The sequence below is a fragment of the Cryptomeria japonica genome, chromosome 6, assembly GCF_030272615.1.
Source record: "Cryptomeria japonica chromosome 6, Sugi_1.0, whole genome shotgun sequence".
Classification (NCBI taxonomy): domain Eukaryota; kingdom Viridiplantae; phylum Streptophyta; class Pinopsida; order Cupressales; family Cupressaceae; genus Cryptomeria; species Cryptomeria japonica.
This window is the reverse complement of record NC_081410.1, coordinates 82,929,686-83,073,864: the sequence shown is the minus strand read 5'-3', so window position 1 is coordinate 83,073,864 and position 144,179 is coordinate 82,929,686. Positions and strand designations below refer to the sequence as shown.

The 144,179-nt window shown below is 36.1% G+C and overlaps 1 protein-coding gene across 1 annotated transcript; it reads left to right on the top strand.

Annotated features, from left to right (window-relative positions):
- Positions 1-28,698: 28,698 nt before the first annotated feature.
- On the top strand, positions 28,699-136,208 carry LOC131876500 (histone chaperone ASF1-like). The gene is made up of 3 exons (XM_059221918.1): positions 28,699-28,809; positions 29,035-29,268; positions 135,879-136,208. The coding sequence occupies exons 1-3, from the start codon at positions 28,699-28,701 to the stop codon at positions 136,206-136,208; spliced, it is 675 nt and encodes a 224-aa protein (XP_059077901.1).
- Positions 136,209-144,179: the final 7,971 nt, after the last annotated feature.

Here is a 144,179-nt window from a genome sequence, read left to right as displayed (position 1 = left end):
GCTTTAACATTTTTTACTGCAGATACATCTACCTCCCTAGAGGAACACATCTAAGATGTGTCAAGCATCTGCACTATGTTTGATGTCATTGAAGACAATGTTGCAATGAGGCTTCTTGCCTCCTCATTCAAGGGAAAACCCCTTCAATGGTATAGAGGACAATGTTGGAGCTATTGGATATAGTTGTCCATTGCTACTGTTGGCATTCTACACTCATATGATAATGGTTGATGTTGTCATTGATGGTAACCAACTGGTATTAGGTCTCTACACACACAGTGGCAACAGGGTCAACATCGATACCATCTACCGACACCGGCAGGCATATTCACTAGCTTCCAAATTACACCAGCAATGAAGTATACCAGCACTCAAGCTGACATGAGACAAGTTTTGTTTAAGTGAATTGTATTGTAAATATAATTATCTTTTCTAGGCCAGCTTGGTATATTGTAAAGACTCATATATGTATGAGTTCTCATAGGTCATTTTGTATGTAAAAAATAATTTTATGTATGAGGTGATATAGTGGACAGCGAAGGGTTCTGGTTAAGGTATCTGACTGATCTTAAACTAGTACTGAACTAGGCATTAGAGATTCTATTTTGAGAAGTACATTGTATTGGATTTAATTATCCTTATTGTAGTCAGTGAGACTCTTCTTTTGACAAGTGAGCTCTAGGCTGTTGGCCTTCCTACATGTGCAGGCCCCTATTGTAAGTAATATTTATTCATATTGCCCAATGAGTAAATATTGTGGGCCTCAAATCCCACTGAGGTTTTCCCCACACCGGGTTGCCTCATTAAAAATCTTGTGTTATGGTGTGCATTTATGTTGTCTCTGTTATTTATGTTTACTACATTAATTCTTGCTAACTGGTACATTGATCTGGGTTACAAAGTTATAAATAAGTTTAAATATTTCACTAACCGGTTAGACACTAATTCACCCCACCCCCTCTCAGTGTCTTTGGAACTGTCATTGAATATAACAATTGGTATCAGAGCTTAGTCCTCTATTTGCAAAAGCTTAACAGCTTGAGGAATATTTTGAAAACGGTACAAATGGAGAGTTTGAGAAAATGGTTGGAAGGAGCTCTTGAAGATTTTGATATAGAAAAATTGAAGAACATCAAACTTGAAGATGATCTAAGGACTGGTAAGGAATTCATTAAAGGACTTTAGAAGAACCTGGTTATAGCACAAAACAAGAGAAAGGAACTTCATGAGCAAATGTAGAAACATGATGATGAAAAGGAAACTCTTAGTGATACTGCAGATAAGTTGAGGCAAGAGAACACTAACATGAGGAATGAAATGAAAGATTTAACCATGAGGCTATATAAGGATCTTGAAGATAGAAAGAAGAATGAAGAAGACTTGACTAGGAGACTTAATGATGGAGCAAATGAAAATTTGAGACGTTTTCATGAGAATGATATGCTAAAGATAGATCTGATTCACATGCAACATGATAAAGAGGAGCTTAGAAGACAAATTGGCAATCTGGAAAATGAGTTGATCACAGCAAATGAACACAAAGACAAATTCAAGAAAACTTCAGAAAGACTTGATGACATGCTGAAAAGACAAAAACCTGATGGAGATACAATTGGACTTGGATTTGAACATGGAGAAAGTTTTGGGACTGCACATAATCAAGATCATAGTAAATTGGTAAGACAACCTAATGCTTATAAATTTAATGGGAAATGTTTTAATTGCAACAAGATTTTTCATAGAGAAAATCAGTGAAGATTTAGAAATAATCAGAATACAAACTTGCCCACCGGTCAATGTTCCAAATGCAACAAAGTGGGTCATAATTCAAAAAATTGAAGAATGAATGAGAAATGCTATGTTTGTGGTAGATTTGGGCATTTATCTAATCAATGCAGAACACAAACTGGTCAAGGATATGGAAAGGCTATTCAAAGGAATAATGTAACTTGTTATGCATGTAACAAGATTGGACATATTGCAAAATTTTGTAGGAGCAAGACTATATCGGCGAACAATAAAGGATCTAGTGTGAAGGGAAAAGAAAAGGTAAATGAAATAAAGTAATAATTTTCAAAACAATGGATTAAGAAGGGAGATCAAAAAGTTGATGAAACTATCTCTGCACCGGTAGAACAAAGCAATCCTCCAATGGTAGGATATTCTTCATCTAACTAAGGAATAATCCTTAGAGAATATTGCAGCAAGTTGAAAATCATGCATTCTACCCTCGGTTGATGGTAAGAAGATACATTTCTTCTTTATCGGTAGATGTGTTAAGTTCACTTAATCGGCAAGCATTTAATGCGGTTTTTGAAGAAATTTTTGGTTATATAACACTGGAAAACCCTCGTTTTGACTCACCAAGAATTCAAACATTCAGAGAGCGTGAAATTGAGCGAAGGCAATCTAAAGGTGAAGCAGCGAAGTGATTTTTAGGCATTCAAGGATTTCAAGTTAAGAGGTATTTATCTTTCGAAATGGCATCTTCATCTTTTGCACCTAAGTTTATTGCAAACCTTAATGTGGTAGAGAACATGAAGTGCCCTAGACCTGTATTCAAGATTATCCCTAAAATTTCTAAACAAGATGATTCTATCGGAGCTTTTTTGAAAATTTCGAAGGGTGTCGCTTTTGCCGAAGACCCAAGAATCGATATCCACTGCAACATAGAAGGCCTAGGGACTAAGGACTTGAAGAAAATGTTTAATGATGTTATTACTGATGAGCAAGGTTTGATTAAAGCTGAACATCAGATTGTTGAAGACTTAGGTTTTGTTGAAATTCTAAGCATTCCTGAATTTCTGAAGGAAGTAGTTCGTCTTGTATTGAGCAGAGTCCATGGAGAATTTATATGGTTAGAGTCAGTTTGCAAAATAACCAAGGAAGCAATTAAGACAGTTACTCGTTTAACCTCAACTAGTAGTAGGCCTAACAAAACCAAGAAAATAACTAACAAGGGTGTGATGAGCTTCACCGGTGCTACATTCGACAGCGGATCCCTTAGATTCAATGATGTTAGAGATGTAAATGTGAGATATGTGAGTATGGTACTTGGCTATAGAATAACACATGCAAACAGATTGAATTTTGTTTCTAGCCTTTGTATTCACAGTGCATATGAGATGGTCAAGAACAACACTAAAATTGATGTTTCTGAATGGCTTAAGGATGGATTGATTGATAACTTGAAGAAGATTAAAGGTGACAAGAAAGGAACGTTTTACTTTGGCAACCTACTTGTCTGTCTAATGCTTTACTTCACCAAAGAGATACCCGGCATTGGTCATAAGGATTTTGGATATGACATCCCGGTAGGAAAACATATTCTGGAAGCTTTCACGGGTATGGGCACTAACTATGACAAGATCATCACAGATTATTTCAAAACTTTTTCAACCAAAATGAAGGCAAGAGAGAGGTTACCGCAAAGTATAGTTGACAAGTATGACAAACAAATATGCTTTGTTATTAAATGTGATGAGACATGGATAGAAGCAGTTAGCCCTAGAACTATTTGGGTTACTGAAATGGGTTATGAAGTTGACTTATCCATTCTTGAAATATATGCAAAAACACTACTTGATGCACCTAGAGAACCATCCAAAGAAATTTTTAGAAATGTTGAGACCATTGAGAGTGTTGTTTCAATGCAGAAGCAGAGAAAAAGGAGAGAAAAGTTTATCAAAGATGCATCCAAGATGGCCAAGGAGGTTAAAGAAAATGTAATGAACTTGAGTGGTATATCTGCTAGTGAACTAGAAGGAACAAAACCGGAAGCACATGTTTCACCTGTTGTGACTTCTTCTGATACCAAAAGTGGAAAGGTAGTTGAATTTAAGAGAGTAGAGAGGAAGAAGAGAAAACCCTCACCGGTACCTTCTCCTTCTCCCAAGAGAACCAGAACACTAAGGAAGAAGTAGCAAGCAGTTAGAGAACCTAAAAAGAAGCTTACACCGAAGAAGAAACAAACACCAGATAACCCTACTCTGGAAGAACTATTGAATGAGATAACACAGGAAGGAAATATAATTAATGTAAAAAAATTGTATCATTCTTTTAAGGATTCTGATAGGGAAACAATAGAAGAGAGCATTATTTTGCATTTAGATATCTATAAGAAGGTTTTGATTAAAGTAATTGATGATTTGCCAAATGATCTGTATATGATATTAGAAGCAAAAAGATTATTAGTAATGGAACTTGATAAGAAGTTGAAAGTTGAAGAATTATTGGCAATACATCTTGTGAATTCAAAAGAGGAAATTAATAAATTAATTTCTGAGGCAAACCAGTCAGTTTTTGTCAGTGGACACCAGCAAGTGAGCCTAATGGTTGGGAGAGTTAAGGAGATTGGTGATGAGACTGCAGACAAATGGGATATATTCTTTGTTGAAAAGGAAAAGCAAGAAGAAAGGAGTAGACCAAAAATGGACAAAAACTTTAAGGTATATCAGAAGGATAATGATAAGGGTAAAGGAAAAGTTGGTGGTGTTCCTGCAATAAAGATTACAGATAATCTTCCACCTCTAGTTTAGGATATCCCACCGGTACATACGATGAGTCCACCTGATATAGGAACTAAAGATATTACTCTTGATAATACTAACCCTGATTCTGAGTTTCTTTTTTCTATGAGCATTGATAAATAGGATATTAATATTGTTGTAGATAAGGAGATTGTAGAAGTTAAGGCAGTCGATGGTGAGAATATCAAGATCTCTGAGACACCAGAAAATACAGTTGACTCTTAGAATACTGACACACCAGCAAAAGATAAAGCAACTAATACTGAGAAAAAATCTGAGGCAGAGGTTCATGTTGAGAGAGAGAAACCGACAGAGAATGTGAATAGAGAGGAATCAAATGTTGGTAATAAGGAAGAAATAATTAAGGTTATTGGAGAAGTATCTGTTGAGAGAAAATCTATTTATGAACCAAGCATGTCTACAGGTGAATTTAGACCTACTAATGTGACAAATGTTCTTTTAGATTCTATCAAAAGGATAACAGATTGCAATGCCTTAGCATTTAAGGGTATTGATGACATACTACCTATCTTAAGGATGATTACACCAACATGTAAGATAGATCACATTCAAAATTCTTTAGGTAAATTGGACACCTTGTACAAATTCATTGTTGAAAATGTTCTAACTCTAGAGAAGGTGAATGAAGGAATAGTTAAGGAGAGATTTGATAAAGAGAAGAGTGAATTCTTTGAGAAAACCATCAAAAATTGTACAAAGCACTTAGATTCATTGTTACTGATACTCAATTCTACAATTTTGGAGCATAATGAGTTGTATAGAGAAGCTTGTAAGCCTCACTATTTGACAGAGGAAATTGATAAGAAGATTAAAAAGACACAAAAAGAAATTGATGACATAGAAGACAATATGATAGGTTCTTTGGAACTTACATCAGTTTTTTAACACAAAATTGCAGTGAAAGAAAATTAGAGAACTTGGAGAAAGAAAAGGCAAGAATAAGGCTGAAGGCTTGGGAGATGAAGAGAAAACTTGGTCCAAGATTCAATAGTCTTATTACTCAGAAAGTTGAATTAACTAAGGCAACAATCCCTGGAGAAAGATCACTAGAGCAGCAAATGCTCTATCTCACCGGTATGATCCAGCAGACTGAGAAAAAATTTTCTAACAGTAACAAGTTTATGCAGAGTTTGAACATAGTTTTGGCAAATATCTTTTAGATTGTAACCAACTGGTTACAGACTATGAGGTAGAAATTTTGTATTCTTTTTTTTACATCCTTTGTCATTGATGTCAAAGGGGGAATAGTGAAGAGAAAAATATATGCACAGAGGAGATCACTTGCTTAGGGGGAGCACACTTCTTTTTGGATTTCAGTTTTGGGATAACGGTTTTGGATTTTTCTCATGAGTGTTGCCATCAATGCCAAAGGGGGAGATTGTTGGTATTCTACACTCATATGAGAATGGTTGATGTTGTCATTGATGGCAACCAACCAGTATTAGGTCTCTACACACACACCGGCAACAGGTTCAACACTGATACCATTTACCAACACCGACTAGCATATTCACTGGCATCCAGATTACACCGACAATGAAGTATATCAGCACTTAGGCCGACATGAGACAAGTTTTGTTTATGTGAATTGTATTGTAAATATAATTATCTTTTGTAAGCCAACTTGGTATATTGTAAAGACTCATGTATGTATGAGATCTCATAGGTCATTTTATATGTAGAAAATTATTTTATGTATGAGGTGATATAGTGGATAGTGAAGGGTTTTGGTTAAGGTATCTGACTAAGCTTAAACCGGTATTGAACTAGGCATTAGAGATGTTATTTTGAGTAGTACATTGTATTGGATTTAATTATCCTTATTGTAGTCAGTGAGACTCTTCTTTTGAGCAATGAGCTCTAGGCTGTTGGCCTTCCTGCATGTGTAGGCCCCTATTGTAAGTAATATTTATTCATATTGGCTAATGAGTAAATATTGTGGATCTCAAATCCCACTGAGGTTTTTCCCACACCAGGTTTCCTTGTTAAAAATATTGTGTTATGGTGTGCATTTATGTTGTCTCTGTTATTTCTATTTACTACATTAATTCTTCCTTACCAATACATTGATTTGGGTTATAAAGTTATAAATAAGTTTAAATATTCCACTAACCGGTTAGACACTGATTCACCCCCCCCCCCTCTTAGTGTCTATGGGACTATCATTGAATCTAATAGATACTACTATGATATGTTGTTGTTATTGATGTCAACATATTCCTATGCTTTATTCCGGTGAGTTTAGGGAGATCTTCTAATCCAGTTTTGTAGTTTGGCTTTGCTAATCACTATATTTCAGAATATGGTATTTTGGTATATTCCAATGTGATCAGATCTTGTGCGAAGGCTTTGGTATATAATTTGGGATGGTCTTGTGTATCTTCATTATAGATGGTTCATTATTTGGTGCTCCTCAAGTTATCTTTCTTTCTAACAGTTGTTGATTGGTTGTGCTCTTGAGCTTCTAGACGTTGACCAATGAACATTTGAAATTAGGTATTGGTGCAAATGTTTTTGAAGTTTCTAATGTTCTTTCTAGTGTTTCCTACTTGTGTCCTATTTTTTTTGGCAATCTGCATTGATCGGTGTGCAGTTTTTTGGTGATCTCTATGAATCGGTGATGATTTTTGTGTTATGCGGTATTTCTGATAATGTAGCATGTTGCAGTTGATCTTGGCATGATTTTTGATGGATGTGATTGTTTGGGAATTTAAAATAGGTCCATGCTATTTAATGTAAATCATTACATTAGTCTGGTGGTTGATCTTTGTATCATGTAATGTAATTTTGTGATTTGAGAGTTGAGGGTTGACGGTTCAGCCAACCTTGTTATCAAGGTTGACGAATTGTATATATAGGTGAGTTATTCACTTAGTTTTCGTGTCGATATTGTGTCTGCATTATTAGAGAGAGGTGAATAAGAAAACAATAAATTTATCATTCAGTGAAGTGTTGAGGTGAGATTGTTGTTGCATGGCAAATAATTGTGCTTAACTAGAATTGTCGTCAGGCATTTATTGATGCTACCATTGCAGTTCATTTCTTTTGGATTGTAGTCTGAATCATATTGTAAGTCAATGAGACTTCCCTGAGGGTTGTAGCCTTCCGAGAAAAAATACTTTTAGCAATGAGCTCTAGGATGTGTGCCTGAATGCATGTGCATTCCCCATTGTAATATTTTTCACATACTACTGCAGAGTATCATCTTACTGAGGGTAGGTTCCCACCATGATTTTTCCCTTAACTGAGTTTTCCACATCAAAAATCTTGGTGTTGTGTGTTGTGTTTTTAATTTACTTATCTATTTATTGTTGCAGTTTATCAATTTATATTTTAGAGTTTAATTTGTTGTATCCGGTGAAGACTAATTCAGCCCCCCTGCCCTCTTGGTCTTCCTTCTTGATTGCTGCTACCAATTGCTATTAGAGCTAGATCCTTCGATAGAAGCTTAATCACTTGAGGAGATCTGGGATAGAAGCACAAGTTATTCTTTTCAAAAAGGACAATCTAAGGTTTGATGGAAGTAACTATACAATATGGAAGAGTCAGATGGAGGTGCACTTGAAATGTCTTGGAGAGGATTACTAGAAGATTACCAAGAATGTGTATGTTGTTCCTCAGAATGGACCATCTACTCATGATGACGTTAAGGAAGCTGAATATAATATCAGAGCGAAGGAAGCATATTTTTGGTGTATATCTTTGAGATTGTAACCAACCGGTTACAGACTGTGAGGTAGAAATTTTGTATTCTTTTTTTTAACATCCTTTGTCATTGATGTCAAAGGGGGGGTAGGGAAGAGAAAAATATATGCACAGAGGAGATCACTTGCTAGGGGGGAGCACACTTCTTTTTGGATTTCAATTTTGGGATAACGGTTTTGGATTTTTCTCATGAGTGTTGCCATCAATGCCAAAGGGGGAGATTGTTGGCATTCTACACTCATATGAGAATGGTTGAAGTTGTCATTGATGGCAACCAACCGGTATTAGGTCTCTAAAAACACACTGGCAATAGGTTCAACACCGATACCATCTATCGAGACCAACCGACATATTCACAAGCATCTAGATTACACCGACAATGAAGTATATCAGCACTTAGGCCGACATGAGACAAGTTTTGTTTATCTAAATTGTATTGTAAATATAATTATCTTTTGTAAGCCGACTTGGTATATTGTAAAGACTCATGTATGTATGAGATCTCATAGGTCATTTTGTATGTAGAAAATTATTTTATGTATGAGGTGATATAGTGGACAACGAAGGGTTTTGGTTAAGGTATCTGACTAAGATTAAACCAGTACTAAACCAGGCATTAGAGATGCTATTTTGAGCAATACATTGTATTGGATTTAATTATCCTTATTGTAGTTAGTGAGACTCTTCTTTTGAGAAGTGAGCTCTAGGTTGGTAGCCTTCCTACATGTGCAGGTCCCTATTGTAAGTAATATTTATTCATATTGGCCAATGAGTAAATATTGTGGGTCTTAAATCCCACCAAGGTTTTTCCCACACCAGGTTTCCTCATTAAAAATCTTGTGTTATGGTGTGCATTTATGTTGTCTCTGTTATTTCTATTTACTACATTAATTTTTTCTTACTGGTACATTGATTTGGGTTACAAAGTTATAAATAATTTTAAATATTCCACTAACCAATTAGACACTGATTCACCCCCCCCCCTCTTAGTGTCTTTGGGACTGTCATTGAATCTAACAGCTACTGTTAGGATATGTTGTTGTTATTGATGTCAACATATTTCTATGATTTATTCCGGTGATTTTGGGGAGATCTTCTGATCTGATTTTGTAGTTTGGTTTTGCTAATCACTATTTTTCAGAATATGGTATTTTGGTATATTTAGGTTTTGCTGATCTGATTTGGTGCTTTGCAAGTTATCTTTCTTTGTGACATTTGTTGATTGGTTGTGTTCTTGAACTTCTAGACGTTGACCAATGAAGATTTGAAATTAGGTGTTGGTGCAACTATTTTGGATGGTTCTAATGTGCTTTCTGGTGTTTCCTAGTTGAGTCCTATTTGTTTTGGTGATCTCTATGAATTGGTGATGATTTTTGTGTTATGCGATATTTCTGATGGTGTAGCGTGTTGCAGTTGATCTTGAAGTGATTTCCGATGGATGTGATTGTTTGGGAATTTGAATTAGGTCTGTGTTATGTAATGTAAATCATTACATTAGTCTAGTGCTTGATCTTTGTATCATGTAATGTAATTTTTTGATTTGAGGGTTGAGCGTTGAGGGTTCAGTTGACCTTGTTATCAAGGTTGATGAATTGTATATATAGGTGAGTTATTCACTTAGTTTTGATGTCAGTATTGTGTCTACATTATTAGAGAGAGGTGAATGTGCAAACAACAAACTTATGATTTAGTGAAGTGTTGAGGTGAGAATGGTGTTGCATGGTAGACAATCGTGCTTAACTGGAACTGTTGTCAGGCATTTATGGTTGCTACCATTGTAGTTCATTTCTTTCAGATTGTAGTCTGAATCATATTGTAAGTCAATGAGACTTCCCTAAGGGTTGTAGCCTTTCAGGCAAATATTTTTAGAAGTGAGCTCTAGGAATTGTGCCTGAATGCATGTGCATTCCCCATTGTAATATTTTTCACATACTACTGCAGAGTATCATTTTACTATGGGGTGGGTTCCCACCATGATTTTTCCCTTAACCAGGTTTTCTACATCAAAAATCTTGGTGTTGTGTGTTGTGTTGTTAATTTACTTATCTATTTATTGTTGCAATTTATCAGTCTATGTTTTAGAGTTTAATTTATTGTATTCGGTGAAGACTGATTCCCCCCCCCCCCCTCACCCACCCTCTTATTCTTCCTTCTTGATTGCTTCTACCAATTGCTATTAGAGCTAGATCCTTTGATAGAAGCTTAATCACTTGAGGAGATCTGGGATGGAAACTCAAGGTATTATTTTCAAGAAGGACAATCTAAGGTTTGATAGAAGTAACTATATAGTATAGAAGAGTCGGATGGAGGTGCAGTTGAAATGTCTTGGAGAGGATTATTGGAAGATTACCAATAATGTGTATGTTGTTCCTCAGAATGGGCCATCTACTCATGATAAGGTTAAGGAAGATAAATATAATATCAGAGTGAAGGAAGCATATTTTTGGCGGATATCTTTTAGATTGTAACCACAGACTGTGAGGTAGAAATTTTGTTTTCTTTTTTTTTACATCCTTTGTCATTGATGTCAAAGGGTGAGTAGTGAAGAGAAAAATATATGCACAGAGGAGATCACTTTCTCAGGGGGAGCACACTTCTTTTGGGATTTCAGTTTTGGGATAACGATTTTGGATTTTTCTCATGAGTGTTGCCATCAATGCCAAAGGGGGAGATTGTTGGCATTCTACACTCATATGAGAATGGTTAATGTTGTCATTGATGGCAACCAACCGGTATTAGGTCTCTACAGACACACCAGCAATAGGTTCAACACCGATACCATCTACCAACACCGACTGGCATATTCAACGGCATCCAAATTACACCGACAATGAAGTATATCGGCACTCAGGGCGACATGAGACAAGTTTTGTTTATGTGAATTGTATTGTAAATATAATTTTTTTGTAAGCCGACTTGGTATATTGTAAAGACTCTTGTATGAATAAGATCTCATAGGTCATTTTGTATGTAGAAAATTATTTTATGTATGAGGTGATATAGTGGGCAGCGAAGGGTTTTGCTTAAGGTATCTGACTAAGATTAAACCTGTACGGAACCAGGCATTAGAGATGCTATTTTGAGTAGTACATTGTATTGGATTTAATTATCCTTATTGTAGTTAGTGAGACTCTTCTTTTGAGCAATGAGCTCTAGGTTGTTGGCCTTGTTGCATGTGAAGGCCCTTATTGTAAGTAATATTTATTCATATTGGCCAATGAGTAAATATTGTGGGTCTCAAACCCCACCGAGGTTTTTCCCACACTGAGTTTCCTTGTTAAAAATCTTGTGTTATGGTGTGCATTTATGTTTTCTTTTTTATTTCTATTTACTACATTAATTATTTCTTACCGGTACATTAATTTGGGTTACAAAGTTATAAACAAGTTTAAATATTCCACTCACCGGTTAGACACTGATTCACCCCCCCCCCCACCTCTTAGTGTCTTTGGGACTATTATTGAATCTAATAGCTACTACTAGGATATGTTGTTGTTATTCATGTCAACATATTCTTGTGATTTAATTCGATGAGAATGGGGAGATCTTCTCATCTGGTTTTGTAGTTTGGTTTTGCTAATCACTGTTTTTCATAATATGGTATTTTGGTATATTCCAATGTGATCAGATCTTGTGCTGAGGATTTGGTATATTATTTGGGACGGTCTTGTGTATCTTCATTTTAGATGGTTCATGATTTGGTGCTCCGCAGGTTATCTTTCTTTGTGACATTTGTTGATTGGTTGTGTTCTTGAACTTCTAGACATTGACCAATGAAGATTTGAAATTAGGTGTTGGTGCAACTGTTTTGGATGATTCTAATGTGCTTTCTAGTGTTTCCTAGTCGTGTCCTATTTGTTTTGGTGATCTACATTGATCATTGTGCAATTTTTTGGTGATCTTTATGAGTCGGTGATGATTTTTGTGTTATGCGATATTTCTAATGGTGTAGCGATCTTTGTATCATGTAATGTAATTTTGTGATTTCAGGGTTAAGGATTGGGGGTTCAGCCGACCTTGTTATCAAGGTTGATGAATTCTATATATAGGTGAGTTATTCACTTAGTTTTGGTGTCGGTATTGTGTCTGCATTATTAGAGAGGTGAAATTGCAAACAAGAAATTTATCATTCAGTGAAGTGTTGAGGTGAGATTGGTGTTTCATGGCAGACAATTGTGCTTAACTGGAACTGTCATCAGGCATTTATGGATGCTACCATTGCAGTTCATTTCTTTTGGATTGTAGTCTGAATCATATTGTAACTCAATGAGACTTCCCTGAGGGTTGTAGCCTTTCGGGCAAGAAAATGTTTTTAGTAGTAAGCTCTAGGAAGTATGCTTGAATGTATGTGCATTCCCCATTGTAATATTTTTCACATACTAGTGTCGAGTATCATCTTACTGACGATAGGTTCCCACTGTTATTTTTTATAGTTTCGATACTTAATGTAAGTATAGATCCAATAGCCAACAAGATGAGAGGGGGGGGTGAATCATATAAACTTAATCTTCCATAAAAACATCAGATTCAACCTCAGTAACATATACTTCAATAATATAACCAAAACTACTAAACATGCAAACTCAAAAGCATATAAACATCATAAACCTCATAACACCAGATTTAACGTTGAAACCCAAATAGGAAAAAACCACTATGGGATTTCGGACCCACTAAGAAATATACTCTTCTAGAGTATGCTCGGTTAAAAGAAAATCTTGTTAAAGATTACAAACACATTGCTAGATGTGACTCGGTTAAGGGATTTCCCTCAGATTTGCTAGGATCTTCACCTTGTTAGAAGTGACCTTGTTAAAGGATTTAAAACACTCAATCAGAATGTCACCTTGCTAGAGGGTTTTACAAATAAGACCGTTAAGTCCACTCAGTTAAGAGATTTTCTGTCACTTTTACAAAATAACAGTAATAAAAATCTATCTGCAACTTCACATCTAAAATGCTAAAGTAGATTCTTATTTATTCAATACAATCTAGACATAGAACTAATCTTGTCCATCTGCTGGGCTTCTATACTCTATTATTCAAATAGGTCTTCAAGCGTCTATGCTCGGTAATCACTATGTAGCATCCATGTGCATACATTTGCCCGCATACATTGTTTATCAATAGTTCCCTATTTATAAACAATTAGCTAACCGCTTAATCTCCTTGATCACATTTCCCATGATCAATCATAGCCATCAGATCTTCAATCTTGTCCAGGTTCAATGTATCCTTCGATCAGAAAAATGTTTTACCCCACTGAGAAACTTGCATACATTTCTTGGAACTTGTGCTAGGGTATTGCGGTTCAATCTGAGTTGTAGATCTTCATGTCGATTTTTCTTTTCCATAGATTCATTAAAAAACTTCATGCACGGCATACCAATCATCTAATCAGTTCCAGCTCATTATCTTCCTTCATTAAATAATGCATGTAACCATTTAATGTATTCTGTTATAGCTCGGTTACAACTTGGTAACAACTCAATAAATACTAAACTTCACTCGGTAGACATTCCGCCTTCATTAACCGATAGCGATAACCTTAGGGTTTACTGACTAGGTTCCTTGTTCGGTAACATAGTATAGTATTAACCTTACAATTTACAACATATGTATGATGTAAAAACAATCTAAACATCATGATTTCATCATTGTCTGACTCGGTAATAGTTGCCCATTGAATACCTTATTCATCCCCTTATTCATCATATTCTTTCTATGTCTTTTACCGACATCTTTATACTCTTCAAATCATACTTCTCAAGATATGGCAACATCATACTGAATTAGAAAATCAATTTCTTGACATCAATGACAAAATAATAATATCAAGACAGTAAACATCCTTAATTAGTTATATCCATAATCATCAACAACCTTCTCAATATCCTTATTGAAATGCCACCAATCTTCCATTGTCTGTTATAATGCCAAATGCTAACAATTTTTCCCTTAACCAGGTTTTCCACATCAAAAATCTTGGTTTTGTGAGTTGTGTTGTTAATTTACTTAACTATTTATTGTTGCAATTTATCAGTTTATGTTTTAGAGTTTAATTTGTTATATCCAATGAAGACTAATTCACCCCCCTGGGCCCTCTTAGTCTTCATTCTTGATTGCTGCTACCAATTTCTATCAAAGCTAGATCCTTCGATAGAAGCTTAATCGCTTGAGGAGATCTGGGATGGAAGCTCAAGGTATTCTTTTCAAGAAGGACAATCTAAGGTTTGATGGAAGTAACTATACAGTATGGAAGAGTCAGATGGAGGTGCACTTGAAATTTCTTGGAGAGGATTACTAGAAGATTACCAAGAATGTGTATGTTGTTTCTCAGAATTGACCATCTACTCATGATGAGGTTAAGGAAGCTGAATATAATATCAGAGCAAAGGAAGCATATTTTTGGCGAATATCTTTTAGATTGTAACCAACAAGTTACAAACTGTGAGGTAGAAATTTTGTATTCTTTTTTATACATCGTTTATCATTGATGTCAAAGGGGGAGTAGTGAAGACAAAAATATATGCATAGAGAAGATCACTTGCTCAGGGGGAGCACATTTCTTTTTAGATTTTAGTTTTGGGATAACGGTTTTGGATTTTTCTCATGAGTGTTGCCATCAATGCCAAAGGGGGAGATTGTTGGCATTCTACACTCATATGAGAATGGTTGATGTTGTCATTGATGGCAACCAACATGTATTAGGTCTCTACACACACACCGGCAACAAGTTCAACACTAATACCATCTACCGACACCAACCGGCATATTCATCGACATCCATATTATACCGACAATGAAGTATATAGGCACTCAAGCCGACATGAGACAAGTTTTATTTATGTAAATTATATTATAAATATAATTATCTTTTGTAAGCCAACTTGGTATATTGTAAAGACTCGTGTATGTATGAGATCTCATAGGTCATTTTGTATGTAGAAAATTATTTTATGTATGAGGTGATATAGTGGACAACGAAGGGTTTTGGTTAAGGTATCTGACTAAGATTAAACTGGTACTGAACAAGGAATTAGAGATGCTATTTTGAGTAGTACATTGTATTGGATTTAATTATCCTTATTGTAGTCAGTGAGACTCTTCTTTTAAGCAGTGAGCTCTAGGTTGTTGGCCTTCCTGCATGTACAGGCCCCTATTGTAAGTAATATTTATTCATATTGGCCAATGAGTAAGTATTGTGGGTCTCAAATCCCACCGGGGTTTTTCCCACACTGGGTTTCCTCATTAAAAATCTTGTGTTATGGTGTGCATTTATGTTGTCTCTGTTATTTCTATTTACTATATTAATTCTTTCTTACGAGTACATTGATTTGGGTTACAAAGCTATAAATAAGTTTAAATATTCCACTAACTGGTTAGACACTGATTCACCCCCCACCCCTCTCAGTGTCTTTGGGACTATCATTGAATCTAACAGCTACTGCTAGGATATTTTGTTGTTATTGATGTCAACATATTCCTATGATTTATTTTGGTGAGTTTGAGGAGATCTTCTGATCCAGTTTTGTAGTTTGGTTTTGTTGATCACTGTTTTTCTAAATATGGTATTTTGGTATATTCCAGTGTGATCAGATCTTGTTCTAAGGCTTTGGTATACTATTTGGGATGGTCTTGTGTATCTTCATTTTAGATGGTTCATGATTTGGTGCTCCGCAAGTTATCTTTCTTTGTGACAGTTGTTGATTGGTTGTGTTCTTGAGCTTCTAGACGTTGAACAAAGAAGATTTGAAATTATGTGTTGGTTCAACTATTTTTAATGGTTCTAATGTGCTTTCTAGTGTTTCCTAGTCGTGTCCTATTTGTTTTGGCAATCTGCATTGATCGTTGTGCAATTTTTTGGTGATCTCTATGAATCGGTGATGATTTTTGTGTTATGCCATTTTTTTAATGGTGTAACGTGTTGCAATTGATCTTGGCGTGATTTCTAATGGATGTGATTGTTTGGGAATTTGAACTAGGTCCATGCTACGTAATGTAAATAATTACATTAGTCTTTGTCTCATATAATGTAACTTTGTGATTTGAGGGTTGAGGGTTCAGCTAACCTTGTTATCAAGGTTGATGAATTGTATATATAGGTGAGTTATTCACTTAGTTTTGGTGTCGGTATTGTGTCTGCATTATTAGAGAGAGGTGAATGTGCAAACAAGAAATTTATCATTCAGTGAAGTGTTGATGTGAGATTGGTGTTGCATGGCAGACAATTGTGCTTAACTAGAACTGTTGTCGGGCATTTATGGATGCTACCATTGCAGTTCATTTCTTTCAAATTGTAGTCTGAATCATATTGTAAGTCAATGAGACTTCCCTAAGGGTTGTAGCCTTCCGGGCAAAAATATTTTTAGCAGTGAGCTCATGTACATTCCCCATTGTAATATTTTTCACATACTACTGCAGAGTATCATCTTACTGTGGGTAGGTTCCCACCGTGATTTTTCCCTTAACCGAGTTTTCCACATCAAAAATCTTGGTGTAGTGTGTTGTGTTTTTAATTTACTTATCTATTTATTGTTGTAGTTTATCAATTTATGTTTTAGAGTTTAATTTGTTGTATCCGGTGAAGACTAATTCACCCCCCCTCCCCCCCCACCCTCTTAGTCTTCCTTCTTGATTACTGCTACCAATTTTTATTAGAGCTAGATCCTTCAATAGAAGATTAATCGCTTGAGGAGATCTGGGATGGAAGCTCAAGGTATTCTTTTCAAGAAGGATAGTCTAAGGTTTGATGGAAGTAACTATATAGTATGGAAGAGTCAGATGGAGGTGTAGTTGAAATGTCTTGGAGAGGATTACTGGAAGATTACCAAGAATGTGTATTTTGTTCCTCAGAATGGACCATCTACTCATGATGTGGTTAAGGAAGCTAAATATAATATCAGAGCGAAGGAAGCATTGCTTAGTGCCTTGACTAATTCTGAGATGACAAATGTTATGGGACTTTAGACCACACATGAGATCTAGGAGAAGCTTGAGATCATGTATGAAGGTGGTATTCAAGTGAAAGTTGCTAAGTTGCAGAGTTTGAAAGGAAAGTATGAGACATTGAAAATGGGAGATGATGAGAACATACATTCATACATGGCTACGATGAATGAACTTTTCCTTGGTATCAGGTGTATCGATGGAAAGATTGAGGAAGATGAGATTGTTGCTAAGGTGTTGAGATCTTTGCCTCTTTCTTATAAACATAAGGTTGCTACTATTGATGAGATCTGGAGTGTGACTATAGTGACGAGATGTATTAGTTGGAAAACTTACTGCATTTGAGCTGAGAGAATCTGGAGAAACACATGGAAATTTTGAGAAAGCATTTATAGCATCAGCATCGGTATTATGTAAGAAGAAATATGATAATGATGAGTGCAAGATATCTAGATATGAAAGAGAAAGAAGAGAGATAGCAGAGTAAGAAAGAGAGCTTGATGAGCTTGAAGCATTGATTGCCCTAAGATTGCCTAAAGGTGTCGGTAAGTATAATGGAAAGTTTGTTGGCCATTTGGAGGAACTAATTATGTGTTACATTGATATTTTGTCATTGATGTCAACACTAGATGTTTGGGATGCTTTACCGGCACCCTTCTGGTCCCGCTAGGATGTATGGTTTCTGGTTGGATTGGATCTGGCATAATCCAATGCTCCGTTATTGTTTGGCTATGAAATTTGCTTATTCATGATACTCATGTTCATATTCAGTAAGTTGGTTTTGGTCTGCTAATCGGATGCTATCTTTTTTGCTTGAAAGCTTGGTTTGTGGTTTTGGTGAGGGTTTCACTAGCAGAGCTTTGATGAAGATCTTTCATGATATGCATAAGTGGTGTTGGTGCAGCTTCTAGTATGGATTCAGGATGCTGATAGTGATCATGTTCGAGACTTGGAGGATGGAGATCATTTCTTTAGCGTGTAGACCTATATTGGGTCCCAGTGTTATCTAGGTTATGGACTGGCTTAATGTAACATCTGGATTGGACCTCTTGATGTGTTTCTGGGATGTCTTATGTGTTGGGTATTATTTGTTTGATCTAAGGCTGACATTTTTTGTAATTATGTAATTGGTTTATTTTCTGGTGCCCGGCCTAATTGTTTATGGTCGAGGGTTTGTATATATATGATGTAAGATCTCACTGTAGATCATATGGATATGGATATGCAATGTGAATAATACAATATCATTCAGGTAAAGGATTTGGTCGATCATTGGAGATCAAGTTGGGTTTATGTAAGAGGATTTAGTCCTCCGATATTGAGCTTAACCAGAACTATACTCAAGCATAGGAGATGTTATCTTTGCAATTCATTCATTCTTTTGTATTGTAGTCTGGATTTCTATGTACTCAGTGAGACTCCTTTTTTGATGAGCAGTGCGCTCTAGGTTGTTGGCCTTCCTGCAAGTGAAAGCCCCTCAATTTTAATTTACATACTTACTATAGAAGTATTATCTGACTGTGGGTAGGCTTCCCACCGTGGTTTTTCCCTTTAGTGGGTTTTCCGCGTATAAATATTAGTATCATGTGGATGGTATTTATTCTTTGATTATTGTTTATGCTTAATTTGTTTAATTGTTATTCTGGTATTTGGTTTAAGCATTCTAGTATTAATGTTTTGTGTTTCGGTATTAAATTTTTAATTGCTAAATGTTGTGGCAATCTATGACAACCGATTCACACCCCCCCCCCACTCTTAGTTGTCTTTCGGTTATTTAAATAATCTAACAAAGTTGCCTTTGAAAAATTTTTCTTGTAATAAGATAGGACATTTTGCTTCTAGATGCTCGAAGAGAATGGCTATGTATGGCAAACATGATATGTTTGATAAGCATGATAGAAATGAGAAGCATGAAAAATATAATATGTTGGCAATTTGGAGGAATTGATTGTGTTGCATTCATGTTTTATCATTGATGGCAACGCTGGTTGTTTTGGTTGTTTACTGGTTTTCAGTAGAGTGGTTGGATTATGATATTGATCCGGTATGCTCTGGTATGCTTTGGATTGTGGAATTGATTTGGATCTGTTCTTCATGCTATTCGGATGCATATCATGATCAATTGGTTTGGGATTTGATGACTCAGATGCTATCATTTATTCTAGTAAGCCTTTTGGTCATCGGTAAGGGTTTTACTAGAAAAGCTTCATTGAAGATCTTTTGATGCACATTATATTTGGTGTTGGTGTAGCTTCTAGATGGCTTTAAGGATGTTGTTGTTTATCTTGTTTGTATTCCAGTTCATCGGTGGTGTTGGTTTGGTTTATGGCAACCTATTTTGGGTCTAGTGTTATCTGGGTTATGGATCGGTTTATGTAACGTGTTGGAGGATGTTCTTGATGCATTACTAGTAGGATTTAATGATTGGTTTACATTATTTTCAGCCTAAGCCAACTTGGTTGATCATGGGATTGTGGGTTTATATTATGAATTTATTGTATTATCTTTTAGGTGGTCAGCCTAATTGTTTAGGTCCCAAGTTGGTATATATATGATGTAAGATCTCTTTGTAGATCATGGTAATGGTAGTGGGCATATAGGATTATGAAAATAGGATTATCTGTGTGCGAATAATGTTGTAATCTTATGCAGATATTTTAGTCGATCATAGGTGATCGAATTGGGAGGTTTAAGGCCTCCGGTATTGAGCTTAATTGGAACTATACTCAGGCATAGGAGATGTTATCTTTGCAATTAATTCTTCTTTTCGGATTGTAGTCTGGATTTATTTTGTAGTTAGTGAGACTCCTTTTTGTGATGAGCAGTGCACTCTAGGTTGTTGGCCTTCCTGCATGTGCAAGCCCCTCATATTGTAATCACATACTTACTGCAAAAGTATTATTTGACTGTGGGTAGGCTTCCCACCATCATTTTTCCCTTTACTGGGTTTTCCATGTACAAATCTTGGTGTCATGTGTTCTAGATGGATGGTAACTGTTATGTGATTTATGTTTATGTTTAATTGCTATATCTGTTATTCTATTATTTGGTTTATACATTACAGTATTGAGTTTATGTGTTCTGGTAATAAGGATTTGAATGCTTAAATTTCTATAATCCGGTGACAACTGATTCACCCCCCCCCCTCTCTTAATTGTCCTCTAGTTATTTGAGCTATCTAACAATTGGTATTAGATCTTGGTCCTCTCTATAGAAGCTTAACTGCTTGAGGAGGATCCTATTGGAATTTGCATGAAGATTTTATTAATGAAATGTTATGTTTTTATTGATGTCAATTAACCGGTAATAATGTTGTTATAATATTGTTTTCTAACTTGTAGGAAGAGCTAGTGAAGTGAATTGAAACCGGTAGGTGAATTTGTGGAGGAAACTTGTATTGCTATGAAATGGAAAGGTGAACCGATAAACCCTACCTGTTGATATGATAAACCCTAACCGATGAAGTTTGGTGAATCAGTCATATTGGTTTATGATCTAATGATGAGTGGTAATGATTGTGACACATATGCATGTTGTATGAGAAGAGTTTCAAATGGTTTTTGGCACGTAGAGATAATAGTTTTTATCTTGGGAATGAGCAAGTTCATTGCATGTAATGTAAACTGTGTGATGAGTTACAGTGTTTGATAAAGTGTTGATCAAGGAGCGGTCGAGGATATCTTGAATGATGTGCAATGATTATTATGTAATCCAATGGCCATACTTCAACTGATTTGTTTGTAATATCTATGAGAGAATTAGGTTTGTGATGAGTTACTGGCCTATTGTTTTTTTTATAAGGTTGATGACTTATTTTGTTGAAGTGTTGGCAATTTGTAGTTGATAGTGAGAGTGTGGTTGTCAAACCAGATGATGTATCTGCAGTTTGTGTAAAGGTAGATAGGATAATGAAAAGGATATGAATAAACAAGTGTAGTTCTATTCAAACAGATCAGCAAACCCATGTTGTTTTCTAACAATAAAAGCAGTTAAATCCCCTAACCGAGTAAGCTCTAACAAGCTTAGGGTTATTCAAATCCTCTAGCCAGGTGGTCCATTAGCTTAGATTTCAAATCCTCTACCAAGGTCACTCCTAACAAGCTATTACTTCTAATAGGATATTATAGTCAATCCCTTAACCAGGTGGTCCCTAACAAGATTTTTTCTTAACAGGACTTTTGTAAAGCTTTAACAGGCTTGGCTCCTAACAGGGCGAACTTATTGGTATTGTGGATGACTACATCATCTGTTCCATTGGTTTTGTCATTGATGTCAATACTTATCTTTCTGGACGTCTACATTGTTGATTTGGCACTTTGGTTATATTGGCTTGTTGTTGAACCGGCACATTGTGGTCCTGGTATGGATATTGGCTTATGCACAGTCACCGGTATATGTTTCACCAGAAGCTCAAGAAGTTAATGATGACTTGTTATCATCTGGAGATCATTTGGTTATGTCTAAGACATGGATTGGATGTTTTCATTTGGCATTTTGCATATTGGACTAATCCGGTTCACATATTTGTCTTAACCGGCAAATAGGTCTAGGTTATGGATCTGTAAAAGATATCATGTTTCAGATCAACACAGCACATTTTGGAAATGGTTTATTGATTGGATAATAAGTAAATGTATTGAGGCTAATATATTGTATTGCATCAAGACTTATTTTGTAAATGTAATATCTTTAGGGAGCTGACCTAATCATGAGGTCTTAGGTTTTGTACAAATAATTGTAAGATGTATGAGTGTATGTGTGAGTGTGAGTATGTGCAAGTATTGAAGATCATTATGAAGAGAAAAACTAAGTAGATCCTTGTGCGAATCATGCAGATATTATCTGAAGGTTGAAGGAAAGGTTATGAAGGTGTTTGGCACTCATGGTTAGAGCTTAAACCGATATTGAATCCAGCATTGTAGATGTTATACTGAAGCAGTACATTGTTATTGGATTTAACCATCCAATTGTAGTTAGTGTGACTCCTATTTTTTGATTGAGCAGTGAGCTCTAGGTGGTTGGCCTTTATGCGTGTGCAGACCCCATTATTGTATTCACTTACTATCTGCAGTTGTATCATCTGTGTGGGTAAGGTTTCCCACTATGTTTTTTCCCCTTACAGGGTTTCCACATCAAAATCTTTGTGTCATGTGTTGTGGATGTATTTTGCTTTCTGTTTCATGCATTAAGTTGTATCAGTATTGCTATAACTATTAATCTATTTTACTGACACTAAATTTCAAGCTGGAAAAATTTGCTTTGGGTTATAATTTATTGAAAACTGATTCACCCCCCCTCTTAGTTGTCCTTCCCGGTTCCTAACAATTGGTATCAAAGCCTAGTCCTCTTTTTACAGAAGCCTAATAGCTTGAGGAGACAATCCTAAACTTGATGGAACTAACTATGGTATATGGAAGATGAGAATGGAAACACATTTGAACTACATTGGAAGAGATATATGGGATGTTACAAAGAATGGATATGTTGCTCCTACTTTGAATAACCCTAATCCACTAACCTTGGCTAAAGACTTGGATAATTATTGCAAAGCAAGAGAATAACTTCTAAGTGCATTATCAGATCAGCAAATTATAGGATTATCAGATAGATCTACTGCAAAATCTATTTGGGATAAACTAGAAATATTGAATTAAGGAGATTCCACTGTCAAAATTGCAAAATTGGAATGTTACAGGGTCAGGTATGAAAATTTAAAAATGGAAGAGGATGAAAGAATTTCTGCATTTATGGAAAGAGTTAATGAAATTGTTTTAGGAATACAATGTTGTGGAGGATCTTTAAGTGAAGATGAAATTGTTTCTAAAAGTTTTAAGATCTTTGCCACCAGCTCTCAAAATGAAAGTGACAGCTATTAATGAGTTGGGAACAATTTCTAATACATCAGTATCTAGAGATACTTTGGTTGGAAAACTTTTAGCATTTGAGCTTGAAGAATTTGGTCCTGTTGCTACAGTCAAGATTGATATAACCTTCAAATAATCATCATCAGCATCATCATCTGACAAATCTGATTGGAAAGCACTTTATGCAAAAGAACTTGAAGATATTAGAAGAGAAAATGAAGAACTTGAAGCACTATTTTCAATTAAGATGCCTAAAGGTCCAGCATGAAGTAAGTATGAAGGTAAAGCACCCTTCAAATGTTTAAATTGTAATAAAGTTGGTCATATGGTGTCTAGGTGTCCTGATTGACATTCAATACTTAGAGAGAAGGCAAAAAGAACATATAAACCTAACCCTGAATATCAGAGATAGAGATTTAAGAAAAATAGAGATAAGTCATGTTACTATGCAAATGAAGGTTTTACAGATGACTCTGATGAAGATCCAGAAGATAGTGGATGGGCATTTGTTGCAAAAAAAGAAGATCAACCAAGACCTATTGTCAAACTGGTAGAGCAGGAGTTAGCAACAAAAATTGAAGAAAAGGATGAATGGATCATTGATAGTGGTTGCTCACATCATATGACTGGTGATAAAAGAAAATTCTTATAATTTCGGGAATGTCATGGAGGTCTAGTAAGATTTGGAGATGAAAAAGCTTATTTGATAAAAGGAAGAGGCACTATATCTTTGGATGGTAAGCACAATAATGACAATTTTTATTATTTTGAAGGTTTAAATCATAATCTTTTGAGTGTTGGTTAGTTAGTGGAAAAAGGATTTCAACTACAATTCAAGAATGGAAAATGCAAAATCATGAATAGAACTAGATTGGAGATTGCAACCGGTAATCAGACTAAAGGTAATATCTTTCATTTGAATACCAGTGATAAGACATGTTTGATTGCTCAAATTGATGAAAGTTGGTTATGGCATAAAAGACTATGTCATGTGGATTTTGATTGCATTGTAAAGATCAGTTCAACCAAGGTAGTAAGGGATTTACCTAAGATTGTGAAACCTCATAATCCAATATGTAAAGAATGTCAAATGGGAAAGCAAGTTAGAACAACATTTAAGAGCATTTCTAAGAAATCCAATAATATTCTTTATTTAATTCATATTGACTTATGTGGTCCAGCAAGAACAAGGAGTCTTCAAGGTGATAGATACTTTGTGCTAATAATTGATGATTATTCTAGAATGTGTTGGGTTACTTTTCTCAGGGAGAAATCAGAAGCTTTTGGGAGATTCAAGATACACAAGGCAATGGTAGAGAATGAAATTGGCAAGAAAATCAAATGTTTGAGATCTGATCAAGGAGGAGAATTTACATCTAGGGAATTTGATGCATACTGTGAAGAGGATGGAATCAAAAGACAACTATCAGCACCCCAAACACCCCAGCAGAATGGAGTTGTGGAAAGGAAGAACAGAACTATACTAGATGCAGCAAGTGTTGGCATTCTACACTCTAGTGAGAAATGATGGTATTGTCACTGATGGCAGCCTACTGGCAACCTTCAGGAAACCTTGTGGCATTCATCTAGTAAACCAACAGCAGGCACTAGCATAGGCAAACACTTCACCAACAGCGGCAACAATGCATACCGGCACCTCAGCTGACAGGAATAACCTTTTGTTTATTGTATTTAATTATAATTATCTTTTGTAAATCTGACATGGCATATTATAATAGACTCATATATGTATGAGATCTTGTAAATCATTTTAAGAGATGAGATGAAATAGGAATGAGTGAATAATAAGGAAGATATATGTGAATGCATAAGGCAGATTTTGTATAAGGTTTATGGTTATAGTATGAGCTTAAACCAGTACTGAACCTGGCATAATTGATGCTAATTTGAAGCAATACATTGTATTGGATTTTCATAATCCATTTTGTAAGTCAGTGAGACTTCTATTTTGTAGATTGAGCAGTGAGTTCTAGGTAGTTGGCCTTCCTGCATGTGCAGGCCCCTCATTGTAAGTAATATTTATTCATTGGCCAGTGAATGAGCATTGTGGGTCCCAAATCCCACCGAGGTTTTTCCCACACCGATTTTCCTCATTAAACATCTTGTGTTATGGTGTATTTTATATGTTGTCTTTATTGTTCCTATTTACTACATTAATTCTTATTTATCGGTACACTATTTTGGAATGCAAAATACTTAATAAGGTTAAATATTTTGTACACCGGTTAGATACTGATTCACCCCCCCCCCCCTCTTATTATCTTTAGGACTATCATTAATCCTAACAATTGGTATCAGAGCCTGGTCCTCTATTTTCAAAATCCTAACAGCTTGAGGAAGATTCTGCAATGGTATAGATAGAGAACTTAAGAAAGCAATTGAAAGGAGCTCTTGTAGACTATGATTCAGAGAAGTTGAAGAATATCAAACCTGAAGATGATCTGAGGACTACACAGGAATTCATTCAAGGACTTCAAGAGAATCTTACTATTGCTAGAAATAAAAGAAAAGAACTTCACGAGAAGATGCAGAATGACAATGATGAAAAGGAAACTCTTAATGAGCTTGTGAACAAATTGAGGCAAGAAAACATGACTATGAGGAATGAAATGCAAGATATGACTATGAGATTTTGTAAAGACATTGAAGACAGGAAGAAAAATGAAGATGACTTGACTAAGAGACTCAATGATGCTGGAAATGAAAAATTAAGACTCGGTCATGAAAATGATATGTTAAAGACAGATCTGATTCACATGCAACATGATAAAACTGGACTTATGAGACAAATGGGAATTCTGGAAAATGAGTTGGCTACTACAAATCAACATAAAGAGAAATTCAAGAAAATTTCAGAAGATCTTGATGATATGCTGAAAAGTCAGAAACCTAATGGAGATACTAATGGACTTGGATTTGAAGTTGGAGAAAGTTCTGATACTGCAAACAATCACGATCATAGTAAATCGGTAAGACAACCTAATGCTTAAAAATTTAATGGGAAATGCTTTAACTGTAACAAGTCTGATCATAGAGAAAATCACTGTAGATCTAGAAACAATCAGAACATTAATGCACCCACCGGTCAATGTTCCAAATGCAACAAAGTTGGTCATAATTCAGAAAACTGCAGAATGAATGTGAGTTGTTATGTTTGTGGAAGATTTGGGAACTTATCTAATCAATGCAAAACACAAACCGGCATAGGATATGGAAAGGCTATTCAGAAGAATACTATGACTTGTTATGCTTGTAACAAAATTGGACATATTGCAAAATTTTGTAGAAGCAAGACTTCACCAACAAACAATAAAGGACCCAGTTTGAAAGGCAAAGAAAAGGTTGACGAGGTAAAGAAAGAATTTTCAAAAAAATAGATTAGAAAGATGGATCAAAATGTTGATGAGACTATTTCTTCACCGGTAGAACAGAGTATTACTCCACCGGCAGGAAATTCCTCATCCAGCTTAGAAGTAACCCTTTGGGGGTATTACAGCAAGTTGAATATCATGTAGATTACTCTGGGTAGATGGTGAGAAGAAAGATTTCTTCTTTACCAGTAGATGTGTTAAGTTTTCACTTAACCGGCGAGCATTTATTGCGGTTTTTGAAAGAAATTTCATTAAAAATCATTGGTTTTCCCTCTTTTTTGATTCACCGAGCATTCAAACTAGTAGAGAGCATGAAATTTGAGTGAAAGCATTCAAGGTGAAGAAGTGAAGCGATTTCTTTCAAGTACTCAAACATTATTAGGCAGCTTAAGGTATTTTTCAAATGGCTTCCTCTTCTGCTCCTGAATTTATTGCAAACCCTACTATTGTGGAAATTGTAAAATGCCCTAGGCCCATTTTCAAAATTATTCCCGAGATAGCTAAGCAAGATGATTCCATAGGCGCATTTTCAAAAATTCCTAAAGGTGTAGCTTATGCTGAAGACCCTAGGATTTATATTCACTGCAATATTGAAGAATTGGGTTCTGAGGAAGTGTTAAAGATATTTAAAACCATAATTTGTGATGAAAATGGAAATGTCAAACCTGAACAAGATTATTGAGACTTTAGGTTTTGTGGAAATCTTGAACATCCCTGAATTTCCAAAGGAAGTAGTGAGAATTGTCCTAAGTAGGGCACATGGAGAATTTCTTTGGTTAGATAATGTCTGCAAATTCACCCTGCAAGCAATTAGGGCAGTGACAGGTTTACCCTCAACTGGCAGTAGACCATAAAAGACAAGGAAGGTACCTAACAACATGGTCATGATCTTAACCAGAGCAACATTTGATAGTAGATCTCTGAGAGTAAATGACATCAAGGATATCAATGTGAGATTCATAAGTATGATTTTAGGTTACAAGACTACACATGCAAATAGACTTAACTCAGTTTCTAGTCTTTGCATTAAAAGTGCTTATGATATGGTGAATAATAATGAAAAAATAGATGTGTGTGAATGACTGAAGGATGAACTAGTAGATAACTTGAAAAATATGAAAGGTGAAAAGAAAGCGACATTTCATTTTGGTAATCTTTTAGTATGCTTTATGTTGTATTTCTCAAAACAAATTCCCAGTATTGGACAAAAAGATTTTGGATATGACATACCGGTAGGCAAACAATTGCAAGAAGCTTTCACCGGCATGGGTACTTCCAGGAAAAACAATATAACTAAATATTTCAAATCCTTCCAAGCCAAAATGAAAACCAGAGAGAGACTACCACAAAGTATAGTAGATAAATATGATAAGGAAATGTGTTTTGTGATTAAGAAAGATGAAATATGGATGGAAGCAGTTCTTCCTAGAACTGTATGGGTAACTAAAATGGGGTATGAGGCTGATGTGAATATTATTGAGACTTATGCTAAAGCCTTGTTAGAAACACCTAGAAAACCAATAGAAAAAGTTTTTGGTAGTGCAGAAAGAATTGAGAGTGATGTACAAACAATGAAACAAAGAAAGAAAAGAGAAAAGTACATAAGGAGTGCATCAAAATAGGTAAAGGAAATAAAAGAAAATGTTATGAGCCTTACTGGAATAAAGGAAAGTGAACTAGAAGGATTGCAACTGGAGGCACATATTTCACCGGTTGGTACATCATCTGACAGTGAGATACTTGTTGAATTTAAGAGAGTTAATAGGAAGAGAAAACCCTCACCGATACCCTCTCCTCCACCCAAGAAAACAAGAACTCTTAGAAAGAAGCAACAAGTGATAAGACAACTAGCAAAGAATTTAACACCCAAGAAGAAACAGAAACAGGTTATACCACCTTCGGATAATTTGTGAATGAAATCACTGATGACGGTAACTTGGCAAATGTGAGCAAGTTGTATAACACAATCACTTATTCAAAAAAGGAAAGTGTTGAAATAGTATAATTCTACATCTGGACATATACAAGAAAGTGTTAATTGAAGTTGTAGATGACTTACCAAATGATCTATATAGAAGGTTAGATGCAAAGAGGATTGCAATAATGGAGTTAGACAAGAAACTTAAGGTTGAAAAACTTCTAGTTGTACATCCAGTTAACTCTAAAGAGGAGATTGATGAATTAATTTGTAAAGCTAACAGATCAGATTTTGCTAGTGGTCACTGGCAACTGAGCTTAATGGTTGGTAGAGTTAATGACATTGCAGAGGAAACAGCTGACAAATGGGATATCTTTTTTGTAGAAAAGAAAAAACAGGAAGAATTAAACCAACCCAAGAAAACATTTAAGGTTTATCAAAAGGATAAGGACAAAGGGAAAGGTAAAGTTGGTGGAATACCAAACATCAAAATAACTGACAACCTACCACCACCCTTGGATACTACATTGGTACATATTGATGATACACTGGCCATTGAAAATGTGGACATAACACATAATGATACTAACCCTAAATCAGAAATTCTATTCACCATGAATGTTGATACTCAGGAAGTGAACATTGTTGTGGACAAGGACAGCACAGAGGTACATAATGATATTGCTAGCAGTAGAAACATTGTTGAGCAACTAGTAGAAAATGTTGAGGTTGAAATACAAACAGAGCATACAGAGCAACCTTTGGACAGTGGAATGAATATTGGTAGTATAGATGCTGACACTGAGAAACTTACAAAGACAGAGAAACCAACAGAGATACCGACAACTGATAACACAGAGAAACCAACAGAGAAACCGACAGAGGCACAGGTACATACTGAGATAGTGAAACCAGTAATCACTGAGAAACCCAAACCATTACTAGCTGAAATGGAAACTCAGACTGATCCACCAGAGGTTGATACAAGCAAATTGGTTACTAATACTAGAAGCACTGAAATAATAAAGGAAGTTGGTCAGACATCCGGATTCAGACCTACTAATGTGACAGAAGTACTTCTGGACTCTATTAAAAAGATAACTGACTATAATTTATTGGCCTATAAGGAAATTGATGATACAATACCTATTCTTATGATGATTGCACCAAAATGTAATGTAGATCATGTAAAGGAATCTTTAGGTCAGTTAGACACATTGTCTAAATTTATTGTTGGAAATGTAATAACAGATGATAAAGTAAATGAGGATACATTCAAAGAGAAAATAGAAAAAGAAAAGGAAAAAATTTTTAAGGAGACGATAAAGAAGTGCACCGAACATATTAACACACTTTTACTAGCACTGAATACAACAATTTTGGAGTATAAGGAACTGTACAGAGAAACATGCAAGCCACATCTGTTGACCCAGGACATTGAAAAAGAAATAAGTAGAGTACAAAAGGAAATTGATGATATAGTTGATAACATTATTGGTTCATCCGAACCTATATCAGTTATTGAGCAAGAAATAGCAGGATTTGAGAAAAAGTTGGAGAAATTTGAGAAGGAAAAAGCAAGGATCAAGGCAAATGCCAGAGAACTTAAGTATAAACTTAGTCCTAAATTGGATAACTTTATCTCTCTGAGAAATGAGATCTCTAAGGCATTAATTCAATGAGAAAGATCACCCAAAGAGAATATGCATCATCTCACCGGCACGATCCAGTGAACTAAGGCAACCATGAATGATAGCAACAGATTCATGCAGAGTTTAAATTTGGTTTTGGCTGACATATTTCAGATTGTAACCAATCAGTTACAAACCTTAAGGTGAAATTTTACCTCGTTTGACTATTTTTGACAACCTTTGTCATTGATTTCAAAGGGGGAGTAGTGGACAGAGAAAAATGGATATTCAAAGGAGATCATCTGCTCAGGGGGAGCACATATTTTTGGTAAATTTTTGGACTTCACTTTTTGGAAATAGTTTTTGGATTTTTCTCATGAGTGTTGCCATCAATGTCAAAGGGGGAGATTGTTGGCATTATACACTCTAGTGAGAAATGATGGTGTTGTCATTGATGGAAACCTATTGGCAACCTACTGGCAACCTTCAGGAAACCTTGTGGCATTCATCTGGTAAACCACCGATAGGCACCGGCAGTGGCAACAATGCATATCGGCACCCCAGCCAACAGGAATAGACTTTTGTTTATTGTATTTAATTATAATTATCTTTTGTAAAGCTGACATGGCATATTGTAATAGACTCGTATATGTATGAGATCTTGTAAATCATTTTGAGAGATGAGATGAAATAGGAATGAGTGAATAATAAGGAAGATGTATGGGAATGCATAAGGCAGATTTTGTATAAGGTTTATGGTTATAGTATGAGCTTAAACCAATACTGAACATGGCATAGTTGATGCTGATTTGAAGCAATACATTGTATTGGATTTTTATAATCCATTTTGTAAGTCAGTGAGACTTCTATTTTGTAGATTGAGCAGTGAGCTCTAGGTAGTTGGCCTTCTTGCATGTGCAGGCCCCTCATTGTTGTTGGCATTATAACAGACAATAAGAGATTGTTGGCATTTCAATTAGGATATTGAGAAGGTTGTTGATGATTATGGATATAACTGATTAAGGATGTTTACTGTCTTAATACTATTATTTTGTCATTGATGTCAAGAAATTGATTTTCTAATTTAGTATGATGTTGCCATATCTTAAGAAGTATGATTTGATGAGTATAAAGATGTCAGTAAAAGACACAGAAAGAATGTGATGAATAAGGGGAGGATTAAGTTATTCAATGGGCAACTATTACCGAGATAGACAATGATGAGATCATGATGTTTAGATTGTTTTGATATCCTACATATGTTGTTTATTGTAAGGTTAATACTATACTATGTTACCGAGAAAAGGACCTAGTCGGTAAACCCTAAGGAACCTAGTCGGTAAACCCTAAGGTTATCGCTATCGGTTAATGAAGGCGGAATGTCTACCGAGTGAAGTTTAGCATTTATCGAGTTGCAACAAAATGCATTAAATGATTAAAAGTGTTATTTAATGAAGGAAGCTGATGAGTTGGAACTAATTAAATGATTGGTATGTCGTGCATGAAGTTTGTTAAAAAATCTATGGCAAAGGAAAATCGGTAGAAAGATCTACAGCGTAGATTGAACCGCAATACCTTAGCACAAGTTCCAAGAAATGTATGCAAGTTCCAAGGCGAGGTAAAACATTTTCAGATCGAAGGATACATTGAACGTGGTCAAGTTTAAAGATCTGATGGCTATGATTGAGCATGGGATATGTGATCAAGGAGATTAAGTGATTAGAAAATTGTTTATAAATAAGGAACTATTGATAAACAATGCATGCGAGCAAGTGTAAGCACAGGGATGCTACATAGTGATTACCGAGCATAGAAGCTTGAAGACCTGTTTGAATAGGTTTTTATTACTATTATTTTGTAAAGTGATAGAAAATCTCTTAACCGAGTGGACTTAACAGTCTTATTTGTAAAACCCTCTAGCAAGGTGACATTCTGATTGAGTGTTTGAAATCCTTTAACGAGGTCACTTCTAACAAGGTGAAGATCCTAACAGATCTGAGGGAAATCCCTTAACCGGGTCACATCTAGCAATGTGTTTGTAATCTTTAATAGGATTTGCTTTTAACCGAGCATACTCTAGAAGAATATATTTCTTAGTGGGTCCAAAATCCCACAGTGGTTTTCCCTATTTCAGTTTCCACGTTAAATCTGGTGTTATGAGTGTTATGATGTTTATATGCTTTTGAGTTTGCATGTTTAGCAGTTTTGGTTATATTACTGAAGTATATGTTACCGAGGTTGAATCTGTTATTTTTATGGAAGATTAAGTTTGTATGATTCAACCCCCCCCCCCCCACTCTCATCCTACTAGCTTGGCATTTGTACTTACATTAAGTGTCAGAGCTTTGGACTCTGGAAGAAAAAGTTTAAAGGTACTTGAGGCAAAGATCTAAAGATGTATGAGAGGGATGCACCGAAGCTGAACAAGTCAAGTTTCTCTACATGGAAGAAAAGGATGAAGCTACACCTATCAGGAGTTGGAGAATACGTTGTATATTATCTTGAGAATGATTTCATTACACCTAGCACCTATCCATTGACAATGGAAGAGATAAAGGCAAAGCAAGAACATGTTCAAGCAATGATTGAAATAACATTTGCATTGACCGACTCAAAGTTTAATGATCTAGAACACTGCAATGATGCCAAGGCAATGTGGGACAAGCTCATAACTATGTATGGCGGTGATGAACATGTTCAAAGAGAAAAAGTGGATAATCTAAATGAAGGTGAGAACATAACCCAGTACAGTAGAAGAGCAAAAGTGGATAGTCTGAATGAAGGACAACTTGAATCTATGAGGATGAATGAAGGTGAGAACATAACCCAGTATAGTACAAGACTAAAGGACATTGTCAATCAAATCAAAGGAGTAGGAGGAACCATTGAAGAAAAGGATGTCACAACTAAGTTATTGAGAACCCTTCTACCTGCTTATGTAATCAATGAATTGAGGTCTATACCCAATATGCCAGTTTCTTTGGATGCTACTATTGGTAAGCTACATGCATTTGAGTTAAGTAATTTTGATAATAGTGGGTCTTCGGTAAATAAAGTTGAATCTAAATTTAGTTCTTTTCATCTTGATGAATCTGATGATTACAATGATAGAAAGTATAAGTATTCTGAAGGGAATCATAGTGGAGCAAGTGAAAGATTTCATAAGAACATGGAAGAAGTACACAAACTGTATGAGGAAATCAAAAAGCAAGAAGAGTTTGAAGCACTATTAGCCAGAAGGTTACCAAGAGGCAAAGGTAAGTATAAAGGAAAGCTACCTTTGAAATGTTTCAATTGTGATAAGATAGGACATATGGCTTCTAACTATCCTGACAAAGATTCTACTGAAAAGAGAGATTACCAAGATGACAAACAGAAAAATAATCATTATAAAGGACACCAAGACTTTAGAAGAAGAGATAGAAAGTCATGCCTAATAGCTAATGAGGAATCCAATGATGATAAATCAGATGAAACTGATACAGAGGAAGTAGTTTATGTCGCTATCAAAGATGGATCAGATGAAGAAAGGTATGAAGAAAAAGCCCTAATATCTCACATATATACTAATGATTCATGGATCATAGATAGTGGATGCTCACATCACATGATAGGTGATAAACACAAGTTTGTTATGTTAGAAGATTATGATGGAGGTTATGTAATATTTGGTAATGATACACCATGTCTGGTAAAAGGTAAAGGACCCATAACACTTCTTGACAATGCTAAATGTAATGATGTTTATTGGGTTGAAGGATTGAAATACAATTTGTTGAGTGTAGCAAAGCTAAACAACACAGGTTACCGAATAGAATTTCAGAAAGGAATTGTCAAAGTTCATGACAAGCATGGAAAGTTAGCTGCTATCAGGACACAAACAAAAGGTAACACATTTCACCTTGACTCAACTCGGAACAAGTGTCTGTATGCAAAGATAGATGATACCTAGTTATGGCATAAAAGGTTTTGTCATGTAAATTTTGATAATCTGATCAAAATAAGTAATAAGCACTGAGTAAGAGGTCTACCGAGTTTGGAAAAACCTAAGAATGCTATGTGCCAAGGATGCCAGATGGGTAAAATGACAAGATAAAGATTTACAAGTAAGTCCTACACTTCTAAGGGAATTTTAGATCTTGTGCACACTGATCTTGGTCCTATGAAAATTCAAAGTTATTATGGAGATAAATATTTCATATTATTTGTGGATGATTATTCAAGGATGATGTCAGTTATGTTTTTAAAAGAAAAGTCAAAAGCTTTTCAAATGTTTAAATGGTACAAGGCAAGAGTTGAAAATGAAACAGGAAGACAACTGAAATGTCTTAGATCAGATAGAGGAGGAGAGTTTACCTCTGATGAATTTAACTTATTTGCAATGATCATGGTATAAAAAGACAAGTCTCTGCACCAATAACTCCACTGCAAAATGGGATAGCTGAGAGAAGAAACGGATCTATTGTTGATTGTGCCAGAACCTTGATGATTGAAAAGAAAGTGCCACAAACATTTTGGAGAGAAGCAATAAGCACAGCAGTTTACACCCTAAACCAAGTACGACTGAAGAAAGGAACTTTGAAGACACCATATGAAATCTGGTATGACAAGAAACCTAATGTAAGTTACTTCAAAATCTTTGGAAGTAGATGCTATGTACACAAAGATGATAGAAATGGAAAGTTTGATCAAAAAAGTGAAGAAGGAACATTTCTTGGTTATTCTTCTAGAAGTAAATAATTTAAATGTCTGATCAAATCATCTAACAAAATAGTAGAAAGTGCAAATGTGAAAATAGATGAATTTGCAGAAAGAAATGATGAAGGAAACTCTATGGAACCAGAAGATTATGAAGAATTTGTCTATGTTCAACCGACAAGTCCTACCGAGAGAGTTACTGAAGAAAATGAAGATAAAGTCCAGTTACCGAGTGATCATACAGAGCCTACTGAGATTGTATTAGCCAAGTATGTCAGAAGGAATCATGCATCAAGTCAAATTATAGGAGATAAAGATGATCCAGTGATGATAAGGAACAAACTGAGACAGAACACATGTCTGATATCTGAATTTGAACCAAGAATAGTGAAAGAGGCATTTAATAGTGAAGATTGGACAAATTCTATGACAGAAGAGATTGATCAAATCAATAAGAATGACACATGGACACTGGTCCCAAGATCGAAGGACAAAAATGTAATCGGTACAAAGTTTTTTTTCAGAAACAAGCTGAATGAAAAAGGTGAGGTCATTCTAAATAAAGCAAGACTAGTTTGCAAAGGATATGCTCAAGAATAGGGAATTGATTATGGTGAGAATTTTGCACCTGTGGAAAGACTTGAAGGAGTAAGAACATTGTTGGCATACGTTGCTTTCAAAAATTTCAAGGTATATCAAATGGATGTCAAATCTGCATTTCTGAATGATATATTAGAAGAAGAAGTTTTTCTTGAACAACTTGAAGGATTTGTTGAAGACAAGAATAAAGATCAGGTATGTAAATTGAACAAAGCTTTATATGGTCTGAAACAAGCACCTAGAGCATGGTATGAAAGATTGCACTCTTATTTAATCAAGATTGGTTTTATAAAGACAAGTGAAAACAGCAATATGTACATGAAGAATGATGAAACTAGAATACTAATCTCAGCCATATTTGTTGATGATATTATCTTTTGTGGAAATGACTCTTTATGCAAGAACTTTGGAAATGAAATGACCAAAGAATTTGAGATGTCATTAATCGGTGAGATAAAGTATTTTATAGGTTTACAGATACTACAAATGAAAGATGAGATTTTCATTACTCAATCCAAGTACAAAAAGGAAATCTTGAAGAAATTTGGAATGGAGGATTCAAAACCAGTAAGTACTCCTATGACTACCAACTATAAATTATCAAAGAATGATGAATCTACATCTGTTGATGAGACACTTTACCGATCTATGATTGGAAAGCTACAATATGTTGTTCACAGCAAATCAGACATAGCACATGCAGTAGGTATAGTTGCAAGATTTTCTGTAGATCCCAAGGAAACACACATGACAGCAATCAAGAGATTTTTCAGATACTTGAAAGGCACTGAAGATTATAGCTTAGTATATAACAAGAGAAATGACTTTGATTTAAAAGTTTATACTGATGCTAATTGGGCAGGCAACATTGATGACAGAAAAAGCACAAGTGGAGGAGCTTTCTTTTTAGGAGAAAGACTAGTGAGTTGGCTTAGCAAGAAACAAGGATGTGTTTCACAGTCAACAACAGAAGCTGAATATGTTTCTACAACATTGAATTGTACCAATATAGCATGGATCAAACAACTGTTGGAAGGTATAAATGAGAAAGTTACCAAGCCAGTAACTATATTCTGTGACAATACTAGTGCCATTAACATTTCAAAGAATCATGTTATGCACTCTAAGACAAAGCACATCTCTATCAAATATCATTATCTTAGAGAAGAAGCTCAAGAGAAGAAAGTGGTGTTGGAATATGTAAGCACAAAGGAACAAATAGCAGATATCTTCACCAAGCCACTGCCAAGGGACACTTTTGAGTATCTAAAAAGCAAGTTAGGGGTCCTACCCTTATCTTCTAATCACTGACAGAGTTTGGTGAAAGCATCAATTTGATGAATCTATAGAATATTATGTGTGGATTGATGCTTATTTAACCACTTTAGGATGTTTTCTAAAGGTGTGTAGGAAACAAATACAGGGAATAGGAATTGAAGACATAATGCTCTGACCGAGACTAAGTTGACACATAGCAGCAAGGAATTCACTTCTCAGCGGAAGAAATCATGTTTTAGTTCTTTACTTTTTGGCATTGTTGTCAAAGGCGGAGAAGACTATTGTATGGGGGAGAAGTTTGATGATAGGGGGAGAGCATTTTAGAATCTCACAGCAATCTGAATCAATTAGGTCAAATCAATTGGTTTTGCCATCAATGCCAAAGGGGGAGATTGTTGGCATTTCAATTAGGATATTGAGAAGGTTTTTGATGATTATAGATATAACTGATTAAGGATGTTTACTGTCTTAAAATTATTATTTTGTCATTGATGTCAAGAAATTGATTTTCTAATTCAGTATGATGTTACCATTTCTTAAGAAGTATGATTTGATGAGTATAAAGATGTCGGTAAAAGACACAGAAAGAATGTGATGAATAAGGGGAGGATTAACTTATTCAATGGGAAACTATTACCGAGTTAGACAATGATGATATCATGATGTTTAGATTGTTTTGATATCCTACATACGTTGTTGATTGTAAGGTTAATACTATACTATGTTACTAAGCAAAGAACCTAGTCGGTAAACCCCAAGGAACCTAGTCGGTAAACGCTAAGGTTATCACTATCGGTTAATGAAGGCGGTATGTCTACCGAGTGAAGTTTACTATTTACCGAGTTGCAACTGAGCTGTAACAAAATGCATTAAATAATTAAAAGCGTTATTTAACAAAGGAAGCTGATGAGCTGGAACTGATTAAATGATTGGTATGTCGTGCATGAAGTTTGTTAAAGAATCTATGGCAAAGGAAAATTGGCAGAAAGATCTACAGTGCAGATTGAACCGCAATACCTTAGCACAAGTTCCAAGAAATGTATGCAAGTTCCAAGGTGAGGTAAAACATTTTCAGATTGAAGGATACATTGAACCTAGTCAAGTTTAAAGATCTGATGGCTATGATTGAGCATGGGATATGTGATCAAGGAGATTAAGCGGTTAGCAAATTGTTTATAAATAAGGAACTATTGATAAACAATGTATGCTGGCAAGTGTAAGCATACGGATGCTACATAGTGATTACCGAGCATAGAAGCTTGAAGACCTATTTGAATAATGGAGTAGAAAGCCCAGCTGAGGGACAAGATAAGTCCTATGACTAGATTGTATTGAGCAAATAAAAATCTTCTTTAGCATTTTAGATGTGAAGTTGCAGATAGATTTTTATTACTGTCATTTTGTAAAGTGACAGAAAATCTCTTAACTGATTGGACTTAATAGTCTTATTTGTAAAACCCTCTAGCAAGGTGACATTCTGATTGAGTGTTTGAAATCCTTTAACAAGGTCACTTCTAACAAGGTGAAGATCTTAACAGATCTGAGGGAAATCCCTTAACTGGGTCACATCTAGCAATGTGTTTGTAATCTTTAACAGGATTTGCTTTTAACCGAGCATACTCTAGAAGAGTATATTTCTTAGTGGGTCCAAAATCCCATAGTGGTTTCTCCCTATTTGGGTTTCCATGTTAAATCTGGTGTTATGAGTGTTATGATGTTTATATGCTTATGAGTTTGCATGTTTAGCAGTTTTGGTTATATTACTGAAGTATATGTTACCGAGGTTGAATCTGTTGTTTTTATGGAAGATTAAGTTTGTATGATTCAAACCCCCCTCTCATCCTGTTAGCTTGGCATCTGTACTTACATTAAGTATCATAACTATTAATTGTAAGTAATATTTATTCATTGGCCAGTGAGTGAATATTGTGGGTCACAAATCCCACTGAGGTTTTTCCCACATCGGGTTTCCTCGTTAAACATCTTGTGTTATGGGGTTTTTCTATGTTGTCTTTATTGTTCTTGTTTACTGCATTAATTCTTATTTACCGGTACACTATTTTGGAATGCAAAATACTTAATAAGGTTAAATATTATGTACACCAGTTAGATATTGATTCACCCCCCCCCCCTCTCAGTATCTTTGGGATTATCATTAAGCCTAGCAGCAAGAACCATGATAATGGAAGAAAATCTACCTCATATGTACTGGACAGAAGCAATGAATACAGTAGTTTATACTTTCAATAGAGTTCACATCAAAGGTGAAACCTATAAGACCCCTTAGGAACTATGGTTCGGTCATATTCCTACTCTTAAATAGTTTAAAATATTTGGAAGCAAATGCTATATTAGGAGTGATGAGTCTATTGGTTGATCCTAGAAGTTATGAAGGAATATTTCTTGGTTATTCAACTACAAGAAAGGCATATAGATGTTATAATAAAAGACTCCAGAAAATCATTGAAAGTACTAATGTGAAGATAGATGAACATTTTAGAGGAGAATCAAGATCTATAGGTTTTGAACCGGTAGTAGAAATGATTATAAATGAACCGGAATAGATTCCACCGGAACATGATGAAGAACTAGTCACACCGGTATCATCAGAAAACTCAACTGTGACTGAAGAACAACAACCTGTAAGTGGAAATCAAAATAAACCCCCAAGTATGTAAGATTGAATCATTCTAGAAAATCAGATAATTAGAAATAAAAATCAAGGTGTTATGACAAGAGGAAGATTAGAAAATGAAGAGGTATGTTTAATTTCTCAAGTTGAACTAGCATCAGTTGTTTAAGCATGTCAAGATAAACATTGGATAAAAGCAATGGAAGATGAATTAGAACATATTGAAAATAATAATACTTGGACATTAGTTCCCCGACCCAAAGACAAAAATGTAATTGGAACTAAATGGGTATTTAGAAATAAACTTAATGAAGATGGTGAAAAAATCATAAACAAAGCAAGATTAGTTTGTAAAGTTTATTCTCAGAAAGAAGGAATTGATTATAATGAAACCTTTGCACTAGTAGCCAAAATTGAAGCAGTAAGACTGTTTCTTGCATTTGCAGCTCACAAAAACTATAAGGTTTATTAGATGGATGTAAAATGTGCATTTTTTGAATGGAGATCTTGAAGAAGAAGTTTACATTGAGATGTCTGATGGATTTTCATTAACAAATAAGGATATGGTTTTCAGGTTAAGGAAAGCTTTATATGGATTAAAGCAAGCTCCCAGGGCTTTGTATGCTAGACTGGATAAATATCTTATAAAACTTGGATACACAAAAGGTAATGCTGACAATAATTTGTATTATAAAATCACCAATGATGACATTTTGGTTATTGAATTATTTGTGGATGATATCATTTTTGGAGGAGAAGAAGGGTTATGTAAAGACTTTGCTAACAAGATGCAGGAAGAATTTGAAATGTCCATGATTGGAGAGATAAAAAAAAAAATTTAGGTTTGCAGATTTCTCAAACAGATAAAGGTATATCATATGTCAAACAAAATACTTGAAGGAACTCTTGAAGAAATTTGGAATGGAAAACTTCAAACCGGTAAGCACTCTTATGACTACAACTGATAAATTGACATTAAAGGATGATTCAGCTCCTCTAAATCTGACAAGGTACAAATCTATGATTGGAGGATTATTGTATTTAACACAAACCAGACCTGATATAATGAATGTAGTGTGTATTGTTTCAATATTTCAAAGCAATCCTAAAGAAAATCATGAAAACTACAATAAAAAGGATTTTCCGGTACCTACAAGGAACAACAAATCTTGGTTTATGGTATCCTAAGGATGACAATATTGAGTTATGTGCATATGATGCAAATTGGGTAGGAGATGTGGATGACAGAAAGAGTACCACTGGCGATGAATTCTTTCTTGGCAGAAGATTAATTTCATGGATCAGCAAGAAGTAGACTTTTACATTATTATCTATAGCAGAAGCAAAATATGTTGCAGCAACAACTAATTGCACTCAGGTATTATGGATCAAGCAAATGTTGAAGGATATCAAGGTAAAATACAAAGAACCGGTAATTATTTATTGGGATAATTCAACAGCAATAGATATATCAAAGAATCCAGTATTTCACTCTAAAACAAAGCATGTTTCTATTAAGTATAATTTTCTAAAAGAAAATGTTGAAGCAAATGAGGTGAGATTGGTTTATGTGAATACTAAAGAGCAAATTGCAGATATTTTTACAAAGCCTTTGTCTAAGGAAACATTTGAATATCTCAGAGAGAAGATTGGGGCAATCACCCCATTGGCAAAGACTTGAATGATGAAGATTGGCATCAAACCGATAGGGACTAATAGATGAAGGATAGCTACTTCTCAGGGGGAGTAGTTAGTTGTATGTTATGTTTTGACTTTGATTCTTGACTACTTTGGCATTTGATGTCAAAGGGGGGGAGATGTCTATGGAAAAACATTGTACTTAGAGAGATGTATTTTGGTTTTGGTTATATTGTTTTTGTTTATGGTACAGAACTTTGTATTGATCTATTCTGGGAGATTGTTGGTATTTGGGATTTTGTTTTTGGCACTTAGATGTTTTTCAGTCTAGTGTTTCCATCAATGTCAAAGGGGGAGATTGTTGGTATTATGGATGACTTTGTCATGTGTTGCATTGGTTTTATCATTGATGTCAACACTTATCTTTCTAGAGGTCTACATTGTTGATTTGGCACTCTGGTTATATTGGTTTGTTGTTGAACCGGCACATTGTGGTCCCAGTAAGGATATTGGCTTATGCACAGTCATCAGTATATGTTTCACCAGCAGCTTATATGTTTCATCAACAACTTATATGTTTCATTGGCAAATCAGGAAGTTGATGATGACTTGTTATCATCTGGAGATCATTTGGTTATGTCGAAGACATGGATTGGATGTTTGCATTTGGAATTTTGTATATTGGACTAATTGGGTTCACATATTTGCCTTAATCAGTAGATAGGTCTAGGTTATGGACTGGTACAAGATATCATGTTCTAGATCAGCACGACACGTTTTGGAAATGGTTTATTGATTGTATAATGTGTAAATGTGTTGAGGCTGACATATTGTATTGCATCAAGACTTATTTTGTAAATGTAATATCTTTAGGGAGCCGACCTAATCATGAGGTCTTAGGTTTTGTATAAATAATTGTAAGATGTATGAATGTATGTGTGAGTGTGTGTATGTACAAATATTGAAGATCATTGTGAAGAGCGAAAATAAGTAGATCCTTGTGCAAATCACGTAGATATTATCTGAAGGTTGAAGGAAAAGTTATGAAGGTGTTTGGCACTCATGGTCAGAGCTTAAACCGGTACTAAATCCAGCATTGTAGATTCTATACTGAAGCAGTACATTTTTATTTGATTTAACCATCCAATTGTAGTTAGTGGGACTCCTATTTTGTGATTGAGCGGTGAGCTCTAGGCGGTTGGCCTTTCTGCATGTGCAGACCCCATTATTGTATTCACTTACTATCTGTAGTAGTTTCATCTGATTGTGGGTAAGGTTTCCTAGCATGGTTTTTCGCCTTACAGGGTTTCGACGTCAAAATATTTATGTCATGTGTTGTGGATGTGTTTTGCTTTCTGTTTCATGCATTAAGTTGTACTAGAATTGCTATAACTGTTAATCTGTTTTACCGGCACTTAGTTGCTTAACTGCTAAATCCACTTTGATATGTTATGTTAACCGGCAGCAATCTAAAATATGTTTTACTTATGTCAGTAAAGAATTTGGATGTTTTGGTTAAAAGGTTTTAAGATTTTCGGAGCTGTTTTACTGTTATTTTGTTATAACAATCAACCGGTTTAACTTATCAGTATTATTGCATTTGAAGATCAGCATTTAAACTAGACAGTTTAAAGTTTGCACTGAGAGGTTGTTTTTGAGAATGGTGAAAGTTTATGTCAGTTTTCTATCTATTGATTTGCCCCTCCCTCTTAGTAATTTACTGGATCCTTATTATTTCATCATACCATTAGATCCTATGGCATCTAACAGTTCAAGTTCATCTATTGTTGTTTTCCAAAGAGAAATTCCTAGGCTTGATGGAAAAAATTATAGGGTATGGAAGATTCGGATGGAGACTCATCTGAGATAACTTGGCAAGGAGATTTTGGAGATCACTGAGAATGGATATAAACCTCATAATCTGGTATCTGGAAATCCTCCTCTGATGGGCTTGGATAAGGACATGGCAAATGATTGTAGAGCTAGAGAAGCCCTTTTGTGTGCACTTTCTGGCAAGAAAATTATGGGACTAACTGACAAATCTACTGCCAAGTCTATATGGGATAAATTGGAGACTCTGAATGAAAGTGACCCTAATGTTAAAATTGTTAAACTTGATGGTTACCGAGTAAGGTATGAGAACTTGAAGATGGAAGAAGAATAAAGGATTATTACTTTTATGGAGAGAGTTAATGAAATTTTTATGATAATTCAATGTTGTGGTGGATCTCTCAGTGAAGATGAAATAGTTTCTAAATTACTGAGAGCTTTTCCACTAGCTTATAAGATGAAGGCTATTGTAATTAATGAGCTGAGAACTATGGCAAACACCTATGTTAATAGGGATACCTTGGTTGGGAAGTTATCTACTTTTGAGCTTGAGGAATTCGGACCTTCTAGAGCTGTAAAATTTGAACCTGCTTTCCATGCATCTACATCATCTACCGGCAAGAGTGACTGGAAAGATTTATATGCAAAGGAACTAGAGGATATGAAGAAATAAGATGATGAGTTTGAGCAACTTGAAGCCTTGTTTGCTAGAAGAGTACCTAAAGGACCGGTAGGAAGTAAGTATGAAGGAAAAACACCTTTTAAATGTTTTGCATGTAATAAGATAGGTCATTTTCCATCTAGATGTCCTGAAAGGAATTCAAGATTTGAAGAAAGAGCTAGAAGATCTTTTAGGCCTAACCAAGATTATCAGAACAAGCATAAGTACAGGAAAAACAAAGACAAATCATGCTACTTTGTTAATGAGGAAGGTGTAACTAAATCTGATGATGAACTGACACAAGATTCAGCTAGTGGATCCGGCAATGGAAAGGAATGGGTATTTTTGGTTATCAAGGAAAATAATCTGGTACCTGGAGAGAAGGCCCTTGCTACTAAAATTGAAGACAAGGATGAATGGGTAATAGGCAGTGGATGTTCACATCATATGACTAGAGATAAAAGGAAATTCTTATCTTTGCAAGAATTTGATTGTGGCCTGGTTAGATTTGGAGATGACAAAGCATGCATAATTAAGGGAAGAGGAACAATATCATTGGATGGTAAGCATAACACTGATAATGTTTATTATGTTAAACGTTTAAGGCATAATCTTTTGAGTGTAGGATAGTTTGTGGATAAGGGATGTCATTTACAGTTCAAGGATGGAAAATACAAGATTATCAACAGACCTAGATTGGAGATTGCAACCGATACATAGACTAAAGGTAATATCTTTCATTTGAACTTTGGTTAGAAGACATGTTTGATTGCACAAATTTATGAGAGTTGGCTATGGTATAAGAGGTTGTGCCATGTGAATTTTGATTGCATTGTGAAGATCAGTTCTACTAAGGTAGTTAGAGATATACCTAAGATTGTAAAGCCCTATAATCTGGTATGTAAGGAATGTCAAATGGGAAAGCAAGTCAGAACATCTTTTAAGAGTATACAAGACAAATCTAATGATGTTCTTGATCTTAATCATACTAATTTGTGTCGTCCTTCTAGAATCAAAATTTTTTAGGGTGATAGATATTTCATGCTAATCATTGATGACTATTCAAGAATGATGTGGGTTACTTTTCTAAGGGAGAAGTCTGAAGCATTTCAGAAGTTTAAAATCTTCAAAGCTAAAGTTGAGATAGAGAAATGATTGAATATTAAATTCTTAAGGTCAGATCAGGGTGGATAATTCACATTCGATGAATTTAACAGCTATTGTGAGAAGAATGGGATAAGGATACAATTGTCTGCACCCGAGACACCTCAGTAGAATGGAGTTGTGGAAAGGAAGAACAGGGCTATCTTGGATGCAGCTAGAACTATTATGATGGAAGCTAATCTTCCTTATGTATACTAGAGAGAAGTTGTAAGCTCGGCGGTATACACATTCAACAGCGTTCATATCAAAGGAGATACCAGTAAGACACTTTATGAGTTATGGTTTGGCCATATACCAACAATTAAGTATTTCACAATCTTTGGTAGTAAATGCTATATCAAAAGAGATGATTTCATTGGAAAGTTTGATCCTAGATGTGATGGAGGATTATTTCTTGCTTATTCTAATGAAAGCAAAGCATATAGATGTTACAACAAAAAATTACAAAGAATTGTGGAGAGCACTAATGTCAAGGTGGATGAGCAGAACAAAAGTCAAATCAGAACTTATGAGAGAGAACTAGTAGTGGAAATGATCATAATTAAACTGGTAGCACTTACACCAGAACAAAATGTTCAACCAGTTACTCCAGTAGTATCAGAAAATTTGACAGTAACTAAAGATCAAGATAGAGGAATAGAAAATCAGAAGACTCCTAGGTATGTAAAGTTGAATCATTCAGAAGATCATACCATTGGAGACAAAAACAAAGGAGTGATGACAAGAAGAAGGTTGGAAGCTAATGAGGTATGTTTAATTTCTCAAGTTGAACTGGCATCAATAATTGAAGCTTGTAAAGATGAATGTTGGATGAAAGCTATGGAAGAAGAATTAGATCAGATAGAAAAGAATAATATATGGACTTTAGTTCCCCAGCCTAAAAATAAGAATGTTATTGGAACTAAATGGGTATTTAGGAATAAATTGAATGAAGATGGTCAAGTTGTGAGGAATAAAGTTAGATTGGTTTGTAAAGGATATTCTCATAAGGAAGGAATGGATTATGACGAAACCTTTGAATCAGTAGCTAGGATTGAAGTTGTGAGATTATTTCTTGCTTCTGCAGCACATAATAACTACAAGGTTTATCAGATGAATGTCAAGTGTGTATTTTTGAATGGAGATCTTGAAGAGGAAGTTTATATTGAGAAACTTGATGGATTTTCACTTTCAGGTGACAAAAACATGGTTTGCAGGTTAAAGAAAGCTTTATATGGATTGAAACAAGCCCCTAGAGCATGGTATGCAAGACTGGATAAATATCTTTTGAAGCTTGATTTCACTAAAGGTAATGCTAACAGTAATTTATATTATAAGATCACTGATGATGACATATTGATTATTGAAGTCATTGTTGATGATATCATTTTTGGAGGTGAAGGTAAGTTGTGTATGGAATTCTCTAACAATATGAAGAATGAATTTCAGATGTCTATGATTGGGAAGATGAAATTTTTCTTAGCTTTTCTAGATTACTCAGACTGACAATGGTATTTTCATCTATAAAACTAAGTATGCTAGGGAGTTGTTAAAGAAATTTGGTATGGAAAATTCTAAACCGGTTAGAACACCTATGGTTACTAGTGATTAATTGACAAAGAAAGATACATATACACCAGTAAATCCTACAAGGTACAAGTCTATGATTGGAGGTTTGTTATATTTGACTCAAACTAGAATGGATATAATGAATGTAGTTTGTATTGTATCAAGATATCAGAGTGATCCTAGAGAAAATCATGAGAGTGCGGTGAAAATAATTTTTAGGTATTTGCAGGGAACAAGTGAATATGGTTTGTGGTATCCTAAAAATAATGACTTTACATTATGTGTGTATACAGATGCAGATTGGGTTGGAGATGCTGATGACCGGAAGAGCACATCTAGTGGAGTTTTCTTTCTTGGAAAGAAACTTGTTTCATGGATCAGAAAGAAATAGTCATGTACTTCTTTATCTACTACTAAAGTTGAGTATGTTGTTGTTGCTACTAACTGTAGACAAGTTCTATGGATGAAGCAAATGTTGAAGGATATGAAGGTGGATTGTAATGAACCGGTAGTTATTCACTGTGATAACTCTTATGCTATTGACATATCAAAGAATCCGATATTTCAAACTAAGATAAAGCACATATCTATCAAGTATAAATTTTTGAAGGAGAAGGTGGAAGCAAATGAAGTCAGACTAGTTTATGTGAACACTAAAAAGTAAATTACAGACATCTTCACTAAACCTTTGCCTAAAGAATTATTTGAGTACTTCAGAGACATATTGGGGGTTTTTTCCCCTCTGGTAGAGACCTAAGTGATGTTGATTGGCATCAATCTGGTATGCATTATCAGAGCAATTACTCATTCTGGATTGATATGGTGGTGCTACTACTCAAGGGAAGTAGTCAGCTGTAAGAATCAAAGGATTTATGATTTTTTTTTATGTTTATGTCAGATTTATGGCATTGATGTCAAAGGGGGAGAGATATATGTAAAAAATAGAGCTTAATAGAATATCATTCAAAGGGGGAGAGATCAGAGCTTAAAAAATATATATTCATTACGGGAGTTTGGTTTAGAGCTTCATTTCTATATCATCTTGTGGGAGATTGTTGGTTGTCTTCCGTAGGGGGAGACTTATTTGGCATTTCTTGGCACTTGGATGTTTTTCACATCTAGTGTTGCCATCAATGCCAAAGGGGGAGATTTTTGGCCATTTCAAGGAATTTATTATGTGTTCCATTGATGTTTTGTCATTGATGGCAACACTGGTTGTTTTGGTTGTATACTAGTTTCCGATTAGTTCCGGTAGAGTGGTTAGATTATGATATTGATCTAGTATGCCCTGGTATGCATTGGTTTGTGAATTGATTTGGATCTATCATTCATACTATTCAAATGTGTATCATAATCAGTTGGTTCGGGATATGATGGCTCGGATGCTATCATTTGTTCTAGTAAGCCTTTTGGTCACTAGTAAGGGTTTTATCGGTAGAGCTTTGTTGAAGATCTTTTGATGCACATGATAAGTGGTGTTGGTGCAGCTTCTAGATGGCTTTTGGGATATTGTTGGTTATCTTGTTTGTGTTCTAGTTCAATGGTGGTGTTGGATTTGGTTTATGGCAACCTATTTTGAGTCTGGTATTGTAGTGTCAAAAAATTGTGCCTCCTATAATTTTAACCACATTTGAGGTCCTCACCTTGGTGACGACATCCTCCTTCCCAGCCGAGACCCCTTTTCTGAACCTTCACCCTTGGGTTCTTCCTTGCTCAAGACCTATTCCTGCCTCTAGACCCTGTCCGGACCCCAAAGTAGGGCAAGACAAGGGTGTGGCGCTCATGTCCCCACCTCTAGGGTGGTCCTATGATGGGTTTACCCAATCTTCTATGCGTAATCCAACTTCGGGGTTTGCATTTCCTCTTTGTCAGTCTTCAGTGATTGAAAATTAATCCTTGAGGCATGTATAAAAGGAGATTCAATTCCCTCATTTGAAAAAATTAAAGTTGATCATAAGCAAGCATAGGCGAAGATATACATCATCAAGCATTCAAGCATTCAAGTCTTCTTTATTCATCCATTGAAGCAATATTACAACATTCATTTGCAAGTATGTGTGTGTTAGGGTTTTGTCATGTTACATGTCATTTCATGCAACACTTGTGATTACATTCAAGAAGCAAAGCAATCATCATCAACAAATTGCAAATCTATAAGATATACATTTTCATTGTTTAAATTCAAGCATTTGCAATTAATTTCTTTCAAGGTTGATTCCTCAACCAGGGTTTGACTAAGGCAAACCCCTATCCACAACTCTTCTTCCCCTCTTTTTTGTGTGTAGGTTGCAGGTGTGCAGTTGTAATTGTAGGTTTGGGCTTCATTTGTAGAGACAGAAGAAACCTTTTTGTTTCACGGATTTTGTGGAGGACCATGTACACTGTCGCCACAGTCCTGACGAATTTTCACCAAATTTGTAGGATAGATCTATATTAGTCTAATCATCTTAGATCCAAAGTTACAGTGTGATCCCGAACCGATAGCTCCTCATTTCACTCAATTTCTCTTTTTGTTCTACATAGTCAACAAGTCAACTTTCCTATTTACAAAAGAGGGCAAATCACACTTCAACCCTTGCAATCCACTTGGAATTCACATCCTTATTTCCCTTGGATTTTGATCTAGTTAATCCAAGCCCCTCTCTTGAATGTAAAGTTCCTCAAAGCGAAAATCATCCTAGTGACTTACTTTCTCTCTCCTAGGTGGGGAGTCACTAGGGTTCAATTTTGCACTTTACATTTTGGTGAACTCGACATCTTACACATTCATTCTGATTTCTCATTATTAGATCTGATTAATTGCTATTTCAATTTCAAATTTTCATTTCCAAGTTTGATCTATTTGCAAATTTTAAAGGTTAATGGCATAAAAACCCTAATTTTTCATTTTGAGAAAATTAAGCTTGTGAAGTGTAAAATTTTAATTACTTGTTTCAGATCTGATTTCTATTTCAAAATTGAAATTCAAATTTGTCTCTTTATTTTGAAAATTCAATCATTAAATCATAAAACCCTAATTTTTAAGATTCTTCTATTTTCGACCTTTAACTGCAAGTTTGACTGCTCTAGACATCTCTGAATTGGTTGTTTTTTTGGATTTCACATTAAAATCATAATCTCTATCATCCCTGAAAAATTTCAAAAAAACTTGGTCAGACCATGTACACTTTCGCCAAGATCCTCGAGTTTTTTCCCAAAATTTTGGGAGATAGAATTGACTGTATTTTTCTGCTCAAATCCAGAAAATTGAGGTACTTTATCAATTTTAAAACCCTTTAAGGTCAAACACAAATTCCAAATTCATCAAATTCACAATTTCAAATAATTTTCATAAATAGGTCCTAATTTTAGATCTGCTTTTCCAGCTATAGACACATAAATATGTCCACTAGATTAAATAAATATTTAATAAATTTATTTGATACACTAATATTCCTCTATTAATTAAATTCACATTTAATTCATTCATTCAACCCCCATTCTACTATTTTAATTTAATAAATTACATAAATTGATTTAAATTAAAATCCCTACCTATAACCCAGTTATTAAATAAATCTAATTTATTTAATTTCCCTCATTCCTCTCATTTAAATAAATCAACATTTATTTAAAAACACAAATCAAATTCTCCTTTTAAATAAATCAATATTTATTTAAAATCCCACCCCACTTGCATTTTCCTACAAATACAAGTTGCACAAATGAATAGATTTTATTTCTAAATAAAATCTTATTTTCTCTCACCTGCCAAACCCACTTACCCATAACATCTTTCTAGATTCTTCTAACCCCCCTCTAATTAGCCTAATCCCCCTCTCTAATCATTTGCACATTCCCAAACAAAGGTCACTTCTCAAAAAGGCCTCAAAGTCTTTGAAATGCATTAAAGGATTTTATTCTCTAAACAAGTTAACCCCCAAAGTCTTTTAAAGCCGTTATGGCTCTTACATAACCATTAATGGTTAACTCAACTTACCCACATGGTTAGAGACTTTCCCTCTAACTCAGCCCTCATTTAACTCATGGGTCTCTTCAAGAATTCATTGCTTTGATCATGGTTATCCCCATTAACTCTTGCACAAGAGTTTATCCATTGGATAAAAGCATTACCCTTAGATAAAAGCTTTATCCACTAACTCGAGCCTAACCAAACCCTCCTAAGGTAACTCTCATGTCATATCAAGCATTTAATGCTTCTTCCCTCTCCTCTCAAGCTATCTCATGTTGATACTTGTCATCATGGGATTGGGTTGTCATCACATGGATCCCAAACCCATCAATCCTAGCCCTTCACAAGTTCACTCAATCTTGGCCATTCAATCAACATTTTTCCCTATAAAAGGACCTCATTTCTCAAGAAAAAGAGAAACAATTTTGCATTTTTATTATACTTGAATGTTCATAGAGCTTTCTCATAGCAATCTTATTCTAGACATTTGCATAATAATAGATTTTAGATCATCTTTCAACCATTTTCAAATCTTCATGTCATCCATGGTTTTGTGTTAAAGGCTGAGAGCTACTTACAATCACCCATTTGGATCTTGGAGAGGAGAAGAGCAAGGGAAGAACATTTATGAGCATCTTTGGGGGCATCTTGGGGAGTTTTCTTTCTCTCTTTCATTTATGTATGCTTTTCATTGTTTGCTTTATATCTCTCTTGGTATGCATCTTAAGGTTTTTGAGTTCATTTGTGTTTAGTTTTGGTTGGAACTAATCTATTAATGTTTGAACTTGTGTTTGTGCTTGGTGCACCTTTTGCATTGCATCACCAGCAAATTCTGATTTTAATTAAGAGACTTTCAATGGTAATTAATAAATTGGATTTACTTGCTCTTCCGCATATGATTACATTGATTTTTGCATATATTTACTACAATCATGTGTCGGATAGGAGTTTCTTTCATTTCCTATTGCTTCTCTTTATTCATAGCACTTGGTCATATTGTGTTGTTAGGATTTCTAAATTATTTTCTTTTCAATTAGATCTCAAAGATTGCATGGATCATTTATGTTGCATTATGGTGATATTGTTAACAAAATGCATTTCCTATGTTACTCACCTTAAAGCTTTTGTAGATACTAAACCTAGATATCCTAACCTTTGTACTTCTCCTAGGGTATCTTGTGTGGATGATATGAGACCTAATGCTTTAACCAATGATCTCTCTAAAAAAGAGAAAGCATTGGAAAGTAACATGAATCCATCTTCTTCTCATACACATAGCCTTGAGCAAGGGGGGCAAAATCAAAACATCATTATTCTCCTAAGACCTATCTTCAACATCAAAGTATATTTAGGGAGGATGATGTCATGCATTTTATTCATGACCTTTCCCCTTGCATAGAAATCACTAAAAATGAGCTTTTAGATGATGAAGATGTTCTTCCCCAATCTTCCAAAAAGGATAGGCTTGATAAAGGAAAGGATATTGTCATTTCACATGATACTCCTTCTTCATCTACAAATCATTTTCTTCCTCCTTACACATCATATTTTAAAGAAATTCATGATCTCGATCCTCCATCTAGTCAATTGCAACATTATTATAGTCATGGCTTTCATATAATTACAAAAAAAGGTTTTAAAGGACAAGGAATTGGGAAATTTGAGCATGGAATTTGTGTCCCTATAAGTCATCCTACACAAACTACTACAAGAGGCCTAGAAACTGGTACCCCTCTTTCTATGGATGAATTATTTAGGCTCCAAAACTTTAAAGATTATCTTCAAAGACAACAAATCAAAAGAGCCCGTAAGAATGCTTCTTCTTCAAAACGTCCTTTTTGTTCATTTCATCAAACTCATGACCATAATGCTTATGATTTCCCTGATTTTCAAAAATCTATTCAAGGCGGCATAGATAGTGGCAAAATTAGAATTATGGATAATGAAATTTCTTCTCCTAACATACCCTCTCCTTTATGACAAGACGATATTTACCATCCTGATAGTTTAGTTGCAAGAATCTATTGGAGATTGAAATATGACAACATTTCCTTTCCTCCTCAAAATAAAAACAAAAATCTTAAGCAAGTGAAAGGTATTGAATACTACATTTTTCATTATTTATATTCACATTCTCTTGGAAAATGTTATGCATTTAAGAAATTTGTTCAACTACAATATGATCTTGCACAAATTTGTGTCACAATAGATCTAGTTGTATTTCTTGGTAAAAACATAGTGCCTTAGCAATTCTTTTCCCTTCATGTTTCTCTTCACCCTATGGCATAACTAGCCCATTTAACAGGAGCTCTTTATCATTTCTGGTGGTATTGTTTCAATTTTACATACTTTGGGGCAGCAACATGAAGTCCATTTTTCTTCTTCTTTTTATACACTTATCTTTTTCTTTGTGCATTATTCATTATTAGATCTCTTTTCTAGCATAAGAATCATTCCTATGTGAGCATATAATTGTTCTTGGGTTTCTTTGTTGAAGAGACGCTTCTTTAATGGATAGTGCACCTCTTTTATTTCTTTCATTCTCTTGGAAAACATATATTTTCTATGGTTTCAATTATTCTCAAGCACAATATGCCTTCTTGCATGGAATGATCTCTCGAGAAGTACATAGTCCTTCCTTTAGAGAAATTGTTCCATTAGGAAGGCATATCACTTGAAAATTAGCACCATTGGAAACTATGTACCCCTTTTCCCCTTGTCCTTCTTACTTGGGAGGCAAGGATTTTTGCTTCTATCCCTTTCTCTCTATCTCATGTATCACTATTTCCTTTAGGCCCTGAATTTTTCATTAATCCTCCTTGGGGAATATCTAATACATTTTTTCTTCCTTTCGAAGATTACCAATTCTTGATATGTCTATTTTACATACACTAATGTCTTTTCTTGCATGCAAGTACATTGTGCATTTGATTATGTTAATATATCTCTAGAAGATTGTGTAAGCTCTTCTCATTGTCCCTACACTTGGGGGGAAATTATCTCTCTCTCTCTCTTTCTCTAAGGATCTACTCTTTCCTATCTTGTGGATGGTGTGAGTTCTATTACTTGTTTTCATTCCTTGTATGGAATTGTTGTTGTTCACTCAAGGGTTCTCTCTTACATACAAGAGGTGTAAGTCCTTGACTACAACCTCTTTCACACCTTGTAATGTACATCTATGATAAATCCACCTATCCCTTATGGGGATTAAAGTGAGTTGTCCTTCATCAAGAATCCCTTTCACCTAGGAATAGGAGGAAGGATTGCATTCTTGTTCTTTCCTTTGCTTCATTCTAGAAGATGTTATATAAGTCTAAGACAATTCCTCTTGCGGGTAGATGTCTTTTGAATAAAGATCTCTTCTCCTCCAAGGATCACCTTTACACTTACAACAAGATATCTCATTTCAACTATCTTATCCTTTCTTGAAGAGTATTCCCTCTCTTGCTTGGATTTATGACATTGTTGCATAATGGATATCTTCTTTGTTATGAAGGTAGGTATCCTTGTTCTACTTTCCTTAAGATATCAACATCAACCTATGTTGACATCTTAAGGGGGGGGCATCCACACTACTCCTTTGTACTGTACTTCTCTCATGCATTGTACAGTGGGACATTCTTGGAACTAGAGGGCGGCCTCTTAGAGAAGGATGTCATCACTTTTCTTGTACAGTGGAACATTCTTGAAACTAGAGGGCAGCTTCTTAGAGCAAGGTGTCATCATTTTTCTTGTACAGTGGATCATTCTTGGAACCCGAGCACAGACTCTTAGAGTGAGATTTCTTCACTTCTTTTCTTGTACAGTGGGTCATTCTCAGAACTAGAGCACAAACTCTTAGAGCGATATGATGCCACTTTTTTCTTATGCAAGGTGATTATTCTCAAAACCAGAGCACAAACTCTTAGAGCGATATATCACGCCTTTCTTGACACTTGTACTATAATTTTTATACAAGTTGTAGCGTACTTGGGCATAGAATCCTATGAGGCACTTCGAACCTCACTTGCACACACATGTGCTTGAGGTTGAGTGGAACTAACTGTGTTCACATTCTCCTCCCTTACATGGATCACCTAGATAGACTCTCGGGGCTAGATTTCCATGTCCTTCTCTCCATGGATCACCTAGTTTTAGGGGCAAGATTTCCATGGTTTCTCTCTTGTTTTCCTTTCTTCTCATGGATCACCAAAGTGTGTATTCATGTCCTCTCTCTCCTTCCTCTCATGAACCCATAGTTTCGCTATTGATGGTTCATGGATGATGTCAGCTTTGCTCTTTTATGTGATTGCTTTTGTCTATATGATGGCATTGGTCTTTGTGTTATGATTAATTGTTGAGACATCTGAGTATCAAGGTCTCTATGGCTAGTTTGTTTGTCATCTGGTGTCTTGTTTTTTTGTGTGTCTTTTGCACTTTGTTTTTGTTTTGTGCACCTTGTTCCTTTTTGTTTTTGTGTTCTCTTGCATATGTTTGAGTTAGTTAAGATCCTAGGATTGGGGGCTTCTATTCCTCAAGATTAGTGATGTCTTATACTCCTTGTGGTATTGCTCTGCATCTCTCATCTCCATCTCTCTATTTCTTCTACTTTATTAGCAATGGTGGTGTAAGCCATGCTCCCGCTAAAGTGGGGGCCAAATGTAGTGTCATAAAATTGCACCTCTAATAATTTTAACCATATTCAAGGTCATCCCATTGGTGATGATATTCTCCATCCTAGCCGAGACCCCTTTCTGTACCTTCACCCTTGGGTTCTTCCTTGCTCAGGACTTGTTCCTGCCTCTAGACCCTCTCTGGACCCCAAAATAGGGTAGGACAAGGGCGTGGTGCCCCTATCCTCCCTAGGATAGGGGTGTGGCACCCCTATCGCCACCTCTTAGGGTGGTCCTATGATGCATCTCCCCAGTCCCCTATGCATAATCCGACTTTGGGGTTTACATTTCCTCTTTTTTAGTCTTCAGTGATTGAAAATTAATCCTTCAGGCATGTATAAACGGAGATTCAATTCCTTCATTTGAAAAGATCAAAGTTGATCATAAGCAAGCATAGGCAAAGATATACATCATCAAGCATTCAAGCATTCAAGTCTTCTTCATTCATCCATTGAAGCAATATTACAATATTCATTTGTAATTATGTGTGTATGTTAGGGTTTTGTCATGTTACATTCCATTTCATGCAACATGTGATTACATTCAAGAAGCAAAGCAATCATCATCAACAAATTGCAGATCTAGAAGGTATACATTTTCATTGTTTACATTCAAGCATTTGCAATTACTTTCTTTCAAGGTTGATTCCTCAACCAGGGTTCGACTAAGGCAAACCCCTATCCACAACCCTTCTTCCCCTCTTTTCTGTGTGTAGGTTGCAGGTGCGCAGTTGTAATTGCAAATTTGGGCTTCATTTGCAGAGACAAAATAACCCTTTATGTTTCATGAATTTTGTGGAGGACCATGTCCACTGTCGCCACAGTCCCAACAACTTTTCTCCAAATTTGTAGGACATATCTATATCAGTCTAATTAGCTCAGATCCAAAGTTAAAGTGTGTTCCCGAACCAGTAGCTCCTCATTTCACTCAATTTCTCTCTTTGTTCCACATAGTCAACAAGTCAACTTTACTATTTACAAAAGAGGGCAAATAACACTTCAACCCTTGCAATTCACTTGGAATTCACATCCTTGTTTCCCTTGGATTTGGATCTAGTGGATCCAAACCCCTCTTTTGAATGTAAAGTTCCTCCAAGTGAAAATCATCCTAGTGAATTCCTTTCTCTCTCCTAGGTGGGGAGTCACTAGGGTTCAATTTTCCACTTTACAGGTGTTATCTAGGTTATGGACCAGTTTGTGTAATGTGTTGGAGGATGTTCCTAATGTGTTACCAGTTAGATTTAATGATTAGTTTATATTGTTTTCGACCTAAGATGACTTGGTTGATCATTTGATTGTGGGTTTATGTTATGAATTTATTTTATTATATTTTAGGTGGCCAACCTAATTGTTTAGGTCCCAGATTGATATTATATATGATGTAAGATCTCTTTATAGATCATGTTAATGGTAATGGGAATATGAGATTATGCAAATAGGATTATCTGTGTGTGAATAATGTTGTAATCATATACAGAGGTTTTGTTCGATCATAGGTGATCGAATTGGGAGGTTTAAGGCCTCTAGTATTGAGCTTAATCAGAACTGTACTCAAGCATAGGAGATGATATATTTGCAGTTCATTCTTCTTTTTGGATTGTAGTCTACATTTACTTTGTAGTTAGTGAGGATCCTTTTTGTGATGAGCAGTGCGCTCTAGGCTATTGGCCTTTATGCATGTGTATGCCCCTCATATTGTAATCACATACTTACTGCAGAAGTATTATCTGACTGTGGGTAGGCTTCCCACTGTGGTTGTTCCATTTATTGGGTTTTCCATGTACAAATATTGGTGTCATGTGTTTTGGATGGATAGTAACTATTATGTGACTTATGTTTATGTTTAATTGTTATATATGTTATTTTGGTATTTGGTTTATGCATTCTGGTATTGAGTTTATGTGTTCCAGTAATAAGGATTTGAATGCTTAAAGTTCTATAATCTGATGACAACTAATTCACCCCCCCCCCCAACTCAGTTGTCCTCTGGTTATTTGAGTTGTCTAACATGATACATCTTATAAGTCTAACTGAAAGTTTAGGAACTACAAAAAAAAATATTATCCTACAGATGAAGGTGTTACGGATGATGAATCAAAAGGAGATGGAGTTAAATTTATATCCATTAAAGAAGATAGACCTATACCTATTGATTCCACTAGTTGTTATGTTGAGGAGAAACCTTTGGCTGCTAAAGTAGAAGAAAAGTGTGAATGGGTGATTGATAGTAGTTGTTCACATCATATGATTGGTGATAAAAGAAAATTTGTAAGCATGGAAATGTGTGATGTTGGAATAGTTATCTTTGGAGATGACAAAGCCTATGTGATCCATGGGAGAGGTTATATTTTTTTTGATGGTAAGCATAACATCAATGATGTCCTATATGTTGAAGGTTTGAAGCATAATCTTTTGAGTGTTGGATAGATGGTTGATAAGGGTTATGTTCTACGATTCAAGGATGGTAAATGCAAAATCTTAAATGCCTCTAGTATAGATATTGCATCTAGAACTAAGACTGAAGGTAACATTTTTCAATTGAATGCTGGTGAGAAAATTTGTTTGATTGCTAAGATAGATGAGAGTTGGTTGTGTCATAGAAGAATGTGTCATGTAAACTTTGATTCATTGATTAAGATGAGTTCTACATAGGTTGTTAGATATCTCCCTAAGATTGCTAAACCTGTTAATCTGGTATGTAAGGAATGTCAGTTGGGTAAGAAAACAAGGATTTATTTCAAGACTAAATAGTATACATCTGATGGACTACTAGATATTGTGCATACTGACCTATGTGGACATACAAATATTAGATGTGTGCAGGGTGATAGATACTTTATGCTGCTAATTGATGATTATTTTAGGATGATGTGGGTTGTCTTTTTGAAGGAAAAATCAGAAGCATTTGACAAATTTAAGATATTCAAAGCTAAAGTTGAAACTAAGTCTTGATTGAAGCTGAAGTGTTTGAGATCTGATAGAGGTGGAGAATTTTGTTCTAGTGAATTCAGTTCATTCTGTGAGATGCATGGAATGAGAAGACAACTTTTTGCTCCTAGAACCCCACAACAGAATGGAGTTATTGAGAGAAAGAACCATATTGTTTGGATGTTGAAAGAACCATGTTGATTAAAGGAAATGTTATGAAGGTCTACTAGAGAGAAGTTATTAGCACTGCAGTCTATACATTTAACAGTGTTCATATCAAAGGTGATATTGGGAAGACCCCTTATGAGCTTTGGTTTGGTCATGTTCCTACTATGAAATATTTTAAAGTTTTTGGTAGCAAATATTATATCAAGAGAGACGAGGATATCGGAAAGTTTGAAGCTAGAAGTGATCAAGGTATCTTTTTGGGATATTCTACAAAGAGTAAAGCCTACCGATTCTATAACAAGAGACTAAGAAATATAGTTGAGAGTGCAAATGTGAAGGTGGATGAGATCCTTGGGAAAGAGATCAAATCTTATGATGATGGTAAACCTATTGTCTTAGATCCTATTCAGCCTAAAGAACCAAAGAAGAATGATCTGGTAGAGACTGTTAATCTGGATGTTGTTGCCACTGGTGATGATGTGCAGGAACCTGAGGATCAGAACAAACAAAAGACTCTACGCACATCTAAATCTTCATGCAATGGGATATCAATAAAATGCTAGTTCTTTGTCCAATCAATTTGATCTACTATCCTATCTGCTCACTAGAGATTTCGATCAAGGGTGAACTCACAAAGCTGGTTCCCACTTTTTGGTACATCCTGATTTTTGCTGAAATCATACATTTTTTGGAAAATATAATTATTTAAGCTTTAAGAGGTCCCATTTGAAGTAATTAATTGAAGAGAGTTAGATCAAAGGCTCTTAGATCAAAATTTCTTGGATAGAACCTCTCTACTTCTAAATCATACTTGCAATGGAGTCTCCTTTGCATCTATCAAATGCTGATAAAAAACCAATTTTACATTAGCTTTTGAGGGGTCAAACGAATTCATTTAAAGGTTTTGTTTTCTTAAGGATTTAATCCTTATTATAAGATTTCCAAATAGTATAATTTTTAATATATTTAATTTTATTAATATATTTTTATTTTTATTTTTATGAATGTAGGTTTTTTACCGAACATGAACTTCTTTGTTCAATGCATTGGGAAAAATAGCAAACTAATTCAAAAAAATTCTGAAAAATATCTATGCCCTAGGTATTTATGTCTTCTTTCTAACAAAAGAAATAAAACTTAATTTTGATATATATAGAGCAAGTTATGTGTTCAAACGTACACCTATATCTAAATTATAATTAGCCGGACTTCAAAACTTAATAAAATAAAAAATATTCAACATATCACTATCAAACCAACTGCATGCCCTGGGTATTGATGTTACAAACTAAAATTTAAAAGAGATAAGTTTTTATCATTTATAGAAAAAAATTTATACATTTCAGGATGCACATCACTCTTAAAAAATGTTGTTTCCAGTAAAAAACTACTTTTGAGGGAGATGGAAAAATCAATAAAATTTTATTCAAAAAAATTTGAAAAAATATATTTAGAATCTACAAAAAGGATGTTACAAATCACTAGTTTACATCATCTTCAAATTCTTAACGATTTAAAAGATATAGGTGTCGGAAAGTGAAGGTTTTTTGCAAAATGTTCATCTAAGTGTCAAAGTTGGTCAAAAAGTGGGAACCAGTATTGTGAGTTCACCCTCAATATCTTTGAGCCCTCATCTATGATGCTCATTCATCATGAAGTCACACATCTAGTCTATCCAATCTTGAGTTTACATAATTGACACTCATCAATCATGAATTCAACCAAAATCATCCTATCAGATCATCCAATCTTGAGTTACATCATTGACTCTCATCAATCATGAAGTCAATCATACTCATCCTATCATATCATCAAATCTTGAGTTTATATCATTGACCCTCATTGATCATTAGGTCAATCAAACTCTATCAATCATCAAATCAACCAAAGCATCAAAGTAATCAGAGAATGAACATTTTTATCAACCAAAGTTACAAGGATCAAATAAATTTTATCGAGAAATCAATTTCACAAAATCCAAACAATCCAATCATCAATTCTCTCAATTGATCTCTTGACGGGGCATCCTCGTATCGTCATCTATCAATTAGCGTCTGGGGCATCATATCAAATTATGTTCGTATCAAATTAAAATTTATCATATCAAGATCAAATTTGCATCCTATTGAGATCAATATCACATCAACATCATTGAATCAATTTTTCTTTAAACCAAAGCATTGTAACACATCGCTTCAGAGAGGGGCAAAATGTATACACCTAAAAATGGTCTGAATATAATTAATTAAATATGCAGTTATTTAATTAATACCCCTTCCCAATTAATCGAATTTGCAAATAATTTTACTAATTTACCCATTCATCTACTTGTAAATAAATCTAAATAATTTATTTATATAGTTCATTCAACAATCCCCCTTTGATTAAATAATTCTAAATTAATTAATTCCCCCCATCAATTTCATTCTTCTAATTCCTAATTAACATTAACAAATTTTTAATTTGTTGAGATTAATTATTTTTTCCTCATATTTGAATTTCTAAATTCAAATAAGCACATGGCTCCTAACTTCTAACCACCTAACCTAACCACCCCCAACCTAACCCATTCTATCTAATCATTGGTTTAACTAACCCTATCCTATCTTGCACATCCTAACCTCTTTTATCCTAACCTCTTATGGGTTGCATATTCTCCCCTTGAGACACATGGCACTTTTTCCACATGTCTCCTCCCTTGGACACTTGCCCTCTCATGAGCAAGGTTCCTTGACACTTGTCACCAATGAGATGACATGTGTCCCTTCCTCCAACCTCTTCTCCAACTTTCTCAATACTGGCCCTTGATATCTTCAAATCGAATCTGGACCGTTGATTCCTGCCACCTCATCTTTGGCCTTGGAATTCCTATAAATATCCCTCATTTTGGATCAATAAAGATCCCTTGCATCCTAGATTTTAGCATCATTACTATAGGCATTTTTATCATCTAGTATAATTAGCATTTTAGATTAATCATGCCTCTCATATCATTTTATATTAATCTAGCTTAATTTACTTAATAATGCATTCATTTAGTTTGTATTCATATAGATTAAATCCTTCGTCTTGGTGTAGTCTAGTCACTAGTATTGCTTAGATAAATATGAGAGCAAATCTATACTCGCATCTTTTAGGAGGCAATAGGTCGATTTGTTATGGTTTTTACATTTATTGATTTTGATCAACTAACCATGCATGCAATGATTTATTGAGTGTTTGTGTTTTAGATACAGAATCCAAATTTCACACACACAGAATCAAAGGATCAATTGGATGGCTAACAATCATTCACTCCTGGGATCGCCTGGATGTCTTTTCAAAAACCCATCATGCCCTTTTATATATAAACATTTTCTTTAATGGGGTTAACCATAAAATTAATGAAAATAATCCCATTACCCTCTTAAAAATTCATTTACCAACCCCTTTTGGCCCCTTATGTACTGGCCTTATTCAAATTAGGGGTTGGTTTTAACCATGAGAGGTTTATTCATTTAGAATCGGGCTAAACAAACTTTAAAAACATCATCTACCATAATTATATTCAAAGTGCTTAATAGCGCAATGGTGATATAGAATTTTGGTAAGTGGGTGGTTGGCAGTTCAACCCTCGCCAACCACATTTCCAAACAACCCACTTGGTTTAGATAATAAAACAAACTAGCAACTAAAAATAGAAAAGCGATCCTTGTGTGGTGCATTGGTGGAGTGGGTAAATAGGACTTGGGAGTTGAGGGGTTTGAATCCCCAAAAAAAAAATTGTGGAATGCAACCTCCGAAGGATGCCACATCATGTGCACCCTTAGTGACCAGGATTGCCACATGTCACTTCTGTACTTGTTGCTATTGTTAGGTCCTAGAGACAACTGAGAGGGGGGTGAATCAGTTGTCCAATAAATTCAAACCAAAATTAACTTAACCAAAACTTAATGCTTAATGCCGGTAAACCAAAATTTATGTCGGTAGACGGCTTTATTAGTTAATTGTAGTATAGGTAAAGATTAATGCATGAAACAGAAAGACAATAACATCCACAACACATAACACATATATGTATACATGGAAACCCTGTAAGGGGAAAAACCACGGTGGGAAGCCTTACCCACAATCAAATGATACTACTGCAGATAGTGTGTGTGTAAAATATGGAATCTACACATGCAGAAAGGCCAGCTGCCTAGAGCTCACTACTCAATCACAAAATGGGAGTCACACTGACTACAATTGGATGGTTAAATCCAATGATAATGTACTGCTTAAACTAGCATCTTCATATGCTGGATTCAGTACCGGTTTAGCTTTGATATGCCTTCTTCAAATACCTTCCTTCAATCTTCAAATGATGTTTGCATGTATAGCTCTGCTTATTTTTGCATATACCTTATTATAATCTTTTTTTTCCAATTGCATATCAATCTCACATATGAGATCTTACATTTATACCATAACCTAAGACCAATTGAATAGGTTCGCTCACTAAAGATATTACAATCAAATCAATTACAAATAAATCATTATATGATGCATCATGTTGTCTCAATGCATTTACAATAATAATAAATCATCTCCATAACGTGTCGTGTTGATCTGGAATAGATATGCTTGCCGGTGCATAACCTGGACCTATTTACTGATAACAGCAAATATGCAAACCCGAATAGACCAATAACCAAATCACCAAAACTAAGTGATCAAATCCTGTCTTCGACATAACCAAGTAGTCTCCAAGTCATTCCAAGTTCTGGTGAATAATATAACCTATCGGTGAACCAGATACCGGTGACTGTGCATAAATCACTGAACATGTCGATGAACATAATCAAGAATCTCCAAGTGCTGATAAGTGTTAACAAGTGTTAACAAGTGTTGACATCAATGACAAAACCAATGCAACACATCCAAAATACTAACAATCTCCCCCTTTGGCATTGATGACAACACAAGATGGAAAAACCATCAAAGTGCCAAAACAGAAATGCCAAAAATCAAAAACCAACAATCTCCCAAAGAGATCATTAACCATAAATAAAAAATACATAATATCTCTCCCCTAGGAATAATCTCTCCCCAAAAGATAATGTGTTTTTCCATAGATATCTCCCCCCCTTTGACTTCAAATACCAAAGCAATACAAAACCAAATACCAATAGTTCATAGAACTTATTACAAAATACCAATTAACCAATTTATCCAACTACTCCCCCTAAGAAGTAGCTCTCCTCATCAAAGCTGGAATAAAAATTTCTCTGATAATTCTATCGGTTGATGACAAACATCAACTGTCTAAGTCTCTACCGATGTGGGGTAGAACTCCAAGCTTCTCTCTAAGATATTCAAAAGTCTCCTTAGGTAAAGGCTTAGTAAAAATATCTGCAATCTTCTCTTTAGTATTCACATAAACCAATTTTACTTCTTTTGCTTCAACATTCTCTTTTAGAAAATTGAATTTGATAGAAACATGTTTAGTTTTTGAGTGAAATACCAGATTCTTAGATATATCAATTGCTGCCATATCATCACAGTAAATAGTTATAGGTTCCTTGCATTTTACCTTTATGTCCTTCAACATTTGCTTGATCCATAATACCTGTGTACAGTTAGTTGATGTTGCAACATATTATGATTTTATTGTTGATAGTGATGTACAACTCTGTTTCTTGCTCAACCATGAAACTAATCTGCTACCAAGAAAAAATGCTCCATCAGTGGTGCCTTTTCTGTCATCTACATCCCTTGCCCAATTAGCATATGTGTATGCACAAAAATCAAATTTTTCATCTCTAGGATACCATAAGCCAAGATTTGTAGTGCCTTGTAGGTACTGGAAAATCCTTTTCATTACTAATTCATGATTTTCTTTAGGATTACTCTAAAATCTTGATTCAATACATACTGCATTCATAATATCAGGTCTTTTTTGTGTCAAATATAGTAATCCTCCTATCATAGACTTGTATCTAGTCGGATTAACAAGTGTTGATTCATCTTTCAATGATAATTTATCAGTTGTAGTCATAGGTGTGCTTACTGGTTTAGAGTTTTCCATGCCAAATTTCTTTAGTAATTCCTTCAAGTACTTAGATTGACATAAGAATATACCTTTATCAGTCTGTGAAATCTACAATCTTAAAAAGAATTATATCTCTCCAATCATAGACATTTCAAATTCTTGCTACATTTTATTAGAAAAGTCTTTACACAATCCATCTTCTCCTCCAAAGATTATATCATCAATAAAAACTTCAATAACCAAGATGTCATCATTAGTCACTTTGTAATATAGATTGTTGTCAGCATTACCTTTAGTGTAACCAAGCTTCAAAATATATTTGTCCAATCTAGCATACCAAGCTCTAGGAGCTTGCTTTAGTCCATATAAAGCTTTCCTTAGCCTGCAAACCATATCTTTGTCATCTGTCAAAGAAAATCCATTAGGTTGTTCAATGTAAACTTCTTCTTCAAGATCTCCATTCAGAAATACACATTTAACATCCATTTGATATACTTTATAGTTCTTGTGAGTTGCAAAAGCCAATAATAGTCTGAATGCCTCAATTCTAGCTACCGGTGCAAAGGTTTCATTGTAATCAATTCCTTCTATCTGTGAATATCCCTTACACACTAATATTGCTTTGTTTCTGATTACCTTGCCATCTTCATTAAGTTTATTTCTGAAAACCCATTTAGTTCCAATTACATTTATTTCTTTAGGCCAGGGAACTAATGACCAAGTGTTATTCCTTTCAATTTGTTCCAACTCATCTTCCATAGCTTTTATCCAATATTTATCTTCACATGCCTCATTGATAGATGTAAGTTCAATTTGAGAAATAAGACATACCTCTTCATTTTCCAATCTTCCTCTAGTCATAACTCCTTGATATTTATTTCCAATTATCTAACTTTCAAAGTGATTCAATCTTGCATACCTGGGTGTTTTTACTTGTTGCTATTCTTCAGTGATTGTTGAATCCTCAGATGATTCGGGTTTGACAGGATCAACATTTTGTACCGGTGTACTCATAGTAGGTTCATTTGTGATTATCTCTATTGTCGGTTCAGAGTGCATTGACCTTGAATTTCCTCTAAACTGTTCATCAATCTTCACATTTGCACTCTCAACAATTTTCTACAATCTTTTGTTAAAACATCTATATGCCTTTCTCTTAGATGAATAACCAAGAAATATTCCTTCATTACTTCTAGGATCAAATTTGCCAATATACTCATCTCTTCTAAAATAGCATTTACTTCCAAATATTCTGAAATATTTAAGAGTAGGAGTATTACCAAACCATAGTTCATGAGGGGTCTTACCAATTTCACCTTTGATGTGAACTCTATTGAATGTGTAAACTGTTGTATTTACTGATTCTCTCCAATATACATGAGGAAGATTTACTTCTGATATCATGCTTCTAGCTGCATCCAAAATAGTTCTATTTTTCCTTTCCACAACTCCATTCTGCTGGGGTGTCTAGGGTGTTTATAATTGTCTTCTTATCCCATTCACTTCACAGAATGTATTAAATTACTTAGATGTGAATTCGTCTCCTTGATCTGATCTCAAACATTTGATTTTCTTACAAGTTTCATTCTCTACCATTACCTCGAATAGTTTGAATTTCCCAAATGCTTCAGATTTCTCCCTGAGAAAATTAACCAACCACATTCTGAATGATTAGCATAAAATATCTATCTCCTTGTATACTTCTAGTTCTTGCTGGACCACACAAATTAGTATGAATTAAATCAAGAGCATTATTGTATTTATCTGGTATACTCTAAAAATATGCTCTAACTTGTTTTCCAAATTGATATTCCTTACATACTGGATTGTGAGGTTTAACAATCTTAGGTAAATCTCTTACCGTCTTAGTTGTACTAATTTTCACAATGCAATCAAAGTTTACATGACAAAATCTCTTATTTCATAGCCAACTATCATCAATATGAGCAATCAAACATGCTTTCTCATTGTTATTCAAATGAAAGATATTACCTCTAGTCTAATTACCGGTTGCAATTTCCAAACTAGTTCTTTTTGAGATTTTGCATTTACCATTCTTGAATTGTAACTGAAATCCTTTTTCAACTAATTGACCAACACTCAAAAGATTACTCTTCAAACCTTCAACATAGTAAACATTATCAGTATTGTGCTTGCCATCAAAAGATATAGTTCCTTTTTCTTTGATCATACAAGCTTTATCATCTCCAAATCTCACTAGACCTCCATTGTATTCCTAAAAGGTTAAGAATTTGCTCTTATCACCAGTCATGTGATGTGAACATCCTGAATCAATGATCCATTCATCCTTATCTTCAATTTTAGCTGACAGGGCCTTCTCTATCAGTTCATCTTCTGTTATAGCAACAAAAGCCCATCCATTGTCTACCGGTTCCTCATCAGAATCATCAGTAACTCCTTCATCAGCATAATAACAAGATTTGTGTCTATTCTTTTTGAATTTGTATCTCTGATAATCAGGGTTAGGCTTATATGTTTTGTTAGCTTCTTCTTTCAATCTTACATGTCTATCAGGACACCTAGAAGCCATATGACCAATTTTATTGCAGTTAAAACATTTAAATGGTGATTTACCTTCATACTTACTTCCAACTAGACCTTTAGGCATTTTCCTTGCAAATAGTGCTTCAAGCTCTTCCAGTTCTTCATTCTCCTTTCTAATTTCTTCAAGTTCTCTTGCATAAAAGGCTTTCAATCAAATTTATTAGATGATGATGATGCTTTGAAGGCTAAATTTGTTTTAATAGTAGCAACAGACCAAATTCCTCAAGTTCAAAAGCTGAAAGTTTTCCAACCAAAGTGTCTCTAGATACTGATGCATTAGGCATTGGTCTCAATTCATTTATAGCAGTAAATTTCATTTTATATGTCGGTGGCAATGCTCTTAAAAATTTAGAAACAATCTCATCTTCACTTAAGGTTCCTCCACAATATTGTATACCCAAAACAATTTCATTTACTCTTTCCATAAAAGCAAAAATTCTTTCATCTTCTTCCATTTTCAGATTTTCATACCTAACTTGGAAGCATTCAAGTTTTGCAATTTTGACTGTGGAATCTCCTTCATTCAATGTTTCCAATTTGTCCCAAATAGCTTTAGCAGTAGATCTATCTAATAATCCCATGATTTGTTGATCTAACAATGCGCTCAAAAGTGCTTCTCTTGCTTTGCAATCATTTTCCTCATCTTTAGCCAAGTTTGGTGGATTAGGTTGACCTTGAGTAGGAGCAGTATAACCATTCTTTGTAACATCCCATATGTTCTTTCCAATGCAATTCAAACGTGTCTCCATCCTGATCTTCCATATGCCATAGTTGGTTCCATCAAGTTTTGGACTATCCTTCCTGAAATAGTTAGAAGACATTGGATCTCCTCAAGCTATTAAACTTCTACAAAAAGAGGACTAGGCTCTGATACCAATTGTTAGGTCCTGGAGATAACTGAGAGGGGGAGTGAATTAGTTGTCCAATAAATTCAAACCAAAATTAACTTAACCAAAACTTAATGCTTAATGTCAGTAAACCAAACTTTATGTCGGTAAATAGTTTTATTAGTTAATTGTAATACTGGTAAAGATTAATGCATGAAATAGAAAGACAATAACATCCACAACACATAACATAGATATTTGTACATGAAAACCCTATAAGGGGAAAAACCACGGTGGGAAGCCTTACCCACAATCAAATGATACTACTGCAAATAGTATGTGTGTACAATATGGAGTCTGCACATGCAGAAAGGCCAGCTGCCTAGAGCTGACTACTCAATCACAAAATGGGAGTCACACTGACTACAATTGGATAGTTAAATCCAATGATAATGTACTACTCAAAATAGCATCTTCATATGCTGGATTCAGTACCAGTTTATCTCTAATATGCCTTCTTCAAATACCTTCCTTCAATCTTCAAATGATGTCTGCATGTATAGCTTTGCTTATTTTCACGTATACCTTATTACAATCTTTTTTCCAATCGCATATCAATCTCACAAATGAGATCTTACATTTATACCATAACCTAAGACCAATTGAATAGGTCTGTTCACTAAAGATATTGTAAAATAAATTGCAAATAAATCATTATGTGATGCATCATGTCGACTCAATGCATTTACAATAATAATAAATCATCTCCATAACGTGTCATGTTGATCTGGAATAGATATGCTTGTCGGTGCATAACCTGGACCTATTTGCCGATAACAGCAAATATGCAAACCCGAATAGACCAATAACCAAATCACCAAAACCAAGTGATCAAATCATGTCTTTGACATAACCAAGTAGTCTCCAAGTCATTCCAAGTGCCGATGAATAATATAACCTATTGGTGAACCAGATGCCGGTGACTATGCATAAATCACTGAACATGCCGATGAACATAATCAAGAATCTCCAAGTGCTGATAAGTGTTGACAAGTGTTAACAAGTGTTGACATCAATGACAAAACCAATGCAACACATCCAAAATACCAACAGCTATTGACAACTGAATGACACATTTCAATATGTGATTCATCCACATCAACTTTCTACCACATCATCCTACAACACCATTATGCCATGTGTCAACATGTGATTGGTCCACATCACTGCACAGATGCTGACTATACTTCATGACATCATCAAGCCAACCCTCTTAGTGTGCCATCTTTGACCACCCATATCTTTTGCACATGAGCTCTATTTTTTATGAAATGAACACCATTTGAATGGTCTCGAATAGCTCTTCAATTTGACACCGATTTCGAGGTGATCATTTTTTTCACCTTGTCAAGACCTAGTGCCCTAGTTTGACCCGAACTTTGACTAGCCATAATCTACTGCCGAAGCTGAGTATGTAGTAGCTTATATGAATTGCACACAAGCTATGTGGATGAGGCACATTTTGGAAGGTTTAAAGATGAAAATCTCAGAACCAATAAAGATTTTGTGTGATAATACAAGTGCAATAAACATTTCAAAAGATCATGTTTTGCATGCAATAACTAAGCACATTGAATTGAAATATCACTTCTTGAGGGAAAAAGTTCAAAGTAAAGATGTTATCTTGGAGTATGTTTCTACCAAGGAGCAGCTATCAAATATCTTTACCAAACCTCTGCCTAAGACCACTTTCAAGTATCTTAGAATTCAATTGGGGGTTGTCCCTCTTCATGAAGTTAGTTGAGCATGATGTTGATTACATCAATCCCTGAACCACTTGTAGAATTTTACATGGATTGATGAAGAAGTGGATGTATTCCACAGGGGGAGCATCAAGTTGCAGAATGATGTTGATGCACAATGAGAGCAAAATTACATGTTTTACTTTCACTTTGGCATTGTTGTCAAAGGGGGAGAAGAATTATGTGTCTGATTCGATGATCCAGTGGCAGGCTGAAGACAAATAGAGCAAGGTGAATACTTGGTAATGTAAACCAGGATTCCTATTCACAAATCTTGGCAGCAATCAGAGGCGTTGAGATTTGTATTGCCATCAATGCCAAAGGGGGAGATTGTTCGAATTTTGAGTTTGTTGGCATTTTTGCATAGAGATTGTATTAATGATATGTTGTCATTGATGTCAATTGAACCGGTAATGGTATTCATGTCATTGTTGATATTGTTGTTTTTGATATTGGCTAGTAATTGGTAAGAAGAGATTTGTGGAAGAGGTTGTAAATCGGTATGTAAAGTTTGTGAGTTGAACCAGTAAACCAGTGTAAAGGGTTAAACCTTTCTATGCAATGTAACCGGTAAACCCTATCAACTGTTAAATCCTAATCGATCAAGTTTGTTGGTTTATTATCTAATGAGCGGTAATGATGGAGACATGTGTGATCATTGTATGAGGATAAGTTCAAATTGTTTTGGTACGTTTGTTTCATGTCTAGGGAAGGAGTAAAGTGGATTGCATCTAATGCACAGTATGTGATGAGTTACAAAGTCTGATGAAGTGGTGATTATGTAGTGGTTGGAATTTTCTTGAAGAATGTGAAGACATTGTCATGATTTCTAATGGTCAAGATTGTATCAACTTGTTTGTAATCTTGATGATGAGAATTAGGTTTTTGTTGTGTTACCAACCTAATTGATTTGTATTTAAGGTCGATGAAGTTGTTTGTAAACGTTGTTGGCAAGATTGGCAGAAACCTGTTGAGTGCGTAGTTGCCTAACCAGTGAATGGATCTGCACTTTGAGTGAAGGCAGATTGAAGCTTAAAAGGATCTCATCAAGAAAATGTAGTGCTACTTAGACAGATCAAGAAAACCCTTTTTTTTTTAGCAATTATAGCAGAATTGAAATCCCTTAACCGGGTAAGCTCTAACAAGCTTGGTTACTCATTACATCCTCTAACAAGGTGATCCATTAGCTTGGATTCTTAAATCCTCCAACGAGGTTACTCCTAATAGGGTATTATGTTTTTCATCAAGGCATATTTGTAAATCCCTTAACCGGGTGATTCCTAACTGGAATTAGTTCTTAACAAGACTTATTGTAAAGCTTTAATAGGCTTGGCTCCTAACAAGAAAAACTTTAGAAGAGTTCAAATAGCTATCCTTGTGAGTCTCATCTCACCATGGTTTTTACCTATTTGGGTTTTCCACATATAAACATTTGTGTCAAGTGGTGAATGTTTTTATGGTTATGATCTTATTTGTTGATTTGATTAACTTCTGATAAGGCATGATAACTAGAAGCATTGAGAGATGAATATGTTGAGTTATGATTAAGCATTGTTGATGTTTACAAGATTAAATTTGTTTATTGTTAAGTTGTCATAATAGTCAAACCGGTTGATGTCAAGTATTCTTATGAATATTGATCTTGACTGAGATATGTTTACTTTGTGTGATTTAATTTGAATTTGGGAACTTTTTATCAATTTTTTCAGAATACTGATTCACCCCCCCCCCCCTCTTAGTATTCTACTAGATACTTATTCTTTCATCATACCATCATAAATCCACCTGGATCAAGCCTCCCCACTAAAAAAGGCTTTGGGATCTCCAAAAGTTGATTTGTAAAACTTTTGACCACCCTATCTCAGATCAACTTAGCTGTCACCTTTGAAGCTTTACTGCAGCACATCTATTGACTTCACTTTCAACAATCAATCCTATTCTGAGGGCCTGATTCCACCTTGCTTCTGACTTGCATAACCTCATTGGCCCCCCAAGGGTCTTACTTTTTAGCTATACTAGGAAGTATACATTGCCACGTTTACCTACTAGGGTCTTACACTGCAACAATGCATTGTCAACATGAGCCTTTTGCCATATCTACCCTCTAGGGGTCTTACACTTCAGCCACAACTAGGATTTCAAAAGGATGCAGTTCAAAATAGAACTTGAAATACCAAAAAGAAAAAAGGAAAATTGAGCATGATAAACCTATCTCTTGGTGCTTCTCACAATGGTGGTTCTCATTCTGCATTCCATCCTAGCCAACTTATTAGGCATCATTCTGATGCTCCTTGCTTGCAAACTGCATGAGCAATGGCAACTGTGCCTCATCTTGAAACATTCCTTCTCAAATTTTTACTTCAGAATGGCTGATTATGGGCTTCACCATATAGCTTTGTATATGGTCGCCTAAGTAATAAGGCCATGAGAAAAGACCTTCAAGAATAGTGATCATCAACTAACTGATTCTTCAAGATGATAACATTCAGGCATCTCATAGTCATTTTACAACTCTAAATCCCAATGTGGAGTGATCATCTAGAACTATCCAATAAACTTCATCAAGTGCATCTTTCCCTGACATGAAAATAATGGACATTTTCTCGCTTTGAGAATTCTTGTCAGCTAAGAACTTCAAATTTCATAAATTTGCAATCCTACAAAAAGAATTCTTCAAGCATTTTCCTTTCCATAACAACAAACTAGGCTCCAACCTTTCAAAATTTCAATTCCAAGAAAATACAACTTTATGTAGATAGCCTAGTCTCATAACAGAAAAGATGTCTACTCTCTAATGTGCAATTAGTTAAAAGGGACAAGCTACCTCTCCTAGGTCTTGTAGATGCTTTCCTATTATTGCACTTTCTCATCTCTTGTCTTGGGTTAATTTTCAATCAACAAATCCCAATTCTAAGAAAGGGATGGTTAGAATAGGAAGCTATCCAAGAGATTGACCAACTCCTCTAGAGGTTCTTTTGATGACAACATGTCCTTAGGCACATTCCTGGTTTGATGGTCTTCTCCACTGACTATTTCTATGACTATTGGTTTTCTTATACCTTCATTTTGATCCTCCTAATTTGATGGAGTACGAAAAACTTTCTGGTACACTTGCCTCATGGGATGGGGGTGAAGTTTATAACACTGATTCAGACTATGCCCACTCACTTGAAAATGAGTGCAATAGTTCCTCTTTACCTTTTTCTGTGATGAGGAAAATTGTTTCCCTTTTCTTGCCTTGATATGATGAGATTGGTCTTGTGAAATCTTTTGCAACCAATATTTCCTCTTCCAACATTTGGCCATACAATGGTTATGTAATCCACAAAACAAACATGGATATTTCTGCCACTAATTTTCCAAGAAATGACCATAATTCCTATTATAGTACTTGTAATCATGAGAGGAATGAAATTTACCTTCTCTCCTAGGCCTATTATCTATGTACTTGGATGACATGTACTCCTTCTTCGTGCACTGCCCAGCTTTGGAAGGGTGTTCTCTCTCAATATTTTTCTTGCCATTATTCTCTCATGTAAAGAAATAAGTTTTCCAATTGTTAGGAGATTCACATTGTCCTTTCATGACCCTTGTAGGTTTCCCTGCAACACCTCTAGCTTCAGTAGTCTTAGACCACTCACCTACTTTGCACTAGCCACCTTTGTATCCCAATCCTACATGATAACGAACTTTTTCTATCTCAATCAGATTCGTAATAGCTTGTCTATTTTAACGAAGGCCTCTTCCATTATATTACATTTTATGCAACAACTTGGACCCAATACCTTTGGTGTGTTTCTCAAATTCACCAAAGTGACTATCCACCATTGAATGGAAAGGAGAATGTTGTGACATACTCACACTGCACTCTTTTGTCTGTGTCTATGCATCTACCGTGGAGACTTGTCTCACTGACTTAGTTGTCTCCTTCTTGTCACCTGATTTCCAAGAGCTCATCCTTGGCTTTCAATTCTACTTGTAGCTCACAAAAAAATTCCATCAGCTTAATGCTCTTTGTGAGAAGCTTATTACACATCTTCTCACACATCTCCTTTTTCTCTTTCACTGAGGATTGTGGTTCAACTTTCAATTTTTCAATTTTTGCTTCTAGGGAATTAAACTAGTCTCTCAGGAATGTATTATCTTTTTCAATTAACTGATTTGTCTCTTCCAATCATGCGATTCTATCTTTCTTTAACTTGCCTATGGTTCACCTGCACTTCACTTCTAGCAAAAACTTGACAAATTGGCTATGATACCACTTGAACTAAATTTAGAATCTATGACAATAATTTGCTAATTGAATTGTTTTAAACATGAACTAAATCCAAGGTCTATCAAATTTAAGTCAAAGAAAAGAATTGGAACAATAGAAATAATAAGTCAGGGGAGAGAATTAAAAAAACCACTGATCTGATATCTAAGCCAAGCCTTTTAATGAATGGTTCAAACCCAATGTGCAAGCTTAAATCATCAAACTACTAAGCTCTCTGAAAAGTGCCTTTCACTTAACCAATTCAACTTAGTTCAATGTGAAATAAAGAACCATAATCAATAGTTAAGTAAAATTCAACACATATAAAGCACAAGACAAGGAAAAGTTTGATAACAGAGTTCACTAGACTCTAGCAACGTCTTTGGATCTGCTTGAACACAAATCATTATATTCCTTCTTCTGCAAAATGCTAGGACCTTCTCACAAGTGTTATACAAAGAATTACCTTCTCCTTAAGCAAGGATTCAAGAAGGCATCATGCACCTATGACCTTACTCCAGACATCAGAAGGACAAACTCCTTACAAGGCAATCTTTACACAACTTTCCAAGAACTCCTCACTTGGATGAATTAGATCAAAGGATCAATTGGATGACTTCCAATCATTCTCTCCTGGGATCAACTGAATGTCTTTCCAAAAACCCATCACCCCCTTTTATACATAAACATTTTCTATAATGGGTTTAACCATAAAATTAATGAAAATAACCCCCTTACCGTCTTAAAAAATTTGTTTACCAACCCCTTTTGGCCATTTGTGTAATCGCCTTATTCAATTTAGGGGTTGTTTTTAACCATGGGAGGTTTATTTGTTTAGAAAGCGGGCTAAAGAAACTTTAAAAACATCATCTACCATAATGATAAAAAAGCACTTAATAGCATAATGGTGATATTGAATGTTTGTGAGTGGGTGATTGGTGGATTAACCCTTGCTAACCACATTTCCAAACAACCTGCCCGGTTTAAATAACAAAACAAACTGGTGGCTAAAAATAGAAAAGTGCTCATTATGTGGTCCATTGGTGGAGTGGGTAAATAGGACTTGGGAGTTGAGGGATTCAAATCCCACAATGAAATTTTGTTGTGGAGTGCAACCATCGAAGGATGCCACGTCATGTGCACCGTCAGTGACTAGGCTTGCCACATGTCACTTCCCTACTCGTTGCTATTGACAATTGAGTGACACATGTCAGCCTGTGATTCATCCTGCAACATCATTCTGCCACATGTCGACATGTGATTGGTCCACATCATTGTGTAGATGTAGACTGTACTTGATGACATCATCAGGTCAACCCTCTTAGTGCGCCATTTTTTACTATCCATATATTTTGCGCATGAGCTTTGTTTTTTACGAAAGGAACATCGTTTGAATGGTCTCGATGCGCTCTTCAATTTAACACTAATTTTGATCGATTCTAAGATGATCATTTTCTTGCTTTATCAGGATCTGGTGCCCTAGTTTGACCTAAAATTTGACTAGCCATCATTTTCACATACAAGCTTATTTTTGCTCGTTCAAGTTGTGTTTGGTTCATTTTGGTGACTTCTTTGATCTGGTGCTATTTTTGGAGGAATTTGGGACACTTGATTTTTTGGTGAAAATTCCACCTAGATCACTAGTTGACCATTTATCCTTTCACCTCTTAATCTTATCCCTCCATTTTCTAAAGTGTCTTCTCTATAAGAGGATCCTTTCATCCTTATCAACCCTAATAACTTTATATGGGATCAATCAATATTTCATGCAATCAAGCAATCAAGCATCTACATAACCACAATTTGTTCTTATGTAGGGGAAAAAGAGAGACTAAGCAAACAAGCCCTAATCCCACTCTCATGTCCACACTGTGGAATATGAAAGAGCCTAGGGAGGTAACACACTTTGGCTACTTCTTGCGAGAAAAAGAGAGCCAAGGGTTACCTCTTAGGTTTTCTATTCCTTTGTTGCAAATGAGGGGAAGAAGTGATGCAAAGTGCATATTTGAATGACTTAACCTAGAATGCAAGTGTACACAAGTAACCCTAATCTGAGAATATAAAACTGAGAACAACTAAAATGCTGCTATAAAGTATAGATTAGGAGACAAATTCAAAGATATACCTATGACAAAAATATGAGCCAAAACGTTTGGGACTGGAGTGTTGCGCCCCTGTCCTAATTCTACTAACTGAAAGTTGTACCTAACAGACTGGGAGTTGAGGACTCTAAACTGTTGATCTGCCAAATTTTGTTGAAAACAAAGAAGAATAGGGTGCCATGCCCCTACTCTGGATAGGACCAGGGTGTTATGCCCCTACCCCAGGGGTTTTTGTCCAAATCTGACCCTCAGAACAGTTCTTGTGTGCTCTGTCGGTCCTGAAACTTGCAGCGACGCTCAAATCCCAAATCTGCACCTGTTGCTGAAAATAGGGTTTTGGGTGGCTATAAGGGTTTTGCCTTAGTCAAAACCATATTTTGGTGAGTAAATAATCTAGAGCAACCCTAAAGAGTAAACCCTAATTGCTTGTAATTGACAAAGTAAATGTTCTAAATCAATTATGTAAAGTGATCTAAAGCATGAATGTAAATCAAATTGATGTAGTGAAGCTCATACAAAGACATAGAAACAACATGAACCCTGTAGACACATAAATCTGTCCACTTAATTAAATGAATATTTAGTATTTATTTGATATTTAAACCATCAATCAACAATTAATTAAATTAATTTAATTAATTCATCTTTAACCTCTTCTTCTATTAATTAAATAAATTATTCAATTTATTTAAATTAATTCATTAAACCATTCTCTAACAATTAGTTAAATGAATAAAGCATATTTGTTTAAATTAAACCCCTTTCCTCATTTAAATAAATAAATAAATATTTAATCTCTAAAACCCTCCCACTTGCATTCTCCTACAAATGCAAGTTTGCACAATTTTAGTTGAAATAAATGAATTTTATTTTAATTATAATCTTATTTTCTCTCACCCACCAAACCCACTTACTCACTAACCCCCTTCTAAACTCTTCTAATCCCCTTCTAGACTCTTCTAACCTCTTCTAACTAGCCTAATCCCCCTCTCTAATCATTTTCACATTCTCAAACAAAGGTCACTTCTCAAAAATGCCTCAAAGTCTTTGAAATGCATTAAAGGCTTTTATTCTTCAACAAGTTGTTAGGAGTCCCATAGATACTGAGAGGGGGGGGTGAATCAGTATCTAACCGGTATATAGAATTTCTTAACTTAAAACATGTAGAACAAAATATAACAGTGTACCAGTATGCAAGAAATAATGCAATAAACAGAATCAAGAACATCCACATGAAAAGCACACCATAACACAAAGATTTAACGAGGAAACCCGGTGTGGGAAAAACCTCGATGGGATTTGTGACCCACAATATTCACTCACTGGCCAATAAGAGAATATTACTTACAATAGGGGCCTGCACATGCAGGAAGGCCAACTGCCTAGAGCTCACTACTCAATGGGAAGTCTCACTGACTTACAATGAGGATTATACAAATCCAATATCTTGTACTGCTTTACAATAGCATCTTCAATGCCTGATCTAGTACCTGTTGTTGCTCTGCTACTTACATAAACCTCTTAACCTATATTTCGCATAATAGGTCTACCTAATATTTTTCCTTAATGCTTATATCTCCTATCTCAAATGTCTACAATGATCTCTTTTAAATATAAGAGTCATTTTACAATTTTCCAAGTCGGCTTACAAAGTTTTACAATAATAAACAAAATATAATATAACAAAATCATGTCGGCCTCTATGTCAGTATACTTCATTTCTTTTGTGTCGGTGTCGGTGTCGGTGTCCTGAGTGCTGGTGTAGAGTGTGATCTGCTGATGCCGGTATAATGCTTTTGTCAGTGCCATAGGATTGCAAGGTTGCCATCAATGACAAAACCTTCAATCACATACAGTGTCTCATTGGAGTGTGCATATGCCAACAATCTCCCCCTTTGGCATTGATGGCAACACTCATGAGAAATTTCAAAAAATGATCCAAAAATGTGAAGTCGAAAAATGTTACCAAAAAATGTGTGTGCTCCCTCTGAGCATATGATTCCTCTGATATTGAATTTTCTCATCCCACTACTCCCCGTTTGGCATCAATGACAAAGGTTTTCAAGATGTCAGTAGAGTTTGTAGTTTCAACCTTGTAACTGGGTGGTTACAATTTGAAAAAGATCTCCCAAAATCAAGTTTATACTATCCATAAACTTCTTGTTATCCTTTATTGTTGTCTCTGTTCTCTTCACTGTACCAGTAAGATGTTGCAAATACTTTGCCAGTGTTTTCTTTCCCTGTATTAGTGCCTCAGATACTTCCTTTTGTAGTGATGCTAGATAGTCCAATCTTCGACTTAGTTTTGATCTCAAATGCTTTGCCTTATTCACTATTCTTTCTTTCTCTCTTTCCAATTTAAGTAATTCTTCTTCAAAATTTGTTATCTTTTCCTCAAAAACTGATAGTGTATCAGGTGAGTTGACAAAATTATCTGAAAGTTTATTGATCTCATCTTGTACCTTGCTCATCTTCTTGTCTATATCTACAGTCAAAAAATTTGTTTTATAGGTATCTTTGTACAGATTTTTGTACTCTTTCAATAAATTACATAATTTCGGTAGAAGTGTGTCAAAATCTCTATTACACTTCTTTATTTGCTCATCAAATAATTTATGTTTTTCAACTTCTACTTTATCCTTTAATGACTCTTCCTTTATTTTCTCAATGTTTTCTGTGATATATTTACACAGTGTATCAAGTTGTCCTAAAGAATTTTTATTGTCTATATTACAGTTAGGAGCAATTACCTTCACAATTGGTATGGTATCATCAATTGCCTTGTAAGCTTGTGAGCTACAGTCGGTTATCTTCTTGATTGAATCTAATAGTACCTCAGTCACATTAGTTGATTTGTAGCCTAATGATGAATCAACAATCTGAGTACCGGTGAAAGTAACCAAGCTTGTATTGACCTCTGGTAGGTTTGTTTGTGTCTGCATTTCTTTAAGCAATGGTTTTTCTACTTCACTAGTTGTCGGTGGTAATGTCTCCTTATGTACCTATTCCTGTTGCTATTGTTCCTGTTCTGGAGCCTTTTGCTCTGTTTGTTTCTCTGTTTGTTGTATTGCCTTAGTTTGAGTCTGAGCCTCTACCTTTTTCTCTTTGTCTTCTACCAGTTTCTCCTGTGTGTTATCAGTTTCCTCAACTACCGGAGGCTCACTAGCCATATCAGTCTTATCAGTTGTATCTTTGTCTACCACTATGTTGATCTTTTGAGTATCAACATCCACAGTATATAAGACTTCAGGATTAGGATTATCATCCTCTACATCCATACTCTCAGCTGTCGGTTGATCTTCTGTAGTTGTTGTTTTTACTGGTGGAGTAATTTGAGGAGGTGGGGGTAAGTTGTCTCTAACCTTGATACTAGGTGGTCCACCAACTTTACCTTTACCCTTGTCTCTATCTTTCTGATAAACTTTTGTGGGTTTGGGGTTCATGTACTCTTCTATTTTTCTTTCTCAACTAGGAATATATCCCATCCATTTTCTGTCTCCTCAGTCACCTCATTAATTCTTCCAACCATTAAAGCAACGTGCGAGTGTGTAGTAGAAAATTCTGTCTGGTTGGCTTGAGCAATTAGGTCATCAATTTTTTTGGGTGAGTTTACCGGATAAACAGCAAGTAGCTTTACAATCTTTATTTTCTTATCTAGTTCTATTACTGCTTGTCTTCTTGCTTCTAGTCTTTTAAATAGCTCATCTGGAATTTCATTGACTACTTCCATCAAAAACTTCTTATACATATCCATATGCAATATAACACTATTTTCAACTTGCTCTTTTTCATCAGTTGTTAAAGTGTCATATATTTTCTCTATATTTTTCAAGTTACCTTCCTCTGTGATTTCATTTAGCAGTATATCAAGAGGGGCCAAGTCTTTGTTTGTCCTCTTCTTCTTTTTGGGTGTCAGTTTCTTCTTCTTTGGTGTGGCCTTTCTTACCGGAGATCTCACTACTTGTTGCTTTTGTCTTGTCCTCCTGGGTGAGGGTGTGGTTGTCGATGAGGGATCTCTTTTTCTTACAACTCTTTTGAAAGTTTCAGGCATGTCACCCTCCGAAGAAGTACCTACCAATGATAGGTGAGTTTCAGGTTGTGGAGCTGCTAACTCATCCTCTATTATACTAGTTTTCTTCAACACATCTTCTTTGATGGCTTTTTCTTGTCTGGAACCTTTCCTTACAACTACCTCAACCTTTTTCACTCTTTTCTTTGATTGTATTTGGCTTTCAATGGTTTTTGCACTACCAAATACTTCTTCCTTAGGTTCTCTGGGGGCTTCCAGAAGTGCTTTAGCATATGTTTCAATTATATGATCATCTGTTTCATAGCCCATCTCGGTTACCCAAACTATCCTAGGGATGACTGCTTCCATCTAGATTTCATCTTTCTTGATTACAAAGCATATTTCATCTTTGTATTTATCAACAATCTTTTGTGATAACCTGATTCTTTTCTTCATTTTGGCCTTTAATGCTTGAAAAAAGTCATGAATATTGTTTTCCTTGTCTTCTCCCATGTTATTGAATAGTTTTGTTAACTGTTTACCTACTAGTATATCATATCCAAGTTCTTTGTAGCCTATACCAGGAACTTGTTTTGTTATATGTAGCATTAGACATACTAATAGATTTCCAAACTTGAAAGTTCCTTTCTTGTCCTTCTTAATCTTTCCAAGGTTGTCAATTAATTCATCCTTTAACCACTCACATATATTAAACTTTTCATTATCTGTGACCATATCATAAGCACTCTTAATGCACAAACTTGAAACTGAATTGAGTCTATTTGCATGAGTAGCTTTATACCCTAATATCATGCTGATAAATCTTACATTAATGTTTGTTACATAATTAACTCTTAGGGACCTCTTGTCGAATGTTGCACCAGTTAGGTTTGTAACTAGGTCATTGGATACCTTTTGGTTTTATCTGGCCTTTAACCGGTGGTCAGTAACCCTGTGACAGCTTTCACAACTTCCTTGGTGATTTTGTGGATTGCATCTAACTAGAAAAATTCACCATGTACCCTGCTTAAGACTATCCTAATCACGTCCTTGGGGAATTCAGGAATGCTAAGGATCTCTGTAAATCCTAGGGTTTCAATGATCTTGTGTTCATCTTTTACATTGTCGGTTTTATCACATATCACAGTTTTAAACATGGTTTTAATCTCTTCATTTCCTAGTTCCTCAATGTTGCAGTGGATGTAAATTTCGGGGTCCTCAACATAGACAACTCCCTTAGGAATTTGAGAAAAAGCACCTAAGGTATCATCTTTCTTTTCTACCTCGGGAACTAACTGAAATACAGGCCTAGGTCTTTTTATCACTTCAACAATAGTAGGGTTTGCTATATATTCAATTGTAGAGGTGGATGCCATGATTGAATACCTTTTACTGCCTTTAGGATGGATGATTTCTTGGAGTGTTCTTGCTTCTTGCTCGAAATGCCTTAGCTCAAATTTTTGCACTCTTTGTAGGTTTGAATTCTCGGTGAGATGAAATGGAGCCAAAACCTTGATTTTATAGTGTCTTTTTGCCATTTACCACATTAATTGCATGTCGTTTAAGTATTCACTTAACATTGTTTGCTGGTAATAAGTAATTTCCAACTTCTTATCTCTAACCGAGGGAATAATAGCACATGTGTCAATAGATTGCCAAACCCTCAAAGAAACTTTCTTCAATTAGATGAAGAACTTCCTGCCAATGGAGCACTACTCTTTCCTTCTAGTGAAGCATCACTCTGTCCTGTCGGTGAAGCATTGGTTTGTTCTACCGGTGGAGGAGTATTCCCAATATTTAGATCAGCTTTTCTAATCCATTGTTTTGAGAATTCTTGCTTAACCTCTTCAACTTTTTCTTTACCTTTCAAGCTAGAACTTTTGTTGTCTACCAGTGTTCATTTACTTCTATAGAATTTAGCAATATGCCCAATCTTGTTACATGCATAACAAGTTACATTATTCTTCTGAATAGCTTTCCCATAACCTATGCCGGTTTGTGTTCTGCATTGATTAGATAAATGTCCAAATCTTCCACAAACATAACATCTCACATTCATTTTGCAGTTTTCAGAGTTGTGACCAACTTTGTTGCATTTAGAACATTGACCGGTGGGTGTGTTGATATTCTGATAATTTCTAGATCTACATTCATTTTCTCTATGACCATACTTATTATAGTTAAAGCATTTTCCATTGAATTTATAAGCATTAGGTTGTCTTACCGGTTTGCTGTGATCCTGAGTATTTGCAATACTGGAGCTTTCACCAACTTCAAAGCCAATTCCAGAAGTGTCACCTTTAGGTTTTTTATTCTTCAGCAAGGTGCCAAGTTCCTCTAAGCTTTTCTTGAATTTTTCTTTACGTTGATTTGCAGTTTCTAGTTCTCTTTCTAAGACTTCTTTTTGTCTCATCAGTTCATTTGAGTCATTCTGAGTATGCATCAAATCTATCTTCAACATGTCATTTTTATAGCTAAGTCTTGTGTTCTCATTTGCTGCATCACTTAGTCTTCTGGTCAATTCTTTTTCATTCTTCTTCCTATCCTCAATCTCTTTGCAAAATCTCATAGTCATATCCTACATCTCATTCTTTGTTGTCATGTTCTCTTGTTTCAACTTTCTTATCATATCATTAAGTGATTCATTTTCATCATTCTCATTTTGCAATTTTTCACAAAGTTCTCTTCTCTTATTTCTTGCAACAGTAAAATTTTCTTGAAGTGTCTGAATGATATCCTAAGCTGCCCTTAAATCATCTTCTAGTTTGATATTTTTCAATTTCTCTACATCATAGTCTGAAAGATCTCCTTCCAATTGCTTCATCAGATTTTCCATCTTTACTGGTGTCAAGATCTCCCTCAAGCTATTAGGCTTCTGAAAATAGAGGACCAAGCTCTCATACCAATTGTTAGGAGTCCCACAGATATTGAGAGGGGGGTGTGAATCAGTATCTAACCGGTATATAGAATTTCTTAACTTAAAACATGCAGAACAAAATATAACAGTATACCGGTATGCAAGAAATAATACAATAAATAGAATCAAGAACATCCACATGAAAAGCACACCATAACACAAAGATTTAACGAGGAAACCCGGTGTGGGAAAAACCTCGGTGGGATTTGTGACCCACAATATTTACTCACTGGCCAATAAGATAATATTACTTACAATAGGGGTCTGCACATGCAGGAAGGCCAACTGCCTAGAGCTCACTGCTCAATGGGAAGTCTCACTGACTTACAATGAGGATTATACAAATCCAATATCTTGTACTACTTTACAATAGCATCTTCAATGCCTAATCTAGTACCGGTTGTTGCTCTGCTACTTACATAAACCCCTTAACCTATATTTCGCATAATAGGTCTGCCTAATATTTTTCCTTAATGCTTACATCTCCTATCTCAAATGTCTACAATGATCTCTTTTATATATAAGAGTCATTTTACAATTTACCAAGTCGGCTTACAAAGTTTTACAATAATAAACAAAATATAATATAACAAAATCCTGTCGGCCTCTGTGTTGGTATATTTCATTTCTTCTGTGCAAGTGTCGGTGTCCTGAGTGCCAGTGTAGAGTGTGATCTGCTGATGCCGGTATAATGCTTTTGTCGGTGCCATAGGATTGCAAGGTTGCCATCAATGACAAAACCTTCAATCACATATAGTGTCTCATTGGAGTGTGCATATGCCAACACAAGTTAACCCCCAAAGTCTTCCAAAGCCTTTATGGCTCTTACATAACCATTAATGATTAACTCAACTTAACCACATGGTTAGAGACTTTCCCTCTAACTCAACCCTCATTTAACTCATGGGTCTCTTCAAGCATTCATTTATTTGACCATGGTTATCCCTTTAACTCTTGCATAAGAGTTTGTCCATTGGATAAAAGAAATTACCCTTGGATAAAAGCTTTGTCCACTAACTCAAGCCTAAGAAAACCCTCCTAGGGTAACCTTCATGTCATCTCAAGTATTTAATGCTTCTTCCCTCTCCTCTCAAGCCATCTCATGTTGATACTTGTCATCATGGGATTGGGTTGAAAGCCATCACATGGATCGCAAACCCATCAATCCTAGCCCTTCACAAGCCCACTCAATCTTGGCCATTCAATCAACATTTTCCCTATAAAAGGACCTCATTTCTCAAGAGCATGAGGAAGCATTTTGCATTGTTATTATACTAAGATTCACGTATACATTAATTAGGATCTTTCTCATAGCAAATCATTTACACTTGCATAAGCATTTATTTTCATTTTTACAACTATCTTGAATCTTCATATGACATCCATGAATAGTGCTAAAATTTGAGAGCTACACTCATGTGGGACTTGGAGAGGAGAGGAACAAGGAAGAGCCAACATCATCAAGCATAGGGAGGAAGGATTAGAGTTGTCTAGTTTCTTTGTTGCCTTTCCTCTTTGCTTTGTTATTTATCTTTCTAGATATGGTTTGAAATGGATTCATTTTCATGTTATGCTTGTGGTTGAAAGTTTACTAACATGATTTCTTTGTTGTCCACTAATCCCTTTTTCAGAGCATCATTTGGTGAACCCGACATGAATCGAACATGCAACCTTATGATTGAGTTTTTTTTGTGATTTTCCAGAATTTTCACGCACAAGTTTCTCTTTAGCACTTTTGTTTCGCGGTTTGGTGCCTTTGTCTGACAGTTTTAGCGCTTTCGTAGGGTTTTAGCGCTTTTACACATTAATTACCGCTTTTGCACTGATATAGAACTTTTGTTCTCTTTGTCTGTCAGTTTTAATTATGTCTAAAGTTTTTATTATAGAGCTTTTGTTAATATTATAGAGCTTTTGTTAATAGTATAGCGCTTTTGTTAATATATCGGTGTTGTTGTCCTAATTAGCACTTAAGTTTTCTCACAGAGTAGCGCTTTTGTTCCGGAGAGCTCAAAATTGTAACCGAAAAATTGAATTTAGGCTTGTGGAAACCCACATAAGATTTTGGATTTTACTAACTTTTTTATTTGCAGGTTTTTAACAATTTCTTGCAGGTTGGAGGAGTTAAACTTAGGATTTCGATTTCTTTTTATCTTTTTTTCAAAAATTGGTTAAAAAGAATTTATATTTTCTCTTTTTCTTTGGGTAAAAAGAACTTCACAATTTAGTTTTGGTGCTTTAACACAAATTAAAACTTGTCTTTTGGGCTTAAAAAGAACATCTCTTGCAAAACTAAAATTTACAACAACTTTAACATTTCTTTTTGCAAGTTAGATTCACACTTCAAAATTTGGGCTATAAAAAGAACAAACAACTTGTCCATTTACTTAAAAAGCAATTTTCTTTTAAGCAACGTGCTTTCATTTCGTTGACCAGGATTTCCATTCCTAGTTAAACAAACAAATTATTTTGTGGGATAAAAAGAACACCATAGCTGTTGGAGCAACAACTCCAAATAACAAATAGATCACATTGCAATAAAAAGGTTAAAAATAACAAGTGTCTTTTGTGTTTGCCACACTTTTGCAAATCTATAGAGTGGTCCAAATTCTAACACACACTATCATCTCCCTTGACTCTCGTGGTCCTAGGTGCAAGAGAAAAGTGTTAGTAACACTCTAAATTTTCTATTTTTAAGAGAGACCTGCCAAGAGACACATCACTCTTGGGACGACCTTGTGTGGTAAATCCTTCGAGCCGCTATAGAAATCAGGTGATAGCAAAAGCTCTAGCCTTGGGTGTAGTTGTTCCTACAGTATCACTTGCTGAAAGGACATATGGGCCCCACTGTGAGTTACAAGGCTCTTAAGTGAGTCACTGCAAAATGATCTTATATCCAAAGACATCGCACATTACTAGACACCTCTTATTTTAGAAGCCCACATGTTCTATTGATTGAGGATATTTGTGAAAAGTTCAGTGCAAGATCATAGATGGTTTTGCTCCCAAGATACTCACCATACATATTTCCTTGAGTAGAAATAGGGCTTTTTGAAATGCTACTTGTAGCTTGATGAAAGTAGTGTCTCCCCCGTCATAGGGATCACCTATCTGTTATGCTCACGCAAGACTTATTATATCACATCCTTACCTACCATGATGGGATACATAAGGTATGTAGTACCAAAGTCGAAGAAATATCAAGTTGTCAGCTGAAAATATCGCAATTGGCCATTACCTTAGTGATAAAAAGTGTTTGAATTATCTTCATCTTGTTTCAGACCAATAAAAATTTGGGATGGCTTTAGGCCTGAGAACATACATACATTTATAAGGGTCAAAAAGTTCGTGATTGGGTTGATTTAGACCCACACCTATTGTGCCTTTATTGAAAAGAGGCAAGACTATGTGCTTGTGTGATTGTCATATTTTCTTGTCAAAGGGATTCAAAATAATTGAAACAAAGTATCCATCCAAGAAAACTACATCAACATTGATCATTTTTGTATGACCATCACTCATATCTTGAGAAAAAGAACCTTCATCAAAAGACTAAGTTAAATAAGAGACAACTTGGTTCAAGGGCCCTTATCAAGAATTTGAAATTTCTCTATATCAATAGACAACTCTTTCTCTCACATAGAGTATTCTTGCATCATATGCACTTGTACCTTCCGAGAAAATCCAACGAATTTGACAGAGAGCCTTTGAGAAATAGAGCTTTCACTCAGTATGGAGCTTTTGATTATCGAAAGAACAAAGGGGACAAGATCAATCCTACTTTCTTTCCTAAAATTTGTATCACATACAACAAAGCTCGAGAGGAACCACCAACCCTTGTAACAAAGGAAGAAGTAGGAACCCCCTTTATAACGGAAGAATTTTATTGAGACACATATCCTATCCACTTTCACATCCAAACATCACAAATTCACTCAACTCTCAACATAAAGAGGTCTTGTCCTTGGTCCTTTCAGATATTGCTTAAACAAACCAACAAATCACTTTTACGGTGTCTCTGCGTCTAGGATCAATCATCCTAAGAGGCATTTCTACACATCTAGATAGGTTAAAACTAGTGTATTCACCTAAAAATGGTCTGAAGATAATTAATTAAATAAGAAAATATTTAATTAATCCCCCTTCCTAATTTAATTAAATTCACTAAGCAATTTGATTAAAATCCCCCTTTCATCTACTTATTAATAAATCTAAGGATTTATTTAATAGGTTCATTTCATAATCCCTTTAATTAATTAATTCCCCCCATCAAATTCATTTCTTCTAAATCTCCTAATTAATTAAAACAAATCAATTTATGAGTTGTTGAGATTAATTAGCCTTTTCCTATTATTTGAATTTTTAAATTCAAATTCTCCTAACTTCTAACCACCTAACCTAACCCCTTCTAAACCTAACTCATTCCATCTAACCCTGGGTTTAACTAACCCCATCCTAGCTTGCACACCCTAACCACCATGTCCCCTTTCCTTGAACACTTTACCCTCTCATGAGAAAAGCTTTGTGACACTTGTCACCATAGAGATGACAAATGTTCCCTTTCATCCAACATCTTCTAGAAGCCTCTTGACACTTGTCACCATAGAGATGACAAATTTTCCCTTTCATCCAACCTCTTCTAGAAGCCTCTTGACACTTGTCACCATAGAGATGAAATTGTCCCCTTTTATCTAACCCCTTCTCCTACCAACCTCTAATTGTTCCCTTTAATCCAACCTCTTTGCCAACCTCCTCCAATTTCACCATTGATATCTTCAGACTTAATCTTGACCATTGATTCCTTCCATCTCACCCCTGGCCTTGGAAATCCGATAAATAGACCCCATTTTGGAGTTTAAAGGACCCCGATCCCATCTCATTTGCATTCAAGCATTGTTACTATAGTCATATAGCTCTTAACAATATCATTTTAGCATTGTCATCATGTTCAATTTTAGTTTAAATCTAGTTTATTTTCTAGCTCAATTTGCTTATCATCTAGCTTAATCTCATCATTTCTAGCTTAAATGCATCATTTCTCATTTAAATCCTCCATTTAAGTGTAGTCAAGTCATTAGAATTTGCATGACCAGATCTAAGAGAAAAATTCATACTCGCATTTACTAGGAGGCGATAGATCGCTTAGTGATGGTTTTTTCTTTCTTTGCTTTAAATTCATTAACCATGTTTGTAATGATCTATTGAGTGTTTTGTGTTGCAGGAATAGGTATACACTTCATAGGCATGACATTTTGGTGCCCACCATGGGGCCGGAGTTATCATTTTTGGCCTCTCAAGCTTCATCAACATTCATCTCTATCGAGTCTAAATCAGAATGTCATACAAACTCATTTAAGGCCTAGTACGACATGCTTTGTGAGCCTGAACGACAAGAGATCTTGTATCGTATGAGCCTTTAGGAAAATTTTAATGTCGTACTATCTCTCATCCTGACTCGTATGAGCTCTCATCCTAACTTGTATGGTCCTAGAAAGATACTTGCATGAGTGTGTAAACTGTGTCATACGACACTCTGCTTCTGTGGTTTTTTTTTAAATTAACTGCATGTTAAGGGTTTTGATGCTCTAATTGATTACCACTAACACTAACTCTACTTTGTTTATGATATTTTTGGTAGTCTAACTCTTTTCTACAGGACGATTGTCAAAGATACACTAGTCAAAGATCAAATTCAAAACACATCAATGATTACTAATGGATCTATTTTGCAAGTTGCCTAAGAAGAATTCAACAAAACTTTGTGTATTCCTTAAAGTTTTTTAAGGCACACTTATCTTTTGCTAAAGGAATGAACAATCATGTATTTTGTGTCTTTGATTATAGGCGAGTATGCTCTCACCTTTCTTAGGTGATCAAAAAGTTAGACTCATCTTTTATTTTCATTAGTGCATTTCTTTAGCAGGCCTGCCCTCCCGAGGAGTTAATAACTCTTAAAGCCATTACGGCCGATGAGAGGGGAACGACCTAAGTGGGAATGGCTAACACCAAGTAATCAAACCCACTATAAAATAAAGGTGATTTGATGAAAATCAAGTCAACGAAAGTGCTCGGGAATAGCTCTCCTTCGTACCTTCGGGTATAGAAAACCTTGGTTTTCAAGGCTGGGAGACCTCGTAATTGAGTATTATACCCCGACATGTCGAATGGATCCCTTACTAGTGTCGGTTAAATTAGAAGCTACCCGATTCACCTTTGAAAGGGTGATAATCTTTGTGCAAGAGAGATAGTAACTCTCCCAAGATACTTGCCATATCGTGCCCCCATTAGCGTTTGGAGTCGGATAATACGACATTGAGAATCCATTGCATGAGACTCAGCAGTCGTATTTTGATGAGCTATTGGGTGTGTACCTAAGCTTGCAAGAAAAGGTTTTCTCTCCTCAGCTAACTTCCTTAGGGTTTAGCATGCTTGGAGTCACTTATCACATCATGTGTTTTTTGTGTATTCATCCCTAAATGAAAAGAATTAGACATCTAAAACTAAAAAACATAAGCAAAACATCAAAATTCACTAATCCAAATTCGGCAAAACAAACATTTTTTATCTCTACTTTGTTATTTGTCATACGAGTCAGGTTCTCTATCATACTATTAGGTGATTTTTTGTTTGAGGTTAATCTTTTGTGTTATGGTTCAGAAAGAAATGTCATACGAAACTAAGCTTTGTACATGAAATTTCTAATTTGTCATTTGGTCTTATATCTCTTGTCATTTGGGGCTATAATCTATTGTATGAGTCTTTGTTTTTATCAGTCTAGAGCTGCTACTTTCCATGAATTTTTCAGGTCTATCATTTTGCTAGATCAGTTTGCAGTAATCATAAACACCCGTTATCTGTTATTCTGTGCTTAAATTGTCTTCTTGGTTTGCTTGGTCAAGTTATCATCTGTCAAAATCAGAATATAGAATATAAAAACCTCAAGATTTTCAAGTGCTCACCCTCAACAAGTTCAAGATCTAAACATCTCAAAGTACATTATCACCCTATTTGATAAATTGATCACTCAAACACAGTTTCTCATCAGGATCTATCATCCTCTATCACGAAACTAAAATGTTTGGTCAAGATAATCTTGTCTCACATCGTAGGATATATCGTTCCTACTAGACTTGGTTCTTATCAAATCACCATCATTGCACTCCAAAACTGAAGATCGAAAAACTTGCAAACTTTTAAACACTTGAACCATCTTTTTGTGTCATATCGCCCTATCACATTTACCCTGACAATTGATCACTTATCAAAACAAACTTTTGGATAATCGAATCCTACCAAAATAACACACGTGTATGCCCATTCTAACTAGAACACAAAGACGAAGGATCGTAGAGACAGAAATCGAAACATTGGAAACAACTGAAGAGCATATAACCATGGAACATGAAGAGGAAATACAAGTTGAAGGAGGAATAACAAAACAAAATATTAGAGACATCAAGAAATGTCCTCAATTCGACAAATTTATGTAGAAATTATTGGAGGGAGAAAAAGAAAAATATTTTCTAATGTTAGCCAAATCTGGGGCTACACTCCCCCAAGATTTTGTTGTGAACAAATTGACACAAAAGAAAAGTGACCCTCCCCCTAATAACGAACAATACAAAGATATTTTTGGTCTCCACATCAATGACACATCAATCCCCAATAATACCAGAAACAATGAAGAAACCTACATACCCAAAAGAGATGAAGTAGAAATTCTAAATAACATTCGATCCAATGAAGATACAAGAAGGACTAGAGATGACACTAGAAGAGATCCAGATCCTCCTAGAATACAAAATCAGGGTCATATAAGAACAAATCATGTTGATAATCCTTTCACAACTCTCACACAACAACTACAAACAATGCAAACACAAATTCAAGATATGCAGAGAGGAAATGTTAGAAGATACTCACTACAAGAAATTTGTTCTTATCCATTCAACAGAAAGCTAAACATGATACCATTTCCTATAGGTTTTGAAACTCCTAGATACGAAAAAATATGATGGAATCACTGACCCTCAAGATCATATACGAGAATTTTGCATAATGAGTATGGAGTTTGTGCATGAGGATACCTACTTAATGAGATTATTTCTGAAAAGCTTAACTGTACTAGCTATGGAATGGTTCTCCAAACTTCCACTTGGAATCAGATCATTCTCAGAATTGGTGGATAAGTTTGTTTCACAATACTCTTACAATATACAACATGAAGTAACAATGCTAGACCTATGTAATGCCAAACAAAAGGTTGGAGAACCTTTCATGACATTTTTACAACGATGGAGACGGTTAGCTTCGTGGTATCCTCGTACAGTGGTAGAGTATGAAAAAATGGACATATTCATCGTCAACTTAAATGATCAAATGAGATATTACTTAAAAATGCAAGGAAATCAAAGTTTCAGAAAAATGGTTGATAATGGAATCAGAATGGAGGAAGCCATGATAAAGAAAGGTGAGTTGAAAATATACAAAGAAGGATTCCATCCTCCTAATAACAACAAGACCAATAACAACAACCACAATGATAAACCAAAGTTTTGGAATAGAAATTGAATTGTCGTCAATGATGGAACAGTGGATAACAACAATGTAAAACCAAAAAAAATAGCTTTTAATTTATCCACTCACTCAGCAGCAGCTCGACAAAACAACAATCACCAAAAAGCAACTATCAAAACTTTCTTTCGAAGACAATTTACAAACATTGGTGAATCCCTTGGGTTAGCACTAAAGACACTTCTCGTAAATAAATTGATCACTTTACCAGAAGAAAGGAACTACAAACCTCAAATCAAACCACCTTGGTGGAATGATAACCATTATTGCGATTTTCATCGAAACAAGGGACATCACATACATAATTGTCAAAAGTTGAAACATATCATACAAGATATGACTAATAATGGAGTAATAACAGTGGATGGACATACAACAAACGAATCTCATATAGCTTTTAAAACTTCACTTCCAAATTATGAGAAAGGTGAATCATCAACAACAAATAATGGTAAGGGTAAAGTGAAGGTAAACTAAGCTCATACCTATGACAATGTGGTAAATGTGATTGTAGTTAAAGAAAAACAAAATCAAGAAAATGCTCATGCTATCATAAGAAGCAAAGACAAAGTTGTTTTGTCGAGTCCTACAATAAACACATAATCCACCACCAAACAATACAGTCTAGTGGAGCAATTGCAAAAAAAACCCGCACAAATATCCATCTTAGAATTTTTAAAGCTTTCACCTGCACACAAAGAAATTCTTGAACGAACATTAGTAGATACAACAGTTTCCAAAGATCTTGATATTGATCAATTCCAAACCACGGTGGGACACCTCACAACCCCTCACTACTTATCATTCACTGAAGAAGATGACATGTCCTTACAACATCCCCACAATGCTCCTTTGCATATTGAAGTCCTCATTCACAAAATGTGTGTTAAACGTGTTCTAATAGAAGGTGGAGCTCACCTAAATATCTGTTCATTGAGTATTATTCATGCCTTAGGATATTCAGAAGATGCAGTTGATGTCTGAAAAAGGATCAACATAAAAGCCTATAATGAAGAAGAACGTTCCTCTAAGGGAATTGTGATACTACCCATCAGAGTGGGACCTTTGTAGAAAGACACAGCATGCCAAGTTCTAGACTTGGACTTATCATATAATGTACTCTTGGGAAGACCATGAATACATGACTTGCAAGTTGTCCCATCAACATATCATCAGTGTGTAAAATTTCCCTACAATGGACAAGAAATCACAATATCTGCAGATTCAAATCCATTTCAATATTGCAGCAATCTAAAAATGGCTTAAGAAGTCAATGTTCCTCATAACAGGGAAGCATCATCTTCGAACACACAATCCAAAGAACAATAATTTGCTTCAATTCTATCAAGTATGAAAAAACAAATGCAGCTAAGAGATCAAGGGAACAAAGAATATTCAATATCACAATTACCACTTTCTCCTAAATCCTTTGGAAAACCATCAAACTCTAAACAACAACCAATTGTAAAACATCTTCTGATATTTGATGGAGCATTTGTTAGTGTTGGAAACTTATCAGAGGAAACAGAAGACAAAGATGTGCTACAGTGGTTATACAAGGATGAAGAATGTCAACAAAAGATCAACAATTTCCGCATACCTACAGAAAAGTATGGAAAAGGATTTAACATTCTCAGAAGAATGGGATACACTGGAATAGGTCCTATAGCAAAAAGAAAAGAAGGTATCTCAGAAACTATTTAGCCTCATACTCAGTAGACTACTGACAAAATAGGCTTAGGGTATGGACAAGTCACTCTACCGAAAAGCACGTCTTTTAGTCAACAACAAGAGGAATATGAAAATAGACAAGAAAAACTGGCAATTGAAAGAGAAGAAATGTCAGCTAAGCAACAAACACAAGCAAACATGAAATGGGAAAGAAGCAAGCTTCAAATCAATAAGAAAAACAAACTAAGGCAACTCTCAAGCAGCATTAAATCTAAATCAAAACAAGAAAGAAGCTAATATAAGTCCAAGAGAACTCATAGAAAAGTTGACAGAACTTAATCTCAGTCCTGAAGAAGTTGAATATGAAAGAAGGAAAAGTATAGCCAGAAAATCAGAAGAAATGCTATACGACCAAATTTGTAGATTGCAAATGTTTTCCATGCCATTCCAAGTGTCGATGATCATTATATCCTATCGGTGTACCATATACCGGTGACTATGCAAAATTCATTTGCTTGCAGGTGAATGTTGTTGATTCTCCAAAGTGCCAGAGTTTTAGTAGTTGTTGACACATACCAAAATACCAACAATCTCACCCTTTGGCATTGATGGCAAGACAAGATGGAAAAACCATCAAAGTGCCAAAACATAAATGCCAAATACCAAAGTACCAACAATTACTAGAGTATAAGTAAACTCTCTAAAGTAACAAACTCTCCCCTTGAGAGTAACATGTTTTTCATACCAATCTCTCCCCAAAGATAATCAATCTCAACCAAAAGATAATGTGTTTTTCTATAGATATCACTCCCCCTTTGACATAAAATGCCAAAGTTACAACAAAACCAAGTTCATATACAAAATACCAACCAATTCAATATACCAACTACTCCCCCTAAGAAGTAGCTTCCTCATCAAAGCCAGAAATAAAAGATTTCTCTGTTAATTATGTCGGTTGATGATAATCATCAACTGTCTAAGTCACTACCGGTGGGGATATGACTCCAAGCTGATCTCTGAGATATTCAAAAGTCTCCTTAGGCAAAGGTTTAGTGAAAATATATGCAATCTATTCTTTAGTATTCACATAAACTAGTTTTATCTCCTTTGCTTCAACATGTTCCCTTAGAAAATTTAGTTTGATAGAAACATGTTTGGTTTTAGAATGTAATACCGGATTCTTAGATATATCAATTGTTGCAGTGTTATCACAATAGATAGTAATAGGTTCCTTGCACTTTACCTTTATGTCTTTCAACATTTGCTTAAGCCATAGTACTTTTGTACAGTTAGTTGTTGCTACAACATATTCTGATTCTGCTGTTGATAAAGATGTACAACTTTGTTTCTTACTCAACCAAGAAACTAGTTTATTTCCAAGAAAGAATGCTCCACCGGTGGTACTTTTTCTATCATCCAAATCTCCTACCCAATTTACATTTGTATATGCATATAATTCAAAGTTTTCATCTGTAGGATACCATAATCCAAGATCTGAAGTGCCTTGTAAGTACCAGAAAATCCTTTTTACTGTTGATTCATGATTTTCTCTAGGATTACTCTGAAATCTTGAAACAATACATACTGCATTCATGATATTAGGTATGGTTTATGTTAAATAAATTAAACCTCCTATCATAAATTTGTACCTAGTCGGATTAACAGGTGTAGATTCATCCCTTAGTGATAATTTGTCATTTGTAGTCATAGATGTGCTTACCAGTTTAGACTTCTCCATCCCAAATTTCTTTAGTAACTATTTTATGTACTTGGATTGACTCAAGAATATACCTTTATCAGTCTGTGAAATCTACAATCCTAACAAGAATTTTATTTCTCCAAACATAGACTTTTCAAATTCTTGTTGCATCTCAATAGAAAAGTCTTTACATAATCCATCTTCTCCTCCAAAGATTATATCATCAATAAAAACTTCTATAACCAAGATGTCATCATTAGTCACTTTATAATATAAATTACTGTCTACATTACCTTTAGAAAAACCAATCTTCAAAAGATACTTATCCAATCTTGCATACCAAGCTCTTGGAGCTTGCTTCAATCCATACAAAGCTTTTTTTAACCTGCAAACCATATCTTTGTTATCTATCAAAGAAAATTCATCAAGTTGTTCAATGTAAACTTCTTCTTCAAGATCTCCATTTAAAAATGCACATTTAATATCCATTTGATATACTTTGTAGTTCTTATGTGCTGCAAAAGCCAAACATAATCTAACTGCCTCAATTCTAGCTACCGGTGCAAAGGTTTCATTGTAATCAATTCCTTCTTTCTGAGAATATCCCTTACACACTAGTCTTGCTTTATTTCTAATAACCTTACCATCTTCATTAAGTTTATTTATGAATACCCATTTGGTTCCAATTACATTTTTATCTTTAGACCAGGGAACTAATGTCTAAGTGTTGTTTTTCCCAATTTGTTCCAATTCTTCTTCCATAGCTTTAATCCAATATTTATCTTCACATGCCTCATTAACAGATGATGGTTCAATTTGAGAAATAAGACATACCTCTTCATTTGCCAATCTTCCTCTTGTCATAACACCTTTATACTTGTTTCCAATTATCTGATCTTCAGAATGATTCAGTCTTACATACCGGGGTGTTTTTGTTTGTTGTTGTTCTTTAGTTAGTGTGGAATTTTTTAGATGATACCAATGTAACTGGATCTTCATTCTATACCATTGGATTTAGTGTAGGTTCATTTTTTTAAATTTTTGTTGCCAGTTCAGAGTCTATATACCTTGAAGTTCCTCTGAATTGTTCATCAATCTTCACATTTGTACTCTCAACAATTTTTTGCAATCTCTTATTAAAACATCGATATGCCTTGCTCTTAGATGAATAACCAAGAAATATTTCCTTCATCATTTCTAGGATCAAATTTACCAATATACTCATCTCTTCTGATATAACATTTGCCTCCAAATATTCTGAAATATTTAAGAGTAGGAGTAATACCAAACCATAGTTCATGAGGGGTCTTACCAGTTTCACCTTTGATGTGAACTTTGTTGAATGTATAGACAGTTGTGTTGACTACCTCTCTCCAATATACATGTGGTAGGTTTGCTTCTAATAACATACTTCTTGTTGCATCCAAGATAGTTTTGTTTTTCCTTTCAACAACTCCATTCTGATGTGTTGTCCAAGGTGTTGATAGTTGTCTTTTGATTCCATTCACTTCATAGAATGTATTAAATTCCTTAGATGTAAATTCCCCTCCTTGATCTAATCTAAGACATTTTATTTTCTTACCGGTTTCATTTTCTACCATAGCTTTGAATGGTTTGAACTTTCCAAGTGCTTCTGATTTTTCTCTGAGAAAAGTAACCCAACACATTCTAGAATAGTCATCAATGATTAGCATGAAATACATATCACCTTGTAAGCTTTTAGTTCTAGCTAGACCACATAAATCAGTATGAATTAAATCAAGAGCATTATTGGATTTTTCTGGAATACTTTTGAAACTAGCTCTAACTAGTTTTCCAAATTGACATTCCTTCCATATTGTATTGTGAGGTTTGACAATTTTAGGTAAATCTCTAACTACCTTGATAGTACTGATTTTCACCATGCAATCAAAGTTTACATGACAGAGTCTCTTATTCCATAGCCAACTTTCATCAATATGTGCAATTCAGCATGTCTTTTCACTGCTATTCAAATGAAAGATATTACCTCTAGTCTGATTACCAATTGCAATTTCCAAACAAATTCTATTCATGATTTTGCATTTTGCATTTTTGAATTGTAACTGAAATCCTTTCTCAACTAATTAACCAACACACAAAATATTATGCTTTAATCCTTCAACATAGTAAACATTGTCAGTATTATGCTTACCATCAAGAGATATAGTACCCTTACCTTTGATCAAACAGGCTTTGTCATCTCCAAATCTCACTAAGCCTCCATTGTATTCTTGAAAGTTCAAGAATTTACCTTTGTCTCTTGTCATATGATGTGAGCATCCTAAATCAATGATCCATTCATTCTTTACTTCAACTTTAGCTGCCAAGGCATGTTCTATTGATTGAGCAGTAGGTGTTGGTTGATCTTCTGTTATAGCAACAAAAACCCATCCATTGTCTGTCAAATTCTCATCAGAATCATCAGTCACACCTTCATCAGCAATGTAACAAGATTTTTTTTTATTCTTCTTAAATCTGTATCTCTGATATTCAAGGTTAGGCTTGTATGTTCTTCTAGCTTCTTCTCTTAGTCTAGCATGTCTATCAGTGCATCTTGAAGCCATATGAGCAATCTTATTGCAGTTAAAACATTTAAAGGGTGCTTTACCTTCATACTTACTTCCAACTGGACCTTTAGGCATTTTCCTTGCAAATAGTGCTTCAAGTTCTTCAAGTTCTTCATTTTCTTTCCTGCTCTCTTCAAGTTCTCTTGCATAAAAGGCTTTCCAATCATATTTGTCAAATGATGATGCAAATGATGTTGATGCTTTAAAAGCTAAATTTGTCTTTATAGTAGCAACATGACCAAATTCTTCAATTTCAAAAGCTGAAAGTTTTCCAATCAATGTATCCCTAGTTACTGATGTATTAGGCATTGTTCTTAACTCATTTATAGCAGTGACTTTCATTTTATATGCTAGTGGCAATCCTCTTAAAACATTTGAAATAATTTCATCCTCACGTAAGGTTCCTCCACAACATTTAATACCCAAAACAATTTCATTTACTCTTTCAATAAAAGTAGTAATCCTTTCATCTTCTCCCATTTTCAGATGTTCATACCTGACTCGAAAGCTCTCAAGTTTTGCAATTTTGACTATGGAATCTCCTTCATTCAGTGTTTCCAAATGATCCCAAATAGCTTCAGCAGTAGACCTATCTGATAATCCCATGATTTCCTGATCTAATAATGCGCTCAAAAGTGCTTCTCTTGCTTTGCAATCATTTTCTTCATCTTTAGTCAAGTTAGGTGGATTGGGCTAACCCTAAGTTGGAGTAGTATAGCCATTCTTTGTAACATCCCAAATGTCCTTTCCAATGAAATTTAGATGTGTCTCCATTCTGATCTTCCATATGTCATAGTTGGTTCCATCAAGTTTAGGATTGTCCTTCCTAAAATAGTTAGTAGACATTGGATCTCCTCAAGCTGTTAAACTTCTGCAAAAGAGGACTAGGCTCTAATACCAATTGTTAGGTCCTGGAGACAACTGAGAGTGGGGGGGGTGAATTAGTTGTCTAACAATTTTAACCCAAAAACAACTTAACCAATTTACTGCTTAATATCAGTAAACTAGTCTTATATGTCGATAGACAGTTTTAACAGTTAATTACAATATCGGTAAGGATTAATGCATGAAACAAAAAGATAAAGTCATCCACAACACATAACACCAATATTTGTACGTGGAAACCCTATAAGGAGAAAAACCACGATGGGAAACCTTACCCACAATCAGATGATACTACTACAGATAGTAAGTGTACATAAATGGGGTATGCACATGCAGAAAGGCCAAGCGCCTAGAGCTCACTGCTCAATCACAAATGGGAGTCACACTGACTACAATTGGATGGTTAAATCCAATAAGAATATACTGCTCAAAATAGCATCTTCATATGATGGATTTAGTACCGGTGTACTTCTGATATGCTTTCACAAAAACCTAGCTTCACCTTCAAATGATGTCTGTATGTATAGCTCTGCTTAATCTCGCATATACCTTCTTACAGTTCTTTTTCACATTCCCTATGCGATCTTACAAATAAGATCTTACATTTATAGCATAACCTAAGACCAATTTTAGTAGGTTGGCTCTACAAGATATTACAATAAAAACATTTTACAAACAATATAATATCCGATGCAATAACTGATTCAACATGTCAGCTTAATGCATTTACAACAATAATTAATCATCTCCATAGTGTGTCGTGTTGATCTAGAAAAGATTAACCTACCAGAGCATAACCTGGACCTATTTGTCGGTAACAGCAAATATACAAATATGAATATACCAATAACCAATTCTCAAGACAAGATGTCTAAATGATGTCTTCGACATTACCAAGTGTTTTCCATGCCATTCCAAGTACTGATGATCATTATATCATGTTGGTGTACCATATACCGGTGACTGTGCAAAATTTATTTGTTTGTCGATGAATGTTGTTGATTCTCCAAAGTGCTAGAGTTTTAGTAGGTGTTGACATCAATGACAAAACCATACCAAAATACCAACAAAAACCTCCTTGAGGCATCAGAAGATGGGAGATTTGACACTTTACCTAAACACTATGAAGAAAGGTCATCCATTTTGATCGAACCAACAGAGGCAATTAACATTGGCACAATAGAGCAACCAAAGATTCTTCATCCAGCGACTTCTCTATCAGAAGAAGAAATGCAACAATATGTGGAATTCTTCAAATGATGGCAAATCAATTTTGCCTCGTCATATGAAGACATGCTAGGGTTAGATCCAGAGATTATTATGCATCACTTAAATGTTAGTCTAGGAGCCAAACCAGTCAAACAGAAGTTAAGGAAAATGCATCCGCATATCACTCTTCTAGTCAAAGTTGAACTAAAGAAATTACTGGATGTAGGATTCATCAGACCTGTAGCCTATCCTCAATGGGTATCCAACATCATTCCTATTTCAATACCAGATAAAAGCATCAGAATATGCACAGACTTCAGAGATCTTAATAATGCATGTCCAAAGGATGACTTTCCTTTGCCTAATATTGACATCATTGTAGATTTAACTACTGGACACTCCATGTTTTCTTTAATGGATGGTTTCTCCAGATATAATCAAATCAAAATAGCACCTGAAGATCAAGAAAAGATAGCTTTCACATGCCCATGGGGTACCTTCTACTGGAACGTCGTGCCTTTTGGATTAAATAATGCAGGTGCTACATATCAAAAAGCTATGACAACTATATTTCATGACATGATGCATACATTCATGGAAGACTATGTGGATGAAATCTTGGCTAAATCATACAACAGAGAAGAACATATAGAGATATTGGAAAAGATCTTTGATAGGTTAGAACAATACAAGCTAAGGCTAAAGCCTATGAAATGTGTCTTTGGTGTCACTTCAGGCAAGCTATTGGGATACATTGTTTCAGCTAGAGGTATCGAAGTGGATCCAGCTAAGGTTAAAGCAATCATGGAAATGACATCTCCCAAGAATATAATTCAACTAAGATCACTCCAAGGAAGACTCTAATCAATCAGAAGATTTGTTGCTCAACTAGCAGATAAATGTCAACCATTTACTCATCTATTGCACAAAAATGTTCATTTCAAGTGGCACCACCAATGTGAGGACGCATTCAAAAAGATCAAGGCTTATCTCATACAACCACCCATCCTAATGTCACCAATTCTAGGGAAGTCATTACTTTATGTATCAACCACCGAAGCATCATTAGGATTTTTGCTTGCACAGCAAGATAATGAATGAAAAGAACAAGCTATCTACTACATCAGCAGAACACTAGTAGCATACGAGATCAACTATTCACCAACAGAAAAAGCATGCTTAGCAGTAGTTTTTTCTTCTCAAAAATTATGACACTATCTACTCTCTCACTCCATCAAGTTAATAGCTAAAATAAATCCTCTGAAATATTTACTCAGCAAAGCAACATTAACAGAATGACTAGCAAAATGGATTCATGATTCTGAGTGAGTTTGATATTGAGTATGTTGACAGAAAAGCTATAAAAGGACAAGTCATTGTGGATCAACTAGCTGAGGCACCACTTCAAGATGATCATCCTTTATAGATTGAATTTCCTGATGTTGATATCCTAATAGTCACCACAAAAACATGGCAACTATACTTTGATGGTTCATATACACAACATGGATCAGGACCAGGTATTCTATTCATCACACCACAAGGTCATACAATCCCAAAAGCATACAAATTATGCTTTCCATGCACCAATAATATAGCATAATATGAAGCTTTTGTTACAGGTATCAAAATGGCTATAGAATGGAACATTACACAACTTCAAGTCTTTGGAGACTCTCAGCTCGTCATTAATCAAATTAATGATGAATATCAAACAAAGGATGAAAAATTAATGCCTTATAAAAATATGGTTGATGATATCAAGAAATACTTTGTAGAAATAACTTTCTAGCAAATCCCAAGAAATGACAACAAAGCAGCAGACACCATGGCTACACTTGCTTCTCTCCTTCAAACACAAGAAAATCAACAGTGTTATGAATTCCTGGTGGAAGAGTTGTTTTACCCCGCCTATAATTGTCATGATTCCCAAACTATCTGTCAACTTGTGGGGCATGATTCCTCCCACTATGGCCAAACTTACACATACCTGAAAGATAACACCCTACCTTCCGACTTATCAAAGAACCAAAAGAGAAACTTTATTCACCAATCCTCCCATTATACTCTTGTCGTGGATACCTTATTTAAATGAGGTCTAGATGATACTCTTTTAAGATGTCTCGAACAAGAAGAATCTGAGAAGGCCTTACATAAAGTCCATAATGGCATTTGTGGCACTCATTCAAGTGGTCTTACCCTTTTAAAAAAAACTCATACGCTTAGGCTATTATTGGCCAACCATGGAACGAGATTCTTTTCAGATAGCTAGAACATGCAAACAATTTCAGATCCATGGGAATTTGATTCATGCACTAGTACAAGAACTTCATGCTTTAGCAACATCTTGGCCTTTTTGCCAATGGGGTCTTGATCTAGTAGGAAAAATAAATCCTTCTTCATCTAATGGTCACAAATTCATCCTTGTAGCTACAGAATATTTCACAAAATGGATTAAGGTGGTACCTCTCATAAATATCACAGGAAAACAAATTATTGCATTTATCTTGAACTATATCATATGTCGCTACGGAATACCAATGACCATTATCACTGATAATGGGCGACCGTTCAAGAATCGGGATGTACAAGAGCTATGTGAGAAATTTAAAATCCAACACAAATTTTCCACACCCTACTATCCACAAGGGAATGGGCAAGCAGAAGCATCAAACCAAACTATTTTGAAAATCCTCAAAAAGACAATGAATGATGCTGGAAAAGATTGGCATATTCAATTGAACCTTGCTCTATGGGCCTACCGTACCAGTATCCACACACCAATAGGCACCACACCTTTCTCTCTTGTTTATGGATCAGAAGCAATACTACCAATAGAAGTAGAGATACCTTCTCTATGAGTATCATTAAAAGGTCTCATCCCAGATGAAGAACAGCAAGTATCTAGATTGCAAGAGTTAGAACTGATCCATGAATGAAGACAAAATGCCTTTGATCATTTAAAGGTATATCAGCAAAGAATGTGTCAGAGCTATAATCACAGGGTCAAACCATGAATATTTCAAATTGGGGAACTAGTACTAAAAGAAAATCCACGCAACCAGGTAGATCGAGAAAAGAAAGGAAAGTTTGAACCAAACTGGTTAGGTCCATTTGTGATCACAGCAGTATTCGGATCAAGAGCATATTAGCTATCAACACAAGATGGAGATCAGCTCAAAGAACTCATAAATAGCATGCATCTGAAGAAGTAACCTGTCTCAAAAAAGCAGAAAAATCCAAAAAAAGTGAAAAAGCAGAAAAAAAATCCAAAAAAAAGTGAAAGCAGAAAATCGAAAAAAATTAAATATGAGAAAAAGTGCAATAAAAATAGATGGTGAAAACCTGGCAAACAGGTGCTATCTGTCAGCTAGCTCTTCCATCTATTAGTTCATGCATCTTTCCATTGTTCATATGCATCATAAAGCTTTGTACATACATAGACATCGCAGCTGCTCTCTCACCATGGTTTGGATCATTGGGTATATCATAACGAATTTGTTTCTAGGCTTGGGGCAAAATCCTGCACTTAGCTGGGGAAAAACTTGTGATCAATTCTGAGCTTAATCAAACAGGTAGAACAAATGGTTAGACAACTCTTATCAAGCGCAAACTGAGACATATCCAACATTGAACACGAGATCAAATTGTCAATTATCAAGGTATCACAAAGTCAATCTAAGCACATCACACATTTTTTAGTGGATAATATCTTTTGGATAATAATTTTAAAATGTTTATTCAACTTTTCTATATTGATTTTCGCTATCATGATTTATGAGTGAATCCAGGATGTCTTTGACTAGAGGAACAAGGAAGGAACATGATATTTTTCTTATCTGTTGTTTGAAAATTGATCATTAATATGTGCAAATTTGTCTCAGGACATGATCACTGGAGTATTATTGAAGACATTTCTGATTTGCGTATTGAAATGATTAATATTGCATGTTTCACGCAAGCAACACTCAGGTCATCTCGGTTCAATTCAGGAAAGCAGTGCTCAGGTCATTATGGTTTAATTATATGATCGATGTTTACACTCACTTCCCACATTTAAAAAGCTCAATGATGACAAAAACGCAATAATCCAGTGACTGGTCCACTTGTAGTTTTGCATTCGCATTTGCATTTAAGCTTGCATGGGATCTCGCATGCTCCTTTTATCCAAGGTTAAATCTATTGCGGGAATCATCAAGGTATCATCACAAATGTATACGCAATCAAAATGATGACTCATATCTCTCCAGATATTGTTGACCCAGTGAAAATCTTATGCTACCCTATCATCAAAACCAACATCAGCATATCTAAATCTTTATGCAACTTGATATCAACAAACCACCAAGTTCTTTATCCAAATCAACCTTATCAATTGATCACATCGGATCTATTTTATCATGTCTTATACAGGATGTATCTTTCCTAAAACCAGACGCTTTTGATCAAAGCTTATACAGGATATATTGTTCCTGAAACTAGACACTTCTGATCATCTTTGTCTTATATAGGAGGTATCTTTCCTGACACCAGACTAAATCTAGATCTTATCAAACTAATCAAAATTTATCAAAATCTATCAATCATCATGATCAAATAACTTGCATTTTCATCAACCACAGTTGTAAACATCAAATCATTTCTAATCGGGATATCAATTTCGCAAAAATTCGAAAAACTCCAAAGATCATTTATCTCAATTGATCTCTCGAGGGGGCATCATCGTATCGCAATTTATCAACCAATAGTTAAGGCATCCTATCGAACCAATATCATCATCAAAATGAGATTATTCTTTGAATCAACGCGTCATCACACCTCGCTTCAAAGAGGGGCAAAATGTATACACCTAAAAATGGTCTGAAGATAATTAAATTTAATAAGCAATTATTTAATTAATCCCCCTTTCTAATTTAATTAAATTCACTAAGCAGTTTGATTAAAATCCCCCTTTCATCTACTTATTAATAATCTAAGGATTTATTTAATAGGTTCATTTCATAATCCCTTTAATTAATTAATTCCCCCCATCAAATTCATTTCTTCTAAATCCCCTAATCAATTAAAACAAATCAATTTATGAGTTGTTGAGATTAATTAGCCTTTTCCTATTATTTGAAATTTTTAAATTCAAATTCTCCTAACTTCTAACCACCTAATCTAACCCCTTCTAAACCTAACTCATTCCATCTAACCCTGGGTTTAACTAACCCCATCCTAGCTTGCACGTCCTAACCACCTTGTCCCCTTTCCTTGAACACTTTACCCTCTCATAAGAAAAACTTTGTGACACTTGTCACCATAGAGATGACAAATGTTCCCTTTCATCCAACATCTTCTAGAAGCCTCTTGACACTTGTCACCATAGAGATGAAAAATGTTCCCTTTCATCCAACATCTTCTAGAAGCCTCTTGACACTTGTCACCATAGAGATGACAAATTTACCCTTTCATCCAACCTCTTCTAGAAGCCTCTTGATACTTTTCACCATAGAGATGACATTGTCCCCTTTTATCCAACCCCTTCTCCTACCAACCTATGATTGTTCCCTTTAATCCAACCTCTTTGCCAACCTCCTCCAATTTCATCATTGATATCTTCAACTTAATCTTCACCGTTGATTCCTGCCACCTCACCCCTGGCCTTGGAAATCCTATAAATAGACCCCATTTTGGAGTTCAAAGGACCCTGATCCCATCTCATTTGCATTCAAGCATTGTTACAATAGTCATATAGCTCTTAGCAATATCATTTTAGCATTGTCATCATGTTCAATTTTAGTTTAAATCTATTTTATTTTCTAGCTCAATTTGCTTATCATCTAGCTTAATCTCATCATTTCTAGCTTAAATGCATCATTTATCATTTAAATCCTCCATTTAAGTGTAGTCAAGTCACTGGAATTTGCATGACCAGATCTTAGAGCAAAATTCATACTTCCATTTACTAGGAGGCGATAGATCGCTTAGTTATGGTTTTTTCTTTCTTTTCTTTAAATTCATTAACCATGCTTGTAATGATCTATTGAGTGTTTTGTGTTGCAGGAATAGGTATACACTTCACAGGCACGACAACTAGTTTATCAGTGCATCCTCTCATCACTAGGTAGCTTGGATTATAACACATCTCAAACCTTCCTATACCTCATCGCATCAAAATTGTTAAAAAACATAAAAGAAATTCACAAAGAACTCTGTTGACATCCAAACCTTCAGTATTAGAGATCTATCTCCCACCAAACATTTCAAAAAACTTGTCTTCCATCAACCATTTTCATCACACCCTCACCATTTCAGAATCTTAGAACTACCTCATAATCATTTTCACAAACATTAAAATTTTAAACCATGTCTCAAACAAGAGCAATGAAAAATCGACAACCAGAAATTGAAGAGGAGAAAGAAAACATCAACGACTTTCATGAGGCCTTTGGAGCAGGCACTAATGATGAAGATCCCAATGTTGGCATATGATGAACCGGTATGATGATTATAATGATAATGTTTGTAGTCATTAATGTCAATAAGTACAGGTGAACCGATATGAAGATTGGAAGAAGTTGTTATTGATGTTCAAGTTGGAGAACGGGTATGAAGAGATGTAGTGAACCGGTGTCAGGATTTCACTAAGTGTGACTACCGGTTGGTAGTCTCAGCTCTAGGGTTTCTGGTTTGGTAATCTAGCTTGTGTGATGGAACCAGTGATATTCTATGATGAGTTAGCTAAGAAATAAGGATGAGATCGAGATGCCATGTCAGTATTGTGCACATGAAGGATTTCCTTGAGGATCTTGCATGTGAAGATCGACTACATTAAATGTCTACCTTGGGAATGAACATTCTTGTTAGTGCTATGAGAAGAAAGCGTGATGGGTTACTGATTTCTATGTGTTGTGAAGAATGGACGATCCAGAATGACTTGTGATCTGTTTGAGATTGTTTTATTCTATGTAATGTGTTTGGATGGTCAAGATTGGACTACTTGTAATCGTAAACCTAAATTGATTAGGGTTAAGGTTTTATGCTACCGACCTAATTATTGTCTATAAGGTTGATGAGTTTTGATATTGTAGTTATTGGAAAATGTTGTGTTTGTATCCGAGTGATGAGATACTTGCTAGACCAGTGATTGGAAAACTGCAGAGTGTGATTGCGGAATAGAGGAGTGGAAAACTGCAGAGTGTAATTGCAGAGTAGAGGAACTGAAAAGGATCTGCCTTAGCATATAGTGTTGTTATCATACCAGAGATTTACCTGTTGTCTTCTAACCATTTCAATAGTAGGAAAATCCCTTGATCGAGTAGCTTTAATAGGCTTATTGTAAAAACTCTAACTAGGTGACTCAAGTTCATTGAGTTCTTCAAATCTTCTAGCAAGGTAACCTTTAACAGGGTGTATAGCCATCCCTTTACCGAGTGATCTTTAATAAGATCAGTTCCTAGTAGAACCTTATTGTAAAGTCTTTAACCAGACTAGGCTCCTAACAAAGCGAGCTTCAAAAGAGTTCAAAACAAGCTTGTGGGTATTCATCCCCACCGTGGTTTTTCCCATTTGGGTTTCCACATGAAAAATTTGGGTGTCATGAGTTGTGCTTTTTCATGTGATGATTGAGTATTCTTTATTTGGGTGATTATGCATGTAGAGTTAATGGTTATGGTATTACTAATACAACACATGCATATGTATACAGATGAAGTAGTTATCAAGTGTTGAATGATATTTGAAGTATTCAGTTTTACTAGTTTAGTTGTCTGAAGTCTTATTGTGTTTAACCGGTATTGCCATGGTTAAGTTTAGTAATGAAGACAACCGGTTATCATTGTTTTAACTTGATAAGTTGTTGAGATTTTTTTGTCTGTACCGATTCACCCCCCCCCCCTCTCAATACCAGTTAGGGTATTTGTTGTTCATCGGTATTCATTAATTGGTATCAGAGCAACTCTAGGTCCTCAGTGATATAAGCTTAACCGCTTGAGGTAAAATATCTTGCTTTAATGATGAAGAGGGAAGGTCCTAAGTTCAATAGAGATAACTTCAAAATATGGAAGGACAAAATGAAGATGATGAGCATATCAAGCAAGCTAAGGAAGAGAGCCTTAGAGGGAAACTTGAGGACATGAGGATGGTTGAAGGTGAGACCATTCAGCAATATGGCATAAGGATCAAAACTGTTGTTAGAGACATCAAGAGCACTGGTGGAACAATTGATGATGCCACTATTGTTAGTAAATTTTTTAGATCATTGTTACCGGTCTATGCAATCAGAGTTGTTGCTATTCAGGAACTAAGGTCTATCGACAAAAACAAGGTATCCTTAGACTCTATCATTGCAAAGTTGATTGTATATGAGTTGAATAGCTATGATGGCAGTGTTCAAAAGACTGAGTCGGCTTTTAGAGCATCTGTTACACCAACCAGAAAAGGAAAAGAAGTAAGTACCAGTTATGAATCCATGCAAAGAAGAGGTATGGATGATGAAGAGATTCTGATAGATTTTGAAGCTTTTCTTGCCAAGAGACTTCCAAAAGGCACTGGAAAATATAGAGGTAAGCTTCCTCTAAAAAAAAATTCCTACAATAAGATAGGACATATAGTTGTTAACTATCCTAACAATGACAATAAGGATAAACCAGAGAGGTTCAGAAAGTATAAAGGAGGAAATAGAAGAAATTGTCTTATTGCAGTGGATGAAGGTGTTACTGATGAAGAATCTGAGGATGAAGAGAATGAGGACATAGTGTTTGTAGTTGTAAAGGAAGAAGTGTCTGACAAGAAAGCACTTGTCTCTTGCATTGACAATTCTAATGAGTGGATTATTGATAGCGGGTGTTCTCACCACATGACTGGTGATCGGAGAAAGTTTTTGTCTCTAGAAGAATACGATGGAGGTGTTGTCAGATTTGGCAATGATACACCATGCTTGGTAAAAGGTAAAGGATCCATCTCACTGAATGGAAAGAGCAGTGTGGATGATGTCTACTAGGTAGAAGGTCTTAAGCACAACCTTTTGAGTGTTGCTCAGCTAAATGACAAAGGACTCATTTTGGAGTTCAAAGGTGGAGTGTGCAGTATAATTGGAAAGAATGGTGAACTTATTGCCATCGGTAAGCAGACCAAAGGTAACTTATTTCAGTTGAATGCCAAGATTAGTCAGTGTCTGATGGCAAAGTTTGATGACAGTTGGATATGACATAGGAGACTTTGTCATATAAAGTTTGATAATATTGTAAAGGCGAGTAAGATCAAGGGAGTAAGAGGATTGCCTTTGTTGAACAAACCTGAGAATTCTTTGTGCAGAGAATGTTAACTTGGGAATATGTCTTCCTCAACTTTCAAAGGTAAGTCTTTTTCAACAGAGAACTTACTTGATCTTGTGCATACCAATTTGTGTGGTCCAATGAAAACTAGAAGTATTCAGAGAGATAGGTATTCCATGATTCTTACTGATGATTTCTCAAGAATGATGTGGGTCACATTCTTGACAGACCAGTCTGAGGAATTTGGGAAGTTCAAAGCCTTTAGAGCATTAGTAGAGAAAGAAAGTGGTCAAAGGATAAATTTCCTAAGAACTGATCAAGGAGGTGAATTCACTTCTAATGAATTTAAAAATTATTGTGAAGATAATGGTATCAAGAGGTAGTTGTTTGCCCCAAGGACACCACAACAAAATGGCATAGTAGAAAGGAATAACAGGACTGTAGTTGAAGTGGCCAGAACAATACTGATCCAAGGAAAGGTTGCTCACACTTTTTGGAGAGAAGCGGTGAGCACTGCAGTCTATACTATGAACTGAGTACTCATCAAGAAAGGTAAAGTTAAAACCCCTTATGACTATTGGACCGGGAAGACTCCCACTATGAGTTATTTTAAAGTATTTGGCAGTAAGTGTTACATCAAGAGAGGTGAGCATCTGAGAAAGTTTGATGCTAAATGTGATGAAGGAATATTTTTGGGATATTCCACAAAGAGTAAAGCTCTCAAGTGCTACAACAATAGGACACATAAAATTGTTGAGAGTATCAATGTTAGGGTTGATGAATCCCCTAAGGAGCTTGAGGAAACCTGCAATGAGAAAGTGTAAGATGAACTAGGTGTAGCCTTCTAGGAACCGGTTAAGAAAGAAACAAGTAAAGAACTTAGTGTTCTTATATCGGTAGAAGCTACAATAGGTGAAGAAGAAGAAGTAAGTGAAGAAGAAGAGGAAAAGCAAGTAGAACCAGCTAGAGTCATTCCTAGATATGTGAAACTACATCATGATCCGAAGCAGATCATAGGAGATAAAGATGCAGGGTTACTCACAAGAAGAAAGGTAAAAGAGAACTCTTGCATGATTTCTGAATTTGAACCTAAGACTTCTAAAGAAGCACTTGCAGATGAAGACTGGATTAAGGCAATGGAAGAGGAGCTAGACCAGATAGAAAAGAATGCAACATGGTCTTTGGTACCCAGACCAGAACACAAGAATGTCATAGGTACCAAATGGGTCTTCAGAAATAAGCTAAATGAAGAAGGCACAATTCTAAGGAATAAGGCATGACTTGTATGCAAGGGATATGCTCAAGAAGAAGGAGAAGACTATGGAGAAACATTTTCCCCAGTGGCTAGACTGGAAGGTGTTTGAATGCTACTTGCATTTGCAGCATTTAAGGGATTCAAGGTATACCAGATGGATATGAAGTCTGCGTTCTTGAATGGAATCCTAGAATAGGAAGTGTATATTGAGCAACCAAATGGGTTTGCCTTATCAGAAGATAGTAACATGGTTTGTAGATTACACAAGGCCCTATATGGATTGAAACAAGCACCAAGGACATGGTATGAACGTTTACACTCTCATCTTGTGAAGATAGGATTTCAGAGAACAAGTGAGGATAGCAACATCTACCTGAAACCTGAAGGTGATCAGATTCTAATCTGTGAAGTATTTGTAGATGACATAATCTTTAGAGGAGATGATGAAATGAGCCATGTATTTGTAGATGAAATGAAGAAAGAGTTTGAAATGTCTCGTATTGGAGAGATAAAGTTCTTCATTGGTCTACAGATTCAGCAAATGAAAGAGGGTATCTTTATTACCCAGTCCAAGTATGTCAAAGAGGTATTGAAGATATTTGGCATGGAGGAAAGAAAACTGGTTGGTACACTAATGGTGACCGGATGTAAATTGACTAAGGAAGATGATTCAACATTAGTGAATGAGAAGGAGTACCGGTCAATGATTGGTAAGTTGTACTATGTGGTGCACAACAAACCAGATATTGCTCATGCAGTGGGCATAGTAGCTTGTTTTTAGAAAAGTCTGAGAGAATCCCACTTGGTAGTAGTCAAGAGGATTCTTAGATACCTGAAAGGAACAGTTGATTATGGATTGTGGTATCCATACAATGGTGATTTTAATCTCAAAGTATATACTGATGCAGATTGGGGAGGTAATGCGGACGACTGGAAGAGCAAAACCGATGGAGTGTTCTTTCTTGGTGGAAGACTAGTCTCGTGGACGAGTAAGAAATAGAGTTGTATTTCTCAGTCTACAGTTGTAGCGGAGTATGTGGCAACATTTATGAACTGCACTCAAGCAATCTGGATGAAACATTTATTGGATGGTTTGAAAGTACCTATATCTGAACTGGTGAGTATATTTTGTGACAATACTAGTGCAATCAATATTTCAAAAAATCTGGTATTGCATGCTAGGTAAAAGCACATTGAGCTCAAGTATCATTTCTTGAGAGAGAAGGTTCAAAACAGAGAGTTTGTATTACAACATGTTTCCAGTAAGGAGCAACTAGCAGACATATTCACTAAGCCCTTACCGAAGACTACATTTACCTATTTGAGAGGTGAATTAGGGGTTTTGCCCCTTCATGAAGTAAATTAAAAAATGTGTGCTCCACATCAGTCAAGTACTACATTGACAAATCTTACAAGGTTGATGTGTTGAAGGATGCTACTCCATAGGGGGAGTAGCATAAGTAGAGATTGGGAGCTTGTGCCTCCACTTTGGCATTGTTGTCAAAGGGGGAGAAGATATATGATGTATGATATGGGAGAAGATATATGATGTATGGTATGGGAGAAGATATCTTATGATGAAGATATATGTTATAGTTGCAATGCTACACTTAGTATTGCCATCAATGCCAAAGGGGGAGATTGTTGGCATATGATGAACCGGTATGATGATTATGATGATAATGTATGTTGTCATTGATGTCAATAAGTACAGGTGAACTGGTATGAAGATTGGAAGAAGTTTTTATTGATGTTCAAGTTGGAGAACCGGTATGAAGAGATGTAGTGAACAGGTGTCAGGATTTCACTAAGTGTGACTATCACTTGGTAGTCTCATCTCTAGGGTTTCTGGTTTGGGAATGTAGCTTGTGCGATGCAATCGGTGATATTTTGTGATGAGTTAGCTAAGAAATAAGGATGAGATCAATATGCCATGGCAGTATTGTGCATGTGAAGGATTTCCTTGAGGATCTTGCATGTGAAGATCGACTGCATTAAATGTCTACCTCGGGAATGAACATTCTTCTTAGCGGTATGAGAAGAAAGCGTGATGGGTTAATGATTTCTATGTGCGTTGAAGAATGGATGCTGCAGAATGACTTGTGATCTATTTGAGATTGTTTTGTTTTATATAATATGTTTGCATGGTCAGAATTGGACCGCTTGTAATCGTAAACCTAAATTGATTAGGGTTTAGGGTTTATGCTACCGACCTAATTTTTGTCTATAAGGTCAATGAGTTTTGATATTGTAGTTGTTGGAAAATGTTGTGTTTGTATCCGAGTGAAAAGATACTCCAGTGATTGGAAAACTACAGAGTGTGATTGCAGAATAGAGGAGTGGAAAACTGTAGAGTGTGATTGCAGAATAGAGGAGTGGAAAACTGCAGAGTGTGATTGCAGAGTAGAGAAACTAAAAAGGATTTGCCTTAGCATATAGTGTTGTTATCATATCAGAGCTTTACCTATTGTCTTCTAACAATTTCAACAGTAGGAAAATCCCTTGACCGGGTAGCTTTAACAGGATTAATGTAAAACCTCTAACCAAGTGACTCAAGTTCATTGAGTTCTTCAAATCCTCTAGCAAGGTAACCTTTAACAGGGTTTCAACCTTTAACAAGGTATATAGCCATCCCTTTACCAGGTGATCTTTAACAAGATCGGTTCCTAACAAAACCTTATTGTAAAGTCTTTAACCAGACTAGGCTCCTAACAGAGCAAGCTTCAAAAGAGTTCAAAACAAGCTTGTGGGTATTCATCCCCACCGTGGTTTTTCCCATTTGGGTTTCCACGTGAAAAATCTGTGTGTCATGAGTTGTGCATTTTTCATGTGATGATTGAGTATTCTTTGTTTAGGTGATTATGCATGCAGAGATAATGGTTATGGTATTATTGATACAACACGTGCATATGTATATGGCTGAAGTAGTTATCAAATGTTGAATGATATTTGAAGTATTCAATTTTACTGGTTTAGCTGTCTAAATTCTTACTGTGTTTAACCAATATTGCCATGGTTAAGTTCAGTAATGAAGACAATCGATTATCATTGTTTTAACTTGATAAGTTGTTGAGAATCTTTTGTCTGTACTGATTCACCCCCCACCCCCTCTCAGTACTAGTTAGGGTGTTTGTTGTTCATCATTATTCATCACCCAACATTCCAACTCTAAAAGAATTAGAAAGAGCACAACATAATCCAAAATTCAATAGACTCTTTGATGAAATTCTTAGAAACAATGCCAATGCTCATTTCTTGAGACTCGCTCAAGAGGGTGCCAAACTTCCCTCCAATTTTGATACAACACAATTACGATAACATCTGAGAAACATAGCCATCATGATGGTGGAGGAGGTAGAGACTACTTTCGCTATGACCCTAATTAGCAAGGGAATCCTCCACCTCCTCCTACTTGAGAAATAGACATGTTAAGCCAACAAGTAGAAAATCCCCCCAACAACTAAACAATGGTGTGAAGACCACTCGATTCTAATTTAATGACATTTTCTCATATCCATTTGATAGGAACATTCTTATGCCACCTTTTCCACGAGGGTTCGAAACACCCAAATTTGAAAAATATAGAAGCAAAGGAGATCCTAGGGACCATGTGTGAGTATTTCACTCTGCTTGCTTAGAGGTGGCCTATGAGTACACATATCTTATGCACCTCTTTCCTCAAAGTTTGGGAGGCACAACCACACAATGGTTTTCACCACTTTCGGGTGGTATTAGAACATTTGAAGAACTGATCCAAAAATTTATCACTCATTATGGACACAACATAGAATGTGACGTCACCATGGCATATTTGTGCAACACAAACAAAAACCAAGGGAGTTGTTCTCAACTTTCCGACAACAGTGGAGACAACTATCTAGCAAACACTCTCTTCATCTACTTGAGCAAGAATTAGTGGAAATTTTCATTTCCAAATTAAATGATGAAATGGAATTTCATTTGGACATGAAGGGCACATAATCCTTTGAAGAAATGATAACTCAAGGGCTCAAATGTGAAAGAGCCCTCATTAAAAAGGGACTTATCAAAATTTATAATGAACACAAATATGATCCTCGTCCACACTGTAATAGCGACAAACCAAAATTTTGGAACAAAAACAAGAATATTGTCAATGGTGGGATAGTGGACGCAAGAACAGTAAAAATTGCACAACCTGTGGTTAGGTTTGCAGGACAAAATCCCCCTCCTAACAACAACACCATCAATAACCCACAAAATCAAGGTTGCAATACACCACAAGAGGAACCAAAGCAAAAGCATCAAAATTACAAGCCAAAACACACATATACGTCCTTAGGGGAACCTATCAAAATGATCTTACACCAATTAATATCCTCCAATCTTGTGACCTTACCAAAAACATCCAATTATGAGCCTCAAGTCAAGCCTCCATGGTGGGGAGATCACAAATATTGTGAATTTCACCAAGGAAGAGGGCATAAAACAAGTAATTGCCATCGGCTAAAAGATCTTGTTCAGGATCTTATCGATAGAGGAGAAATTGAAATTGAGGGACATGACCCAAAAAAATCCAATGATGATCACTTAATGTTCAAAAATCCACTTCAATCACATGATCAAAGGGGTCCTTCCACCTTAGGGAGAAACATAGATACCACAACCAATTATACACAAGCCGCATACAATTATACTATGAATCACCTTTATGATGTGGATGAACAAGTTGCAACTCTTACCATAAAAGATCAAAATCCTACATGCAACATTGTTACGTGTCAAAGAAAGATTACCATTCGAGGGGCACCACCAGGAATGACACCCTTCCCCAAAACATATAATCTTGTAGAGCAATTGGATAAGATGCCAGCCCTCATCTCCATATTAGAGCTTTTACACTTATCCCCCTCACATAAAACAATCTTGGACCAAGCTCTCCAAGAAGCATTTCTTCCTACCAACCTCAACACAGATCAATTTCAAGCCATGGTTGGTAATCTAAAATCATCACCATGTCTCACTTTTACCGAAAGTGACAACACATCCTTCCAACAACCCCATAATGCCTCCCTCCATATTGAAGGGTTCGTAAACCAACATAGAATCAAGCAAGTCTTGATTGAAAATGGAGTCGGCTTAAACATATGTACCTTGCATTTAGTCACAGCATTGGGTTATGCAGTAGAATCAGTGGATGTTAGCAAGAAGATAACTATCAAAGCATATGATGATGCAAAATGTTCTTCCAAAGGAGTTGTTATATTACCCATTAGGGTAGGGCCAATGGTGAAGTATATAGTTTTCCAACTTCTAGACCTTCCTTTTCCATAAAATCTCTTATTAGGAAGACCTTGGATACATGCCATGCAAGCCGTCCCATCCACTTATCACCAATGTATCAAGTTTCCACATAATGAGGTAGAAATTACAATCCTCAGTAATGCTAATCCATTTGCATTTTGTAATAATATTCACCATCAGCCAAACATTGTTGTACCTAGCAATAGGGAAGCTATCACTTCCTCATCATATGTTAATCCAACCTCTCTTTCCATCTTAACAACCCCTACACCAAAACAGGAGAAATTAAAAATGAAAATGGTTGAGGAAGGTCGGGGTGAATATAATCTTAGCCAAATCTTTTGTGTTGGGCAGTTATCACATCCCCTAAGACTCATGACAAACCCCAAGGTTTACTTCAATCATTGCTAGCCAAAAGAACTTACACTTTGGCACAATTCACCCTTGGTAAAATTCAAGAGGAGGAAAACATGGATGAAGACCTAGCAGAATGGATCTACACAAACCCTCTCAACAAAGAAATCCTGAAGGCTAAGCTCCTCACTGACAAATATGGCAAAGGCTTCACTATAATGTAAAGAATGGGCTATGATGGCCATAGTGCTTTGGAACCTTGCAAGCAAGGATGAAAAGATCCCTTACAACCTAAGTTGAAACCAAGATATAAAAAAAGACTAGGTTTTCAAAAAGAATATGTTCCTAAGATTCGATTCAAAGGAAAACCCAATGTATTTGTGTATCAGCCAATTTCTCCAAGGATGCAATCCTTGACTATATCCAAAACACCAACAACACCAACAACCCCACCTCCAATAGTGCATAATCCAGTAACTAATGCACTATTCAATTCAAACGACATCCCAGTTTGGTACAGTAATCGGATGCTAGAGAGTGAATCTAAGACAGACTCACATTAGTGGGAATGGCATTTAGTGCATTTAAATACTTCAAAGGAGGAGGAAACATCACCTCCCCCACCTCATAAGGATATACCAGTTTATGGAGAAGCATGGACTAAAGATTTTTGGGTTCCTGAGCTAGAAGAAACTTCCACAGGCCCTATGTCAAATCTTGTGCCTGAATCTGACAAGGAGAGTACCATCGATGAACTTCACACCTCCATATTAAACCTCATTGATGCCTCCTACGAACTCAACTTAATCGATGAAGTAATGACTATCATTCATTCTGAACTCATTGAATGGAACCAGCCAAATCCTCCATGCCTTGACCATTTCCAAAATGATGAGGCACGCATAGACTTTCTAGAATTACGGGATAACATACCAAGCAGAGATCATAAAGATGGGTTTTCCATTGAACTTAACAGCGCAGCATACTTTGGGGTAGATGCCAAACCTTTCAACTGCAAAAATATTACAATAAAGCATGGATCTTCTAGTGAAAACCACATGGTGGCACTTTTGATCCCAAAAGAGTAAAAACAAAGAGCATATCCAAAGGTAAAAACCTCTTTGAGGCGCCTGAGGATGAAAGGTTTCACATCCTCCCCTTTTAGTATGGATCAAGAGAGATCAACCATCCTAATAAAAGAAATAAAAGAATTCAATGTGGGAACCTCTGAGACTCCTCACAAAATACATTTTGCATCTATATTAACTTCTGAAGAGGAGCAAAAACTTGTGAAATTCTTCCAGAATCACCAAATCAACTTTACATGGTCTTATGTTGACATGCCTGACTTAGATCTAGATTTGTTCATGCATCACCTAACTATAGAAAAAGGAGCTAAACCTATCAAATAAAAGCTCAGAAAGATGCACCCATAGATTGTTGTTCTTGTCAAGCCTGAACTTAAAAAACTTTTCGATGTTGGTTTCATCAGACCAATTGATTATGCAGAATGGATCTCCAATATTGTACCTGTTGGTAAACCTAATGGGGGCATTTGTATCTATATGTATTTCAAAGATTTAAACAAAGCATGTCCCAAAGATGACTTTCCCTTACCAAACATCGACATGATTATCTATCTAACAGCAGGTCATGTGATGTTTTCTCTTATGGATGGCTTTTTAGGATACAACCAGATTAAAATTGCTCCAAAGGATCAACACAAAATTGCTTTCACATGTCCATGGAGAAAATATTGTTGGAATTTAATGTCATTTGGTCTAAAGAATGCAGGGGCAACATATCAAAGAGTCATGACTACCATCTTCCACGACATGATGCACACAATAATGGAAGATTATATGGATGATTTACTTGCTAAATCATTAACAAGAGAGGGTCATCTTGCAGTACTGGATAAAATCTTCAACAGATTGGAACAATACCACATCTGTCTCAATCCAAAGAAATGTGTCTTTGGAGTAAATTCTGGGAATCTCTTGGGACACATTGTCTGAAGTAAAGGCATTGAGGTAGATCCTGCGAAAGTCAAGGAGATCATGGAAATGCCACCTCCAAAGAATATCAGTCAATTGAGGATATTACAAGGGTGACTACAATCCATTCAGCAGTTCATTGCACAATTGGCTAGTAAATGTCATCCCTTCACCCATATGTTACATAAAAATGTTCGCTTTCAATGGGATGAAAAATGCCAGCAAGCATTCCAAATGCTTAAAGATTACCTAATGAATACACCATTGTTGATTCCACCAGATCCAAGCAAACCTCTATTGTTATACATTTCAGCTACAACCACGACATTAGGAGTATTGCTTGCACAACATAATGCAGAAGGAAAAGAATGCGATGTCTACTACATCTCTCGAACACTGGTAGGCTATGAACTCAATTACACACCTATTGAGTGAGCTTTTGCTAGCAGTTATCTTGGCAACCACCAAATTAAGACACTACATGTTAACACACAAAGTACAACTTATTGCCAAGATAGATCCACTCAAGTACCTACTCAGCAAGGCAGCATTGACAGGACGCTTGGCCAAATGGGTTATGATCTTGAGTGAATTTGATATTGAGTATGTGGACCGCAAAGCTATCAAGGGACAAGTTATTGTAGATCAGTCGGTTGATGCACCACTCAAAGGTGACCATCCCCTTATTTCCAACTTTCTGGATGAGGAAATTTTCTTGATCATAGCTACACAACCCTGGAAGATATATTTTGATGGCTCATACACTAGACATGGCTCAGGGGTAGGTATTCTTTTTATCACACCTCAAGGTGACAGTATCTCGAAGTCCGAAGTCCCTTAGACTCACTTTCCAATGCAAAAATAATATAGAAAAATATGAGGCCTTGATCACAGGACTGAGATTGGCCATACAATGGAATCTAAAAGAGCTACAAGTATATGGAGATTCCTAGCTAGTCATCCGACAAGTCACTGATGAATACCAAACAAAGGATGATAAGCTCATCCCATACAAAAGGATGGTGGATAGTTTCAAAGAATCATTTACAACTATCACATTTGAGCAAGTACCAAGAGATTAGAATTGAGTTGCCGACGCAATGGCTGCAATTGCATCTCTCTTGGATCTTCCACAAAATTCGACACACTATGAGTTCTTGGTTGAACAGATTTGGATCCCCTCTTATGATATCCCTGAATATGAAATGATGTCGCCTTATCGTTTTTGACTCCCCATGGTATGGTGAGTTTTTCACTTACTTACATGACCACACATTTCCCCCTAACCAATCAAACAACCAATGAAAAACCTTTATCCACCAAACCACTAGATACACCATCATTGTCGAAACCCTATACAGACGAAGTCTTGATGGTACTCTCCTTTGATGTTTGGAACAAGATGAGATAACAAAAGCCTTGGAAGAGGTACATGAAGGAATTTGTGGGGCTCACTCAAGTGGTCCTTCACTAGCAAAGAAAATCATGTGATCTAGATACTATTGGTCCTCCATGGAGAAGGACTCCTATTATTTTGTCAGAAAGTGCAAGAAGTGCCAAGTTCATGGAGATCTGATACATGCCTCAGCAACAACCTATCACAACACCATGGCCCTTTTGTCAATGGGGACTTGACCTTGTGGGTAAAATTCATCCATCTTCATCCAACGACATAAATTTATCATTACCGCCATAAAGTACTTCACCAAGTGGATCAAAGTCGTTCCACTCACCCAAGTCACTGGCAAGCAGATCACCTCATTCATTCTCAATTACATCATCTGCTAATATGGTGTCCCCATGTCCATCATCACAGATAACAGGCTCCCTTTAAAAAATTAAGATATTTGTGGACTATGTGAGAATTTTCATATCCAACACCATTTTTCCACCCCATATTACCCACAAGGAAACGGTAAACCATAAGCATCCAATAATAATATATTGAGGATCCTAAAAAAAAACAGTCAATGATGTTGGTCGTGTGGTGCAGGAGCACCTAGTTTTATTGATGCATTTTCAAAATTTTGGAGTGATTGATCATGTTTGGGTTCAATGAGTGAATAAAGGACTATTGAAAAGTCCAAGTGTGTGGTTTAAGGTTATTTGTATTTTTGTTGTCTCTTATTTTAGCTTATTTGCTCAATTTTGGCTAAAGTGCCTTTGTAAGCCAAAAATGGCATCATTTTGCAAAATTGGGTAAAACCCCTTGTAAGGCCTCATAAGGATTTTGGAAATGTTATTTGATTATTAGGGAACCATCCTAGGGGGTTTAGAATGTGTGGATATGTCTAAGTTGCGAAAATGCATGGTGGAGCAAAAGTTGTCATTGTTGCTTAACAACTTTTTGCAATTTTTGAAGCAACTTTTCAAAAATGATCAAATTGGTGGTTGAGGAACCGATGGGTGGTTGGTTATGAGAAAGGAGACATATATAATTATTTTTAAATCATTTTAAATGGGTTGAAAGATCCAAGAGCAAATTTTGAATAATACTTGAAGGCAATTTTTCAGATTTTTGCATAAAACTTGTAATTTTGGTTATAGCAATCCATACTAGATGGATTATTCTGAGTAATTTTCTTTCATGGTGGTTAGGAATTATTTTTTTTGGTGCTTTGGAAGTGATTATACTCCTCCATAGTGCAATTTTAGTGCTTTGTTTGCAAATTTTCTTGAACTGCAGTGCTCTCGGTCTCAGCAAGGTATTAAGACCCTAGCAATGGCTCCAACTTGAAATCCCATTGTGTTTTCTCAATGGCCCTTGGGATTAAAGTAATGGAGCTTGTGTAAAGTGTGTATATTCATTTTTTTTCCTTGGAGATTGCATTGAAACAATTTTCTATCAAGTCCTACGTGAGCTCTGTCATAGCTCAGCTAGGGAACTTGACTGTTATGTGCACTTTTGCTTGCAAGGATGATCAAGTGTGTTTGTGCCAAGTGTTTGGAATGGAAGAAGGAAGCCTAGTAAACTCTCAGAGAAAGGATGGAGGTGTAACATGGTGTGTAGAACAATAAACCCTATTAGAGAACACACTAAACCTTAAACCCTTTAAAAAGAGCCATTTTGGGGTTTGTACTTGTACGGACGTATCAGACAACCTAACCTCTTAAATCTCAAATTTTCTCCAAAAGGGTATTCAGACCATTAAGTCCCTTAGGAGGTCTTTTGGATTTTTTCTGAGCAATTGAGCAAAAACCGTGAAGGTAGGGCTAAAAGGGGCTCTTAGGGCTACTAGGCCTAGAAAATAGGAACTTGTGAAAGAGATGGAGAAATGGAGTGAAACAAGTCACAAAACCACATGATAGAAGTTGTTACACCATCTCAGCATCCTCCTAGTCCCCTGCAAGTGAAGGTTAAACATTTTGATGTCTTGATGGTTGAACTTACTCTAGTGAGTTCTAGCCTAGATCTTGAGTAATTGAGCAAACTAGTTGAAAGAGAGTTTCCCAAAAGAGTTTAGGTATTAGAATTGGTTCATGAATGAAGAGTAGGGTATTAAAAAACATGGAAGGCCACCATGATACCTCTTTCTAACCTACAAACTTAAATTGCAACTCTTTTGTGAGATCCTCCCTATCAAAGTGGTATCAGAGCAAGTTAATATTTGGGGGGAAACTAGTTGATGTCAGAGACTAGGTCAGCAGGTGAAAATAGCCTCTGGATGGTGACCAATGTAGAGTTAGCCAAAAGAGTAGAAGGCCAAGAGGAAGATAATACACTCTTCAAGGAAAAGTTGCAACTATTGGAGAACAAACTAGGTGAAGTAGAAGACAAGACTAAGAAGGTAACTATCAAAATCAATGAGGAAAAGGGTAAAGAAGTGGTAGAAGAGGATGACACACCCGAACCAGATCCTATTTTCCATGAAGAACCTTTCCTTAGAGCCATCGAAGCCTTAGGAGGTAAGTCCCTAGAAGGAGTGCCACTTTTTTGTGGAAAAATGGAACCAGAAGTGGTCATGGAATGGATTGAAGAGTTGGAGAATCACTTTGAATGTGATGGAATTAGTGAATCACAAAAGGTGAAGGTAGCCAAATCTAGATTGAGAGGATCATCCTTGACTTGGTGGAAGTTCATCCAAGAGGAGAGACAAAAGGAGGGTAAGAACCCAATTGCCACTTGGAAAGGAATGCTAGCCAAGGTGAGAGAAGCCTATATCCCTGAAGACTATAAAATTCAATTACACAAGAGGAGACAAAATTTGAGACAAAGAGAACTAGATGTGAACAGCTACACTGAAGAATTTTAAAAGTTGTGTTTGAGATCCAAGGTGGTGGAAGATGAAATCGTCAAGGTTGCCAAGTACTTGAATGGTTTATGGTGGAATGTCCAAGAAGAGTTAAGTTTGTTGTGTCCTAATATTGTCCACAAGTGCTATCAATTGGTACTCAAGGCGGAAGAGATGAGTAAAAAGAAACAAGAGCAAAGCAATAGAGGCAGAGGTAGGGGAACAGATGGCAAAGCTCATAGAGGTAGCTATGGTGGAAGAGATGTAGACCAAAGATCCCAAGGGGAATCCAAGTTGGTAGAGAAAAGTGGGGATTCCAATAGCAAGAGTAGCTTTAGAGGAAGAGGATCTAGCAACTCTAATAGAGGAAGGTCTAGCGGATCAGGAAGAGGGTCCTATTTCACCACAATGAAGTGCTACAATTTCCATCAACTTGGACACCCAGCCTATAGATGTCTTGAGAAGTCTTCTTCATCCCAAAGAGGTGAAAGGAGAATAAGTTATATTCAAGAAGATGCAAAAAATGCGAAGACATCAGAAGTAAGTTTAGATTTTGAGGTTGGAGAGAATCTCATGATGAGAAGAGTTTTGATCAAAGAACCGGTTAAGGAGTAACCTAGTCAAAGAAGATCCTTGTTTAGGATAAAGTGCAAGATCATGGGTAAAGTGTGTAGAGTGGTGGTGGATTTAGGATCCACTGATAACATAGTGTCAAAAGAAGCAATAAGAAAACTCAAATTGCAAAGAATTCCACATAGTGATCCTTATAGGGTTACTTGGCTCAACAAGGGGCAGCATGTTTTGGTGAATGAACAAACTTGGGTGGAGTTCACCATAGGAGGCTACAAATACAAGATCATGTGTGACATCTTGCCAATGGATGCATGCCACCTACTCCTAGGTAGGCCTTGGCAAATTGATAGAAAAGCAATACACCATGGAGAATAGAATTCATATACCTTTCAAAAAGATGGAGTTACCTATAAAATCCAGTCCTTAGGATATGAAGAAGAGAGAAGATCTAAAGGTTCCAATGTGCTACTAGTTGGTGAGAAGGAGTTCATAAACACTCTCAAAGAAGGAGAAGGAGTGGGGTTTGCACTTGTTGTGAAACCAAAATAGGAAAAGAATGACAAGAAGGTTTGTATCTCGGTTGAAGTGCAACAGATACTCAATCAGTTCAAGGAGATCATAAGTGATGGAACACCTTCCACTTTGCCTCCTCAATGTGTCATAAGTCATCACATTGACTTCATACCCAGAGCCTCATTGCCTCATAAAGCAGCCTACAAAATGACACCGGAGCAGAATATAGAAGTAGCTAAATAAATCCAAGAACTTTTGGATAATGGTCTGATAAGGAAGAGCATCATCCCATGTGCACTTCCCACCATTTTGGCACCAAATAAGGGAGGTACTTTGAGACTTTGTAATGATTCAAGAGCCATCAATCGGATTACAATCATGTGTAGGTTTCCCATTCCAAGAATTGAAGATTTGATGGATTGTCTAGGGGGTGCTAAGTATTTTACCAAGATAGACCTCAAGAGTGGCTACCACCAAATCAGAATCAAGGAGGGAGATGAATGGAAGACAAAATTCAAAACCACATAAGGACTTTATGAATGGCTTGTTATGCCATTTGGACTCACAAATTCCCCTAGCACATTCATGAGACTCATGAATGAAGTACTCAAGGATTACATTGTTAAATTTGTTGTTGTTTATTTATATGAAATCTTGATTTTTAGTAAGTTTAAAGAATAACATCTTAAGCATATGGAGATTGTATTGAAGCAATTTTGTGATGAGCAACTAACTATCAATTTCGAGAAATGTGAGTTCATGAAACAGGAGTTGGTATATCTTGGGTTTGTCATCTTAAGTGGTGATTTGAAGATGGATACCTCAAAGGTGGAAGCCATAATCAGTTGGCCTACACCTAAATAGCAAGTGAAGTGAGGATTTTTCATGGTTCGGCGCAATTTACAGGAATTTCATCAGAGGTTTCGGTGAGATATGTGCACCTATGCTTGATACAATCAAAGGAGGTGTAAAGACTAAATTTAAATGAACAAAAGGGGCTCAAAAAGGATTTGACCTCTTGAAGATAAAGGTGGCTACTCAACCTATCCTTGTTCTTCCAAGCTTTGACAAGCTCTTCACCATAGAATGTGATGCAAGCAACATAGTAGTTGGAGTGGTTCTAAGTCAAGACAATAGACCAATTGCATTTTTTAGTGAAAAGCTCAATGAAGCCGAGAAAAGGTATTATTCCTATGATTTGGAGTTATATGCACTTGTTCAATCACTTGGGAAATGGAGGCATTATTTATTACCTAAATAATTTATGGTTTATACTGATAACCAAGCTCTTAGTTTTCTCAACTCCCAAGAAAAGTTGAATCATAGGCATATCAAATGGGTAGAATATTTGCAATCCTATACTTTTACCATTAAGCATAAGAAAGGTCAATGTAATAAGGTTGCTGATGAATTAAGTAGAAGGTTGCTAATAGTTCAAGAAGTACAACTCAAGAGCATTGGAGTTAATAGTTTCAAAGGGCTATATCAAGATGATGAAGATTTTGCTGCCATCTACAAGGTTTGTCAAGAGTTTAGGAATTACTTTCATGGTGAATATGTAGATTTTACTTTGCAAGATGGTCTTTTATTCAAAGGAGGACAACTTTGTGTGCCAAGAGGGTCCATGAGAGAAAACTTGATGCAAGAGAAGCACAATGGTTGCTTAAGTGGTCATTTTGGGTTGAATAAGACATTGAAACTTGTTCAAAGATTCTACTTTTGGCCAAAGATGCAAAGGGATATCAGAAAATATGTGGAGCAATGTGTGGTTTATCAAAGGGAAAAGGGAACCTCTTCTAATGTTGGACTCTATCAGCCATTACCTATTCCAAACCAGCCATGGGAGTGTGTAAGTATGGGTTTTATTGTTAGTTTACCCAAGACCAAAATTGGATATTGATAGTATCTATGCTGTGGTAGATAGATTTAGTAAAATGACCCATTTCATTCCATGTAAGGTGACTCATGATGCAAGTCATATTGTTCATTTTTTTTTCAAGGAAGTCATTAGGATTCATGGCTTACCAATCAACATAGTGTCAGATAGAGATACAAAATTCATTGGTCATTTTTGGAAAACTTTAATGGAGAGATTGGGTACTAACTTGTCTTTTAGCTCAGCCTACCATCCTCAAATGGATGGCCAAATAGAGGTGGTAAATAGGACACTTGGGAACCTTCTCAGATGTTTGACAAAGGAGTATGGACAAGTTTGGGATCAAATCATCCATCAATCTTAATTTGCTTACAATGACAGTGTGAATAGATCAACCGGTAAGAGTCCTTTTGAAGTAATTTATGAGCTTCATCCAAGAGGTATGTTGGAGCTTAGAGACATTGGGAGTATGGAGAAAAAAATTGGACATGTTGTTGACATGGCTCAGTCCATGAAAGAGATTCATGAGTAGGTTAGGCAGGCTTTATAAGAAAACTCTCAAAGAATCAAGGACAAGGTGGATGAAAAGAGGAAGAATGTATAATTTGTTGTTGGTGACTTAGCCATGGTTCATATGAGAAAAGAAAGACTTTAGAAAGGTTTCCCTAGAAAACTTCAAATGAGGAGGATTGGACCTTGTAAGGTCTTGGCTAAGTATGGGCAAAATGCTTACAAACTTGATCTACCCGGGGACATGGCTTTGTCTCCTATTTTTAATGTTGTAGACTTGGTGCAGTACAAAGGAACACTTCTAGAGGAATGAAATAGAGTCTCAGACATCTCTCAATCACTTTCAAACTTTCCTTTTCCCCCTCCACCTATGCTACAAGTCGAGAAGCTGTTAGATTCAAGAATCCTCAAGAAGACTAGGCATACTGCCTATATGGAACATTTGGTTAAGTGGAAGCATCTTCCAAAATCTGAGGCCACTTGGCTACCTAAAGTATACTTTCCAAATTTTTGAATTTCCCTCTCTTTGTTGCCTAAAGGAGTCACTTGACTTCTTTCTCATTGGGGGAGTATGGTGCAGGAGCACCTAGTTTTATTAATGCATTTTCAAACTTTTGGAGTTATTGATCATGTTTCGGGTCAATGAGTGAATAAAGGACTATTTAAAAGTCCAAGTGTGTGGTTTAAGGCTATTTTTAGTTTTTTGTCTCTTGTTTTAGCTTATTTGCTCAGTTTTGGCCAAAGTGCCTTTGTAAGCCAAAAATGGCATCATTTTGCAAAATTGGGTAAAACTCCTTGTAAGGCTTCATAAGGATTTTGGAAATGTTAGTTTATGATTAGGGAACCATCCTAGGGGGTTTAGAATGTGTGGATATGTCTAAGTTGCGAAAATGCATGGTGGGGCAAAAGTTGTCATTGTTGCTTGACAACTTTTTGCAATTTTTGGAGCAACTTTTCAAAAATGATCAAATTGGTGGTTGAGGAATTGATGGGTGGTTGTTTATGATAAAGGAAGCATATATAATGCTTTTTTAATCATTTTAAATGGGTTGGAAGATCCAAGAGAAAATTTTGAATAATACTTGAAGGCAATTTTTCAGATCTTTGCATAAAACTTGTAATTTTGGTTATAGCAGTTCGTACTAGTTGGATTAATCTCAGTAATTTCTTTCATGGTGGTTAATAATTTTTTTTTTTGGTTCTTTGGAAGTGATTATACTCCTCCATAGTGCAAGTTTAGTGTTTTGTTTGCAAATTTTCTTGAATTGCACTGCTCTCGGTCTGAGCAAGGGATTAAGACCCTAGCAATGGCTCCAACTTGAAATCCCATTGTGTTTTCTCGATGGCCCTTGGGATTCAAGTCATGGAGCTTGTGTAAAGTGTTTATATTCATTTTTTTCCTTGGAGGTTGCATTGAAACAATTTGCTATCAAGTCCTAGGCGAGCTCTGTCATAGCCTGACTAGGGAACTTGACTGTTATGTGCACTTTTGCTTGCAGGGATGATCAAGTTTGTTTGTGCCAAGTGTTTGGAATGGATGAAGGAAGCCTATCAGAGTCTCAGAGAAAGGGTGGAGGTGTGACATGGTGTGTAGAATAATAAACCCTATTGGAGAACACACTAAACCTTAAACCCTTTAAAAAGAGCGATTTTGGGGTTCGTACCTATACGGACGTATCAGACAACCTAACCTCCTAAATCTCAAAGTTTCTCCAAAAGGGTATTTGGACCATTAAATCCCTTAGGAGGTCTTTTGGAGTTTTTCTGAGCAATTGAGCAAAAATCATGAAGGTAGGGCTAAAAGGGGCTCTTAGGGCTACTAGGCCTAGAAAATAGGAACTTGTGAAAGAGATGGAGAAATGGAGTGAAACAAGTAACAAAACCACATGATGGCAGTTATTACACCATCTCAGCATCCTCCTAGTCCCTTTCAAGTGAAGGTTCAAGATTTTGATATCTTGATGGTTGAACTTACTCTAGTGAGTTCTAGCCTAGATCTTGAGTAATTGAGCAAACTAGTTGATAGAGAGTTTCCCAAAAGAGTTTAGGTGTTGGAATTGGTTCATGAATGAAGAGTAGGGTGTAAAAAAACATGGTAGACCACTATGATACCTCTTTCTAACCTACAAACTAAAATTGCAACTCTTTTGTGAGATCCTCCCTATCACCGTGATTGGCACATTCGTTTGAATCTAGCACTATGGGCATATCGAACTAGCATTGGAACCCCTATAGGTGCAACCCCCTACTCACTGGTTTATGGAGTAGAAGTCATCTTGCCTATTGAGGTTGAATTACCATCTCTACAGGTCTCCTTGCACAATCTAATAATCATGAATAATATTGACTCTCATGTCTTCAAGACTTGGAACTACTTGATGAAAAGTGACAAGCTACCTACAATCACCTAAAAGCCTATCAACAACACATTAGCAGGAGCTATAATCATAGGGTCAAACCTCGCACATTTGAAGTAGGAGATCATTTTCTTAGGGATAATCCTCGCAATCAACCAAACAAAGAACATTGGGGCAAATTTGAATCCAATGGGTTGGGTCATGTTGGTAAACAGATTTGTCACTGCGGTCGTTTACCTGAAACTGACCTTGTTTGCCTGATAAGTAGTGACAAACGTTCCAACAGTTGGAGAGATCATTCTGTGAAACACGATCTTCCTCTGCGTTTGAGAGGGGCAGCTCCCTCGTATGATAGGGTTATTTAGGATTTTGTGTACTTTTAACCTAAAAGTACATAAAGGAGAAAACATAAAACTAAAAAGGAATAAAGATAGAAACCCCAACAATAGACATACGACCATCAACTGAGATTTCCCAACATTAACAACAAGTTACAAGGGGAGTTTATAAGGTAATATGCTTAGCCATGAGATGACGATAAAGAAGAATGACAAATCTCAACATACAAAGAGATAAGACACTTCAACACATTCAAACTAAGATACCAAAGGTTGCTTGTGCATCCTCACATCAATCATACAGATCACACATGCATAAAAAGACTACCAATTTGACATACGAGAAATTGATAATGATAACACATGAATACATTTAGAACATACGAACTAAGACATATTCTTCATTATCCTTTTGGAAATATACAAGTCCAAAATCCTTTCTATGCATGGTGCAAATCAAAATGTCATTACAAGTTTCTCCTAGAATTCTAGCAGAGTTTTCCCCTCCGTAAAAAGTTCTCCCCTCTCATTACAAATAGCCTTGTATTTATAGGCTTCCCAGAATAACCACCTTAGTAACTAACTTTAAATCCTGGGTTAATAACTAACTCTTTTCTGTGAGAATTTCAAAGAGTTAATAACTTACACACTTATGCGCAGAAAAAGTCAATTTCCTAACCTTTGGTTACAATAAGCGACACAAGTCACTTTTTACAAAAAGAACAACTTGAGACTTTATAATTTTGATAAAAAACAAAGTAATAAGTTATGTTGAGGTACTTCTTTGTCTTTATCTTCATTTGGACTTTCAATATGTCTTTCCATTTGAAAGGAAACGACAACCTTGAGGTTCTAAGAATTTAAGGGATTGATTGTTGCAATACGCCCATGCATTGATAAAATGATCATTGACACAAAGAAATATTTGTCCACGAATAACTTGTCTTTGAGGAGATGCTCTCCAACCACCCCTACATCTACTAAGTATCTTCACTTGATCGTTATCACTTGAATTTATTCAAATCCTCATGAGTTGTTGTTTGCCATCATTTGGAAGTCTTGAGTCTTATTTGGAACAAATTTGATGTTCTTCACAATATAGAAAGTAGTGTTTCTTTAATGAATCCCTTTTCAAAGCATTCCACTTTTCCATTAAACCTCCATTCTAAAATATAAGAAATTACAAGAAATTTGTTGAGATCTTCAATATTTAACCAAGGTAACATTGTGAGATGCCATGAATATACAACACTTTGTGAACCTATCATGAGATCATATCTCTTGTGACATTCCATCGAACAACTTCTATGCATCTTCAACCATCTAGATACATGTCTACTGGAGCATTTCAAACTATGATATTGAAATGGACCTCATCTACTGCGTATGTTTCCACATTTATCATTAAGACAATCTGCCCAACAAATTGCACACATCCTTATACCTTCAATAAAATGCAATTACAATATGTTTCTACACCTTGCAAGCAAGTAAAACATAGTATGAGTGATGTATGAATCATGTATCACCAATAATCTAATGCTCCACTTCCTCTATTTGTCATGTCCATTTCTCCAGCTTTGTGTAGCTGCAGATCTTGCGTTCATCGCATTAGATGAGATGACAGCTTTATGAGGTGGTTCGTTAAACGCTTGTGTGCTGCATTAATTCAAACATTTTGAGAGCTTCCTCGCAAACTCCATTCTGTGCATATCTTGCGTTCATCACATTCCATGAGACCACATTTCTTTGAGGAATTCTGTCAAACTATTCACATGTGTTTCCTGTGCTTTCCCTATGCCCACGATCTGCTTCCATGCTATTCTGTCAAAATAGATACATGACTGGAAAATGCTTGAACGCTCCACTAAAGAATAGGGGTTTTAAGGAGAGAGACCCCTCCCTACTATGGGATAAGTACCTGATTGCCTGAATGCAATAACGAGGCCAGAGTAATTAATTTACTATTCAGTTGGGCTCATGACTTGAATGAAGACCACACATCAGACTGGCACTCTAACCCAATACATCGGATGGATTCTTCTTATTCCTAAACATTCAAACTGTGAATCTGGAACTATAGTAGACTAGGTACCTACTGATGACCCATGGATCCTTGGATAACCATCAATGCTAGTAAGAAATGACAAGAACAAGAATGACTAAAGGTGAACTATATTTTGGGTCACGCCGCTCGAAGATGACTGGGCATTGTCAGCCAATTCGTTTGGTCTTCTCCTTACATTGAAAACAAGATCAAACCACCAAAGAAACATTCCCACATTGGCTCATGAAAGTTAATGCCTTTTCAACTAATTCATTTCGCATATATCGTGCAGTCATTACATTCCATGTGATGACATATCTTGGAGGTATTATGTCAAACAATTACTGTGCAATATCCATGCTTCCACGTCTGTCATTCAACTTGGGCAAATTGCAATTGCTTGAAAGTTTCTAAAGCCTTTTCAACAAATTCATTTTCCATATGTCCTTTAATTGGGTATTTAATGAGATGACATCTATTTGAGGTATTCAATCGAACAATTCACATGTCACTGTATGTTTCCACATCACACATTCCATAATATATATTCTATCAAAGAATGGCTTCACTTTCTGCTAGCTTGAGCTCCTCTTCAAATAATTTTGTCAAACAAATCATGTATGCTATCTGTGCTCTCCCTATGCCCACAGTCTGCATTTTGTAGATATCTAGCGATCATCGCATTTTGTAGATATCTCCCTATGCCCACATGTCTTTGAGGAATTATGTCAAACTATTCATGTGCATTGTCTGGGCTGCCATGGTTTACATTCATTGGTGACATACTCCTCCTTTATGGTGACTTGTCAAAGAGTAAATGCCTTGTTCTATGGTTGCATTATCACGTGGACTGTGGTGATCTCCCAAAATAGTTTATGTATATTTCCTCAAAACAGCAGCTATGCCCCTATATTTTGCCTATCAATCATTCCAAGCAGCTGCAACTCCACGCCTGACAAAGTTCTTTGATCCTCTATGTTATGATGAATATCACGGTGGATTAAGTCAACCTCAGCCAAAGGCATTCATTCATTCTGACAATCTACACCTTCTAGACTTCGCATCCATATTCCATTTTGGGTATGTTTGTGCTTCTTTCAGTACATTGATGAATGTTCATAACCCGCTACTTGAAGCTCTCTTTTTTTTGTTTTTAAAAGCTCTTACTCAAAAAGGTTAAGAATGCTCACTTTTTGAGCATTTCTAACCTTCTTGACAAAGTGGGACCCGCAAGGTTAAGAAATGAGGTTAGAAATGCTCAAAAAGTGAGCATTTCTAACCTTTTTTGTGAAAGGTTAGAAATATGGGTTAGAAATGCTCAAAAAGTAGGCATTTCTAACCTTTTTGACTAAAGGTTAAGAAATGAGGTTAAGAATCCTCAAAAAGTGAGCATTTCTAACCTTTTGCTTCAAAGACTGTGATTTTGACTTCGGAAACCATTGATCACAGAGGGGAATCAAGGAGGAATGCAACTGATGTTTTTAGACAACTTTTTATCGCAAATGACCATACATATTAAAATAATTTAAAATATTAAATTATTATTTGAAAAATAATTTGAATATTTAAAATTTATTTCTTTGGCTGGAGAAAAATGACATAACTTTCAAACGGTAGGGAGTTAGGTCTTGAAATTTGAAACACACGTAAACGGTAGGGAAATGGGTCTACAGAATTATTTACACCTTATGACAAAGCCTAAGATGAGATATTTTAATCATTTTGGGGCAACGGACACCAAAAATTTAAAGTTTAATATATGACAAATTACGAACTAGGTTCAGGTGAAAATTGGCCACATGACACAAAATGATGCTAATGACATGCTTATCAAATGGTTTCCTTCAGTTCTTGGTAATTTCCAAAATTCATCCACTTTTCATATTCTGACTGGTAAGGACCTTGGATTGTGTGTTCATTGTTTACACATAACACCCATTGGACCTTTACTCGACACTGAGAGTGATTTGAAGTTTAAATTTTAGGTAGGCCAAATATGGGGGCAATAGCTGGCTCTAACTGGGGACAAGGACTACAAAGGACGCAGGATGAACTTAAAATCTCTGGTTCACAGGCTAGTGCACTATCCATTGGGCAACAGATTCAAAGAGGAAACAACACATGGAACAGCTGGAGAAACTAGACACAAACCAAAAATGGGACGAACACAACAAAACTTCTAACTAAAGTACGTACATGGTAGGAAAATCCCACCTCAAACTTCTCCAAGATTATCATACAAAATCATTCATAGGCTGAGAGAAATAGGCACCTTTGCGGATAAGTGGCATGGATCCATGTGACACCTGTAAGCTCAGCAGGTTGGCAAGATCAACATGTAAAAGATGAGAAATATCTTTGAGCAATGAACCAAACAACCATATCTCATCATAAACCTGCGAGCTCTCTTGAAAGACTTGGGTACCATTTTGAACATTATTGGCAATTTGTGAAATATTCTCAAGCATGCCTATATCCTCTATCTAAAGATCCCTCTGATAGTCTGGTTTGCAATAAATTAATCCATGAATTGGGCAACCTTCATATAATCTGTAATGTGAAGAAATTTGAGTTGACACATCCATTGAATCTTGTTCATGACTATCAGCTTGAAAAACACTTGTAGAAATACACTCATCTGAAATCAAAGGATTGAGACACACACTTTTACCATGAGAGAAGTCATCATCTAAAGCCTTCAAACACCAATCTGGAATACAAACATGATGAGAATCAACTTCATGGGCTTCCTTCATTAGATCATCCATTACCTCATTTATCTTTGCATTCTTGGTACAGTTCCCAAAACTATCCTCTTTGATAGGGGAGTCTTCTTGATTTAAAGATTCAAAAGGAGGATTGCTTTGAACCTTGAATACTTCATAAGGCATAGATTGCAATTCCATCAAGATAGGGACATTTGTTGATATTCCTACATGGATTTCATCTTCAAACTGCCCATAGACATTTGTATTACCTTTTATGTTCTCTTGTCCCAATGATTCCTCTTCATCACATTCTTCATGAAATTTGAAAACTTCATACTCAGGTGGCATATATGGTAAAGCGTGGATGCTTGATGGTTCATCTTCTTTCTCTCGAGGTTGATCTAGAAGTTCAGTAGAGGTCTCCATTTTTGAAGATAAAGAATATGTCTGTAAAATTTTACTTTTGGTTGCTTCTCCATTGGTCATATCCATACAAGACTGTCCATTAGGTATCATACCTTTAATTTCCATGGAAAATTTTTCATCTTCAACTGTTAGTGATGGATGAATGAGAATATCCTCTCCACACAGAAAGTCATCATCAGAAGAATTGAGACACCAAGTTGGAATGAGAACTATAGGAGATTCATCTTTATTACTCTCCTCTTCATCATTTTCTTGAAGCTTGGCCTACCTGGAAGTCTTGTAATCATATATTTCTCATTCAAACTCTTTGTTTTCAGTTTCATGGAAGACTTTTTCTTTGCTATGACAATCTTCATAATGCTCATGGCATACAGGAACACAATCTTCTTTTTCTATCTCACTCACCTTTAGATCTTTCTCTTGACATGTATCCTTACAAGTAGATGTGACTCCATCTTCTTCTGTATATACACATTTTAATGAGTTTCTTTCATTACTTTTCTCATGGGAATTTATATCAATGAGAAAATGATTATCTTTCTCATCTTTTTGTTCTCGAAATTTCGGTAAAAATGTCAGGGACTAGGTGCAAAGTGCACCGGTCCAACCAACTTTTCACCAAATTTTTAGGACAGTTAGATATGATGATATTAGAGTGAATACCAAAGTTACAGCTGATTCCAGGATGTTTTGATATACGAAATTGGGCCTTAAAGGTCGAAATAGGACATAATTAGGGTTTATGATTTAATGATTAATTGAAGGAATAAAATGAAAAGGGGCACACTTAGGGTAAAGGGCCCAACTTTATGAGGTGTGAAGTGATGAAATATGGATTTAAATTTAATTAAATTGATTAATTAAATACTTAAAAGAGATTAGAAATGTAAGATGCAAAACACACTAAGGTGGGTGCCAACCCAAGCATGGAATTGTACCACCCTAGCAAGGGTGTACAATTTATGATGCTACATTTAACCCCAACTTTAGCGGTCATATGATACTACATGCATATGCAAGATAAAGTACAGAAAAGTAAACATTATTTTGAAAAATGATATATCCATAAGTTGTTAGACGAAACCCCCATCGGTATCTACAATACACAATTAGGAACCGCACCCTACAAAACCACATTTTAGATCACAAAATCATCTAATGCTTACTAAGTAAAGTGATGAAATTCGTGGGTAGCTATATGTCCCCCCTATTTTAGCTTGCTTATTAGGGAGGTGAAACAGGGTATCATGTTTACCACAATGAATTGTGATAGATACCTTGATCATAAGAAGGCTCAATTGTACATCAAAGCGCTTTATGGAACAAATATGGAGAAAGAGAGAAATTCATGATTCTGACGCCATCGAAGGTGCGAAAATCAGAGCTTCCTAGCTAAATTTATGATAGATTAAGTGAAAAGAGCAAAATTAGGGTTTTTAACTTAAAATCGTAAAAATGAAAAAGTGCATACCTCATAAATATGAAAGTGACACTTTTATTTGTCACTTTTCGACTTTTGGCACTATTCACTGTAGAGGAGCCTATGCATTAGTCATCATGCCTCGATGTTGACCTGAGCAACCCACGCAGATGGAGATCCTATGCCAAGTAGTGTTGATCGAGAGACCGCTCTATGAGGTGAGTTGACCAACCATTGACTCGTCATTGACTTTCCCTATTTCCTTTGTTTTTCATATCGATGATGTCAACGTCTGATTGTGCACGTTCCCCCCTGTCCGGGCACCACAGTCCCCTAGGGTGCCCTGGTCCTCCCAGGGCGCTCTGGTCCTAGATGGGTGCCCTGGTCCACTCAGCGTGCCCTGGCCCCTATTTGGAGCGATCGAGGGTTGTACGCGATCAGGTGTTGGATGCATAAAATAGATGTGATGATGTTTTTTATTAGATGATGATGATCAATGAGTGATTACTGATGATTTGGTGGTTTCACTTTGCAAATTCTTCCCTACATCTATGAGCACACTGTCGGCCACATCTTCTAGAGCCTCTAGAGTCAGATTCTAAGGCTTTCACTAGAGGATAGGGAGTTGTTGCATTCAGTAGGTTTATGGTACGTGATGACCATGTCTGCCATCAAGTTCTATCCCGCGATGTTGATGGAACTGATGGAGAGATGGGACGTGGATACCTCCACCCTTCTTCTACCTGTAGGGGAGATAATAGCCACCCTCGAGGATGTATATCACATACTTCATCTTCCCATCAGAGGAGAGAAAATGAGATACTGAGTAGACCACATTGCTACTGATTATAGGAGGGAGCATGTCTACTGCATTGGGAGAGAGATGCCCATTGAGACGAAGGGTCGTATCATGATCAGTTGGCTCTTGCATCCCATTGGTAAGGTTTCATTAGTGAGACAATTGATGATTGCTACCATTTCATTATCCATGTGCCCTAATGGGCATGACACTCACATGCATGGAGGTCTTGCTTATGCAGTTAGAGCTATGGAGAGACATCAAAGGGTATTCTCCTGGGGGCGGAGCATGCTAGCCCACCTCTTTCATGACCCAGAGAATACGTGTTTGGATAGAGATGTAGCCTAATGACTTACACACTACTACAGATCTGGATATTTGAGAACATTATGTGTACTAGACCCGCTCGAGTACCCATTTATTTGGTTCTAGAGCAGCCTAGGGTGTTCGCATATCCTCTCACCCATGAGAGGCGGTTCAAAGATTTGCTGCATTAGAGAGTGACATTTGATAGATTGACATCAGAGGTTATCAGATGGAGACCCTACCTCAGGATGTACATCTGGGCGGGTATACATAGGCAGTTGTTTTGCATGCAAAGGAACGTCTACTAAAGGGACGGTACAACCACATTGTAATCTCATTCTACTTCGATCGAGTCCGGCGGCAGTTTGGGTTTGAGCAGTGTGTCCCTACAGATGTGCCTATCTATATCTAGCACTCACGTGTGACTCCTAGGATGGGAACCATTTTGAGGCCTACTAGCGACGAGATTGATATCACAGATTCAGATGGATCGGATCAAGATATCGTGACCGGCTATAAAAATGATGTGGGCACACACCGATGATACATCACATGGTGGGGTAGGACATACCCTGGAGCCATATTTCTAGTAGACTTCCCTAGACATAACCCCAGACTATGGAGACACACGGGTGATGAGGAGGATATTTATACATCTGAGGGCCATGTTGAGGACACAAATGATCAAGATGAGGATACAGAACAACATGGGGTTAGTGGTGCAGGAGAGGGAGACCATGATGGTGATGATGAGTAGGATAGAGAGGAGAAGGATAAGGAGGACGAGGAGAACAAGGATGAGGAGGATGAGGAGGGTAAACAGGATGAGGAGGGTGAGGAGAATGAGGAGGGTGAGGAGGAAGAGGAGGTCAAGGAGGATGAGTTAGATGCAGTTCCTCATCACTCTGAAGATGACACCATAGCCCTGGATCCACTAAGAATTCCATTGCAAGTGGAGACGGACCCTATAAGGGATCTTGATTCTAGTCTCGATTGTCCCATGCCCACTGTGAAGAGACATTATGAGTGCGGAGAGCCTAGCGGTTCCCAATCACATGAGGTCCCTTTCCACCACCCTTATTGGTGAGAGAGAGATCCAGGTAAAGTGTTTTTATGATTATTTAATTTATGCATCTTAATTATTAGATTTGATGATATAGAATGTTACTGATGACAAACCTCTTTCTATCTCTCTAGTTGGCGTCCAGGAGTGGCGCTCCCTTATCTAGAATGCAATGATAGCTCTCATCACAACCACACATATTCCTAGCTCCTCGTAGATAATGCATAGACCATGAGGGAGTGTCGAGTGGCATGAGGACCTATTCACCCCCATTCGAGTCAAGATGAAGGTCTGGAGAGAGAGAGAGAGAGAGAGAACTTTGTTAGAGAGGCTACAACGGATAGGGCGACATCTAGCAGGGGCTCAGGCAGAGGCAACCACATATCATGGGATCATGATGGAGAGGGATCAGAAGAGCTCCTCATGGAGTCACTCTTGTTCCACATCATGATACACACCCATGGGTCCACCCCCACGACCAGATCAGGAGAGGACATCTAGTCACCATCCTGCAGCTGCTAGTCCTACGGATAGGAGATGATTGTATTGCGATACTTTTTTATGTCCAGTGATATACATGTTATGGCATTGATGTGTGTGTGTGTGTGTGTGTGTGTTTATCTCAAACATGTTATCCTAATTCTTGAAAACAATGTATGCATTGCTTTGATTAAAAGTAACATATTTGGTAATGAACATGTATGTCTAATTTAATTTCCATGTGATTTATTTCTCAATGCTTCATGATTAAATTGATACATGTGTGATTTAATTAAATAGCTAAGTATTTAATTAAATGCTACCTTGATGGTGTAGAAGAAAAATATGTTAAGCTTAAGAATTATATGATTAATGTGATTTAATTAAACCCAATTAAACACAACATGATATAATCCTACTCGACACATATGAAATCGTATAATATGCTAGCAGATATAAAATGTGTAAATCTATTATAATTTACATAAATGAATCCAAGACAAACCATCAAGTGAAGAAACATGGTTGTCAAGATTGAAGTAATGTAGACTAAACAATATAATATCATTTAATACCACATACTTTAATGAAGATTTGCTAACATATTATCCAATTTGAAGAAATAAAAGGTGCAAGGAGAGAGAATAAACTATAAAGAGAGAGAAAAGGACATAGAGAAGAAGACTAGGCATAGTGTCTACGAAGATGCATAGCATTTATGGGTTCCTTGAGAGGCATACCTTCCACATCTGCTATCTCGTAAGAACCTGATCCATAGACTTCAACGACAATATATGGTCCAACTCAATTAGGGCTGAATTTTCCTTTTTCCTCAGGTAAGGCATTCACATTGCGTTGATTTTCATAGAGTACTAAATCACCTACTCAGAAAGAATGTTGAATGACCTTATCATTGTAGCTTTGTTGTAAAGTTTTATGATACGCTTGAATATGATCAAGAGAATTTATACGTCATTCATCGAGCATCTCAAGTTGTTGGAGCCTCTGTTATCTATAAGAATCATCATCCACTATACCTTTAAGATAAACCCTTATAGATGGAATTTCTAAATCCAAAGGAATAATAACATCAACACCATAAACAAGAATATAAGGAGTACAACCCATAGCAATAAGTACGCTCATCTGGTAAGCCCAAAGAGCGTAGATCAACTGAGTATGCCAATCCTTACCATGCTTGTTCATGGTCTTATGAAGGATTTATTCGATTATTCTATTTGAAGACTCAACTTGACCATTTGATTGAGGATAGTAAGGTGTAGAAAATTTATGTTGAATATGATATTTCTTGAGAAACTTCTTAACATAGATTTGTTTTTAAATGATGTTCCATTATCTGAAACCAAAGCGGAAGGTATTTCGAATCGGGAAATAATGTTATCTAAAATGAATTGACATATTACTTCAGTGGTAGTGGATCGAAGTGGAACTGCTTCTACCCACTTTGTAAAGTAATCAATGGTGGTTATGATGAAAGTATGTCCTTGAGATGAGGGAGGAGATATTTTACCAATGAGATCCAAACCCCATGTAGAAAAGGGTCAAGATGCTACTTGAGATTGAAGTTCTTGGGCGGGAGCATGGATCAGATTTCTATATTGTTGACACTGATGACATTTCTTAACAAATGCAAAGGAATCCTTTTCCATAGTTTTCCAATAATATCCCATTTAGAGCAATCTTTGAACTAAAGATCTACCCCCAAAATGCCCCCCACAAGCACCTGAATGTGCTTCCTCAAGAGTAATAGGGATTTCATATTTGTTAAGAAAACATAGGAGAAGACCATTATAACCCCTCCTATAAAGAACATTAGAAAGGATAGTGTATCTAGCGGCCAACTTGTGAATCCTAGCCCTAGTATTCTTGTTCGTAGAGTCGGGAAAAGTACCATCACTCGGATATCTCATCAGAATCTATAATGCAATAATATGCCACATCACTAGGATTATCAGCAATAGTTGGGGTAGTAAGGTTGTGAATAGTGAATTTGAGATCTACCAAGGGTCCTCTAAAGACACAAGAGAGGCTACACATGCCATTACATCAACATGTCGATTATATTTTTGAGGAACAGGTTCCATGGTATAAGAATCAAACTTTTGCAACAAGGATATAGCTAAATCTCTATATTGTGATAGTTTATCTTGCTTAGCTTGATAAATCCTTGTCACTTGCCATATGATTAAATGAGAATCTCCATAGATATGTAGATTTTTCACATTTAATGCCAGAGTTGCTTTAATTCCACCTATAAGAGCCTCATATTCAGCAATGTTATTGGTACACAAGAAATTGAGATAGTATGATAAAGGGATAGGTTTCTTTTTAGGAGAAATTAAGACAACCCCTACCCCCGATCTTGTATGACACCTAGATCCATCGAAATATAACTCCCAAGTCTCATCAACCTTAGTAGAGAGAATGCATTCATTAGGAAAAGACTCTAGGTTAAGTAGGGAGAAGGGTGAAAGAGCCTCAACTAAGTGGTCGGTCAATGCTTGACCGTTTATTGCCTTCTGCGAGACAAACTTAAGGTCAAATTTGGTCAACATCATAACCCACTTGGCTAAGTGTCCTGAAAGATTGGTTTTGGAGAAAAGATGTTTTAGTGGATCAAATTTAATGATAACATGGACTTCAACAATCAAAAGATAATGCCTTAATTTATGGGTTGCAAAGACCAAATTTAGGCATTGTCTTTCTATTGCAGAATATCGGACTTCGTAATCGAGCAGAGTGCAACTTATGTAATAAACCAAACATTCTCTACCATCCTTATCATGTTGTTCCAATAAGGCTGCAAGAGCATGAAGGGAAGCAACTGTGTATAAAATAAAGGGTTTAGAAGGGTCAGCAAGTTAGAGAATAGGAGGACTGGCCAAATATGTTTTTAAGTATTTAAATGCTTGATGACAATCCTCATTCCATTGAAAGGTGATATTTTTTCAAGCAATTGAGTAAAAGGAAAGGTACAATCCACAAGTTGAGAAACAAACCTACAAATAGCTTGAATCTTTCCTTGTAAACTTGTTAACATTATTTCAAGTTGAAGTCTGAAGGCCGAATTTTGATCGGGGGGCCCTTTTTCCTTTTAACTTTCTAGCTACGCTTAGTGTACGGGCCAAATGCCATCTCGGCGTTGTCCCTGATGGCTTTCTTTTTATGTTTGAGGTTTAAAGGAACGTGGGGTTACCAAGTGGCTCAGCTTTAATGACTAGGCATTCTGTTGGACCCCACCCTACATCTTGTGAAGATAGCAACACATGGTATCTCTACGTTGCCTATATTATTTCCGTCTGTATGCCCTTTAGTGGATGTCCCCATAGCTACCGCATGTTTTCTATGGTGAGCTGTCTACCAGGCTGCAGTTCGCACAAAATATTTTCTATTCGGGTAGGAACGAAGATTGCCACGGTAGGGTGGAAGTAACAACCTCAAAAGTGGTTTTGCTGGGTGTTTTCTTGTGAGATGCCACAGTAGTGTTTTCTATTTCAGAAGCGGTTGTGCATGGCTCGTGGATTCTTTGAACTGTTAGCAGAGCTGAGGGCTCTATTCATGCTTATTTTTCCCTATTTTCGGGGTTCAAAACTTTTAAAAAGAAAAATTAAGTATCTTAGAGAGAATTCTAACCTTTTAGTTGTTGTTGTTTCTGAGGAAGAGATAATCAAATTGTGCCTATGGCATTTGTGATGCCTCTTTTCAGTATGCTTTGATAGTTTTTTGTGCTTTCATGTACTTCTGATGACTTTAGAGATATATATCTAATACTCTGTCGATTAAACTATGTTTTGCACTTGTTATCTGGTGGATGTGTGATGTGTATTTCTTTATGATTTAAAGGGATCTTGATTGTATCTTAATCATGGTTCTATTTGGATATATAGATTGTTGAATGGTCTTTAAAACTGTATGTTTCTAGGTTTGATATGTTGTTAATGCTTTTACAAAATGCTCTGGCACATCGCCTAAGTAGTTTAGATCATTTTGCTTTAAGTTTATCCTTTCCCTTTCCTCCCAACTATAAGGAAGAGTCAGCTTCTTAAATCCGGAGTTCATACAGTGAGTTATGCGCAATATGTCCCCCATCACTAAATTTCCCATAAGGTTGTCCACTTTCAAAGTAAAATTTAGAGTCAACAGTTCTTTTTCTGGCACGCCCGGTGGGACCATATTTTAAATAAGCCCTGAGATAGTTTATGAGTCACAAGCCCATTACCAGAAGTCAAACAACCCTAAATCTCAGTTTACTCCTACCACCCTTGGTAAACATTCATCTGACTACATCTTCTTCTTCCCATAGCTTACCTGTCTTCCCCACAACTACCCATATAGCAATGACACATGTTCCTCCTATAAATTTTGTGACATGGAATAGTGGAAGCCCTCTTATTCCCCCCACACCACATGTCATATGGGGACCAATTTCCTCTTCCGCGCTCAAAGTTATCGCAAAATTTACTGGGGAATGTCACAAAACCCCTGGGGAACACCTACAAGACATAGCCAATGTCTACACTATCCACAGTATTACCAAGCAACATGTAGCCTTGAGATTGCTCGTAGCCTCTTTCAAAGGAGGAGCTTTAGATTTGTACATATCCCTGGGCCCAAATACTATAGCGAATTGGGACCAGTTAGGCAACACTTCTTTCAGAGGTTCTCTAACAAGGCCAACAAATCATCATTGATGCACCAGTTGATCACAATAAAGAGGGCCTCTCAAGAAGCTCTGACAGAATTCAACTTAAGATTCCAAAGAACCTGGCAAAGAATACCTTTGTTCGCCCACCCTCCTGTAGATATGGCGTTCATCTTTTACTTGAAGGCTTTCAATTCTGACATATCAGTGATGGTCCAGTCTCTAGGAGACAATACCCCTTAAGCATTCGACATAGCAGTCCAAGCAAAAAATAACTTGATCGATGTCGGGAAACTTGCACCCCGCCCCCTCATGCCAGTTTTTCCTGAGATATCTCACCAAACTCCTGAAGAGGCCACTCCTAGCACATCTACCCCATAATCTATCTATATGTACCCTGGCCCCCAACAAACAGATGTCCCTCTGCAATCATCTCTAGCCATGGAGGTCAACGACATGAAGGACTTGTTGAGATCCTTCTTGAACGAAATTGTCAATCTAAAAAGAGCCCAAATCTCACCCACTAGACCCCCTTTTCAGCAAAACTTCCAAGGAAACAAACCCCCATACCAACATAATCAGTATGCAAATCACCATGTCGATAAATCTACTCAGCCAAATGACCAAATAGTCCCAGTCCCCAATCCTTTGCAGACCATTTACCCCAACACCGGGAAGGAGTTGGCAGTGGGTCAAAATAATCTAGCAGATGAAACTAACTCTTGGTGCTTTCCATGCAATAATGCTCACACTCCAAGAAATTGTCCAAGAGGAAACTTACAGCAAAAAATTGCAGAGCAATGGAACCTAGGCATGATGCCAAATGAATCTGTTTATGTGTCCCCTGGTATGGATAACGCATCTCTCATCGCCCAAATGCAGGACATGTTGATGTAGCAAGAAACAAAGATAGCTCCATATCACGCATTATTTTCTTGGATGGAGGACGAAGATGCAGTGCTCACCAATGGCGCAACTACTTCGAAGGAGGGAGTCCCCTTCGTGCAATCAGATTACAATCTCTTCTCTAAAAGGCATTTCACCGAGGATAATATGAACACACCAGGGATAACGTTCGCAGATAAAGCTCCTAAACAACCTACAGTTGTCCCCACATACCCAAGGAAGGAGTTCATCCCCTATAAGCCAAGAGAGACAAAAGCATCGGTGCTGACAAACTAGACGTGGTGGAGCAATTAAAGAAAGCTTCGGCCAATGTATCTTTATGGGATCTCCTTAGCATCCCGAAGCAAAAGAATTGGCTGAAATGGGCCATGTCCGACGTTGGTAGAAGTGCAAGCGGAAATGTCGTCAAAGCTCTATAGGTCTACGAAGGGAGGTTTCAGCCCTCTACAGACAAATCGTGCTCTCTTACCATGTTAACCAACGAGGTTGTGCCTCCCAAGTCTCAAACGGAAGGTAAGCCCAAGCCGAACCCATTCTATTTGGCCCTTATAGTCGAGGATAAACTCATGCATAATTCTATGATAGATTCTAGAGCCAACACCATCGTTATGCCTAAGCAAATCACTGAGGTTTTGAATATCAAGTACGAGCCTTTAAGTAAAGGGGTCATGAAATTAGATAGGATTAAAGTCCAAACCATGGGCCTTCTCAAAAATCTTTCGCTAACATTGTTCGCATGTCCTAGTGTTACCGTGTCCCAAGAAGTAGTGGTCATTGACATCCCACCTATTTTCAGGCTCTGCCTTTTTGGGATTTTACTGCCAAAATAGGAGGCTACCTGTCCTTAGATTGGTTCCACCTCATCCTCATCCTCCGCACTCAGCGTGATTCCAAACTCAAAATCCTTTCAGAGCCCCTTCATACCGAACACATAGCAGACCAAGCCATGATTAATTTTGTACCCACTCATACTTCCATCTCAAATGAAGAAAGAAAAATTGTAGAGCTCCTAGAGGATGAAGAAGTGACTGAGGAGATCCCACCAAATCAAGAAGTTTTCCTAAATGAATTCATAGACTCTAATCCATTCTCCAACTACCATGCCACTGGCCTAGGTACCTATTGCATTTTTGATGAAAACCAGGCCATCTCAAAGCTTACCAAAGAGCCATTTTCTAAGGAAGAATTTTCATCTGCACTCTAGACCCTGCACCTTGAAGGTGTGAGATGCAAGGTAGGTTCTGGAGTCAGGATTTTCCTCACTTCACCTTCAGGCGAATGGATCTTGAAGTCTTTCCATATGTTCGAACAATGAAGCAGAGTACGAAGGACTAATCCAAGGTCTGAGCTTGGCGGAGAGGATGGGTATTAAGAAATTGAGAGTCTTGGGTAACTCTGAACTAGTGGTACACCAAGTTCGAGGAGCTTCCAGCACCAAACATGTCTACATGAGGTCCTATCATCACTAAACATGGGATTTAATTGAAAGCTTTGATGCTTTCAATATCCAGAGCATATCCCAAAAAATAAATGTTGTTGCTGATCAAATGGCTGCAATCGGATCACAATTCAACCCTGCCGCGGACTTGCTCACCAATTCCCAAATGGTCTGTGTGGTTGTCTAGCTGGCTATCCCTGATAATGACACCCACTGGCAAGTCTTCGAAAGTGATGAGCAGATTGCACTGTTCATCCAAAATTAAGGGGAGTTTGCAAATCAGGTGCAACCTAAGGAGAAGGAAGCTTACGGGGACCAAATCCTTCAGCTGAGATCCAACAAGCTTCCTAATGGTCTGATCACCCTAGAGAATTTGTTCGACCATGATGACACCAAAAATGATAGGTGAAAGCTTACGGTCGATAAACAAGATTATACTGAAATGTCGGTAGGAGATGAGAGAGTGCTCAAAGTAGGAAAAGATGTTTCTCTGGAAGACTGAAAATGC

What these genes read in the sequence shown, in the direction of transcription:
- LOC131876500 (XM_059221918.1), top strand. Translation starts at nt 28,699, where the DNA reads ATGGTTGGTAGAGTTAATGACATTGCAGAGGAAACAGCTGACAAATGG. An exon ending in AACCCAAGAAAACATTTAAG is followed by an intron (nt 28,810 to 29,034) that starts GTTTATCAAAAG and finishes GTTGTGGACAAG; the next exon opens with GACAGCACAGAGGTACATAA. An exon ending in AGAAACCGACAGAGGCACAG is followed by an intron (nt 29,269 to 135,878) that starts GTACATACTGAG and finishes GATGATGAGTAG; the next exon opens with GATAGAGAGGAGAAGGATAA.